Genomic DNA, 144179 nt, shown 5'->3' on the forward strand with positions numbered 1-144179 from the left:
CCTCACCCTCCCCACCCCCCATGGCTTCTCCAAAAATAAAATCCAAATTGATGTCAAATTATATAATACTTTACCATCCTTTTACACCACTCCCCACATGCTAACCATTTCTTTCTAACATTGTTATTATATCCCCCCTATACTATACATTTCAAAACAACCTTCAGCTATAAAACTATATAATAAATCCTAATTTGACATTTATTCAACTCATAATCTACCCATTTCCTCTACCCCCATACATATGTCTCTTAACTCAAATCTTTTACGTATATTTATATCTAAGCATAACATCCCTTTTCCTAAACTAAACGATCAGTAACCTAACCCATCTCCACCCATCTTCCTACAGGTCTACCATACATAATATTTTTAATATCTTTGTTCTTCTGCCCACACCACACAACTAAAAAATATTTCCATATATAAATAAAATCCTCAAATGACTTTAAATTTGTAATCCATATAGTATCTTCTTGTAATGTCTTTCAACTAGATTATTAATTCCATCACCCATGTTAGGGTAACATCAGGATCAGCTTCCAACAGTATCTTCAGTATCTTCCATTACCATCTGCCCCCATCAATAGTAAGTATTTTCATATATAAAAAACCACCCGAGTGACTTTATATTTATATTCCATATAGTATGTTTTGTAGTGTCTTTTATCTAGATTATTAATTCCAACCACCACATTGGGGTAACAACCAGATCTTCTGCATGCCCCAATCCCATAGTTCTCTTGCCTTATAACTCAGCATATATGTAATCCATTTTTCAAAGAGTCCAAAATAGAAAGTTCCAATCCACTCAATCAGAGGCCATCTTCCACATCCCAAAAGCACCAGCACTGCAGAGATCTGTTATTCTTCTCAAAATAGTATAACTCAATAATTTGCCTCAATTATATTTTCATGTATCAGCCATCTATAAATCCCACTTATTATATTTAATCATCTCTTAACTAACTGGCATTAGACTGTTGTTTGGTTTAAAAAATTTTAGTTTTGTAGAACCTGCTTCTTCTTTTCTTAACTTTTTGTGGTTTAGATCTCCATCCTAGTTGCCTTTCTAGGACTTGTATATCAGCTAATTGAGTTCCATGCTGGTCTGTAACTTGATAAGACATCTCATTAAACTCCAAAGCCACCTCTGTTATATTTATAGGTAACCTAGCTATAACCTCTGAAGGAGAATCCAAAAGTGGGTCGTCCCAAAGGGTCTCTGTAACTTGTTGTTTTTCCATTACCTCCATCTCCATCTGCTTAGCCTGAGTTTCAATCTCTTGTTCATTTTGCTTTTGTTTATTCCCCTCCTGTGTTCCTGACACTGATGGCATACGTGGAGATGTTGGATCCATTTTAAAAACCTTGTAGTAAAATTCTTCCGCTTTTTCAACAGTATTTAGTTGATATCTTTCTCTTTGGTATCTCAATATTATACCAACTGGAGCATCCCACCTAAATGGGATGTTTTGTTTCTTTAGCTCAGTCACTAAAAATCCAAATTCCTTTCTATCTTTTAACATCTTGGACGGCAGCTCTTTATATATCCAAATCTTCCTTCCATTCACTTCTAGAGTGGAGTTAAAAGACTTTTGCACAATATCATTTCTTATTCCTTTATCAGTAAAGTAAATCACCACATCTCTAGGCAACTGCCTTTGCTTTGCAACCCAAGAATTTACTCTGTAGGCCTTATCAATCTTATAGGATACCTCTTCAGGACTAACCTTTAAAATCACAGCCAGAACTTCAGCAGACATCTTTCTCAAGTCCTCTCTGTTATTTTCCTGTATTCCCCTCATTCTGACCGCAAATTCCATGGACCTATATTGCATCATTGTGACTTCTCTTTCAATCCTTTGTTTTATATTATCTGCATTGTAAGTCTTGTGGTCAGCTTCCTTTATTTTAGGCTTTACTTCTGAGCTATTTTCTTGAATATTTATCAAATCATTTTCAATTCTTTGTATTTTATTGTCCAGATTATAAATCTTATAATCAGCTGCCTTCATTTTAGACTCTAATTCTAAGTTGGTATCTTTATCCATCTTTATAACTATTTCTGAAAAGCTTTTCAAAGCTTTTCAATCTGTTGTTTCAGATTATCATACTTTCGTTGTACCAACTCTTTAATTTCCTGCCTGAATTTTTCAAGATTCTGGTTCACAATCTCATCATGTCTTGCCATCTCCTCCAAAACAAATTCCTTTAGGTCTTTAGAGCCATTCTTCTGAATCTGCAAGCTCAAAACTTGCTCATATGATTTGTAAATGGGGAAACCCCCCCCCCCACAGCTTGGTTGTCTGGCTTTGTCAGTTTTAACATCATCCTGCCACACAAACAAACTCTTTTTAAGAAAAAAAGACTTTTCTCCAAACGATATCAATATCAAGTCTCTAAGAAGGAGGAAACATGAAATAGAAATTTTTCTCTTCAATTCTAGCCAGCGCTATTGTTTCAGATACTTTGTAACATATTAAGCTATTCAAACGGAAGGACTTTCGCTTTCAGCTTTCTTCTTCTCAAGCCTCAGCCAGTCGCCATTTTAAAACTTTCTTTCTTCGCTTTTAAAATCACTCATAGGATTGTTAAAAATACTTGCAATTTAGGGTCCCAAATCTGGATTTCATCTTGTTTGTTCAGACAATCTGTTAGATTTCGTTGATTGGATTGGTCCCATCACCTGGCTCTGCAAGAAGCAGAGTTCCCCTGATGCCTGGAGCAGTGGCGAGCTGAATAGGGAGCCACATTCTGCTTCCTCCCCAAGAGTAAAAAAAAAACCTCTGGGGAGTTCGCAGAGGGCTCTACCTGTCCTCGCAGGCTCTATCTCACGTCTCCTCAAGGAGACAGAGTTTTTCGAGCTGTCTCTCAGCTGTAGAGATGGCTCTTTACGGGCAGCGAGGCTGGTGGTCCCAAAAGACCATCTGGTAGCGGCGGAAACCAAACCGGAAGCCCATCCTCCTCTCATTCTTGTTGTGACCCGGGCCCAAGTAGTTAGTATTAAATGCAAAACAGTCTGACAAAACAAACAGAATTTATTAGAACAGCTGAGAATTAACTCATTCTCAGCGTAGTCCAAATTAAATTAAAGCAAAGTCCTCAAAACACCATTCTTCAGTTTATCACTGACTTTGGGATCATTAGGCAAACTGCCAAAGGCTTTTCTTGGCAAGAGTTCAGAAGCAGCAGATGCTGACAAGAAAGAAATACAGCGAAACTGAAAGCCAATCTCTCGATGTTTTTTTACGGCAAAGAGGCCAAAAGCCATCGCTGGTCTTTTAAGCTTTATGGGAGGGGCCAATCATCTCTGGGCCCTACTCCCGAGTTGTCCTCTCTGCTTTAGCTGCTCCTGCCTTCTGGCAGCTCTTCTCATACATGCGCTAGGAACAGGCTCCTCCTGTTCCTCTGCCTCTCTACTTTCAGCTTCTGGAGGCTCCAAAGTCCGTGCATCACTCCCTGATGGCCCTGGCCCCATCTCTGCCTCTGATGCAGAACCCTAATTCGGGCCTTCCCCAGCCTCCAGGACTGGCCCATGTTCTTCCTCAGCCTCATCGCTATTCGACTCCACTGCCAGCTCTGCAAGCTGCTGGCGGACCACAACAGTTCTGCTGTTTCTCTGGGATCCTCCTTCGCTTGCACTAACCTCTTTTTCCATTTTGTGCAGCACTCCCCTCTGAGTTCATCACCGCTTTGTTGGACTAGTGTTGTCTGTCCCTTTTGCGTCTTCCTCACTCCACATTTCCACTTCTCCATTTTTTTCCCGATTTCCTTCTTCTGGGTTCTTTTCATCTGCCACTAGAAACTGTTTTCTCCACTCTTTCCTTCCATTCTATATGGCTGCCATCGCTCCTAGTCCGTCTTGTTGGCTGACTTCCTCTCCACCAGTTTTAAGGGGATTTATCCCTTGTTCTCCCGGGTGATTGTATGTCGACCGGGGGCTTCAGATCTTCCCCTTTTGTTTCCCGATCTCTACGGGATTGGGAATGCCCTGTACGGGCTCCTGATACAGAGATTTTGGGTTTTGGATATGGCGCCCCATTTCCTCATCCTCACCCTCACCCTCTCCACGATGATGTCACCGCCGGAAGTCCTATATCCCAGGATTATTCAATCAGTTCCATTTAGATAGTCCAGGAAGCTTTCCAAATATCTCCTTACACCCACTCTATAGGTTTAGTCATATATCTTAACATTCAAAAGTCACTTTACTTAGGTATTTTCCTTGTTCTCATAGTTGAATCTCCAGTAGTCATAAAGTAGATAAATATAGAAGAGTAACTAACTGTACTGTAACTAACTAACTGTGATAACTATATCACCGCAGTCCTCCAGATAAATGTTTATTTCTCTTATCAAAATTTTTCCCAGCCTTGTAGGGGTAAGGTATATTTTCCATTCATCAGTAGGTGGCACCCTCAACTTAGGTCTCAGCGTTGTCTCAGATCTCACAAGTATTTAATCTAATTTTAATTTGATTTATGGAAGCAAAGTCAGTTATTAAGTAAATAGTTCCAGCACTTTAAAATGCCTTTCCAAAAACAACACCTACCCAGTTTAAGTCCAATTTTCTATGTTTTAGAAATTTTTACTTTTCTCCCCTTTGTTCCTTTCTTTCAGGTCTGGGATTTTTCTCTAAGTAGTTATTCGCCGCTTTAACAAATAGTTCTTAGAGTCTCTTTTCCTGAATGTTTTTTTCCCCCGTTTTAGGATTAAGTTCTATGTAAAAAAGGAATAATCTCACCCAGTTCCAATCACTGTTCATTTACATTGCTCCTGCACTTTCTTTGTTGCCTGACCTGTCCCAGCTTCATGGCAACCATGATTCCTGCCTCTTTTCCTCATCAGGGCTGAGAGGGAAAAGAGCCCTGGGTCAAGTGGAAGAGATGCAACTCTCCGTGACCCATAGGGCACCCCTCTTTTCTTCACCACCCCTCCAGGGTGGCTTTAGCTCCTTTTGGAGCCCTCCAATGGGGAGAACTCAGTGGGGGAGCATGGAGACTCGCTCCTCATGTCTAATCTCACCGCAATGTCAGCCAGAAGTCCGGTAAAATATTAATCTTAATTACAGAAATTTTACCCAATAATGATAAATGCAGTTTATCCCACCTTAGTAAATTGTTTTTGATATCATTCCAAAGAAGCACATAATTATTTTGAAATAGTTTTGCATTTGTATTTGTCAATATAACCCCCAAGTATTTCACCTATTTTTCATCTTTAAAACCAGAACTTTTAATCAATATATCACAGTCCTGAGAGATCATATTCATAATAAGCCTTATTGTTTTCTTTCTTTTTTAAAAAAAGTTTTTTATTTTTTAGACAAACATTTAATACATCAGTTTTCTCTTCCCTGTGACATCTTGGTGTTATCTTCCAAAGTTCTTTCTTCTTCTGTATAGTTGTCATTACTTCTATCTTGATCCTTATCCAGTCCATAATATCAATTCATCACTAACATAATATTCTACTCATCACATATTTTTACATACTTATATAGTTAATAATTTACATCTCTTCTCCAACCAATAATAAAAATCATTCCATATTTTAAAATATTCTGAGTCTTCTCTATCTTTAATCATCAGAGTTAATCTATTCATTTCTGCACAACCTAAGATTTTTTTTTATTACTTCTTCTTCCAAAAGTATTTTCTCCGCTTTCCAATTTTGTGCAAAAACAATCCTTGCAGCTGTTGTTACATGTATTATCAAATAAACATTTTCCTTGCTAATTTTTTCAGATAGGATACCCAGTAGGAACAGCTCTAGTTTAAATTCGATACATTGATGTATCATTTCCTCCAACCAAGTCTTAAATTTAATCCAATAGTTTTTACTTTCCAGACATGTCCACCACATATGATAATACGATCCTGGTAGTTGATGATACTTCCAACATTTAGCTGATTTTTCTTTAAACATTTTTGCTAATTTCTCAGGTGGCATGTGCCATCTATAAAACAATTAATATTGATTTTTCTTATATGCAGTGGACATCATTAATTTATAATTCCTTTCCCATAGTTGTTGCCATTTTTCCAAATCAATTGAATATCCAAAGTTTCTTCCCCAAGCTATCATTGTTTCTTTTACTTGCTTCTCCTCTAATTCAATACTAAGCAAAAAATTATATATTTTTTATTAAATTGTCATCTGTTCCCATGAGTATCCTATCCAACTCAGTCTTTTCCATATAAAAACCATATAATTTAGCATCCTTCTCATATCTTGTTTGTATCTGCATATACATATACCAGTCTGTCTCAATCGCAGTTGATACACCCAGGCTTATGGTCATGGGTGATTTCAACTTGCCGTCTGTTGGTGAAACATCTGAGTTGGTTTGGGAGTTCATGGCTTCCATGACAGCCATGGACCTGACCCAGTTAGTTCATGGTCCCACCCACGGGGTGGGGGTCACACTCTGGACCTGATTTTTGTCTCTGGCCAGTGGTTGAGTGGTCTTGTTATAGGGGATATAGACATGGAACCCTTGTCATGGTCAGATCACTTGCTCCTTCGCCTGGATATTCAAACCGCTGCACCGCACTGCAGGGAGGCGGAGCCAATAAGATGGGTCTGCCCCAGGCACCTGATGGATCCTGATAGGTTCCAGATGGAGCTTGGGCCACTTCCTGAGGATCTGGCGCATGACTCGGCCGAGGACCTGGTGGCTGCCTGGGATTGGGCGGCTGGTGGGGCCTTGGATCAAGTTGTGCCTTTGCGGCCTCTGACCCGGTGCTGATCCCTCGTGGCTCCTTGGTTCACTGAGGAACTGAGGGAGATGAAGTGCCGGAAAAGATGCCTGGAGAGCGGTTGGAGGGCCAGTCTCACTGAATCTGATCAAACACTGGTAAGGTCGCACATTAAGACCTACCTAGTGGCGATAAAAGCGGCAAAGTTTAATTACTTTTCGGCTCTTATTGCATCATCAGAGAATCGTCCGGCCACCCTGTTCAGGGTGACCCACTCCCTCCTCCACCCAGGAGCACGGGAAGACCCCCTGGAGGATTTTGGACAATACCTGTATGACAAAATAGCTCAGATCCGGGGGGGATTTGGACTCTGACTGGGAAGATTCGGGCAGGGTGACAAGGAACAGTCCTGAGAATGTTATCTGGGAGAGTTTGACTCTGTGACTCCTGATGACATGGACAGGATTCTGGGGAGACTTAGTGCAGCCACATGTTTATTGGACCCATGTCCCTCCTGGTTAGTACTGGCTTCCTGGGAGGTTACATGAGGCTGGCTCCAGGGAATTATCAATGCTTCGCTGAGTGAGGGTTACTTCCCCACTGCCTTGAAAGAGGCGGTCGTGAGGCCTCTCCTCAAGAAGCCTTACCTGGACCTGGCAGTATTAGCCAACTACCATCCTGTCTCCAACCTTCGCTTCGTGGCGAAGGTTGTTGAGAGTGTGGTCGCACGACAGTTTCCACAATTCCTGGAGGAAATGTCTTATCTGGATCCGTTCCAGTCGGGTTTCAGGCCTGGGCACAGCACGGAAACGGCATTGGTCGCATTGGTAGATGATCTCTGGAGGGCACGGGACAGGGGTTGCTCCTCTGTTCTAGCCCTGTTAGATCTCTCAGCGGCTTTTGATACTATCGACCATGGTATCATGCTGCACCGGTTGGAAGAGTTGGGGATGGGGGGCACCGTGCTACGGTGGTTCTCCTCCTTTCTCTCAGACCAGTCGCAGTTCGTGTTGGCAGGGGGGCAGAGGTCGACCTTGAGGCCTCTCACTTGTGGAGTGCTTCAGGGGTTGGTCCTCTCGCCCCTTCTGTTCAACATTTATGTGAATCCGCTGGGTGAGATCATCCGTGGCTTTGGGGTGAAGTACCATCAGAATGCTGACGACACCCAGCTGTACATCTCCACCCCAGGCCACCCCAATGATGCCCTTGAAGTGATGTCCCAGTGCCTGGAGGCTGTGCGGATCTGGATGGGGAGGAACAGGCTCAGGCTCAACCCTTCCAAGACTGAGTGGCTGTGGTTCCCGGCATCCTGATATAGTCAATTGACTCCATCACTGACTATCGGGGGTGAGTCTTTGGCCCCCGCGGAGAGGGCGCGCAATCTGGGTGTCCTCCTGGATATGCAGCTGTCTTTAGAGGAACATCTGACGGCAGTAGCCAGGGGGACCTTTTGTCAGGTTCGCCTGATCCGCCAGTTGCCGCCCTTTCTTGATCGGGATTCCCTGTGCACAGTCACTCATGCCCTTGTCACCTCTCGCCTGGACTACTGCAATGGTCTCTACATGGGGCTCCCCTTGAGGAGCACCCGGAGGCTCCAACTGGTCCAGAATGTGGCCGCACGGGTAATTACAGGAGCTGCCTGGCGCTCCCATGTAACACCGCTCCTGCGTGAGCTGCACTGGCTCCCAGTGGTCTTCCGGGTGCTCTTCAAGGTGTTGGTCACCACCTTTAAAGCGCTCCATGGCATAGGACCTAGTTATCTTCGAGACCGCCTGCTGCTACTGATGACCTTCCACCGACCTGTGCGTTCCCACCGAGAGGGCCTTCTCGGGGTGCCATCAGCCAAACAATGTAGGCTGGTGACCCCCAGAGGGAGGGTCTTCTCTGTGGGGACACCTACCCTCTGGAATCAGCTGCCCCCAGAGATAAGGAGAATTCAAGACCGGTGCCTTCCGCTGTGCCCTTAAAACTTTCTTTTCCCAGCAAGCTGGGCTGGCTTAACATAACATTTTTTAAAAAACATTTTTAACTGGTTTGTCATTTTAAATTGGAGCCAAATTAATATATAATATATATATAATAAAATAAAATAAATAAATTAATATATATCCTTTTAATTGTTTTTAATGTTTGCATTGTATGTTTTTAGCTGGCTGTACACCGCCCTGATTCCCTTGGGAGAAGGTGCGGTATAAAAATTTGAAATAAAATAAAAATAAATAAATAAATCCCCTGTCCTTCTAGTTCCTGTTTCCCTTTCAATTCTCCCTCGTCTGTTAGTAAATCTTTATATCTAACAAAATTGCCAAAATTAAAAACATTTGGGTGTATTAAAGTAGGTGTAAGTAACCAATAACAAAGCATTTCTTACATAGTGTCTATGAAAATATGTGTGTATCTTATTTCTACCATACTACAAAAAAGCATGACATCCCAGTTGCAAGTCATACCCTTCCAATGTTAACAACCTTATATTTCTTAACTCCACCCATTCTTTCAATCATGTCAGAGTTGCTGCCTGGTAATATAGTTCCTAATTTGGTAACCCAACTCTACCTCTCAATCTTGTATCTTGCTTATGTTTATTTTTGCCTTTTTCCCTTGCCATATATATTTCCTTATTATCTTATTGAGATATTGAAAATAGGTCTTTTCAATTTTTATCGGCACAGTCTGAAATAAAAATAATAATCTTGGTAGTATATTTATCTTTATCAATGCAATCCGTCCCATGAATGATAGTTGAAGATTCTTCCATTTTTCCAGATCTCTTTCAATTTGCTGTTTTCATTTATAATAATTATCTTCTTTTATTGTTACACATCTTGAAATTAAATATACTCCATGATACTTAACTTTTTTCACTACTTGTATATTCAAATTTTCTTCCATCTCTCTTTTTTGTTTTTCTGTCATGTTTTTAGCCAAAAGTTTTGTTTTGTCTTTATTTATTTTCAAGCTGGAGGCCCATAGTCTTCTATTTGTTCTTAGAATTTAGGGCCTGTTATTTGCAGATTCTCTATAATAAATACCAAATTATCTGCAAAGGCCTGCAATTTATACTCTTCTTTTTTAACTTTTATCCCTTTTAACCTCTTCATCTCATCTAATATTTCTATTTAAAACTTCTAATGTCAAGATAAACAACAATGGCGAAAAAGGACATCCTTGTCTAGTACCTTTCATTATGCTGATCTTTTCTGTCATTTCCCCATTTATCATTAACTTAGCAAATTGTCTATCATATACTGTTTTTATAACATTTATAAATCTCTCCCCAAAATCCATTCTCTGTAATTGTTTTATCATGAACTGCCAACTCACATTATCAAAAGCTTTTTGGGCATCTAAAAACATCAACACCATCTGTTTTTCTGGATGGTTCTCATAATATTCCAAAATGTTCCAGTTCCCAAATCTTCCTCCAAGGGTCCACAAAATTGCTGATAAAATAATTTTGCTTTTTTTTATTTATTTATTTTAATATTTTTTATTTTTATTTTTAGAACAAAAACATAAAACACATCTTTTCAAAATGAAGCTTTTGCTCCGGTCACATATTAAAGCAAATCATTAACAAATCTTATTTTTCAATTAACACAACTTAATATTTTAAACAAATATTTCCCTCAAATCTGTCTATGTAACTATGCCATTATCCCCCAAAACCTGTTACTTAAATCTTAAATCCTAACCAATTATCAATCCATTTTTCTCTTTCATTTGCTTAGATGGATATATTTTAACAATATAAATCATAAAATTATATTAAACATTCCAAAAATATTTAATTTCAACATACCCATTTTATTTCTAACTATTAAACTCAAAATTTATACTCTTTATTTCTATTATTGAACCTAACTTATTCATTTTATCTTAACTATCACTCTCAACATACACCTCCTCACTTTAATTATCCCACCTCTTTTTATATTTTCCTTAAAAAACCCAGTGTTATTGTCTTTATCTTTGTTGTTAAACCAATCATTTTTATTTCTTAGCTGTTAAACACAGCATAACCATTTGTTTTGGCTGTTGAACACAGCATCTCCTTTTTTATTTTTTTGGCTGTTACACAGCATGCCCTTTCTTGTTTGGCTGTTAAACACAGCATATTAATTTTTGTTTTTTTGGCCATTACACGGCATATTCAGTTTTGTTTTGGCTGTTACACAGCATAATCATTTTGTTTGGCTGTTCAACACAGCATATTATAACTTTTTGGCTGCTAAACACAGCATATTCATAGTTGGTTTAACTATCCATCTCTACTTAAACTTTTCTTTGTTGTTTCCATCCATCTATGCATTGCTTTTTCACATAATCTTATTTTTCTGTATCCTTTTTCATGACATTCATGACATTTTAACATTAAGACATGGTTCTTGCTTAAAACATATCTTTAACTATATTTATAAATTTCTTTTAACATTTTCAATTAATCATATTTATCCTTATTCTTTTCCTTAACATTTTAACATTAAAACATAGTTCTTGCATCAAACATATCTTTACATGTATTAATTTCTTTTAACATTCTTGATTTCTGTAAAAACCTCCCTTTTATTATTACAATCCATCTTTACTTTATTTTATTTTTAATCACATTATCTTCATTTCCTCGCCTGCAAACATATATTTCCTTCCATTTTCCAAGTTTTTAATTTTGTTCTCCATAAATCAAGTTAATTCTCTTTTCTTATTTTTATTCTGGATATGATGTATCAAATCTTTTTCTTTTGAGGCTGCGCTTAATCCTTCTATTCCTGAGCCAGCATTTAAATTATTATTATTTCAACTGTAGGAGTTCCATTGTAGATTTCTTTTCTTTTCACCATAATCAAGCTGCCTGCAGATGGGAAAAAAATCCTCCTCCACAGAGTTCAATAATTTTTATCTATAAAGCTCAGAGTTTCCCATAACAAAGGGAAGTTACAAAGTTCCTCTTTACACCAGATGGTGTCTCTCTATAATCCACATTTTCCATTAGTCATGCAAGACTCCATTTTATTTATTATTATATAACCATCCAATTTATTTCTTCTTCTTTTAGTTAAAAAAGTATCAAATCTTTTTTTTCTTTTTAAAATCCAATTCAAATTTTGGGCTGTGTCACTCACTGGCTTCAAAGAGCTCCGTTTTTCTCTGCTTTCCTCCAGCACTTTTCTTGCCCAGTTGTCCCAGCTTCGTGGCAGCTGCCATGGCGGCCGCCCCCTGCCACCAACTCACAGAGGGTTCCCTCCGACCTCCAAGGAACTTGCCTGTTCCTCTCGGTCATCTGAGGCGCCCCTCTTCTTCCCTTGTCCCTGCAAGACGGGTTCGATCCAAAGACCCATCGGTGGTGGTTCGGCAGCCGGGGTTTTCATGGGGCTCATCAGAGCCCGCTATTTCCCTGACTGTCTCGCCACAATGCCAAACCGTGTCCAATCTATATCGTTATTCTTGCCATGTCACCATAATTCCTTCAGGTATTAGCTATCTAAAACTCACTCCTTTGTATATTAAGAATCTCATTAGGAATTGATACTCTCTCCTCAAATCTCTAACTTTTCTAGGTATTTGTCTTAATACCACAAGTTTCTTTGTGGTATTGAAATACATCTTTGTATTTCAATGTTGTAATCCTTGCCACTTGTAATATCTCTGTTTTCTTTGCCCTCTTTGTAAATCTTACATGCACTTCTCTTGGGAGTTTATTCCTTATTGCATATCTAGTGTAGACTCTAAATACTTCATCAATCTTGTTTAATATCTCTTCCTTGGGTTGTTCCAAAGCCTCAGCCAGAACCTCTGCAATTACTTCAGGTAAATTACTCCCTTTTCTTCCTCTATGTTTTGAAATCTTAAGTAAAAATCATAGTGCTCCATCTGCAACAGGATAATTGTTTTTTCTTATGACTTGTCTGTTGAAATCAATTTCTCTTCCAGCTCAACTTTTTTTCTGTCATTTCTATTTTTTCTTCTACTTTCTGAATCCTCTCCTCATTTTCCCCCATCATTTCTTTCATTTCTTTTAATTCCTGTTTTATATCATCATGAAGCGATTGCATAAAATTTCATAATTCCATAATCTCTGGATTTTTCTGCTTTTCTGGTGCTGAGGGGCTTGGTGCTAGCTGTGTAAATTTCTTCATTTCTTTATTCATTTCTTCAAATACTTTGTATTCTACTTGCAGTTTATTTGTAATCCAAATATCTAATTCAACTGATTGTTGAATTAGTTAAAATAAAATAGTGTAATGGGGAGAGGAAAAAAAGAGAAAAGAAAAAAAAAGATGAGAGAAAAAACCAAGATTTCCTCCACCCTCCAAAAGTTTAAAAAAACCTTTTTTAAAAAAAGAAAGAAAAAAGAGAAGATAATAAAACCAATAAGAAATAGAATAAATTAAAAAAGGTTTCTTCTGACACTTCAAGTCTTAATTCAAAGGAAAATTATTTTAAAATCCAATTCCATTAAATCCAGTGGAGAAAAAATAAAAGAAAAAAACCCTCCAAATATATAGAGAGAAAGAAAAAAAGGAGTGAGTCTAGATGTCAGCCTTGGAAGCCATATTAGGCTGGAAGCTTCAATGCTGCCACCTCCTCATGTGTGGGAAAGTAGGAGGGGGGATTTAGGAGAGGGGAATTAGTAGACATAATAGCATTCTTCCTATCGGTCAAGGTCAGGGTAATCCAGCATCTGGAGGAGGAGGGTCAGGTGCTGGGTCGAGGTGGAATGGACATTGATTGGAGCATGTGATCAATTGAGGAGAAAGGGGGTGGTTTTGGGAGCTTTGTATTACTGAAGGAAAGCCCGGGCTTTTCAGATTCAGGATTTCCCAGATGGGCCAGTTTACCTATTTCTAGTAAAGAGAACTTTGGGAAATGCCTGCTTTTGTATCTTTACTGGGAGTCAGGGGTTTTCTGGAACGCTGATACTAAAGTCTTTTTCCACCAGCAATTCTCAAAACATAAAACTAGTCAATCCAAAAAATAAGAGATAATAAAAAAATTTAAAATCCAAAAAATCAGACAATTCAAAAATTCAGAAAAAAAAAGGAAGTTCAAAGGCAAGTTTCAGTCTAATCTTCACAGTTTTTCTATTATCTTCTAACCAAAATGTCAAAGTCAGTTCTCACAGTTTCTTCAGAAATATGTGTCTTTTTTCCTTCTGCCACTAGATGGCATTGCAAGTTAACTTTTAATATTGAATCCAGACTTTTGTCTTTACAGTTGTTACAAAGTTTCTTTCTCCAATCACTTTCCCTTATATCCCATTCATAAACAAAGTATCGTTCATTCAGTTCAGTCAAAGTCTTAGTATCCAATTCCTTTTTAAAGCCAATTTCAAATCTCCAAGTCTTCCCCCCCCCCTTCACTCAAAGTCTGGTAAATTTCTAAAATGCTTTCTTCCATCTTCCTCGCAGCCAAATTTCTGGATGTGGATGTGGATAAACAGCTGCTCCCACTCCTCGCTCAGCCAATCTTTTCCACCCTATCAATCTTCCAGGTGCAACCAAGGAGTCCGTTGTATTGCCACGACATTGGCCATGCCTCCCCCAATAAGCATTATTGTTTTCTGTTTGACTATTTTAAAACCTGCTAAAATCCCATTTTATCTCATCATTTAATTTCCTCATCAAATATTCTACATTATTTTTTTGAATCTTGCAAAAATATAACCAGGTCTTGATATAATAAACTGCATTAATCCCTTGAATAAAATTCTCCCCAAAGTCCATATCTTCCAAAACAGGAAAACAACAAAAACTTCAAAAAACAAAAGCCCAAAAGCGCCTGATGTCCTCAGTATTTCGCTGGTCTACTATTTTAGTCACTATGTTGAAGAATGAAATAAGATTGGTTTGGCATGATCTGTTTTTAACAAACCCGTGCTGACTGCTAATTATTACTTTACTTGTTTCTAGATGTTGGCAGATCTGTTTTTTTTTTATTATTATCTTTTCCAGTATCTTCCCGGGTATTGATGTTAGCCTGATTGGTCTATAATTTACTGGGCTTGTTTTTTTTTTTCCTTTTTTGAAGATGGGAACCACATCAGTTCTTTTCCAGTCCTCTGATAGTTCCCTGGCGCTCCAGGATTTTTGAAAGATGTGGTACAATGGTTCTGAGATGACATCTGCAAGCTCCTTTAGAACTCTGGGATGTGATCCATAAGGTCCTGGTGATTTGTATTCATCAAGATCAGACAGGTGTTCTCTTACTAAGTTTTTTGCTTATTTTCACTTTTTTTTCTAGTCTATCTTTTACAGTTATGTTTTTGGTAGGTTGGATTATTATTTCTTTTTGTGTGAAGACAGATGCAAAGAAAGAGTTAAGCAGCTCTGTTTTCTCTCTGCTGCCTATTACTTCCTTGCCATCTTCTCTCTTTAGTGGACCAACTGTTTCCTTGATTTTTTTCTTGTTATTTATATGTTGGAAGAAACTTATTTTATTATGTTATTTATAATACTTATTTTATTATGTTTATTATAATACTTTTGTTGCAAGTCTTTGCTCATTCTGAGCCTTTGCTTTCCTGACTTCATCTTTGCAGATTCTGGCTGATGATATTTTGTCTTAGTATGTGTCCTTCTTTCCATTTTTTGTACTTGTCCTTTTTGTCTTTCAATTTGTCAGAGAGATCTTTGTGCAACCATGCTGGTTTCTTCTTGGATTTTTTGTTTTTCTTTTTCAGTGGTATTGTGCTGGACTGGGATTTTATGATAATATTTTTCAGTTTCCCACCCCATAAATTAATTCTAGTCCCATAAATCAATGTATTAGTATCCATTTTCTTTTCAGAGAGACCTCAATTTAGTACTATAATAGGGATTGGGAAATTCCTCATTAAGTGATGTGGTCATTAAGTGAAACATCATATGTTCATGACTTGCAACTTTCCCTGCCAGCTTCTCTACTGATGTTGTCTGTCAGAAGCTGGTTGGGAAGGTTACAAATGGTGACCACATGACCAATGCAACTATTGTAAATGCTCAACAGTTGACAAGCATCCAAAACACAATCACATAACTGCAGGGATGATGCAATAGTCCTAAGTACGAGGACTGGTTGTAGGTAAATTTTTCAGCACTGTTGTAACTTCAAATGGTCTTAAATGAATAATCTTAAGTGAAGGACTACTGTATCTATTGTTCCCCTCATATTTTCAGGAGCATTAGGCGAAAAAAATTATACTAGATTTTATTGGTCAAAATAAATTCGTTATACAGTATATCCATACTAACCTGCATTATTCTTATCAACAGACACTTTAAAAAAGCAGACAAATTGGGACAGTAATCATATATACTGTATCAGTAAAACAAATGATAGAGCTATGAATCAACATGTTGTAAACACACGTTACTTCTTTAAATTGGAGATGGCCGTGGTTCTCTAAAGAAAGTTGTACTTTACATACTGATACAGAATGCAATTGTATATATTTAAAACAAAACGTCCAGTTCAATTGGACACCAGATAATAAAAATGGATAAAAGATTAAATCTTACCATTTAACATTAGAAGATTGTTGGTTCCTGGATGTGGGTAATTTAAACGCTCTAAAAACAAATAGATGAAGGAGTTATAATGAAATAATTAAAGAGGGGGAAATAATTAGACATTTAAATAGATGTGAAAACTCTCTTCTGTTCAGGAATAAAACATGTTATGGTACTTCATTAGCTGAGACGCCTGACTAAACTTCTAGTTAAATGAAGAAACTTCTTAATCTTTTTGCCATAAGACAAATAATGTGCTTTGTGATCAGTTTTAAGAGGATAAAACTCTTAAAATTCAACTCTTTGAATTGAATTGAATTGACAAGTGGTAGAAAAATGAACTGGAGATGGTCCAGATAATCCAATAAACCTCTGCACTGCTCACTCCAGGTTTATGCACATGGCTTGGAGTTTTCACCTTCATTACCAAACTCCAGAACAAACTAAAGCCAAAGCCCTAGTTTGATTTTCTTAATTATTAAACTGCTGATGAGTTCTCCGGTATTGATTTTCACATGAAAGAAGTTATTCTAATCATTGAGAATGAATATCTTTCCAAAAATATTAGACACTGAATCAGATAAAAAAATAAACTGTTGCTAATGGATACAGTAATGAATATCCAAAGATACATTTTTGATTCCTGGCGCCACTAATATAAAGTGACATTCTCAACTGATAGTACACATATTACAGCTTTAACTAATAGAACATCAGGTAAAGACATAAACTGCTATTTCTCAGCACTAACATGTTCAGCTGTTAGTCTAAATCTAAAGAAAACCATGAAAAAAATGTAAAGCTAATAACAAGAAACCAGGTTTGCCAAATTTTAAATGTATATTAAAGGTATGTTATTTGTAAAAATAATAAAGGCAGGATATAAATAAGTAAATAAATATAGCAAACATGTATCCTTTTTTTTTAAAAAAAAGTTTTTATTGTTTAAGAATTATAGTACAATTCCATCTTTTCCGGTTTCATGGTGTTAATGTACACATACAAATAATATTTGCATTGTTATTTACATGGTATTAATTCATTATCTTAATTTAAAAATACTGCCCGTAGGATTTCTTACATTTATAATCCTTGATATATAATATTACATTTTATTTACATAAAATTGCATCTTTGCTCCCTTTTATTTCCTACTACCGGTAGTATGACTCATATCCATATACTCATTTAATTAATCATCTATTTGATCTTTTAACTCTCTCGAGTTTCACTTCACATTTCTTTTCTTCAACCACTCATACCACATATCCCAAACACTATAGTAATCAGTTTCCTTTCTATCATTAATTTCTAACATCAGTTTGTTCATTTCGGCACATTCCAGTACTTTTCTAATTATGTGCTCTTCGGATGGCAACTTTTTCTCCTTCCAATGTTGAGCAAAGAAGATTCTTGCTGCTGTTATTATATGTGTAATGAGGTATTTCTTCTTTCTTGCATATTCCGTCTTCAAGATTCCCAGGAGAAATATTTTGGTTCTAGATCGATGGTTTCTCCTATTATTTCTGACACCCATTTACATATAGTCCTCCAAAATTTTTTAGCTTGTGGACAATGATAATAAGTACCTTGCTGGTGGCCACACTTCCAACAGTTTGGGGTCGTATTTGGATAAATTTTAGCAATCCTAGCCGGTGCTAGGTGCCACCTATATAACATCTTGTATTGGTTTTCCTTAAAAGTTGTTGCCCTGGTCATTTTAAGATTATTATTCCAAATTTGGTCCCACTCTTGAAAGACATGCTAGCCCACCTAGCTAAAGGGAAGATTTTCACCAAACTAGACCTTCGAGAAGCTTATTACCGAGTATGCATAAAGGCAGGAGATGAATGGAAAACAGTATTCAACTACCCCCTGGGTAGCTTCCAGTTTAAAGTAATGCCCTTTGGATTGCAAGGAGCCCCCGCAGTATTCATGCAGTTAATAAATGAAGTCTTACATGAACACCTTTACAAAGGGGTCCTTGTCTATTTGGACGATATTCTTATCTACATGGAGACCATAGACGAACATATACCCCTCGTCCGCCAAGTACTGAAAAAACTCCTAAGGGCAAACCTATATGTCAAACTGTCAAAATGCGATTTCCACCAATCACGGCTAGACTACCTGGGCTACCGAGTATCAAACGAAGGGATAGAGATGGACCCAGCCAAGGTCCAATCAGTTCTACAATGGCAGCCCCCTCGCACTCGCAGGCAACTGCAAAGTTTTCTAGGTTTCGCGAACTTCTACAAGCAATTCATCCCCTCGTTCGCGAAGATTGCCAAACTTTTGATGGACCTCCTAAAGACAGGAAGCCCAGTGATGAAACCTCGCCCGGGACAACCCCTACAGTGGGACCTGACCTGCCAACAGGCATTCGAGATGCTGAAAGGAATGTTCGCGAAAGAACCCATCTTAAAACACCCGGATCCGGAACAGCCTTTTGTCATCCAAGCAGACGCAAGTGATGTGGCAGTAGGAGCCGTGTTACTCCAAAAGAACAACCAAAGTGATCTACAACCCTGCGCCTACACCTCCCACAAACTCACCGATACAGAGAGGCGATGGGCGGCATGGGAGAAGGAAGTGTTCGCAGTAAGATGGGCCTTGTTGACCTGGCAGCACCTACTAGAGGGAGGCCAGAAACCATTTGAAGTCTGGACTGATCATAAAAACCTAGAGGCCCTAAAAACCCCACGGAAACTGTCGCCTAGGCAAGTACGGTGGGCACAATACTTCAATCGTTTCAATTTCGAGCTTAAGCACATCCCAGGAGGGAGAAATTTCCTGGCTGACGCCCTCTCCCGGATGCCCCAATACAACAGTGAGCGGGAGCAGGTAGTAAATGCCATCATCCCCTCCACCCAAGCTGCGGCTCCCGTGATCACCAGACGGCAACAACGTGACCAGCAAGGCCAACTTGCAAGCGACTTAACTGCAAAATTAAAAGATGAAATGCTGACAGACCCCTGGTATCGGAACAATCAACATCTCTTGACAAAAAGAGATGAACTAGCATGGAGGGGGACAAAGCTCTATGTCCCACAGACTTTACGCATCCTGATTTTCAAGAGGAGTCACGACGTTAAACCAGCAGGACACTTCGGGTTCCTAAAGACTCTGCACCTAGTACGAAGGCAGTTCTGGTGGCCCCAGATGAGAAAGGACGTAGACAATTATGTAAAAAGCTGCACTATTTGTGCCACGATGAAGACAAGACCAGGGTGCCCACCTGGACTGTTGCAACCAGTAGCTGAGCCAACAAGACCATGGGAGGAGATTGCAATGGACTTTATAGTAGACTTACCAAGGAGCAGTGGAAATACAGTGATCTGGACTGTAATAGACTTATTCTCCAAACAGGCACACTTCATTCCTTGTAGTGGACTGCCTTCAGCCCGCCAGTTATCCAAACTGTTCCTGAAACACATCTACCACCTATGTGGAGTCCCCAGAAGAATCATCTCCGACCGAGGGGTCCAGTTCACAGCAAAGTTCTGAAGGGAGTTTCTACGATCCATAGGGTCATCCCAAGGGCTCAGCTCAGCATTTCATCCGAGCACCAATGGGGGGGGGCAGAAAGACTGAACGCTATGATAGAACAGTATTTAAGATGCTACATTGACTACCAACAGTCCAATTGGGCAGACCTCCTATCTTTTGCGGAGGTTGCATATAATAATGCTGTCCACAGCAGCACGGGGCTAACCCCGTTCAAAGTAGTGAGTGGCATGGATTTTGTCCCCATGCCAGAGTACCCGAGGGAGCCCCCTTCCTCAGTCAGTTTGACCGACTGGATGGCAATGTTGAGAGAAACTTGGGAGAATGTTAAGAGGGCGTTGGCAAAGGTGGCTCAATCTTATAAAGAACAAGCAGACAAGCACCGAACTCCCCAAAGACCATTTCAGCTGGGAGAGAAAGTTTACCTTTCCACCAAGTACTTAAGACTTAGACTCCCGAGCAAGAAATTGGGCCCAAAATTTATAGGACCATTTCCTATAATAAAAATAATCAACCCCGTTACAGTGCAATTGCAGTTGCCACGGCTTTTGGGGAAAATTCACCCCGTTTTTCACAGTAGCCTTCTAAAACCTGTAGTGGGGTCTACTTTAAGGCCAATGCCACCTGACCCCCCTGGGCCCCTGGTTGTTGGGGGCCAAAAGCACTACGAAGTGCAGCGAATTCTTGATTCAAGATGGCACAGGGTTAATTAAATTTGGGATATTCGATTGAACTTGAAAAATGGGAAGAAATTTGGGGGAAAACCTTAAAATTAACAATGTCGGTTTCCTATATATAGGAAAATATATACAAAATGCTGTATAGATGGCACCTTGGTAGTAGAGCCTTGGTAATACAGTGGTCTAAAGCACCCTGTTATTAAAGACAAGCTGCCTGCAATTACTGCAGGTTTGAATCTCGCCAGGCTCAAGGTTGACTCAGCCTTCCATCCTTTCTAAGGTAGGTAAATTGAGGACCCAGTTGTGGGGGCAATAAGCTGACTTTGTATAAATATACAAAAGGATGAAGGCTATTGCTTAGCACATTGTAAGCCACCCTGAATCTCCGGAGAAGGGCGGCATATAAATCAAATTAAAAAAAAACCCTGCCTCCGGCTAGATTATCAAAGATGTTCCCGGGAACCTCTCCGGTTTGTTGGAAATGCAACGCCGCTATGGGAACTTATTTTCATAGTTGGTGGACCTGTCCCCGAGCAAAAGAATATTGTGCTAGAATTCAAAAATGGATTTTAGAAATCATAGGATGTAGGATAGAATTGAACCCGGAAACATTTTTACTAGGCATGAAACCAGAGAACTTAAACAAATCTAATTGGTATCTCGCTCTCCATATCATCATCAGCCAGGATCTCGTTTGCGCAAGAATGGAAATCCAAAAATATTCCATCGAAGGCTACGTTAACCGCAAAGATAATGGACTGTGCAAAAGCAGACAAGCTTACTGGACTTTTGTTAGATACGGGGTTATATAGGAGCTGGGACAGGTGGTATGCTTGGCTGCAAAAAAAAGAAATCTTAAGAAGAATGAAAATATTAACCTTAGTGTGAACGTGGGTAAATATTTACAGGAGCATTAGATGGCTGTTGAAAATTTTTTCTTCTGGGTAAACTTTTCTTTCTTTTGATGAGTTGGTTTAATGGAGGTTTGTACTATCTCTAGGCGAAAATTGATACTTTAAAACTCTATATGTATTATATTACTCTCTGCAATTCTATCCATATTGCTATACTTTTTTCTGTAATTTTTAATAATTTTCAGTAAAAAAATTATAAATGCAATCTCCACTCCTGCTCACATCTTAATCCAGTTGCCCCAGTTTATAGCAGTCATAATGGCTGCCTCCCCCACCGCCGGGTCAAAGAGCTGTCTCCAACCTTCCAAGGAACTTGCCTGCTCCTCTTTGGTCTCTCTAGATGCCTCTCTCTCTCCCCCATCCCTCCAAGACAGTTCCGGTCTGAAGACCTCCTGACAGCGGTTTGTCTGGCTGGGTTTTCGCAAAGCTCATCGAAGCTTCGCTATTTCCCAGCCAGTATCACCGCAACGCTTCCGGTCTCTCCGGACTCTTTCATTTTCTAAGGAGGGTAGCATGTCAGATCCCTAAAAGTGATACTGCCAATCAATTGGGAGAAGGGGGAGACTTGGATTCAATTTACTAGCATTGCCTGTGTCAACAGATATTTTACAACCTATATCCAAAGAGCCCTGAGATCCCCTTAATGTTGAGGAATGATTATAACAGCCATGAGGGCTGTTTCACTTTAAAGGATAAAGGAGAAACGATGTGAATACATACTTATCCGGTTCTCAGGGCAGCTGGTAAAGAAAACATCTTCACACGGGGATTCTACCAGAAGCATCATGGTGAGACAGTCAGGGAATTAGCAGGCTTCGATGAGCTCTGCGAAAACCCAGACTGATAAGCCGCTGCCGAGGGATCTTCGGACTGGAACCATCCTGTAGGGACGGGGAAGAAGGAGAGGCACCTTGGAAGACCAAGAGGAACAGGCAAGTTCCTCAAAGGTGAGAGGAAACTCTTTCTGACTCAGCAGTGGGGATAGCGGCCGTTGTTGCCGCCAAGAAGCTGGGGCAACCGGGCTAAGTATTGAGCAGGAGCAGTGACTGGAACAGAGTTTTGAAGCCGGGTGAGTGACAGCCAACTCATAGATGAAATAACAGAAAAAAAAAATTAAACTTGAAAGAATTCCAGCATAATAATAGCGGCTAGCAGGCATGGGGGAAGAAAAAGAGGATGTTTGAAGCAGAACTTAAAATGATAAAAACCCGAAAAGAAAATTGACTTTTGAATAAAACTATTTAGAAAAATTAGAAGAAACAACCCCAAAATTGGCTAAAGGATTGGAAAGAAAATAAGTAGATCCTTTTTTTTAAAAGAAAAACAAAAGAGAAAAAAGGGGAGAAGAACGTATTGTTTAATTTGGACTGGACTATAAAACTGATTTGACATCTTCAAAGTTAAAAAGAAGAAAAGAGAAACTAGTAAAGACTGTTAACGTGAATTGAAACAAAATGGATACTTTGTCAGACTGCTGATTGGAATTGTGGATTGTAGAGAGACATCTTCAGGAGAAATAAGAACATTGCAAATTGGAACGTTTGTTTTGGAAAACTCTGAACTTTGATAGTGATAACAGCCATGAGAACTTTTGAGGAGGATTTCTTTGCCTGCAAGTGGTTTGACTTTGAAAAAAAAAAAAGAGGAATACAACGAAACTTTTAAATTGGAATAATACCAACCCGGAAAGAATAAAATAGTGCAGGAAATTAGAGCAATGATGAAAATGATGTACTCGTCATGGAAAATGGAAATAAGGTAAATAATTATAATGTTACATGGAGAACCGAAACCTGAGGATTCAAAAATTGTGATAGAGCATACTCAAGCTGACAAGGAAATAACGATGGAGAAACAAGACACAGAGACTGAAAATAAAGAAGAAGATAAAGACAATGAGATTGACTATGGAAAATTAAATGATAGTAACAATAAAAAGGAGGCTTTTAGAGATTACATTGGGATTAACAATGGAAAAAACAGAGAGGGTGGAAAGAGATAAAGAAGGAAAGAAGGGTGGAATGGGAAGAATATAAAAACTTTAAATGATTAACAGTGGAAAGACAAGAAAGAGAGAAAAAGGGTGGAAAACAGCAAAAAGGGCAAAATAGAAGAGTCCAGGACTTTGAAATACAAAATGACTACATTGGGATTAATAGTGGGAAAATAAGAAAAAGAAAAGAGATGGGAAATAATGGGAAATATAGGGCAAAATAGGAGAGTCCAAGATTTTAAAGCACAAAAGAAAAAAAGGGGAAAGAAAAAGGCAAAAATAAAAACAGAAAGGGAGAAAAGGAGAAAGAAATGAAAGAGGAATATGCTATATATATATTTAGCATTGAAATATGAATTGAAGTAAGAAATAATGGAAAATCATATAAATGAATTGAATAACAATTGGAACATTTTTATCTGCATTTCTAGAATTTAGATAATGATAAGTTTTTAGAAATATGAATAAATTAAAAAAATTAGAGGATAACAGCTAGATTATTTTCAAATCTAATTAGGGAAATTGTAATAATTGAAATACTTTTAATGGTATAATGTGGTGAAAGCATAAATGATTAAGTTGTGGTTTTTGAGGAATATATGGGGAAAGCTATTTGGTTTATTATCATGTAAAAAGAAAAGATGGCTACATAATTAACTGACTTTTTTAGAAGTTGGATTGTATGGAAATTGTAATAATTGGAATATTCATGTCTATATTCCTTGAATTTATACAAAGAAATATATGGGGAAAGTTATTTGGTTTATGATTACTATATAAAGAGAAAAGATAGCTATATAACTAACTGACCTTTAATAAGATGTTGGATTGTATTATTTAAGAAAATGTATGCTACAAAACAATTGGGTTTATTATTCTTATAAGAAATGAATGATTGTAACACCACATAATTAATTAATTTGTACTAAGGTGATGGATATTGAAATAGATGACAATGGAAAATATCAGTAATTATAATAAAGGAATATAAGGAAACACTAGGAATCATATTAGGTGAGATTTTAAATTTGAGGGGTACAACATAGAATGGAAGGGAAAAATTGAAACTTGGCTAAGATTAGAGGTTAGGATGAAGGGTAATATTGGTTTTTTAAAAAAGGAGAGAATAAACATTATGGCAAAAAGGAAGTATAGAAATTGTAATTTAGTTGAAATGACTAAAACTGTTTAAATTTGTGAACCGGCCAAATACTCTGTTCAGAAAACATACATTGTATGTTTGTATGTATGTTTGTGTAAAAAATTAAAAAAACTTTTTTAAAAAAGAAAAAAGAAAACATCTTCACACTTGTGTATTGGCTAAAATCTGCATTCTGACTTAAAGGAGGGGTCTTTAGTGCTTTAATCCTACTTGTCTTGCCTAAGGATATTCAGACGTTGCTTTGAATCCATTGCTGTTACTTCTGTTTAATAAAAGGTTCCTTTTGAGATACTATGTTTCAAGAGTTTTTACTTTCTTAAGTTGGAAGGAGAGGCAAGCCTTACAATATCCTTATTACTATTTCCCTTCATTGGGATGCACAGTATAAAAGACCTGTATGCCATTCAGTCCAAGAAAAATACCGGCATGTGCTTCTCTAGAGTGAATGCATGCCTACCAATATCAATAATCCAATCTACATCAGCAAAGGAGGTGTAGCCTTTTCAATTTAACATATAAAGAACTCATCCAGGTTGCCACTTAATCAATCAACAGAACTTTAAATTGTGAAAAGTAAGAAAAAAAGTAAGAATGGTCTTAGATTATATCTTCAGTATTCTTGCTTCTTTGCGGAGTTTTGAATAGATTCAACTTGTTTTTGAAGATAAGCGAATATCCTCTTAAGTTCCTCTTTTAAAAATCCCTGTAATGCAGTCACTGGTCTGATTATCTGAGAGCTGAGCCTGGGACAGAAACCCCCCCACCCGACAATGTTTGGTGTTAAGATGAACAACATCAGACCCACCCAGTTTAGTTTTTAAAACCTCAGCAATCCTATTGCTATAACCCTGCATTTTAGTGGGCTTTAATCTGGGTCCTGAAAGGAAGGAGAAGTGCCTCTTGTTTGCACAGCTGAAAACAAGATGAAAAACCACAGGCCCCTCTCACATGCCATTAGACCGTAAAGTCCATGGAGTACTGCACTCAACACATAAACACTTCATTCCTGAAAACTTTTCCCAGTATGTGAATGAAAGGCACATCAATATCAAAGTAAAATGGATAAAAGAACTGATATTTCACTGTATCTTATACAACCGAGCATTATATAAACACTCAGCTAATACAATTAATATTCCTGGAATGATATAATTTAGGGAATGAAAATGAAGCTTGAGACATTGTAAGGTGATGCCCATTTAAAGTGACTTAAGTTATGGCTTTCTACTGACCCTCTTTCTGCACTCATTGATACCTTTACAGTAGATCAGAAGTAATGATGAACCTGCAAGACCACAAAGCTTTCTTGGAGTGATTCATCATAAAAGCCTCAAGCATCTAGCAACCTAATTTTGAGCACTTAGAAAACCCTTGCAGGGAAGTACCCCAAATATTTGCACATTTGCAATGCTGTGTTGGGAGAATTTCCCTGGATTCCTTTCTTCCAACCTGGGAAAAGAGAGTGTTAGCAATCTCTCTGGAGAAGCATAAGCATCCCTGGAGAAGTGCAATCCATCAAGACACGGAGGCTAGCTGTTTGTGAAGGATGTCTCTCTCTCTCTTGTTTGTTCTAAAAACAATACAACAAGGTTTGTTTTTGGAGCAGCTGGCAACAGGCTGACATATCTGCAAGATTTTTATAGGATTTCTGAGCCCTTTGTGAAGGAATGCAAACTTGGTGTGTGATTTTTATGACCGGGAACAGGAAATGTAAGAGTAATACAATGATTTTATGATAGGTGGAAATATTTTGCTTGTTATCTCCCTTATCAGAAGAAAATCTTTCTGATGAGGCATGTAGTTTTCCTTCATTGTCTTTTCATGGATGTAAAACATAGCACAAGCACTAGCAATAGCACTTAGACTTATATACCGCTTCACAGTGCTTTACAGCCCTCTCTAAGCAGTTTACAGAGTCAGTATATTGCCCCCAACAATCTGGTCCTCATTTTACTGACCTTGGAAGGATGGAAGGCTGGGTCAACCTTGAGCCTGATGCAGTGGTGAAATCCAAATTTTTTTACTACCGGTTCTGTGGGCATGGCTTGGTGGGCGTGGCAGGGGAAGCATATTGCAAAATCTCCATTCCCACCCCACTCCAGGGGAAAGATACTGCAAAATCTCCATTCCCAACCCACTCTGGGGCCAGCCAGAGGTGGTATTTGCAAGTTCTCCAAACTACTCAAAATTTCTGCTACCGGTTCTCCGAACTGCTCAAAATTTCTGCTACCGGTTCTCCAGAACTTTTCAGAACCTGCTGGATTTTACCCCTGGGGAGGGGGTATAGTCAGTTTATACCCCTAAAATCCATACATAGTTCCATCTTTTTTTTTTCTTTAAGTAGGACTGGGGCTGCGGCTTGTGGCTTGGCTGGCTTGATGAACCCCTTTGCTAGGTTTTTGTTTATGTATTTGCCCATTTCTTGCATTTCCTGGGACATCATGGTGTACAGTTTGGGTTTGGGTAGTTTTGCTCTGGGGATGATTTTGATGGCACAGCTCAGGTGTTTCCCCCAGCCCTGGGTGCCGTGTGTGGGAGCTCAACCTCAACTGCTTTAGGGACTTTTTCCCACCAATACTCATCCCTTTTCATTTCGGTCGCTGGGGAGGGCATCTCAGCTGTCTCGACTTTGATGCCCAGAGAGGGCTGCAATTTGATTCCGATTGGACTGCTGGTTTCTGATGTTCACTGGGTAGGGCCAAGTTCTCCCCCGCTCTGGATCGCCTGGAGTAGGCTCTCTTTAGATAGTCCACCCTCTGCCATGGTAGCCTAAGTTTCTCTCCATGTACCCCAGGTGTTGGGGTGTGAATGGAGAGCCCGGGACTCAGGAATCCCGGTCATTTTGATTAGTTTTGGGAGAGTTGGCTTGCAGTCAGGGTTGTGTAGATTCCCAGTTCTGCTCTGACTGCTGCAGCAGATGTCTTAAGGTCCACACCCAAAATACACCTTAGGTGCTGAGACTGTGCTTGCTCTAAAGCTGTAATAGGGTATCAACCCCAAACCTCAGTTCCATATAGGACCTTAGGGATAACCTTAGCTTTATATACTTTCATTAGTGGTACTAGGGAGCCTGGGTAACTGTGATTCTTTAATTTGAGTAATAGATTCAACTGAGCTTTTGTGTGTTCCATTGGTGGTTACAAGCCCAAAATCTGGTCTTGAAAAAAGTTATGCTCAAGTATATGAAAGTGCTAACCTGTTCAATTGGTTCCCCGTCTAGTTGCCATCTATGTCTCTGGTTATGTTTACCAAACACCATACTTTTTTATTTGTATTTGCTAATAATTAGAGAATTATCCTGACAGTAGTAGCTAAATCTCTTTAGTAGCCTACACAATCCTACTTGTGACTATGATAATAGGATCATATCAATAGCATAGAGCAAGGTGTTACAATTTCTATTTAGGATCATTGGCATGTGCATCATAAAGTCTTTCATTAATCCTGACAAGTCATTGATGTATAAATTAAATAATAATGGGGCTAAAATGCACCCTTGCCTTACCCCTTTGCTTGTGTGAATCTTGTTAGTCAGGGCTCCATTAACCACATGCCGCACTTTCAAACAAGCATTTGTATAGAGGGCTTTAATTAGGATTAGTAGTCTAGGTTCAATTTTAAGAGCTGTCAGTTTACACCACAGTACACCTCTACTTACCATATCAAATGCGGCTGTACGATCTATAAAGGCTACATATAGGGGTCTCCTCTTATAGGCATATTTGGCAATTAGATGGTTCAGAACAAAGAAGTTGTCAATGGTAGATCGGCTTTGTCTAAAACCTCCTTGTTCTTCTATGCGGATATGATTTTCCTCTGCTCAGATTTCCATTTTGTTCAGAAGGAACCTCGCATATATTTTTGCTATGATATTGAGCAGGCTGATGGGTCTATAATTACTAGGATCCTTTTTAATTTAATTAATTTAATTTAATTAATTCAATTTATATGCCGCCCCTCTCCGAAGACTCACAATACATTTTAAAATATCATTATAAAAAACATTTAAAAATTAAAAACATTAAAAACTCGTTCACGCCATTCATGGCCGAATCTCGCCAGATCACAAGAGCGAGATCAACGGCCCCAGGCCTGCCGGAAAAGCCAGGTCTTCACCGCTTTTTGGAAGGCCAATAGGGTGGGGACGGTCCGGACCTCAGGAGGTAACTGCTTCCAGAGAGCTGGGGCAGCCACAGAGAAGGCCCTACCCCACAGGCCCACCAGCCAGCATTGTTTAGCTGACGGGACCCGGAGGAGACCAACTCTGTGAAATCTTACTGGTCGCTGGGAGCTATGCGGCAGAAGGCGGTCTCGAAGATAACCTGGCCCTAAGCCATGTAGGGCTTTAAAGGTAATAACCAACACCTTGAATTGTGACAGGAGACCAATAGGACAGGAGCTAGTGCAGCTCGCAGAGAATTGATGTAATGTGGGTGTACCTAGGTGCACCAACGACAGCTCGCGCGGCTGCGTTCTGGACCAACTGTAGTCTCCGAACACTTTTCAAGGGTAGCCCCATGTAGAGCACATTGCAATAATCTAACCGTGAGGTGACAAGGGCGTGAGTGACTGTGAGGAGAGCCTCCTGATCCAAGTAGGGTCGCAATTGGTGCACCAGGCGAACCTGTGCAAAGGTCCCCCTAGCCACAGCTGTCAGATGTTGCTCTAATCTTAGCTGTGGACAGTGGTTCTCAACCTTCCTAATGCCGTGACCCTTTAATACAGTTCCTCATGTTGTGGTGACCCCCAACCATAAAATTATTTTCGTTGCTTCTTCATAACTGTAATTTTTTACTACCGGTTCTGTGGGCGTGGCTTATTTTGTGGGCATGGCTTGGAGGTCATGAGTGGGCATGGCTAGCTGGTCATGTGACCGGGTGGCCATGGCTATGTGTATAGGGTCCTCACATTTATGACCATCCTCACATTTTTGTAGGTGCAGCATTCTTAACAACCATGTCACTCATTTCACAACTGCTTCTCTTCACCATGGTGATAAGATAGGGCAAAAACGTAAAATGTGAGGAGGAGGACTAAGTTCAAGGACTGGTCAAAAGTGCGAGGACCAGTCAAAAATAACTTTTTCAGCCCTCTGAGTAGTCCATATGCATAAAAGGATATAGCAATAGAGAGGGATGAAGGAAGGGAAGGGAAATTAGAGTAGGAGTGAGGGTAAGAGAGGGAGGAAGAGAGGAGGAGAAGGAGAAAAGAAGAGGAAGTAGGGAGAAGAAGAAGAGGGGGGAAGAGAAAGTAAGAAGGAAAGAAAAGAGAGAGGTGGTAGGTTTGAGGAGAAAGATTGCTGTACAATAAAAGAGATGAAATGGAAGAAAGGCAACCCCAAACAAATATAAAGATATTAAGATAAAGAATGAATTGTTAAACTTTAAAGAATAAAAGAGAACAAATAAAAATAAATAGCAGTAATTAGAAACACACATACAAACATACAATGTACTTTCTTTGAACAGAGTATTTGGCCGGTTCACAAATTTAAACAGTGTTTAGTCATTTCAATTAAATTTACAATTTCTATATTTCCTTTTTGCCATATTTATTCCTCATCTATTTTTTTAAAAAACCAATATTACCCTTCATACTTATCTCTAATCTTAATCAAATTCAATTTTTCCCTTCTATTCTATATTATACCCCTTCACATTGTCATCTATTTTTATATCCATCCTCACATTAGTTAATTATGTAATATTACAGTTGTTTAATACAAATTCAACATTTTAATATAAATCAGTTAGTTATATAACTATCTTTTTTGTATATTAATCAATATGAACATGAATATTCCAATTATTTCCATGCAATCCAATTTCTTACAAATCAATTAATTATATTTACCAATAATAACAAACCAAATAATTTCCCCCATATATTCCTCCAAACCACAACTTAACGATTTCTGCTTTCAACACAATATAAAATTAATAATATCTCAATTATTACAATTCCCTAGTTAAATAGAGCTTTTTTTCTTTTGTGTTTTAAAATCTTGAACCTCCTCTTTTGCCCTACATTTCCCATTGTTTGCAGTTTTGCACCTACCTTTTTTGGTGAGAAAAAAAATCTCTCTGCCTCATTTTGTCACGTTGCAGCAAAGACCCTGCTTTACTTTCAGTTTTGCTTTTTCAGCATAGCTAGGGGGAAAAAAATCTGCTCCAGCAATTTACCTCTTTGCAGCTAGCTAGCAACAGAGCCCTGAGCAAAACAGCTGAGAGCAAATCAGCTGAGAGTCGAGAGGCTGATCAAATCAACTTATGGTAATTAACCTATGCTGAAGCTGAAAGGGGCTGTTTTTTCTATTTTTGCAGGCACTGGTCTACTCATTTGTTTTCTTTTAACACTGATCAGCTGTAGGGCGGCCCTTTGAAGCCCTGCGGCAAGAATTTAAACAGTTTTTTTCCCTCTAGCCATCAGCTGGGACTCAGGAGGCTGCAATAGATTGGGAGTGGGCAGGGTAAGCAACTGGCAATCCAACAGAGGCAGAGGGTGAGGGTGAGTGAAGGCATGGGGGGGGCAAGAGAGGGCTTTGGCGACCCCTGTGAAATGGCCGTTTGACCCCCAAACGGTTTGCGACCCCCAGGTTGAGAACCGCTGGTCTAGGAGGACACCCAAATTGCGAGCCTTTTCTGAGGGGGACAATTTTTATTCCCTTTTTTGTATGCTGGGACCACTATTGCCAACTTGCAGCCGACTGGAATATGACAGGTATTATTTAAATATGTGAATAGACCTGCCAACAATGGACTCCACCAATCAGCAAAGTTCTTAAATATTTCTGCTGATAGAAAATCCTCACCTGATGGCTCAGTGGCTAAGATGCTGAGCTTGTTGATCGAAAGGTCAGCAGTTCAGCAGTTTGAATCCCTAGTGCTGCGTAATGGGGTAAGCTCCCATTACTTGCCAACCTAGCCAACCTAGCAGTTCAAAAGCACGTAAAAAATGCAAGTAGAAAAATAGGGACCACCTTTGGTGGGAAGGTAACAGCGTTCTGTGCGCCTTTGGTGTTTAGTCATGCCAGCCACATGACCACAGAGATGTCTTCGAAACAGTGCTGGCTCTTCAGCTTTGAAACGGAGATGAGCACTACCCCCTAGAGTTGGGAACGACTAGCACATATGTGCGAGGAGAACCTTTATCTTTACCTTTACTATCTCTTTTACAGAGACCGGTAGCCAAGGGGGAAGGATTTCAGGGGGTGCTTGTTCACTGCTTAGAGGCAGTTTCTCTATATATTGGGTCGAGGCAAACAGACTTTTTTTTAAAAAAAATTTGATATATATGCCGCCCTTCTCCGGAGACTCAGGGCGGCTTACAATGTGTTAAGCAATAGCCTTCATACTTTTGTATATTTATACAAAGTCAGCTTATTGCCCCCACAAACTGGCTCCTCATTTTACCTACCTTAGAAAGGATGGAAGGCTGAGTCAACCTTGAGCCTGGTGAGACTTTGATAATAGTTCTCCCATTCTTCAGCGGAGATTGGTATATCAAATGGAAATCTCCATTCCTTTAGAACTCCTGCTACTGAATGCCAGAATATTGCTGTGTTATGACTTTTAGCAGCCAATTCAGGTGGCAGAACCTTTTTTCTTTAAATATATATATATATATATATATATATATATATATATATATATATATATATATATATATATATTCTTACTTCTTCGTAGGGTTTATGTGTGTTTTTCTTCTAGCCAGGTTTTCCCTACGTAGCCAAGGTTTTTTTGTAGCTCCAGCTCAGTAGAATCTCATCTACTCGGTTCTGGGCTTTTTTCTTTTCTAACACCTAGCAAGCTCTCACTGCTAGGTGGGAGACCTAAATAGATCCATTTCTAGCTCGTTAGCTGTCATGAGTAGGCCACACCCATATCCTCCCTGTAAAGGCACAGTATCAATATTCTTACTTCTTCGTAGGGTTTATGTGTGTTTTTCTTCTAGCCAGGTTTTCCCAAGGTTTTTTTGTAGCTCCAGCTCAGTAGAATCTCATCTACTCGGTTCTGGGCTTTTTTCTTTTCTAACACCTAGCAAGCTCTCACTGCTAGGTGGGAGACCTAAATAGATCCATTTCTAGCTCGTTAGCTGTCATGAATAGGCCACACCCATATCCTCCCTGTAAAGGCACAGTATCAATATTCTTACTTCTTCGTAGGGTTTATGTGTGTTTTTCTTCTAGCCAGGTTCTGGGCTTTTTTCTTTTCTAACACCTAGCCTACTGATGACAGCTAACGAGCTAGAAATGGATCTATTTAGGTCTCCCACCTAGCAGTGAGAGCTTGCTAGGTGTTAGAAAAGAAAAAAGCCCAGAACTGAGTAGATGAGATTCTACTGAGCTGGAGCTACAAAAAAACCTTGGCTACGTAGGGAAAACCTGCCTAGAAGAAAAACATATATATATATATATATATGTCTTTTTCTTTTTCGTAGGCTTTTATGTGCATATTCTTTCTAGCCAGGTTTTACCTACGTAAACTAAGTTGTTTTGCAGCTCTGGTTGTGTGAAATCTCATTCACAAGCTTCAGGGCTTTTTTTCTGTTGACAAACTGCAACTCTGTGTTGCTCTCTGGGAGCTATCTGAGTCTCCCAGAGAGCAACACAGAGTTGCAGTTTGTCAACAGAAAAAAAGCCCTGAAGCTTGTGAATGAGATTTCACACAACCAGAGCTGCAAAACAACTTAGTTTACGTAGGTAAAACCTGGCTAGAAAGAATATGCATATATATATATATATATATATATATATATATATATATATTGTTAGATTCCGTAAAGACTGGAAAAATAAACCTCAGTACGCAAAAGCAGTAACCAAGTCTGTTTATCCTGATATCAGTACTAACTTACCACCTTAAATTGTTACAGAAAGGAATCTTTGTTGGAGCTGACGCTCTGTGTTCCCCATCACTTTTTAATCATCATACAGCTCCATCCCAGTGCAATCACTCAATTATCCAATTACCCCATTTCCTTCTTCTCCCTCCCCAATCCATCACAATCCACTTCAGTTGTTCCGGCTGCTCTGTCTTTCTTTAAAGTGATAAGGTTGATAAATTGCTTCAGTGCATGACCCTGGCATCATCTAGCATGCGGCTGGGAAGTTGAGTGAGAGGCATGCCTCGGGGCTGACGACCCAGGAAGCAGGCACACAGTAAGGGTCGTTGGCGAAAGTGTGCAGCAGCTGAATGGCGATCCCCACATGAATGGCAGCCCCAAGTACTGTCGCAGGGCTGGGGCTGACATGCGGCCCTCTCTACCACAGAGATGGTCTCTAAAACATAGGAACAATAGTGAGCGCTTTAAGACAATAGAGGCCCCGTCTTGTCTGGGTACCGATGCTGGTACTTGGCAACAAGCCATGGGATGGTTATATCACCCTCCCGAATCCATGAAGCCTTGGACCAGGGATATCCTTTCGACAAAATGAGTTGTTGTAGGACACCCCCCCACACCCATGCAGTCTGATGTCTAATATTTCTTCTACCTCATATTGTAGGCCATTGTCCACAAGAGGCAGTGGTACATCTGGGACCCCTCTTATCTGGGCTGATTTTACAGGTCTCAGCAGGCTGCAATGAAAAACAGGATGGGTTTTCCCTAATAATTGGGGTAGCCGTAGCCTAACAGTTACTGGATTTACAGTATAATCTGTTCAATTGTAAACGGGCCTATATACTTGGCTCCCAGTTTCTTACTGGGAAGGCCTAAATTCAAGTATTTGGTCGATAGGTAGTCCCTCTGACCAACTTGGAAGGGTGGATGAGGTTGTCATTTCCTATCCGCTTATTGCTTATATTTTCTAGCAGACCATTGGAGTGCTTCCTGTACAATCGGCCAGACACTCTTGGTTTGCTCCACCCACTTTTGAACTCCCACATCTGTAGGATCCACCCAGGGACATTCGGATATCAGAATGAACTCCCTACCTGTAGCCACCCGGAAGGGAGTAAAACCTGTACTACTATGTATGGCATTGTTATAGGCAAGTTCAGCATACAGAAGGAGGTCGGTCCAATCATCCTGTCTATGTCTTATGTAACAGCACAAGTACCTTGCAATCATGGCATTTGTCCATTTTGCAGCCCCATTGGTTGCCGGGTGGAAAGCCTAACTCAACCCTTGCATTGACCCAATTCTGATTAAGAAGTCCCACCAAAACCAAGCAGTAAATTGAACACCTTGTGTCAGCGTTCCAAATTAGGCTTTCTTCCAGCGCTGACATAACAAGTTGAAGCAGAAAGAGTGGAAGCTTGATTTATTGCTGAGATGAACTTTTACCTAGTTTTGTATGTACAGATAGTGTTTCCTGGGAGACGAGGATGGGGGCTGCATTCCTGTGAAAAGAACGTGCCGGGGTGTAGAGATGGATCTGTATGATGGCCAATGGGATATTGGGGTTGGAGAGCGGAAGAGGAGGGGGTTGGAAGGAGGGGCCAGTTTGGCTGCAATTTGAATCAGAAATGTCGGATTCTGCTATTCTTAAAAATAAAATGATTCATTAGACAGCTTGCGCTTGAGAATGAAGTTTATTCAAGATAGCACCGAAACCTGACAGACAGCCAAACTCTCCTCCAAATCCAGGCTGGCTGAGTTTAAATCATCCTGTTCCCTCCCAGACATCTGGTCGGACGGACTTTGGCTGAAGCCAAGCTATCGGAGGAAAGCCTGCTTCAAGAAACGGGAGGAGCAGAAGCGGTCGTGATTCCAGCCAACTTGGAAAATACAAAGGTTCAACTTTCTTCACCTTCCCTCCCCGCAGAACTTCAAGCAAAGAAACATGAAGCAGATAAGTACCCGGGGACTGTGCCAAAAGCCTTAGAGGTGAAATCCCCTTTTGCAAAGGCAAAAGATAAAGAAAAACCCCTAAGTGAATTGGGAAGGGCGAGCTGGGGATGGGAATGGCAGCGAAGCCCAGACAAGGCAGCACCTCCCCACCCCACGATGAGAGACGAGGCAGAGGATTATCAACACCAGGGCTGGCCCTCCAGAGCTCAGCACAGAGAGGAGAGGGCAGAGAGGGAGGAGCCACCCCAGTTCAGAGGGAAGTTCGATGGTGACCCAGACAACCTCACCCAATTCCTTGATTCAGCTGAGATATACATAGAGTGGTTCGGACACCTCTACCCTTTCCCCAGAGCCCTAGTGAATGCTATCTCAGAAGGGCTGGAGGGAGAAGCAAAGAGGTGGTCAGCATCACTCTACAAATACAGGGCCCCCCAGCTACAAAATGCGGATGGGTTCTTGCAACTATTGAGAGCCCGTTATGAGGAGGAGGAGGAGGACCCCTATGTGGAAGATGAGCTCAGAAACCTAATGCAGAGGGGGAAGCCTATCAGAGAGCATATCCGTGAATTCAGGAGAGTCATTGGGACACTGCCTCCCCTACCAGAGCGATTGCTGGTGTATTTTTTTAGAACAAGCCTAGATAAAAGAATTTCCCAAGTGACTGCCTATCGTGACATCCCAAACCGACTCGCTGAATGGTTCCGGGTAGCGATAAAAGTCGACAGAGGGCTGCGGGCGAGTGACACGTCAAAACCACCAGAGGGAAAGGAGAGAGGCCGACTAGACCAGGGGCCACTCAACAGACGAGAAACCCCAACATCACAGCCCTCCTACAGACCAACTACCCCACGGAGCCCACTGAAATGCTACAGATGTGGGGGAAGCGGCCACATAGCAGCAAGATGTGGAACGCCTAGACCGGGACCAGCTCCACCGCCCAAAGCACGACCGGAACGAGGGCCCAAGCGCGTCACCCATGTACCGCAGGAAGCTCCCCAAATCCCTGAGTTTTTCGCTCATCTGACCGAAACCAGAGGAATCCCAGATGAGGGAGATCAGTTCCCTGAACCCTATGACACGGAAGACGAAGGCGAGGATGACCCGATGGTGAGTGGACCCGTCCATCCTTTTCTTTTCCCCATACGCCTAACAGCCCCCAAAACAGGGGCCCAAGAGACTTTCCAAGCCCTAATAGACTCGGGTAGCACACGGTGCCTAATCAACCTACCCACAGTTCTAAAATTGGGAATCCGAGCTAAACAGCTCAAACAACCAATTCGCTTCGAGCAAGTTGATGGGTCCCTAGTGGGAGGAACGTACGCCACACACTTGACTGAACCCGTGAGACTAGAACTCGCAGATCACTGGGAGATAATCCGCTTCATAATAGCCCCCAAGATGACAGAACCAGTCATATTAGGACTCTCATGGCTCGACAAATGGGGCCCAATCATTTGGTGGCAAGAGGGAACCCGCAGGCTGAGAATAGCAAAGGGGCCCCAACCCCTGCCACCCCGACCAGAAGAATTCCCTCCCATGCTGAAACCCCAAAGCAGCCCTCCACTACAGAAGAAAACACCACCAACACAAGGGTCCCTCCCAGAAGGTGCAGCAAAGCAATTGGCAGCCGCACCCACCACTGCTTGTAACGCAAACCAGATCCCAAGGGAGTACCAAGACCTTGCAGGGGTATTCAGCGAGGCCGAATGTGACATTCTGCCCCCCCACCGCGAGACCGATTGTGCCATCGAGATTATCCCAGGAGCGAAACTACCCAAACCAAAAATGTATGCCATGACGCCCCGAGAAATGCAGGAAATGCGGGACTACATAGACAAAAACTTACAAAGGGGATTTATTGAGCCAGTGAAACCAAGGGTAGCGGTGCCGGTCATGTTTAAAGAGAAAAAGGACGGCTCCATGAGACTGGTGGTCGACTTTCGAAGTTTCAACGCTGTTTGCGTACACAACTTGTACCCCCTTCCCCTCATGAAAGACATGTTAGCCCACCTAGCTAAAGGGAAGGTTTTCACCAAACTAGACCTTCGAGAAGCTTATTACCGAGTACGCATAAGGGCAGGAGATGAATGGAAAACAGCATTCAACTGCCCCCTGGGTAGTTTCCAGTTTAAAGTAATGCCTTTTGGATTGCAAGGAGCCCTGGCAGTGTTCATGCAGTTAATAAACGAAGTCTTACATGAACACCTTTACAAAGGGGTCCTCGTCTACCTGGACGATATTCTTATCTACATGGAGACCATAGACGAACATATACCCCTCGTCCGCCAAGTACTGAAAAAACTGCTACGGGCAAACCTATATGTCAAACTGCCAAAATGCGATTTCCACCAATCACGGCTAGACTACCTGGGCTACCGAGTATCAAATGAGGGGATAGAGATGGACCCAGCCAAGGTCCAATCAGTTCTACAATGGCAGCCCCCTCGCACCCGCAGACAACTGCAAAGTTTTCTAGGCTTTGCGAATTTCTACAGACAATTCATCCCCTCATTCACGAAGATTGCCAAACCTTTGACAGATCTCCTAATGACAGGAAGCCCAGCGATGAAACCTCGCCCGGGACAACCCCTACAGTGGGACCTGACCTGCCAACAGGCATTTGAGACGCTAAAAGGACTGTTCGCGAAAGAACCTGTCTTAAAACACCCGGATCCAGAACAGCCTTTTGTCATCCAAGCAGATGCAAGTGATGTGGCAGTAGGAGCCGTGTTACTCCAAAAGAACAACCAAGGTGATCTACAACCCTGCGCCTACACCTCCCGCAAACTCACCGATACGGAGAGGCGATGGGCGGCGTGGGAGAAGGAAGCGTTTGCAGTAAGGTGGGCCTTGTTGACCTGGCGGCACCTTCTAGAGGGAGGCCAGATACCATTTGAAGTCTGGACTGATCATAAAAACCTAGAGGCCCTAAAAACCCCACGAAAACTGTCGCCCAGGCAAGTGCGGTGGGCACAATACTTCAATCGTTTCAATTTCGAGCTTAAGCACATCCCAGGAGGGAGAAATTTCCTGGCTGATGCCCTCTCCCGGATGCCCCAATACAACAGTGAGCGGGAGCAGGTAGTGAATGCCATCATCCCCTCCACCCAAGCTGCGGCCCAAGTGGTAACCAGACGGCAACGACATGACCAGCAAGGCCAACTTGCAAGTGACTTAACTGCGAAATTAAAAAATGAAATGCTGACAGACCCCTGGTATCGGGACAATCAACATCTCTTGACAAAAAGAGATGAACTAGCATGGAGGGGGACAAAGCTCTATGTCCCACAGAGTTTACGCATCCTGATTCTCAAGAGGAGCCACGATGTTAAACCAGCAGGACACTTCGGGTTCCTAAAGACTCTGCACCTAGTACGAAGGCAGTTCTGGTGGCCACATATGAGAAAGGACGTAGACAGTTATGTAAAAAGCTGCACCATTTGTGCCACGATGAAGACAAGGCCAGGGTGCCCGCCTGGATTGTTGCAACCAGTAGCTGAGCCAACAAGACCATGGGAGGAGATTGCAATGGACTTTATAGTAGACCTACCGAGGAGCAGTGGAAATACAGTGATCTGGACTGTAATAGACTTATTCTCCAAACAGGCACACTTCATTCCTTGTAGTGGACTGCCTTCAGCCCGTCAGTTATCCAAACTGTTCCTGAAACACATTTACCGCCTACATGGAGTCCCCAGGAGAATCATCTCCGACCGAGGGGTCCAGTTCACAGCAAAGTTCTGGAGGGAGTTTCTACGGTCCATAGGTTCATCCCAAGGGCTCAGCTCAGCATTTCACCCGAGCACCAATGGGGGGATAGAAAGACTGAACGCTATGATAGAACAGTATTTAAGATGCTACGTCGACTACCAGCAGTCCAATTGGGCAGACCTCCTATCTTTTGCGGAGGTTGCATATAATAATGCTGTCCACAGCAGCACGGGGCTAACCCCGTTCAAAATAGTGAGTGGCATGGATTTTGTTCCCATGCCAGAATACCCGAGGGAGCCCCCTTCCTCAGTCAGTTTGACCGACTGGATGGCAATGTTGAGACAAACTTGGGAAAATGTTAAGAGGGCGCTGGCAAAGGCGGCTCAATCTTATAAGGACCAAGCAGACAAGCACCGAACTCCCCAAAGACAATTTCAGCTGGGAGAGAAAGTTTACCTCTCCACCAAGTACTTGAGACTTAGACTCCCGAGCAGGAAATTGGGCCCAAAATTTATAGGACCATTTCCTATAATAAAAATAATCAACCCCGTTACAGTGCAATTGCAGTTGCCACGGCTTTTGGGGAAAATTCACCCCGTTTTTCACAGTAGCCTTCTAAAACCTGTAGTGGGGTCTACCTTAAGGCCAACACCACGTGAACCCCCTGGGCCCCTGGTTGTTGGGGGCCAAACGCACTACAAAGTGCAGCGGATTCTTGATTCAAGATGGCACAGGGGGCGCCTTCAGTACTTAATTAAATGGAAGGGTTACCCATTGTCAGAGGCTTCCTGGGTGAAGAGCGCAAACATCCAAGCTGATTGCCTTATAGCGAAATTCCATGCAGACCACCCGGGAAAGCCGGGAGGGGGGGGTGCACAGCCAGGGAGGGGCTGATGAGAGTAATCTTGTTGTGTTTTCCCTATGGGATAGGTGATGTCGCAGAAGTGAAGGGAGAGGGGCCGGATGTCAGCGTTCCAAATTAGGCTTTCTTCCAGCGCTGACATAACAAGTTGAAGCAGAAAGAGCGGAAGCTTGATTTATTGCTGAGATGAACTTTTACCTAGTTTTGTATGTACAGATAGTGTTTCCTGGGAGACGAGGATGGGGGCTGCATTCCTGTGAAAAGAACATGCCGGGGTGTAGAGATGGATCTGTATGATGGCCAATGGGATATTGGGGTTGGAGAGCGGAAGAGGAGGGGGTTGGAAGGAGGGGCCAGTTTGGCTGCAATTTGAATCAGAAATGTCGGATTCTGCTATTCTTAAAAATAAAATGATTCATTAGACAGCTTGCGCTTGAGAATGAAGTTTATTCAAGATAGCACCGAAACCTGACACCTTGATCTGATATAACCCTTTTTGGTATACTGTGCAGTTGATATATATATGGACTACGAGTAACCTAGCTAACTTTCTAATGGAAGGGAGACCAGAGCAGGCTACAAAATGAGCCTGCTTCGAAAATAGATCTATGACAGTCCATATTCCATTGTGACCATGACTGTCCAGTAATCCCACAATGAAATCCATTGCGACCTGCTCCCATGGTTGTGTGGGGTTAGCTACCAGTTGTATCAATCTAACAGGCTTGCCATGTTGGCTTTTCTTGGTAGTGCAAATAGTACAGTTCCCTATATAATTCTCGATATCCTACTTTATGGAAGGCCACTCAAATTGGCGGGTTAATTAGGTGCAACGTTCTCACAAAGCCAAAATGGCCCGCTGAACGGACATCATGGCACCGGCATAAAAACTCTAATCGTACTGCCTGTGGTACATATAGTTTGGTACCCTTCCAAATGAATTCATCTCGATGTGTGAACAGAGCATGGTTCTTCTGGTAGAACTCATCTTTGACTAGAGCAACCTGAACTGCCTGGGCTACATCAGTAGATGGCTTTGCATGAGCTACCCACTGAGGGACCTGTGCTCCCCATCACCTTTTTAATCAGCATACAGCTCCACCCCAGTGCAATCACTCAATTATCCAATTACCCAATATCCTCCCTCTCCCTCCCCAATCCATTACATCCACTTCAGTTGTTCCGGCTGCTCTGTCTTTCCTTAAAGTGATAAGGTTGATAAACAGCTTCAGTGCATGACCCTGACATCATCTAGCATGTGGCTGGGAAGTTGAGTGAGAGGCATGCCTCAGGGCTGATGACCCAGGAGAGTAGGCACACAGTAAGGGTCATCGGCGAAAGTGTGCAGCAGCTGAATGGCGATCCCCACACGAATGGCAGCCCCAAGTACTGTCACAGGGCTGGGGCTGACATATATATTTATATTCTCTTCTTATGTGCAACATCTCAGCTTGTATATGAGCAGTAGGATTCCTATGGGCGAGCCTCATGGCTGCCTTTAATTTATTTATTTATTTATTTATTTATTTATTTATTTATTTGTCATATTTCTATGCCGCCCACTCTCCGAGGACTCTGGGCGGTTTACACCAAAGACAGTATATTAAATAGCATATTGCCCCCAACAATCTGGGTCCTCATTTTACCCACCTCGGAAGGATGGAAGGCTGAGTCAACCTTGAGCTGGTGAGATTTGATCTGCTGATCTGCTGAACTAGCAGTCAGCTGAAGTAGCTGCAGTACTGCACTCTAACCACTGCGCCACCAAAAGTTTCTGCCACCTGAATTGGCTGCTAAAAGTCATAACACAGCAATATTCTGGCATTCAGTAGCAGGAGTTCTAAAGGAATGGAGATTTCCATTTGATATACCAATCTCCGCTGAAGAACGGGGGAACTACTATCAAAGTCTGTTTGCCTCGACCCAATATACAGAGAAACTGCCTCTAAGCAGTGAACAAGCACCCCCTGAAATCCTTCCCCCTTGGCTACCGGTCTCTGTAAAAGAGATAGTAAAGATAAAGGTTCTCCTTGCACATATGTGCTAGTCGTTCCCAACTCTAGGGGGTGGTGCTCATCTCCGTTTCAAAGCTGAAGAGCCAGCGCTGTTCTGAAGACGTCTCTGTGGTCATGTGGCTGGCATGACTAAACACCAAAGGCGCACAGAACGCTGTTACCTTCCCACCAAAGGTGGTCCCTATTTTTCTACTTGCATTTTTTACGTGCTTTTGAACTGCTAGATTGGCTAGGTTGGCAAGTAATGGGAGCTTACCCCATTATGCAGCACTAGGGATTTGAACCACTGAACTGCTGACCTTTCGATCAACAAGCTCAGCATCTTAGCCACTGAGCCATCAGGTGAGGATTTTCTATCAGCAGAAATATTTAAGAACTTTGCTGATTGGTGGAGTCCATTGTTGGCAGGTCTATTCACACATTTAAATAATACCTGTCATATTCTAGTCGGCTGGAAGTTGGCAATAGTGGTCCCCACATACAAAAAAGGGAATAAAAATTGTCCCCCTCAGAACAGGCTCGCAATTTGGGTGTCCTCCTAGACCCGTGTTGGCGAACCTATGGCACGTGTGCCGGAAGTGGCACGCAGAGCCATTTCTCTGGGCACGCGGAGCCATCGCCCATTGTTCTTCCGGGTTCCGCTACGGCAGTCATCTGGTTTTCATGTGCACAGGCATGCCAGAAATTGGAAGAGCAGCCGCCCATTGCACATGCGCACTCCAGGAAAATGATCTTCCTGTTTCCAGAGTGTGCATGCGCGCAGGCCAGCTGGTCTGATTTCTGGCATGCATGCGCACACAAAGACCAGCAATTGGCACAAGTGCCAAAAGAGGGAATCCCGGGGGTCACTTCCTAAGGGAACAGAGCAAGGTAAGCCAGGGATTCCCTCCCTCCCTGCCCACGCGAGCTACTTGTGCAGTCCCAGGCAGTCCAGACCACCGGTGGACCAGCAGCCTTTTGCCCATGCTGCTCCCCCAGTCAAAAGGGGGTGCAGGGAAACACGTGAGGAGGCCGCAGTTGCTGCCAGATGGGCCCGCCCGCCTTCTCCGGTTGGCGGGTGGCTGAGGCTTGCAATGAATGGCGCAAGCAGGACTGCAGCTCCGCCCCTGGGCTGTAAATGTGTCTTGCGGGAGCGGAGGCTCGTGAGAGTCAAACCCTCCTGCCTGCCTTATGATTAGCCTTTCCAAGGCAGGGCTGGGCGCTCCAACCTTGGCAACTTTGAGAACTCTGGGAGTTCTCAAAGTCCACAAATCTTAAGGTTGCCAAGGGGGGGCGTGGTTATGGCCGTGGTGGTGTGAGGACGTTTTTTCCACTTCGCAGGGCATTTTACGGAAGATAAATGTGGATTAAAGTGTTTGAAATGCACTGATAAGGACCAAAATTTTATAAATTGTATCGGAAGAGATACTGGCCCAGCAGACTGACTTTGGAATCGGTAGGTCACCCTGAACGACTCAAATTTTGAAGCTTTTCATAGCGTGGGAAAGTGGAAGGAGTGAGGGGTGACCAGATACGCAGTCGCGATTGCATATTTGGAGTAAATAGCTGCCTTTGTTCTCATTATTACCGCGATCTGTGTTTGTTTTTGCTGTGGGATAAAGGTACAGAACATCAAAAGACTGGTGGAAGGGTTTGTTGTTGTTGTTTTTTGGAAGAATATGTGAACTTTAAGTTGATCTTTTGTTTGTGAAAGTGCTTGAGTTGAAGCAGCAAAACGCATTTCTGGGCAGTGCCTTCCAACGGATGTTAGCTTTTTTTTTTTAGGGAAATTACGTAAGCTGAATTGAGAACTATAAACTTTTATTGCTGGTCCTTTTGAGTGCAATAATAAGCTGTCTCAGCTTCAATATTGGATTGCTGTCCCTTAATCTTCATTACAGACCCTCTTGGCAAAAGTGGATAATTAAAACTTATTAAAAAATGGCGACCCAACAATCTTTAGAAATGCAACAAGTTGCTGTGGCCTTAACCAAAATTAGTGAAAAGATATCAGGACTGTCTGATAGTATGGATAATATGACATTGGAAATTAAAAGAATGAAGCAAGAAATGAATGAAAATTTTGCAAAGCAAACAGTAGAAATGACAATAATTAAAGATGAAATTGAGCAGATTCATATACATGATGCAAAGATAGATCGGCAAATTGGAGAAATCTTTTTTAAAAATGAACAACAAGATAAAAAAATTTGTCTTTTGGAAGAAGAAGCAAGGAAATATAATCTGGTTATTCGTGGAATTCAAGAAGAAAAAGTGGACAATTTGAAACAACGAGTTTTAAAATGGCTCAATGACTTGGATACACAAATCACATTTACAGCAACAAATCTGGCAAGTGTTTTTAGAATTGGGTTTAAAAGACAAAATGGTTTAAATAGAAATGTACTTGTCAGATTTGCAAATCTTAGTGACAAATTGGAAGTGATGGTGAAAGTGAGAGAGATGGGTGAAGCTTTGAAATTTGAGGAGAAAATTATTCAAGTCTTTCCGGATATATCAAGAGAAGAAAGGGCGTGGAGATTTTTTTTGAAACCAATCACAAAGGTTCTGAGAGACAATGGAATTAAATATAACTGGAGACCGCCACAGCAACTAAATTTTTTTTATAAAGGAAGAATGCAAATAATTACTTTGGAAACAGATGCAGTGTTATATTTACATGAACTTGGATTGATTGTAAAGTATGAGGACGTAACAGAGATAAAAGATCAAATGCTCAAGATGGGTGGAACATATACAAAAACATCAACACCAGAAGAAAAAGGGGCTGCTGGAGGACAAGATCCTAAAGGACTAAAGCGGAAGGAAATCTCACCTGCGATGGTTGAACAAAAGAAAAGTTGTGATGATATAATGGGAGATGGAGCGGATAAGAAATTCAAGGATCTTGAAAAAGAATTGCAGGAAGCTGAGTGCGGGGAGAAGTTACCACCCTTTTCTCTGAGAGATGAATTTAAGTAGACTACCCGAAAGAAGTGACCCGACCATTGGCACGTCCCCTCTCCCCCACTCTCTTTATAGAGGCGGAAACCAATTGAGGATGTGGGGGACGAAGATTGTTTGTTATTCAATGTTTGATGTGTTTTTTGTCCTTTTTTGTTTTTTTTTTTATTGTTTTTTTTCTTCTATGTTGAATGTTGTTTGGAATGTGGGAGATTGGTGTTGGGATCTGGGCACAGAAAGGAAGAGGAGGGGAAAGGATTAAAAAAGTTACAGTTTAAATGGGTTTAATAAAAATAATGACATGGAATGTGAAGGGTACAGGGAATCAGATCAAGAGAAGACGATTGGAACTTAAAATTAAAAGAGACCTACCAGATATATTATTTTTGCAAGAAACCCATCAGAAATCTGAAGACTCAAATAAAATGTATATAAAGGGTATGCAAATTTATGAAAAATCTTTTGGAACTTCAAAAGCTAGAGGAGTTGCTACATTGATATCAGATAGGGTATATTTTGAAAAAGAACAAGTAATTGTGGATGAAGAAGGAAGATATGTAATAATTGTGGGAAATATTAACGAGGAAAAAGTGACACTGGTTAATTTATATTTACCAAATGAGAAGCAAAAAGAATTTCTTGAAAAAATAACTAAAATTTTGGAAATCGAAAGTGTAGGGAAAGTAATTGTGGCTGGGGATTTTAATTTAATTAGAGATAAAATAGATAGTACTAACCCCACTCGTTGTGGAGGAGCAAATAAAATGGGGACCTTAAATAAATGGATGTTTCAAAACGGTGTGGTGGATGTCTGGAGAGAAGTGAAAGGAACTGAAAGAATGTACACTTTTTACTCTAAGATACATAATACATATTCAAGAATTGACTATATCTTAGTTTCTAAAGATTTGTTGAATAATGTGGATAAGATAGATGTGGGAATTTTTAAGGATTCTGATCATGCAGAAGTTACGATGGAAATAGATTTTAATTCTGAGAAAAAAGGAAGTTGTTGGAGATATGATGAAAAACTGTATAAAAATGAGGAAGATAAAAAATGGATATTTAAAAAATGGGAAGAATGTTGGAGATTGAATGATAATGGAGAGGTTAAATTTGAAATTGTTTGGGATGCGATGAAAGCAGTGTTTAGAGGGGAAAGTATCAAGTTATCAAGCAGAAAATATAAAAATTATAAAAATAAAATTGAAAAAGATAAAAGCCAGATTAAGGAATTGGAAAATCAATTTTTGCTTACTAAAGAAAAAATTTTGGGGGAGGAATTAAATTTGCTAAAAAATAAATTGATAGAAGAAGATATAGAATTGGTAAAAAAGAATATGAGATATTTAAATAGGAATTTTTTTGAATTTAGCAATAAAAACTCTAAGTTATTGGCAAGGATGGCGAAAAATAAAAGAGAGAAGAGAGAAATTGGAGCCTTGATAGATGATAAGGGTATAAGACGCTATAAAAAATTAGAAAAATGTGAAGTGGTCAGGAACTTTTTTCAAAATTTATATTCGAAAAAATTAATTGATCGGGGAAAACTGAGAAGCTATTTAGAAAAACATGTTGTGAAAATTGACCAAACATATAAAGATTTAATGGAAGAAGATATAACACAAGATGAGATTAATGGAGTAATACAAAAAATAAAATTAGGGAAATCTCCAGATGAAGATGGATTACCTGCTGAGTTTTATAAAGAATTTAAGGAAATAATAATACCAAAATTGCAAAAACTATTTAACGGAATTTTACATGGTGGAGAAGTTCCGTTGTCATGGAACAGAACGGTGATATCTATAATCCCTAAACCAGATAAAGACTTAGAAAGGATTGAGTCCTATCGGCCCATCTCTTTGATTAATCAAGATGCAAAGATATTTACTGCCATTATAAGTAATAGATTAAGTAGATTTATAGCTAGATATATAAGTTATAACCAAGTAGGTTTTGTGAAGGGTAGATACATGAGTGATATTGTCAGAAGAGTATTAAATATTATAGATGTTGCTGAATATAATGCTGATAAAATAGGTATAATATCATTAGATATTTTTAAAGCTTTTGACTCTGTACAATGGGAAACTATTAAAACAATTGTTGAGGTACTAGGTTTTGGTAATAAGTTTATACATGTTATTTCAAAACTATATCAAAAAAGTAGTGCAAGAGTGAAGGTGAATGGAAGGCTGACAGAAGAGATAAGATTGGAAGCGGGTACAAGACAAGGATGTCCCCTGTCTCCAACATTATTTTTATTGGTTATGGAAATTTTGACTAAAATGATAGAAAAAGATGAAGAATTGGAAGGGTATAAGGGATATAAGATAAATCTGTATGCGGATGATACTTTGATTATTTTGAAAGATATAGAGAAAGATTTGAAAAAGATACATAAGCATTTGGAAGAATTTGAGGAAATGACAGGTTTGAAAATAAATTGGTCAAAATCTGAATTATTAATGAATAATAATGGTAAGGAGTGGGAGAATATGCAAGAACAACTTGGGATAAGGATTAAAAAAACATTGAAATATTTGGGCATAACACTTTCACTCAAAGTTAAAGAAATGAAAAAATTAAATTATGATGTGGTGATGAATGAAATTGAGAAAAAGATAGATAAATATAAAATGATAAAGTTGTCTTGGTTTGATAGAATTGCAATGTGTAAGATGATGTTGTTGCCAAAGTTTAATTTTTTATTTGAGATGTTACCGTTAAACTTGACAGAGAAAGATATTGAAGGATATCAGAAGAAATTGGATAAATTTTGCAATGGTGGGAAAAGACCTAGATTAGTGAAGAAAATGTGGTATCAAAATCAAAAGGAAGGTGGATTAGGAATCCCCAAACTACTCAATTATTATTGGGCTTATGCTATTCGGACTGTGGTAAAAATATTTAAAGGTGAAGATAGTCATTGGAGAGATTTAGAATTAAAGGACATCAAGAGATTTGGCTCAACATGGTTTTTAGATAAAGCAAAATCAAAATGTGTAATTAATAGCTATTGGTTAAAGGGACTGAGTAAAATTTGGAACAAATTTGTTAAAATTTTAATTCCAGATATAATTTTCTTAGGGAAGACAATTGAAAATTGGCCGATTAAAACTAATATAAGTCGTGATAGGGTAATGGAAGATGAAAATATACAAACTATAATAGATTGGTTAAAAACTTCAGAAAATGAAAGGAGGAAAAAAGAAATCATTGAAAAATTGGGTTTAGGCTGGTTTGAAAAAATACAGATAGAAAAATGGACTAAGAAGGTAAGGGACAATTGTTCGATAAGTAGAAGTAAAACTGAATTTGAATATTTAGTATTCCAAATTATGAAAGATGAAATTGGGCTAAAGGGACTCGTTAGTAAGATATATAAGATTATAAATTTTGATGGAAAACCACAAAGGGTGATGAAGATGAATTGGGAAAAAGAACTTAATATTAAAATATCAGATTTAGATTGGAACGTGAATTGGAAGAGTAGAATTATGAAGACTTTATCTGTGAGGATTAAAGAGCATAATTATAAGGTTGTTTGGAAATGGTATTTGACTCCATTAAGATTGTCATTGATGGATAAAAAAATTAGTAAACAATGTTGGAGATGTGACATGGAATTAGGGACTTATGAACATATGTGGTACAAATGTGATAAAGTTAAAAAGTTTTGGCAACAATTGGAGGAAATGATATTTGAAATGATGGGGAAAGCAATAATATTGAGACCAGAAACTATATTACTGTTGATAATTAAGGAAATAGAACCAACAAAATATGAGAAAGAATTGATTAGAATTATGATTATAATGGGTAGAATTATAATAGCCAGATATTGGAAATTAGATGTGAATTTTAGAATAGAAGAATGGTATTGTGAAATGTGGAAATTAGCTTTAAATGATAAAATGACATGTGATATTAAAATTAGAAATGGTGACTATAAAGAAGATATTTTCTGGAAAATTTGGAAACCATTTGTGGACTATGCGCTGGGAAAATTGGATGCTTCAGTACCTGTACCCCGAGAACGTGGATTTTGGCGATCATGAGGATATATCCGAAGAACCAAATCTTCCTTTCTTATGTATAGCACAGGGTGAAATATTGTATATGTTGTTTGTAATGTTAGTAATTTAAAATATAAAATGAATAAAAATTAAAAAAAAAAAAAGGTTGCCAAGGTTGGAGAGCCCTGTTCCAAAGGGCACCTGCAACCTGCAACTGAAGCAGCTGGAGTTGTGGCTGTGCCGGCCATCCCATCCTCCCCACCCCATTCGGCTCCCTTCCTCCTGGCCGCCCCCTCCCGCCATTAGGCTTGGTGCCTGCAATCACCGCAAGTGGGAACCATCCACACTGCCAGTGGATCCCAGGTTTCCTCCGTGCTGCATTCTAAGGGACCCAGCAAGGGAGCGCCAGGACCCCAGCTGCGCTGCGCTCTTCCTGAGGCAGCCGCGGCTGGACCGCTGCCTGGCCCAGCAAGCAGAGAGCAAAGGGGTGGCGTCTCCGGCTGGCCCGGCACCTGCTCTCTGCTTGGAGGACCCGCTGCCGGCTTTAGGAATGATGCTGAGCTGAGTTGCCCCGGGAGGAGCAGCCGCGAACCGGCGCTGCGCTCTTGGCCTCTGACTGAGGGAGTCAGCCCTCTCTGTGGGGAAACCCACAGCAACACGTGGGAAGAGGTTCCTGAGCAATGGCAGCTCCTGGCCTCACTGGCGTGGGGCAGAGGGAACGCAGGGGAGTTTGCGAGGGCCGCTCAGAGGGACCTTTGGGGAGGTTTCAGCAGCTGGAGATTGAATGAATAAATCTGGAGAAGCTAATAAACTAAACAATTGATCTGATACAGAATTTTCAGGCGGCAGCATGGGCTGGGACCAGCCGCTGCCTGAAATGCAATGCACTTATCCCGCAGCTTGCATAAACTTCTCCTGCCCCTTTCAAAATAGCCACCCAAAGCTTCCCTCAGGCGCTCAGAGTCGGCAAGCAGCTCTTCTTCTGAGAAGGGGTGGGGGAGAGGCAGGCATGACAGCAGAGATGGGCTTTGGTTCCTCATTCTTTGGCTTCCTCATTCTTTCCGAGGCAGCCTTTGCTGCTTCAGAAAGAGGAAAGAGAAAATGAGTCTGTGGAGAAGGAGGAGAAGGGCTCACGGCTCTGGAATATGCATTTCCAGGGAGGAAAGCATTTTCGGGTGGCAGCGGGGAGAAGCCCAAGCAAGGGTTCGGGGTCGTAGAAGAACGAGGAGCCAAGCCCGTCTCTGCCAGCACACCTGCCTCTCCCCCCCCTTCTTCTTGCTGGCCCTGAGCACCCAAGGGAAGTGCTGGGTGGCTATTTTCAAAGGAGAAGGAGCAGTTTATGCAAGCTGCAGGATAAGTGCATTGCATTTCAGGCAGCGGCTGGTCCCAGCCCACACTGCCACCTGAAAATCCTTTCTTCCCTGGAAATGCACATTCCAGAGCCACCTGTCCTTCTCCTCCTTCTCCGCAGACTCATTTTCTCTTTCCTCTTTCCAAGGCAGCAAAGGTGCAGGGGGCTTCCCAGAAAGCCCAGCACCCAGAAGGGAGGAGCCCAAGCAAGGATTCGGGGTCGCAGGAGAACGAGGAGCCAAGCCCGTGTCCGCCGGCGCACCTTCCTCTCCCCCCCTTCTTCTTGCCGGCCCTGAACGCCCAAGGGAAGTGCTGGGTGGTTATTTTGAAAGGGGCGGGAGCGGTTTATGCAAGCCACGGGATAAGTGCATTGTATTTCAGGCGGCAGCTGGTCCCAGCCCGCACTGCCGCCTGAAAATTCTGTATCAGATTAATTGTTTAGTTTATTAGCTTCTCCAGATTTTTTCATTCAATCTCTGGCTGCTGAAACCTCCCCAAAGATCCCTCCGAGTGGCCCTCGCAAACTCCCCCGTGCTCCCTCTGCTCCACGCCAGTGAGGCCAGAAGCCTCCGTTGCTCGGGGCCTGAGCCCCCCAACCCAGCAGCCGCAGCCGGGCTGCCTCTCCCTGCGTGTTGCTGTGGGTTTCCCCATGGAGAGGGCTGACTCCCTCAGGCAGAGGCCAAGAGCGGGTCCTCCAAGCAGAGAGCAGGTGCCAGGCCAGCCGGAGATGCCGCCCCTTCACTCTCTGCTCGCCGGGCCGGGCAGGGCAACAGTCCAGCCGGTGCTGCCTCGAGGGAGAGCACATCACGGCCGGGGTCCTGGCGTTCCCTTGCTGGGTCCCTCAGAATGCAGTGTGGAGGAAACCCGGGATCCGCTGGCAGCACGAATGATTCCCACTTGTGACGATTGCAGGTGCCGAGCCCAATGGCGGGAGGGGGCGGCCAGGGGGAAGGGAGCCAAATGGGGTGGGAGGGATGGGACGGCCGGCACAGCCACAACTCCAGCTGCTTCAGTCGTGGGTTGCAGGTGCCCTTTGGAACAGGGCTCTCCAACCTTGGCAACCTTAAGATTTGTGGACTTTGAAAACTCCCAGAGTTCTCAAAGTTGCCAAGGTTGGAGCGCCCAGCCTTGCCTTGGAAAGGCCCATCGTAAGGCAAACAGGAGGGTTCGACTCTTATGAGCCTCCGCTCCTGCAAGGTGCATTTACAGCCTGGGGGCAGAGCTGAAGTCCTGCTTGCGCCATTCATTGCAAGCCTCAGCTGCCTGCCAACCGGAGAAGGCGGGTGGGCCCATCTGGCAGCAACCGCGGCCTCCTCGCCTGTTTCCCCCGCACCCCCTTCTGACTGGGGGAGCAGCATGGGCAAAAAGCCTCTGCTGGGATGGGTGAATGGGGTGCTGGCGAGTTGGCAGGCAGGGCTGAGAGCGCTGCTGCCGGCTTGGGAACAGCTGTCTTGCCAGGGTAACTGGTTGTCCTCCAGTAAGTGGTGCGCCGGCCCTCTTGGAAAAAGTGGGGGCGCATGCGTGGCGGGCACACACATGCGCAGTGGGGGTTGCATGTGTGCATGTGCAGTGTGAGGTGCATGCACATTAGGAGTCATATGCGCATGCGCAAATGGGGGCTCCCATTGCATTATGGGTGCTGGCACAAGGGAGCGTGAGAGGGCTCTCGCGCTCGGACTTTTGGCACGCAACGCCAAAAAGTTCGCCATCACTGTCCTAGACTCACAGTTCGGATTAGAGCAACATCTGACAGCTGTGGCTAGGGGGACCTTTGCACAGGTTCGCCTGGTGCACCAATTGCGACCCTACTTGGATCAGAAGGCTCTCCTCACAGTCACTCACGCCCTTGTCACCTCACGGTTAGATTATTGCAATGTGCTCTACATGGGGCTACCCTTGAAAAGTGTTCGGAGACTACAGTTGGTCCAGAACGCAGCCGCGCGAGCTGTCGTGGGTGCACCTAGGTACACCCACATTACATCAATTCTCTGTGAGCTGCACTAGCTCCCTATTGGTCTCCTGTCACAATTCAAGGTGTTGGTTATTACCTTTAAAGCCCTACATGGCTTAGGGCCAGGTTATCTTCGAGACCGCCTTCTGCCGCATAGCTCCCAGCGACCAGTAAGATTTCACAGAGTTGGTCTCCTCCGGGTCCCGTCAGCTAAACAATGCTGGCTGGTGGGCCTGTGGGGTAGGGCCTTCTCTGTGGCTGCCCCAGCTCTCTGGAAGCAGTTACCTCCTGAGGTCCGGACCGTCCCCACCCTATTGGCCTTCCAAAAAGCGGTGAAGACCTGGCTTTTCCAGCAGGCCTGGGGCCATTGATCTCACTCTTGTGATCTGGCGAGATTCGGCCATGAATGGCGTGAACGAGTTTTTAATGTTTTTAATTTTTAAATGTTTTTTATAATGATTTTTTAAAATGTATTGTGAGTCTTCGGAGAGGGGCGGCATATAAATTGAATTAATTAAATTAAATTAATTAAATTAAAAAGGATCCTAGTAATTATAGACCCATCAGCCTGCTCAATATCATAGCAAAAATATATGCGAGGTTCCTTCTGAACAAAATGGAAATCTGAGCAGAGGAAAATCATATCCGCATAGAAGAACAAGGAGGTTTTAGACAAAGCCGATCTACCATTGACAACTTCTTTGTTCTGAACCATCTAATTGCCAAATATGCCTATAAGAGGAGACCCCTATATGTAGCCTGTTGCGATATTTTCAGGATCAGACTCAATAAATTATTTGAGAATTAAGAGTTCAAATATATCTCTCTTTATTTACATAAGGCATTCTATATTCACTGAATATTCACAGATAGAAGCTCAGAATGAATGTATGCAGCTCCTTATATATACAATGGGTGGAGCTAAGTATGGGAGTGGTGAAGTATGAATACATTAAGAAGTGAAGAATAAGTTAACCCCTGATACTCTGTTCATATACTATTTACATAATGGAGAATAAGGCATTTACTTGTGACAAATCCCCCTCTAAATGCCGATTCGATATATTACAATAATTACATTCAGGTTCAGAACAATATAAGACATTTAACTTAGAAGTCAGGTATTTATGTTGCTTGGACAGCAAAGGCTTTGTCAATATGTCAGCAATTTGCTCTGATGTTTCACAATGAACTGCTTTGATAAATCCGTCCTGGGACAGCTGTCTCACATGTTTAAATTTTATATCTATATGTCTGGACCTTTGTCCAATAGCATCTGATCTAGATATTTCGATAGCAGCTTTGTTATCTTCATGCATGACGAAAGGCAAGATGGGTTTCTTCCAAATGTCAGAAAGTAAGTCATTGAACCATACAAGGTTATTTGCTGTTTTAGATAAACAAACATATTCTGCCTCTGTTGTTGAGGTGGCTACTAAATCTTGCTTGCCAGTATACCAGTAAACTGGACAACCGTTAAGAAAGAATATATAACCTGATGTGCTTTTTCTACATGAGATATCTCCAGCCCAATCCGCATCGGCATAACATGTAAGGATGGGCTCCTTGACATTATTAGGTTCCAATAATAAACAGAAGTCTAAACTATTCTTCAAATACCTTAATATCCTTTTGACAGCTTCCCAATGGTATAGTGATGGTTTGCTGACATGTCTGGACAATAAGTTGAGTGGCAAAGCAATATCAGGTCTAGTCCAATTAGAGATATAAAGAAGTGAACCTATGACTGACCTGTAAAATGTATTATCTTTGAATTCAGGGGATGATTCTTCTGAATTCTTTAAAAAATCAGTTTGCATGGGAGTGTCACAGGGCTTGGCATTACTCAAATTACATTTATTTAAAAGCTCTATGATTTTGTCTTTTTGAGAAAGCTTAAATCCTCTTCTGGTTTTACTGATTTGAACACCAAGGTACTTATTTACTTTACCCAAAGATTTCAATGAAAAATGTTCATTCAGCTTTGTTACAAATGCTTCTTTCTTCTCTTTATGTTTACCTATGTACAAAATGTCATCCACATAGATTAATACAAATTCTAGAGAATCATTTTCCTTTTTCACAAAGAAACAATTATCAGCAGTAGTGGCATTAAAATTCATAGTTTTGAGTACTTTTACTAAACAATCATACCATTGTTTACCAGGTTGTTTTAACCCGTATAAACTTTTATTTAATAACCAAGTCTCATTTCTGTTTGTGTATTGACTATGGGGTGCTCTTACATATATTTCTTTATCTAATTTTGCGTGTAAGTACGCAGTCTGTATGTCATATTGGAACACATCGAGGTTGAGTGCTGATGCTATAACTAGAGCTGTTTTGACACTCTCTGTTCTTACTGTGGGAGAGTACGTGTCTGTATAATCCTCGGGATATTTCTGTGCATAACCTTGTGCAACTAATCTAGCTTTGTATAGAGTATTGCCTCCCTCTAAATTTTTAATTTTATATATCCACCTAGTGCCAATGATGGTTTTGTCCTTTGGTGCAATTGCAGGTGTGAATACATTCAGCCCTCGTAAACTATCCATCTCTTTAGTCATTGCTGATTCCCATTTTTCTTTTTCTTCAGGAGGAAGTTTTAACACTTCCTCATATGTATTAGGTGTTGATGATTCTCCATCCATATACATTACATAATCTTTGTATTTGTTTGGCACTTGATTCCTGCTACTTCTTATTGTTCTTTCAGGCTTACTATCATTGTCATGTAAATACCTTGCTTCTTTTTTTGTTAATGAGTCTGTCTTTATTTTGTGTTGACTGTTTGTCCATGTTTTGGTTTTATTTTTATGCATGTTGTTACTGTGTTCTTCTATAGTCCTTTTTCCTTGGAGTTTGGTGTCTGGATTGGAGTTTGGAAATATTTCATTAAGATGTATTTTAGACCAGTTGGCCTGTTCATGGAACACAGCCGTTCTGGAAACTATAAATTTATTATTATTATCAATGAATCTGTATCCTTTTGTACCTGTCTCGTATCCCATAAATCTAAGTCTTCTGGATACGTTCTCACCTTTGCGCCTCAATTGTTTAGGTATGTGTACGTCTGCAGTGACTCCAAATATGTGCATGTGTGCTAATTTTGGTTTCCTATTATACATTACTTCATATGGTGTCTTATTTACAATGCTGGACCAAGTTCTATTTTGTGTGTAATTAGAATATTGTAGGGCTTCTGTCCAGAATTGTTTACCTAAGCCAGCATCTTCTAACGTGCATCTAATCATGGTTTGTAATGTTGAGTTCTTTCTCTCTACCACTCCGTTCTGAAATGCGGAAAATGGGCTAGATGTGTAATGTAACATCCCTTTGTCTTTTAGCCATTGGGAGAATTCCTTAGACATGAATTCACATCCCCTATCTGTCATGATTTGTTTTATTTTAATATTGTGCTGTGTTTCTATACGTTTGTAAAACTCTTTAAATTTCTGAAAGGTTTCATCTTTATGTTTTAATGTGTAAACAAATCCATAACGACTATAATCATCCACAATGGTTAGAAAGTAATGTTTTTTATAATTAATTGATGGTGTTAGTGGACCAACTAGGTCCATGTGTACCAAATCAAAAATTTTGTTGGTTGATCTCGTTGATTTTCTAGGTCTGGGACTAGTTTTCAGCTTTGTAGATTTACATACTGAGCATTCCAAATAGTTTTCACAATTTTTTATTTTAATACCTTCTGCATGTTCAGTCATCTTTTGCACTACAGGAAAACTGGCATGTCCTAACTTCCTATGTAAAACATGAGCACACTCATCGTGAATTGGTTTACCTATTTTGGGTTTTTTTTTATCGTGTGTATCTTTGTGATTATGAGTTACTTCACATTCCTCATTGTCACTGTTACTATTGTCTCCATAATCTATTTCATTGCCATCTTCCATATTTGAATCAATGTTGTGTAACCATTTCTCCTTTGTCATTAAATAAGGTAGACCTCCTTTGATTATTACTGTACCTATATTTATTCTATTTTTCTCTAATGTTGCTTTTCCCTTTGAGAACACAATGTTAATGTCAGAATCTCTGCTTAGTTTTATGGCACTAAGAATGTTATGAGGTATTTCAGGTATTAGTAATACCCCCTCTATTTTTCCTAGGCCAGGTAAGGTTACATTCCCTCTACCTATTACTTGGACTTTTTCTTGATTAGCTACTTTGATTACAAATTTATCCTCTACAAATGAACACAATATATTTCTATTATTTGTAGTGTGATTAGTTGCTCCAGAATCAATAAGCCAATTATTGTTCTCTGGTTGTTGTATGTTAGTGTTGTCATGTTTGTTTAGTCCATTCAGTGAACCAGATTTTCTATCCTTTGAATTATCTTTGCCCCCTCTATGTTCTCTATAATTGGGTGGACTTCTATATCTATGTCTATCAATGGAAGACTGTCTGTTGTTGTACCTATTTCTATACTCTGACCTATGTCTTTCTCTTGGAATTTTAGGACAATCCCTCCTATTATGTTCTTTGGACCCACAATTGTGGCATCTAAAAGTTTCATGATATCTTTCTTGAAATGCTACCTTTCTATATTGTTTGTGTTCTATGTGATTGTTACAGCGACTCCTCCTTGAATTGTCTTCAGCTATTAACTTATTGGATAGACTTTCTATGGATAAGTATCCTAGATTGATTGTGTCTAAATGTGACATATAATTATCCCATGATGGGTCAAGTGAGTTGATGATAACACTTTTCATCGTTTGATCTGAAATCACCTCCCCCCTTAAATGCAGTTCTGCTCTAATTTTGTTTAAAGATATTAAATGTTCACTTATGGTAACCCCTGGCTTTATCCTAGAAGAGAAGAAATCTTTAGACATTCTTTTGGTAGTGGCTACACTTTCACTGTGAAACAAATTAAACATGCATTGAATAATTTCTGAGACAGTCAGATTTTGCTTAATGCTGTGATACATTGCAGGAGACACACTGGAAATTAATAAGAAAAATGCTCTATGGTGTAGGCAATCTAACTTTAGAGTCCAAGGTCTTTTTGGGGGGTTAGTGATAAAAAATAGTAAGTTTTCTTTCATAAAGACAACCTGGAGCTGCTGATACCATTCTTGCAAATTAATGCCATCCATTCTCAGCTTTGGGAAGTCACTGGGTAAATTCCCAACATTGTTGGGTCCATTACTTACAACCGGAGGTAGTCCGTGGTCTCGTAAATGCTGAAAGTTGCAAAACGGCGTGGGGATGCTCGCAACGAGTCTGCGTGGTTATCTCCGCATCTCATGTCTTCCTGGGTTGTCTGCGTAGTCTTGCGCATGCGCGTTGCTCATTTCATTCCTGGAGTCGTTGTGAGAGGTTCTCGCTGCTGCAGCTCCCTCGCTCTGTTCTTCTTCCGATGAATCAGTCTCCGGCTCAATCTTGGGAGTCCTGGTGATAGTGGGTGTTCGTTTTCTTTCGCTGAAGGCGCTGGTCCTTGAATCAGTCTGCGGTGTGGTGTGGTATTTGCAGGGCTCTCTGGATTCAGGTGTCGGTGCTCTCGCCGTCTGGATAGGAGCGGGTAGATTTTGAGGCGTTGGCTTGCTTGCTTGTTTTTTGGTTGATTTTTTGGTAATCTTCAGTTTCGGTCCAAATGCAGCAAAAAGCGTTTTCATTGCTGACTTTATTTGCATGTCTGTTGAATCTTCTTCGTTCTCTGTTTCTGATTCTTCTGAGGTATATATTTTTTCTCTTTCATTTTTTGTATCGAGTAAGGCTTTTCGCGCCAGAAATTTTGAATCCTGCTTTCTGATTGGCTCTGCTTCGCTCATGTTGGGGGTCTGTTGAAACCAAGATGGCTGCCATTTGAAATTTTGCGCGGGATTGTTGTTTTTCTTCTTCACTGCGTTTTTGTCTGTAAGCATATCACTCACTATTTTTGAGTCTTTTGACTTTTCAGTAGCGATGTGCTTCTCTCTCGCTGCTCCGTTGTTTTTTAGTATATCTTGGAGGTTCGCGAGGAGACTTTCATCGCTCTTTTGGCTTTTTAAAAGTTTTAGTATCTCTGACCTGAGTTCGTTGTTTTCTATTTCGTTTTCCTCTTGATCATCATCTTCATTTATTATTTCTTCGTCTTCTGTGGTGTATTCTTCAGATTCTCTCGAAATTGCATTCGTGGACTCATTGATTACTTCTTGATCCGCTTCCATTTCTTTGCTGTATGCCCTGGTGTTGGGCCTATCTCTTTTAGACATATTTAAGTTTTTATTGAGTCAATTCAACCATCCTCTGCTACCAGATTGTTGCGATATTTTCAGGATCAGACTCAATAAATTATTTGAGAATTAAGAGTTCAAATATCTCTCTCTTTATTTACATAAGGCATTCTATATTCACTGAATATTCACAGATAGAAGCTCAGAATGAACGTATGCAGCTCCTTATATATACAATGGGTGGAGCTAAGTATGGGAGTGGTGAAGTATGAATACATTAAGAAGTGAAGAATAAGTTAACCTCTGATACTCTGTTCATATACTATTTACATAATGGAGAATAAGGCATTTACTTGTGACATAGCCTTTATAGATCTTACAGCCGCATTTGATATGGTAAGTAGAGGTGTACTGTGGTGTAAACTGACAGCTCTTAAAATTGAACCTAGACTACTAATCCTAATTAAAGTCCTCTATACAAATGCTTGTTTGAAAGTGCGGCATGTGGTTAATGGAGCCCTGACTAACAGGATTCACACAAGCAAAGGGGTAAGGCAAGGGTGCATTTTAGCCCCATTATTATTTAATTTATACATCAATGACTTGTCAGGATTAATGAAAGACGTTATGATGCACATGCCAATGATCCTAAATAGAAATTGTAACACCTTGCTCTATGCTATTGATATGATCCTATTATCATAGTCACAAGTAGGATTGTGTAGGCTACTAAAGAGATTTAGCTACTACTGTCAGGATAATTCTCTAATTATTAGCAAATACAAATAAAAAAGTATGGTGTTTGGTAAACATAACCAGAGACATAGATGGCAACTAGACGGGGAACCAATTGAACAGGTTAGCACTTTCATATACTTGAGCATAACTTTTTTCAAGACCAGATTTTGGGCTTGTAACCACCAATGGAACACACAAAAGCTCAGTTGAATCTATTACTCAAATTAAAGAATCACAGTTACCCAGGCTCCCTAGTACCACTAATGAAAGTATATAAAGCTAAGGTTATCCCTAAGGTCCTATATGGAACTGAGGTTTGGGGTTTATACCCTATTACAGCTTTAGAGCAAGCACAGTCTCAGCACCTAAGGTGTATTTTGGGTGTGGACCTTAAGACATCTGCTGCAGCAGTCAGAGCAGAACTGGGAATCTACACAACCCTGACTGCAAGCCAACTCTCCCAAAACTAATCAAAATGACCGGGATTCCTGAGTCCCGGGCTCTCCATTCACACCCCAACACCTGGGGTACATGGAGAGAAACTTAGGCTACCATGGCAGAGGGTGGACTATCTAAAGAGAGCCTGCTCCAGGCGATCCAGAGCGGGGGAGAACTTGGCCCTACCCAGTGAACATCAGAAACCAGCAGTCCAATCGGAATCAAATTGCAGCCCTCTCTGGGCATCAAAGTCGAGACAGCTGAGATGCCCTCCCCAGCGACCGAAATGAAAAGGGATGAGTATTGGTGGGAAAAAGTCCCTAAAGCAGTTGAGGTTGAGCTCCCACACACGGCACCCAGGGCTGGGGGAAACACCTGAGCTGTGCCATCAAAATCATCCCCAGAGCAAAACTACCCAAACCCAAACTGTACACCATGATGTCCCAAGAAATGCAAGAAATGGGCAAATACATAAAAAAAAACCTAGCAAAGGGGTTCATCAAGCCAGCCAAGCCACAAGCCGCAGCCCCAGTCCTACTTAAAGAAAAAAAAAAAGATGGAACTATGTATGGATTTTAGGGGTATAAACTGACTATACCCCCTCCCCAGGGGTAAAATCCAGCAGGTTCTGAAAAGTTCTGGAGAACCGGTAGCAGAAATTTTGAGCAGTTCGGAGAACCGGTAGCAGAAATTTTGAGTAGTTTGGAGAACTTGCAAATACCACCTCTGGCTGGCCCCAGAGTGGGTTGGGAATGCAGATTTTGCAGTATCTTTCCCCTGGAGTGGGGTGGGAATGGAGATTTTGCAATATGCTTCCCCTGCCACGCCCACCAAGCCATGCCCACAGAACCAGTAGTAAAAAAATTTGGATTTCACCACTGCATCAGGCTCAAGGTTGACCCAGCCTTCCATCCTTCCAAGGTCAGTAAAATGAGGACCAGATTGTTGGGGGCAATATACTGACTCTGTAAACTGCTTAGAGAGGGCTGTAAAGCACTGTGAAGCGGTATATAAGTCTAAGTGCTATTGCTAGTGCTTGTGCTATGTTTTACATCCATGAAAAGACAATGAAGGAAAACTACATGCCTCATCAGAAAGATTTTCTTCTGATAAGGGAGATTGTCAGATGTAAATGCCTTATTCTCTAATGTGTAAATAGTATATGAACGGGGTATCAGGGGTTAATTTATTCTTCACTTCTTAATGTATTCATAATTCACCACTCCCATATCTAGCTCCACCCATTGTATATATAAGGAGCTGTATGCACCCATTTTCCTTGCTTCTATCTGTGAATATTCAGTGAATATAGAATGCCTAATGTAAATAAAAGGAGAAATATTTAAACCTTTAACTCTTACTAAATTTATTGAGTCTGATCCTGAAAATATTGCAACAATCTGGTAGCAGAGGATGGTTAATTGACTCAATAGAAAATTTAAAAATGTCTAAGAGAGATAGGCCCAACACCAGGGCATACAGCAAAGAAATGGAAACGGACCAAGAAATAATCGACGAATCCACAAACACGATTTCGAGAGAATCCGAAGAATATACCACTGAAGACGAAGAAATAATAGATGGAAATGATGATCGGGAGGAAATCGAAATAGAAAACAACGAACTCAGGTCAGAGATATTAAAACTATTAAAGAGTCAGAAGAATGATGAAAGCCTCATCGCGAACCTCCAAGACATGCTGAAGAACAGCGGAGCAGCGAGAGAGAAACACATCACTAATGAAAAACCAAAAGACCCAAAAATAGTGAGTGATATGACCACAGAAAAAAATACTGTGAAGAAGAAAAACGGTGATCCCGCGCGAAATTTTGAATGGCAACCATCTTGGTTTCGACAGACCTCCAGGGTGAGCGAAGCAGAGCCAATCAGAAAACTCAATTCAAAATTTCTGGCGCGAAAAACATTATCAGACAACGAAAACGAAAAAGAAGATTCAAACACCTCAGAAGAATCAGAATCGGAAAGTGAAGGTGATTCAACAAATAATCAGATAAAATCAGCAATGAAAATGCTTTTTGCTGCATTTGGGCCAAAACTAAAAATTACCAAAAAGTTAACTAAGAAGCGAGCGAGCAAGCCAGTGCCTCAAGACCTAACCGCTCCCATCCTGACTACAAGAGCGCCGACGCCCGAACCCAGAGAGCCCTGCCGATACCGCCCCACGCCACAGACCGAAGCAAGCACCAACGCTCTCAAAAGAAGAGGAAGAGCAGCCACCATCGTCAGGACTCCCAAGATCGAGCCAGAGACCGATTCGTCTGAGGAGGAGCAGAACAAGCGAGCCGCAACGACAAGAACCTCTCATGACGACTCCAGGGACGAAATGGACAACGCGCATGCGCAAGACTACGCAGACGGTCCGGGAAGACATGAATTGCTGAGAAGACCATGCAGGCTCGTTGCGAGCATCCCCACGCCGTTTTGTAACTTTGAGCATTTACGAGACCACGGACTACCTCAGGTTGTAAGTAATGGACCTAATAATGTCGGAAATTTACCCAGTGACTTCCCAAAGCTGAGGATAGATGGCATTAATTTACAAGAATGGTATCAGCAGCTCCAGGTTGTCTTTATGAAAGAAAACTTACTGTTTTTTATCACTAGTCCCCCAAAAAGACCTTGGACTCTAAAATTAGACTGTTTACATCATAGAGCATTTTTCTTATTAATTTCTAGTGTATCTCCTGCAACGTATCACAGCATTAAGCAAAATCTGACTGTTTCAGAAATTATTCAATGCATGTTCAATTTATTTCACAGTGACAGTGTAGCTACTACCACAAGGATGTCTAAAGATTTCTTTTCATCTAGGATAAAACCAGGGGTTTCCATAAGTGAGCACCTAATATCTTTAAACAAAATAAGAGCTGAACTGCATTTAAGGGGGGAGGTAATTTCAGACCAAACAATGAAAAGTGTTATCATCAACTCACTTGACCCATCATGGGATAATTATATGTCACACTTAGACACAATCAATCTAGGATACTTATCCATAGAAAGTCTATCCAATAAGTTAATAGCTGAAGACAATTCAAGAAGGAATCGTTCTAACAATCACATAGAACACAAACCATATAGAAAAGTAGCTTTTCAAGAAAAATATAATGAGACTTTTAGATGTCACAACTGCGGATCCAGGGAACACAATAGAAGAGATTGCCCCAAAATTTCAAAAGAAAGACATAGGTCAGAATATAGAAACAAATACAATTATAGACAGTCTTCCATGGATAGACATAGATATAGAAGCCCACCAAATTACAAAGAGAATAGAGGGGGCAGAGATAATTCAAAGGATAGAAAATCTGGTTCACTGAATGGGTTAAATAAACAAGACAACATTAACATACAGCAGAATGAGAACAATAATTGGCTTATTGATTCTGGAGCAACTAATCACACCACTAATAACAAAAATATATTATCTTCATTTGTAGAAGATAAATTTGTAATAAAGGTAGCTAACCAAGAAAAGGTTCAAGTATTAGGTAGAGGGAATGTAACCTTACCTGGCCTAGGAAAAATAGAGGGGGTATTACTAATACCTGAAATACCTCATAACATACTAAGTGCCATAAAACTAAGCAGGGATTCTGATATTAACATTGTTTTTTCTAAAGGAAAAGCGACTTTGGAGAAAAATAAAATAGATATAGGCACTGTGATAATTAAAGGAGGCCTACCTTATCTAATAACAAAGGAAAAATGGTTGCACAACATTGATTCAAATATGGAAGATTGTATTGAAGTAGATGATGAAAACATTAGCAACAGTGACAATGATGAATGTAAAATATCTCATGATCACAAAGATGCACATAATGAAAAAAAACCAAAAATAGGCAAGCCAATTCATGATGAGTGTGCCCACATCTTACATAGGAAGTTAGGACATGCCAGTTTTCCTGTAGTACAAAAAATGACTGAACACGCAGAAGGTGTTAAAATAAAAAATTGTGAAAACTATTTGGAATGCTCAGTATGTAAATCTACAAAACTAAAAACTAGCCCCAGGCCAAGAAAATCTACTAGGTCAACCAACAAAATTTTTGATTTAGTACACATGGACTTAGTTGGTCCACTAACTCCATCAATCACTTATAGAAAACGTTACTTCTTGACCATAGTGGACGATTATAGTCGCTATGGATTTGTTTATACATTAAAACACAAAGATGAAACATTTCAGAAATTTAAAGAATTTTATAAACGCATAGAAACACAACACAATATCAAAATAAAACAAATCATGACAGATAGGGGATGTGAATTCATGTCTAGAGAATTCTCCCAATGGTTGAAGGACAAAGGAATGTTACATTACACATCTAGTCCATTTTCTGCGTTTCAGAACGGAATTGTAGAGAGGAAGAACTCCACATTACAAACCATGATTAGATGCACATTGGAAGATGCTGGCTTAAGCAAACAATTCTGGTCAGAAGCCCTACATTATTCCAATTACACACAGAATAGAACCTGGTCCAGCATTATAAATAAGACACCATATGAAGTGATGTATAATAGGAAACCAAAATTGGCACACATGCACATATTTGGAGTCACTGCAGACGTACACATACCTAAGCAATTAAGAAGAAAGGGAGAAAACGTGTCCAGAAGACTCAGATTTATGGGATATGAGACAGGCACTAAAGGGTACAGATTCATTGATAATAATAACAAATTTATAGTTTCCAGAACAGCTGTGTTCCATGAGCAGGCCAACTGGTCTAAAATACATCTTAATGAAATATTTCCAAGTAACAACAAAGATACAAAATCTCAAGAGAAAGGGACTATAGAAAAGCAAAACATCAACAAACATAGAAACAAAACCAAAACATGGACAAATAGCCAACACAAAATAAAGACAGATACACTAACAAAAAAGGAAGCAAGATATTTGCATGATAATAATAGTAAACCTGAAAAAACAATTAGAAACACCAGAAATCAGATGCCAAATAAATACAAAGATTACATAATGCATATGGATGGTGAGTCAACTACACCTAATACATATGAGGAAGTGTTAAAACTTCCTCGTAAAGAAAAAGAAAAATGGGAATTAGCTATGAAAAAAGAGATGGAAAGTTTACAAGGATTAAACGTATTTACATCTGCAATTGCACCAAAAGATAAAACAATTATTGGTACTAGGTGGATATATAAAATCAAAAACTTAGAGGGAGGCAATACCCTATACAAAGCTAGACTAGTTGCACAAGGTTATGCACAGAAATATCCGGAGGACTATACTGACACATATTCACCCACAGTAAGAACTGAGAGTGTCAAAACAGCTCTAGTAGTAGCATCAGCACTCAATCTCGATGTATTCCAATATGACATACAGACTGCGTATCTACACGCAAAACTAGATAAGGAAATATATGTAAGAGCACCTCACAGTCAATACACAAACAAGAATGAGACTTGGTTGTTAAACAAGAGTTTATACGGGTTAAAACAATCTGGTAAACGATGGTATGATTGTTTAGTAAAAGTACTTAAGACTATGGACTTCAATGCTACCACCGCTGATAACTGTTTCTTTGTCAAAAAGGGTGATGATTACATAGAGTTTGTATTGATCTATGTGGATGACATTTTATACATAGGAAAACATAAAGAGAGAAGAGAAACATTTGTAACTAAGCTAAATGAACATTTCTCATTGAAATCTTTAGGTAAAGTAAATAAGTATCTTGGTGTTCAAATTAATAAGACTAAAAGAGGATTCAAACTTACTCAGAGAGATAAGATCATAGAGCTCTTAAACAAATGCAATCTAAGTGATGCCAAACCTTGTGATACTCCTATGCAGACTGACTTTCTAAGAAATGCTGATGAATCATCCCCTGAATTCAAAGATAACACGTTTTATAGATCAGTCATAGGTTCACTTCTTTATATCTCCAATTGGACAAGACCTGATATCGCTTTACCCCTCAATTTATTATCCAGACATGTCAGCAAGCCAACAATGTACCACTGGGAAGCTGTTAAAAGAATATTAAGATATCTGAAAAATACATTAGATTTTTGTTTAATGTTAGAACCTAACAATAATAGAGAACCAAAGCTCACATGTTACGCAGATGCAGATTGGGCTGGAGACACCTCATGTAGAAAAAGTACATCTGGTTATATATTCCTCTTAAATGACTGTCCAGTTTACTGGTACACTGGTAAACAAGAATTAGTGGCCACTTCAACGACAGAAGCAGAATATGTTTGTTTATCTAAAGCTGCGAATAACCTTGTATGGTTTAATGATTTAATTTCAGATGTTTGGAAAAAACCTCCTTTACCTTTTGTTATGCATGAAGACAATAAAGCAGCTATTGAAATATCTAGATCTGACGCCATTGGACAAAGGTCCAGACACATAGATATAAAATTTAAACATGTGAGACAATTATCTCAGGATGGATTTATTAAAGCAGTGCATTGTGAAACTTCAGAACAATTAGCTGACATATTGACAAAGCCTTTACCTTCTAAGCAGCATAAATACTTGACTTCTAAGTTATATGTTTTGTACTGTCCTGAATCTGAATGTAATTGGTGTAGCATAAAGAATCGGCATTTAGAGGGGGATTTGTCAGATGTAAATGCCTTATTCTCTAATGTGTAAATAGTATATGAACGGGGTATCAGGGGTTAATTTATTCTTCACTTCTTAATGTATTCATAATTCACCACTCCCATATCTAGCTCCACCCATTGTATATATAAGGAGCTGTATGCACCCATTTTCCTTGCTTCTATCTGTGAATATTCAGTGAATATAGAATGCCTAATGTAAATAAAAGGAGAAATATTTAAACCTTTAACTCTTACTAAATTTATTGAGTCTGATCCTGAAAATATTGCAACAGAGATAACAAGCAAAATATTTCCACCTATCATAAAATCATTGTATTACTCTTACATTTCCTGTTCCCGGTCATAAAAATCACACACCAAGTTTGCATTCCTTCACAAAGGGCTCAGAAATCCTATAAAAATCTTGCAGATATGTCAGCCTGTTGCCAGCTGCTCCAAAAACAAACCTTGTTGTATTGTTTTTAGAACAAACAAGAGAGAGAGAGACATCCTTCTCAAACAGCTAGCCTCCGTGTCTTGATGGATTGCACTTCTCCAGGGATGCTTATGCTTCTCCAGAGAGATTGCTAACACTCTCTTTTCCCAGGTTGGAAGAAAGGAATCCAGGGAAATTCTCCCAACACAGCATTGCAAATGTGCAAATATTTGGGGTACTTCCCTGCAAGGGTTTTCTAAGTGCTCGAAATTAGGTTGCTAGATGCTTGAGGCTTTTATGATGAATCACTCCAAGAAAGCTTTGTGGTCTTGCAGGTTCATCATTACTTCTGATCTACTGTAAAGGTATCAATGAGTGCAGAAAGAGGGTCAGTAGAAAGCCATAACTTAAGTCACTTTAAATGGGCATCACCTTACAATGTCTCAAGCTTCATTTTCATTCCCTAAATTATATCATTCCAGGAATATTAATTGTATTAGCTGAGTGTTTATATAATGCTCGGTTGTATAAGATACAGTGAAATATCAGTTCTTTTATCCATTTTACTTTGATATTGATGTGCCTTTCATTCACATACTGGGAAAAGTTTTCAGGAATGAAGTGTTTATGTGTTGAGTGCAGTACTCCATGGACTTTACGGTCTAATGGCATGTGAGAGGGGCCTGTGGTTTTTCATCTTGTTTTCAGCTGTGCAAACAAGAGGCACTTCTCCTTCCTTTCAGGACCCAGATTAAAGCCCACTAAAATGCAGGGTTATAGCAATAGGATTGCTGAGGTTTTAAAAACTAAACTGGGTGGGTCTGATGTTGTTCATCTTAACACCAAACATTGTCGGGTGGGGGGGTTTCTGTCCCAGGCTCAGCTCTCAGATAATCAGACCAGTGACTGCATTACAGGGATTTTTAAAAGAGGAACTTAAGAGGATATTCGCTTATCTTCAAAAACAAGTTGAATCTATTCAAAACTCCGCAAAGAAGCAAGAATACTGAAGATATAATCTAAGACCATTCTTACTTTTTTTCTTACTTTTCACAATTTAAAGTTCTGTTGATTGATTAAGTGGCAACCTGGATGAGTTCTTTATATGTTAAATTGAAAAGGCTACACCTCCTTTGCTGATGTAGATTGGATTATTGATATTGGTAGGCATGCATTCACTCTAGAGAAGCACATGCCGGTATTTTTCTTGGACTGAATGGCATACAGGTCTTTTATACTGTGCATCCCAATGAAGGGAAATAGTAATAAGGATATTGTAAGGCTTGCCTCTCCTTCCAACTTAAGAAAGTAAAAACTCTTGAAACATAGTATCTCAAAAGGAACCTTTTATTAAACAGAAGTAACAGCAATGGATTCAAAGCAACGTCTGAATATCCTTAGGCAAGACAAGTAGGATTAAAGCACTAAAGACCCCTCCTTTAAGTCAGAATGCAGATTTTAGCCAATACACAAGTGTGAAGATGTTTTCTTTTTTCTTTTTTAAAAAAGTTTTTTTAATTTTTTACACAAACATACATACAAACATACAATGTATGTTTTCTGAACAGAGTATTTGGCCGGTTCACAAATTTAAACAGTTTTAGTCATTTCAACTAAATTACAATTTCTATACTTCCTTTTTGCCATAATGTTTATTCTCTCCTTTTTTAAAAAACCAATATTACCCTTCATCCTAACCTCTAATCTTAGCCAAGTTTCAATTTTTCCCTTCCATTCTATGTTGTACCCCTCAAATTTAAAATCTCACCTAATATGATTCCTAGTGTTTCCTTATATTCCTTTATTATAATTACTGATATTTTCCATTGTCATCTATTTCAATATCCATCACCTTAGTACAAATTAATTAATTATGTGGTGTTACAATCATTCATTTCTTATAAGAATAATAAACCCAATTGTTTTGTAGCATACATTTTCTTAAATAATACAATCCAACATCTTATTAAAGGTCAGTTAGTTATATAGCTATCTTTTCTCTTTATATAGTAATCATAAACCAAATAACTTTCCCCATATATTTCTTTGTATAAATTCAAGGAATATAGACATGAATATTCCAATTATTACAATTTCCATACAATCCAACTTCTAAAAAAGTCAGTTAATTATGTAGCCATCTTTTCTTTTTACATGATAATAAACCAAATAGCTTTCCCCATATATTCCTCAAAAACCACAACTTAATCATTTATGCTTTCACCACATTATACCATTAAAAGTATTTCAATTATTACAATTTCCCTAATTAGATTTGAAAATAATCTAGCTGTTATCCTCTAATTTTTTTAATTTATTCATATTTCTAAAAACTTATCATTATCTAAATTCTAGAAATGCAGATAAAAATGTTCCAATTGTTATTCAATTCATTTATATGATTTTCCATTATTTCTTACTTCAATTCATATTTCAATGCTAAATATATATATAGCATATTCCTCTTTCATTTCTTTCTCCTTTTCTCCCTTTCTGTTTTTATTTTTGCCTTTTTCTTTCCCCTTTTTTTCTTTTGTGCTTTAAAATCTTGGACTCTCCTATTTTGCCCTATATTTCCCATTATTTCCCATCTCTTTTCTTTTTCTTATTTTCCCACTATTAATCCCAATGTAGTCATTTTGTATTTCAAAGTCCTGGACTCTTCTATTTTGCCCTTTTTGCTGTTTTCCACCCTTTTTCTCTCTTTCTTGTCTTTCCACTGTTAATCATTTAAAGTTTTTATATTCTTCCCATTCCACCCTTCTTTCCTTCTTTATCTCTTTCCACCCTCTCTGTTTTTTCCATTGTTAATCCCAATGTAATCTCTAAAAGCCTCCTTTTTATTGTTACTATCATTTAATTTTCCATAGTCAATCTCATTGTCTTTATCTTCTTCTTTATTTTCAGTCTCTGTGTCTTGTTTCTCCATCGTTATTTCTTTGTCAGCTTGAGTATGCTCTATCACAATTTTTGAATCCTCAGGTTTCGGTTCTCCATGTAACATTATAATTATTTACCTTATTTCCATTTTCCATGACGAGTACATCATTTTCATCATTGCTCTAATTTCCTGCACTATTTTATTCTTTCCGAGTTGGTATTATTCCAATTTAAAAGTTTCGTTGTATTCCTCTTTTTTTTTTTTCAAAGTCAAACCACTTGCAGGCAAAGAAATCCTCCTCAAAAGTTCTCATGGCTGTTATCACTATCAAAGTTCAGAGTTTTCCAAAACAAACGTTCCAATTTGCAATGTTCTTATTTCTCCTGAAGATGTCTCTCTACAATCCACAATTCCAATCAGCAGTCTGACAAAGTATCCATTTTGTTTCAATTCACGTTAACAGTCTTTACTAGTTTCTCTTTTCTTCTTTTTAACTTTGAAGATGCCAAATCAGTTTTATAGTCCAGTCCAAATTAAACAATACGTTCTTCTCCCCTTTTTTCTCTTTTGTTTTTCTTTTAAAAAAAAGGATCTACTTATTTTCTTTCCAATCCTTTAGCCAATTTTGGGGTTGTTTCTTCTAATTTTTCTAAATAGTTTTATTCAAAAGTCAATTTTCTTTTCGGGTTTTTATCATTTTAAGTTCTGCTTCAAACATCCTCTTTTTCTTCCCCCATGCCTGCTAGCCGCTATTATTATGCTGGAATTCTTTCAAGTTTAATTTTTTTTTCTGTTATTTCATCTATGAGTTGGCTGTCACTCACCCGGCTTCAAAACTCTGTTCCAGTCACTGCTCCTGCTCAATACTTAGCCCGGTTGCCCCAGCTTCTTGGCGGCAACAACGGCCGCTATCCCCACTACTGAGTCGGAAAGAGTTTCCTCTCATCTTTGAGGAACTTGCCTGTTCCTCTTGGTCTTCCAAGGTGCCTCTCCTTCTTCCCCGTCCCTACAGGATGGTTCCAGTCCGAAGATCCCTCGGCAGCGGCTTATCAGTCTGGGTTTTCGCAGAGCTCATCGAAGCCTGCTAATTCCCTGACTGTCTCACCATGACGCTTCTGGTAGAATCCCCGTGTGAAGATGTTTTCTTTACCAGCTGCCCTGAGAACCGGATAAGTATGTATTCACATTGTTTCTCCTTTATCCTTTAAAGTGAAACAGCCCTCATGGCTGTTATAATCATTCCTCAACATTAAGGGGATCTCAGGGCTCTTTGGATATAGGTTGTAAAATATCTGTTGACACAGGCAATGCTAGTAAATTGAATCCAAGTCTCCCCCTTCTCCCAATTGATTGGCAGTATCACTTTTAGGGATCTGACATGCTACCCTCCTTAGAAAATGAAAGAGTCCGGAGAGACCGGAAGCGTTGCGGTGATACTGGCTGGGAAATAGCGAAGCTTCGATGAGCTTTGCGAAAACCCAGCCAGACAAACCGCTGTCAGGAGGTCTTCAGACCGGAACTGTCTTGGAGGGATGGGGGAGAGAGAGAGGCATCTAGAGAGACCAAAGAGGAGCAGGCAAGTTCCTTGGAAGGTTGGAGACAGCTCTTTGACCCGGCGGTGGGGGAGGCAGCCATTATGACTGCTATAAACTGGGGCAACTGGATTAAGATGTGAGCAGGAGTGGAGATTGCATTTATAATTTTTTTATTGAAAATTATTAAAAATTACAGAAAAAAGTATAGCAATATGGATAGAATTGCAGAGAGTAATATAATACATATAGAGTTTTAAAGTATCAATTTTCGCCTAGAGATAGTACAAACCTCCATTAAACCAACTCATCAAAAGAAAGAAAAGTTTACCCAGAAGAAAAAATTTTCAACAGCCATCTAATGCTCCTGTAAATATTTACCCACGTTCACACTAAGGTTAATATTTTCATTCTTCTTAAGATTTCTTTTTTTTGCAGCCAAGCATACCACCTGTCCCAGCTCCTATATAACCCCGTATCTAACAAAAGTCCAGTAAGCTTGTCTGCTTCTGCACAGTCCATTATCTTTGCGGTTAACGTAGCCTTCGATGGAATATTTTTGGATTTCCATTCTTGCGCAAACGAGATCCTGGCTGCAATGATGATATGGAGAGCGAGATACCAATTAGATTTGTTTAAGTTCTCTGGTTTCATGCCTAGTAAAAATGTTTCCGGGTTCAATTCTATCCTACATCCTATGATTTCTAAAATCCATTTTTGAATTCTAGCACAATATTCTTTTGCTCGGGGACAGGTCCACCAACTATGAAAATAAGTTCCCATAGTATAGTATAGTTTATTGAATAGCCTGAAGGCCTTTTCAAACAAAACAGAAAAGAAAAAGGGAAAAAGATAAAACAGTTACAAAAATAGCAATCTAAAAATATATGATAGATGACATTAAAATTTTACCATATCAAATTTCAATAGCTAAGTTGCCAGGACTAGAAGACTAGATAACCCAAACAGGATAGCTCCTCTCTAACTGAGCTCATCTTTCTTACAATCGATAAAATTTTCCTTGATATAACTGGCTCGTATTGCCGTCAACCTTTTAAGGTATCGAGTGATTGCTCTTACCAGGGGAGGAGAGTCAGCCCTCAACAGAAATGCTAATTTTTGGCTTATATTCCAGTGGGGAAATTTATTTATAATTGGGGACAGATATTGATTTCTAACTTCCTGATAGAGACTACATTCGAATATTATATGCGCCGTGTCCTCCACGACGTTTACCCCACATATGCATATTCTTTTGTCATACGGGATTTTCCGATAACGGCCGAATCTAACGTTGGTATCTAGAAGTTCGAATCTAAACTTAACAAATAACTGTCTCTCCACTGATGGCATTTCTAAATATAAATACTTTTCCAGGGTGAAAGTTGTTTTAACTGCTGTCAGCAGTTTAAGGGAATGATTAGTTGAAAGGGTTGCCATATCCATTTGCCCATGTATATCTTTAATCCATTGTTTAACTTGGTTCAGTGTGTCACACAACGGGAACCCTACGCCATATCGGTTCAATATTTCTGACAGCCGGGTTAGCCAGGAATACCTTTGAGGATTTGAAATCTGCTGTTCCTCTAGACATATTTTAGGGAGTCTGCTGGCATCCATCTGGGTCATTTTTATCCAGTAGGCTACTGCCCTAGTGATTGTATAGGTGTACAGTGAGAAATGTCCCAATTCAGTTCTGACGGCTGCAGCTGAAGTGGAATTGTTTACCCCAAGCATCCTCCTTAACAGATTATTTTGAGTTCTCTCTAATATGGGGGCCTCTGTAAGACCCCAAATTTCAGCACCATAGAGCATGATCGGAACAAGTTTAGCCTGAAAGACTTTACAAAGAGGTAAAATGGAGGTTGGTTGGATTCGTTTACTTAATTTAGATACAAGGCTTGCTCCTGCTCTGACCTTTTGAGAAAGGTATTGATGGTGCGGAGTCCAACCTCCTGCACTGGAAAAAACAATTCCAAGATAAGTATATTGGGTAACTTGTTCAATTTTTGTGTCATTAATCTGCCAATTGTGCTTTTTATTCTTGTTGCCAAAGACTAAAACTTTTGATTTAGCTACATTTATAGTCAAGTGGTTTGCAGTACAGTAACGTGTGAGCTTGTCAAGAAGTCTCCTCATTCCTATTTGGGTTCTAGAAAACAACACTAAATCATCGGCATACATTAATATGTTAATAAATCTAGAGCCTATTTGGGGGCTGTGCGTCATAAGATCATCCAGTTGCGCTGGGATATCATTTATATAAAGGTTAAAAAGAGTAGGGCCCAGCAGGCAGCCCTGCCTCACTCCTCTAGTTGTCGGTATGCTGTTTGTTGAGGCCCCATTTGCTGCATATCTGACTCTAATTGCCATATTAGTATAGAGAATCCTGATCAACAAAATAAGTCTGGGGTCCATCCCCATAACTTGTAGTTTCCTCCACAAATGGTTCCTATCTATAGAATCAAAAGCAGCAGTAAGATCAATAAAGGCGGTATACAGCTTTTCCCCCTGGGTCTTGTATTTATTAATTAAGTGGGAAAGGACAAAACAATTGTCTATGGTAGACCTACCTGATCTAAAACCTGCCTGCTCATTTGCCAGAATTTCCTTATCCAAGCACCAGTCCTCTATTTTATTTAAGAGATGTTTCGTATACATTTTTGAAATTATATTAAGAAGACTGATGGGTCAGTAGTTGGATGGGGCGGCTCTGTCACCTTTCTTAAAAATTGGAAAAACTATAGCTAACCTCCACCATAGCGGCGTTGCATTTCCAACAAACCGGAGAGGTTCCCGGGAACATCTTTGATAATCTAGCCGGAGGCAGGTTTTTTTTTTTAATTTGATTTATATGCCGCCCTTCTCCGGAGATTCAGGGTGGCTTACAATGTGCTAAGCAATAGCCTTCATCCTTTTGTATATTTATACAAAGTCAGCTTATTGCCCCCACAACTGGGTCCTCAATTTACCTACCTTAGAAAGGATGGAAGGCTGAGTCAACCTTGAGCCTGGCGAGATTCAAACCTGCAGTAATTGCAGGCAGCTTGTCTTTAATAACAGGGTGCTTTAGACCACTGTATTACCAAGGCTCTACTACCAAGGTGCCATCTATACAGCATTTTGTATATATTTTCCTATATATAGGAAACCAACATTGTTAATTTTAAGGTTTTCCCCCAAATTTCTTCCCATTTTTCAAGTTCAATCGAATATCCCAAATTTCTCCCCCAGGCAATCATTGAGTCCTTGATAACCTCTTCTCCAATCCAATCCATTAAGAGGAATTGATACAGTTTGGATAATACCTTCTTATCCTTCCCCAACAAGATCTTATCAAGTTCCTGTAGGGAATTATAGAATCCTCCCTTGTTTTTGTCCTGAGCTGTCCTGGATTGGATCTGATTGTATGTCCACCAATCTAACTCATAGCCTAATTCCACCAGCGTATTTCGAGATTTTACTTTGCCTAAAGGATCCAACAGAACTTGGTAAATTAATGGTTTATTTCTGTTATAAAGAGTCGGGTGTATCATCGCCTCTAAAGGGGAAAGCCAAATCGGAGTCATCAGGTGATATTTATTTCTTATTCAAGGAGTGGAGATTGAACAGAATATTGTTACCGGGTGAGTAATTGGCCAACTCACCTGTAAGAAAAAAAAACTTTTAAAAGCTTGAAAGAAGTCCCAACGACTAATTAGCGGCTAATTGGCACTTGGAAATTTAAGCGGAGGGGGAAAAAGAAGAGGGACTTTAAAAATAAAGCCCTAAAAGGAACCTTCCACCTGGACTTAAACCTGGATTCGGAAGAAATGAAAACAAAACAAGAAAAAAGGAGACAGAGAAGTATTCTTTAAACAACAAAAAGGATTTAATTTGGAGAAGAGGAAATAATCATTTTTGTGTATTTACAAATGGATACTTTGTGGCTGGAGGATTTGTGAATTGGAGAGAGACATCTGCTGGTGGAAAGAAAGTATCGTACTAAGCTTATTTAAATCACTGTGAGAAAGTACTGTAGGAGTGTTTTGTTTAAACAACTGGAACAAGATTGGAAGAAGAGTGGAAAGAACAAAGACTGAAATTGGAATGGCTCAAATGAACATCTGAATTGGACACTATCTGGAAAGAAAAAAAGAAAGAAGAAAGAAAAAAGAGACACTACGTGGACTTTGAATTTGAATTATATGCAATTATATGCAAAGGTGAGGCAGACCAAACTCTGATATTGGCTAAACTTCAAATATTAATGTCCTAAAACTTTGGCCAAGGCTGAAGTTCCTCTTCCGTGCCGATAAAAGGTTGCTGGATTGACAAAGGTATTTGACGAAGGTACTTATCTGTAAAAGGGTAAAATGACCCAAAACAGATGCATCCTGTTACTCACTGTTTATTGTACCCCAAATGTCATGTATATCCCCAGATAACAAATGCTGCTTCCTTTATTACCCTTGAGGCGTCTTCCAGTCCCTTATCTTCTTATGTTTTGTCTTGAGACACTGACCAGAGAACATGAATGTGTTAGTGGGTGTTTATTATTTCCTCTCCTCTTTGATCCTTGCAAAGGTTAGTTCCTACGTGTTAAATGTAACGCTCCCTGATATGCATATGCAATTGGGTTGTATAAATACTTGTCATGAAGGACCCCTCAATGTTCAAACTTTTGTTTGCCTTTGGGCTGTTTGAACCGTGCACAATAAACTCTTTCCTGCATTGAAGAGCTTGGCCTGGTCCCGTTTCTTTTCCTGCAACAGCTGGTGACTCCGCCGGGACTAGGTACAAGGCGATATTTCACTGAGGGCCGTTCGACCCCTCGGGACCATCGGGAAGTCGCTCCAGAATATTCTCCAGGCGCCACGGGGATATATCTCTGGGAGACAGCAGCGGCAGCCCGGTGGGATCGACGGTGCTCTGATTGAGTCCAAGAACCCTGCAATGCAGGAAAGGAGGTCTGAACAAATTGTGGCCAGGAAGTTAAGGAGTGGGGACATCTCAGGCAAGTATATAGTAAAGGTTTTGTACCTGCCTCACTTGTAGGCAGAAGAAGGGACATGATCAATCCCTTGGACTCGGGGTGGTGACCCTAATGAAGTCCGTGTCAGGTTGTGTGGGTTGGGTAAGCCGTCGCAGTTCTCGTTAGTGACTGTGAGTTCCAGGGCTATGAGTCGGCGGCAGTGTGCTAGGAGGGGGGGGCTCAAAGTGTGCCCAACACTCCGTTGGCGTGCATGTTAAAAGGTTTTGATAATTATTTTAGCAACCCCTTATACCCGAAAGGGTCGAAAGACCGATTAAAATTCCTATGCAGAAATGTGTGGCCACAGATGGGGACCGGCTGGCCCCCTCAGGGGTCTTTAAGGGAAGAAACAGTGGATAAATTGTGGGGAGTAATAGTGGTAAATCAGGATAAATATCCTGATCAATTTCTATATATTGATCAGTGGGCAAGGGTTTTAACGGAAAAAGCTGAGGATTTGTTGCAATGTCAGGCTGAGATGGTTAGGTGCATCTGGGCAGGCAGGAAAAGTAAGGGGGTGCGGGGTAAGCAAGGGAAGATACCGGGTGGAGAAAGTGAAGGCTATGCAATACAAAGAAGTATTTTGTACAGAAGTTGCAAAAGTTAGACGGAGCTTTGGGGAAAAACACAAGTGAATTATTGGAAATAGCAAGGAAGGTGTATGTGAATAGGGATAAAATGGAGAAGAAAGAGCAGGAGGCACGGATGAATAAACAGGCTGAGTTGTTGGCAGTGGCACTGCAAAGTGGGATGCAAGGGGGTTTTTCTCAGAATTTACCCCTGGGTCCTAATCAATGTGCTTACTGTAAGGGGGAAGGACATTGGCAGAGAGAATGCCCAAGATGGATGGTGAGAGGTAGAGGGATGAGAAGACCGGATTTTGGGTCAGGGATGCATGGGTAATTCTCTGGGAGAAGGGGAGAACGTAGACAGAGGAGAGATTTGAGTAGAAGGTTGGACAGACAAGTTCAGGTCGGGGTTTTGGTAGAGGATTTGGAGAGGGCGCGGGGCAGCAGAAAGCAGAAAGTATTGGATTGGCAGACATGACTTGGTCAGATTGATGGGGACCAGGCTTGGAAGAACCCCCGCCTGAGCCATTGGTTACAATGAAAATAGGGGGTCAGCACACAACGTTTCTGGTAGATACGGGAGCAGGAAGATCAGTTGTAAATAAGCAGATTGCAGCCCCCGGATCCTGTAAAATTCAGGTCCAGGGGGTATCAGGGCAAGCCATGGGGCGGCAAGTCTTGAAGCAGAGATGTGTGATTTTAAGGGAGCTGAAGTCCAGCATGAATTTTTGTATATTTCTGAATGCCCTATTCCATTGTTAGGCAGGGATCTGCTTAGCAAATTAGGGGCAACAATTTCATTTGATGAGAGTCGCCAAAGGGTGACCATCAGGGCCGGATTTAGATTGAAAGAGGCCCTAGGCTATTCCACTTATGAGGCCCTTTCACCAGTGGTGGGATTCAATTTTTTAACAACAGGTTCTGTGGGCGTGGCTTAGTTGGAGGTGTGGCTTGGCAATCATGTGACTGGGTGGGCGTGGCTAGCTGGTCACATGACTGTGTAGGCGTGGGTAGCTCGTCATGTGACCGGGTGGGCGTGGCTATGTGCATAGACTTTTTTCAGAGGGCTGAAAAAGGCCTTTCTGACTGGGCCTCGCACTTTTACCGGTCCTCACACTTATGACCATCCTCACATTTATGCCCGTGCAGCTTTCTTAACAACCATGTCACTCATTTCACAACTGCTTTTCTTCACCATGGTGACAAGATAGGGCAAAAACGTAAAATGTGAGGACAGTCGTAAGTTCAAGGACTGGTCAAAAGTGCGAGGACCAGTCAAAAATAACTTTTTCAGCCCTCTGAGTAGTCCATATGCATAAAAGGATACAGCAATAGAGAGGGATGAAGGAAGGGAAGGGAAATTAGAGTAGGAGTGAGGGTAAGAGAGGGAGGAAGAGAGGAGGAGAAAGAGAAAGAAAGAAAGAGGAAGTAGGGAGAAGAAGAGTGGGGGAAGAGAAAGTAAGTAAGAAAGAAAAGACAGAGGTGGTAGGTTTGAGGAGAAAGATTGCTGTACAATAAAAAAGATGAAAGGGAAGAAAGCCAACCCCAAACAAATATAAAGATATTAAGATAAAGAATGAATTGTTAAACTTTAAAGAATAAAAGAGAACAAATATGAATAAATAACAATAATTAGAAACACACATACAAACATACAATGTATTTTCTTTGAACAGAGTATTTGGCCGGTTCACAAATTTAAACAGTGTTTAGTCATTTCAATTAAATTTACAATTTCTATATTTCCTTTTTGCCATATTTATTCCTCATCTATTTTTTAAAAAACCAATATTACCCTCATCCTCATCTCTAATCTTAATCAAATTCAATTTTTCCCTTCTATTCTATATTATACCCCTTCCCATTGTCATCTATTTTTATATCCATCCTCACATTGGTTAATTATGTAATATTACAGTTGTTTAATATAAATTCAACATTTTAATATAAATCAATTAGTTATATAACTACCTTTTTTGTATATTAATCAATATGAACATGAATATTCCAATTATTTCCATGCAATCCAATTTCTTACAAATCAATTAATTATATTTACCAATAATAATAAACCAAATAATTTCCCCCATATATTCCTCCAAACCACAACTTAACCATTTCTGCTTTCAACACAATATACAATTAATAGTATCTCAATTATTACAATTCCCTAGTTAAATAGAGCTTTTTTTCTTTTGTGTTTTAAAATCTCCTCTTTTTCCCTAAATTTCCTGTTGTTTGCACCTACCTTTTTTGGTGAGGAAAAAGAAATCTGCCTGCCTAATTTTCCAACGTGCAAAGCCAACAGCCTGCTTTACTTTCTCTTTCGTTTTTCAGTATAGCTAGGGGGAAAAAAATCAGCACTCTTTGCAAGCAAGGAGCAGATCCGTGAGCAAAACAGCTGAGAGCAAATCAGCTGGGGGTCGGGAGCCGATCTAAGCAAGGGCTAATTAGCCTCTGCTGAAGCTCCGGGGGCCAATAAAATTACAAAAAAACCCCACCGAACCCTTTGTTAAATTGCTGGCTCCCCCGCCCCTCGCCCACCACTATTTATTGGCAATAAATAGTGGTGCGGAGGGGCGGGGCAAGCCAGCAATTTAACAAAGGGTTCGGCTGCAGCACTGGCTCTAGGGCGGCCCTTTGAAGCCCCGCGGCAAGAATTTGAAGTTTTTTTTTCCTCCAGCCATCGGAGGCAGCAATAGATGGGGAGTGGGCGGGGTAAGTGAACGGCAGAGAGGGAGGGTGAGTGAAGGCGTGGAAGCGGCTTTCTCCATCCTGCTCTCTTGCGTCCGGAGCCGGTGGGGAACCATGTGGCAGCCGACGTGGATCCCAGGCAGCGGAACTCAGGCTAGGGAAGGGGTGGGCAATTGTGGCTCTTTTACAACCTGTGGCCTTCAACTCCCAGAATTCCTCAGACAGCCAAGATGTCTCAGGAATTCTGGAAGTTGAAGTCCACAGGTTGTAAAAGAGCCACAATTGCCCACCCCTGGCTACGGTAGGCTGGCGCCGCACGGGTGGGAAGCGAGGGGCGGGCGAGCCAGCAATTTAACAAAGGGCTCGGCCGAACCCCCTAGAACCCCCAGAATCCCACCACTGTGTAGGCCCCTCCTGATCTTGAGGCCCTAGGCTGAAGCCTAGTTAGCCTACAGGAAAATCCGGCCCTGGTGACCATAAGACGTTCTCCGGAGGAAACTTGGAGGTTGATGGTTGATGGTAGGGAGACAGTTTGAAGGGAAGTGGGGTTGTTTGATGTGCCTGAGGATAACCTGCCGGGTTTTGCAGCTCATCACCCTCCAGTGGTGGTGGAACTAAAACCTGGAGCTGTGCCTGTGAGTATAGGGCAGCGTCCCATTTCTTGGGAAGCTATTTGTGCTATTTATGAAAGCATTCAGAGATTTGGAAGTGGGGGTTTTGGTGCCTATTCAGTCCCCCTGGAATACTCCAATTATCCCAATTAAAAGGTCAGATGGGTCTTACCGCCCGGCGTACGGTAACCTTACACCCGGCCATGTCAAATCCATACACCCTGTTAAGTTTAATTCCACCCTGGGCTGAGTGGTTTTCTGTTATTGATTTAAAGGATGCATTCTTTACAATTCCCATTCACCCCGTAAGCCAGCCACTGTTTGCATTTTGAGTGGGAGAATCCTTATACAGGAACGAAAATGCAATATACTGGGACTCGGCTGCCTCAGGGATTTAAGACCTCCCCCACATTGTTTGGAACAGCGGTAGCTAGAGATTTACAGTATTATGTGCCTCGACAACCAGGAGACACAATACTGCAATATGTTGATGATGTTTTGATCACAGGACTGACAGAGGATTTATGTTGGGATACTACTAAGATGAATGCACGATAATGCTAGATTTGTTATTAGAGTGTGATTATTGGGTATCAAGGAAGAAAGCTCAATTGGTGAAAAGGAAAGTTAGATATTTGGGACACGATATAAGGGTCGTCGAGCTTTAGGACCAGAGCACGGAAAAGGGTGGTCCTAATGCTGGTAGAACCCCGAACAAGAAAGACAACTGAGAAGCTTTTTAGGATTAGCTAGCTTTTGCCATAGTTGGATCCCTAACTTTGCTTTGATGGCAGCACCTTTGTATGCAGCCACCAAAGGAGCCAATGTGGAACCCCTTGAGTGGGGGGGGGGAGGAACAGAAAAAGGCTTTTAAAGACATAAAACTTGCATTGACTCAGGCTCCAGCCCTGGCTTTACCGAACTTGCGGAAGACTTTTAATCTGTACGTAGACACTAATAGAAACATTGCTGGGTACTTACCCAGCCTTTGGGAAGTTGGCAACAACCTGTGGCCTATTTGTCAAAACAATTGGATGGAGTGGCCAAAGGCTGGCCCCACTGTTTGAAGGTGCTGGCTGTAGGTGCAGAATTGATTCAGGATTGTAATAACCTTACTTTTTCTTGTCCTATACTCATGCACTCCCCTCATGCAGTGCAGTCTGTGTTGGATACTAAGGGACATTTGTGGATTAGTGGGCAAAGGTTGGCAAAATATCAGGCAATTATGAGTGAGAATCCACAGGTGGGTCTGGTGGTGTCTAACCAATTAAATCCAGCAACTTTGTTGCCTACGGAGTTTGTTTCTGAGCATGATTGTTTACAGGTATTGGAGAAGGTTTATTCCACCCGACCAGATTTAACGGATACTCCGTTGCCAAATGCGCAGCTTAATTGGTATATGGATGGGTTAAGTTATGTTATAGATGGGAGGCAAATATCCGGATATGCTATTGTCGATGATGAAAAAGTGGTGGAAAGCGGTCCTCTGGGGGGGTGGACATAGCACATGGGTGGCTGAATTATGGGCATTGATACGGGCTTTAGAAAGGGCCAAGGGAGAAACAAGGATGTGTAAATATGGTAAAATAAGGTAAATATGTATGCTGGGTGGCCTGATTTAGGTCATAAAGGGGGGGGTTGGAATATGGAGATGGTACAAGAACTTAATAAGAAAGTTGAGAGACTCCAACGATATGTGATGAAACAAGTACGCCCTAGATTAGTAACCTAATGTCACTCATTTAAACCTGGGGACCAAGTGTGAGTCAAACACTGGAAGAAAGAGCCACTAGAAGGAAAATAGAAAGGACCTTTTATTGTTATTATGACTTCTCCACTTGCTATTAGGATTGCAGAATCAAAATTATGGATCCATTGGACACGAGTCAAGACAGCGGCTGACACCGGCTGGAAAGTGTCCGTGGACAAACAACATCCAACAAAACTGACATTTAAACATGCTTAAAGAAAGCTTTTGTATTTTATATATAGGTTACTTTGATGTATATCTGCCGATGTAACCCGCTGCAAGCTAAAAAGAGGATGGAACACCTGCCCTCTTGAATTATTCTGGAACTTGGATCCTGACGAGAGACTGAAGATCGTTGCGGATCCATGTGGGAGGAAAATTGGGTATGGGCACTTTGGGTAATTAGGGTATTAGCTTTATTGATCATTGTGTTTTACAGATATAAGCAATGGTTTTATGGACAACCAAGGCCATTTGATTTCTCAGTCGTTCTGATCCCTAATGGTCCCTACATTTCCCCAACTGGCTGCGGAGTGTGAACCTCTTACAGATGAAAGAAGTCCCTGCTTAGGATACCTTGGTAGCTGCCTTTTGATGCAAAGGAACAGAAAAGAGATTTTCTTTAAATGTGCTGGTTTTGTAATTGTGGGTGTGAGTGTTGTTGTTGCACTCACTGTATAGATTGTGTTTTATGTATAGGCTGTAAGATAGAGTGTGCGTGAAAATTATAGAGGATGTGTTAGTACATTATCTGGTAATAGATACTGAAGAGTCCTATTATACTCTTAGAGTCAGCCCCACTATTGACACTGTATTACGGGAAAATTGGATTAGGAATCTATGCTAAGGGCAGAGATCCCCGTGTAACCCTTAGATGGTATGTTACCAAGATTACTAGGACACCACAGGATATGAAAGGATTGTTCTGGTCATATTAACTGGAAATGGAAAAGCTAAATGTACTTGAAATTCCTAGCCATGTAACAAATACCTTTGTCAAATTGGCAGAAGACATAGCCCACACTCTGAATGTATCAAATTGTTTTGTTTGTGGAGGAACTAATATGGGAGAAAAATGGCCATGGAAAGCCCAGGAATTGAACTATTCTGAAGTATTAGAAATGGAGCAAAAAGGTAACCTTTCATATAATCAGGGAAAAGATGGGGATTGGATACTTACCACCAGTTTGATAGGGAATGTATGCTTCCAAAGGAGGACTCAAACTGGTTGTAAACAGGTAGGAAACCTCATATGCACAGGAAAATGGGAAAGCAAGATATGGTGGTCCGGAAGTAATGTCACAGAGGGTATTGATGACACGGCTCTGTTTAAGGTGAACAGATTAGCCTTCTTAGGGGATCCGGATAATCAAATCCTTGGATGGCTTGCTCCTGATGGATTGTACTGGAGTTGTGGTAAAATGGCATATGGGTATCTACCTAAGGATTGGTGTGGAGCTTGTGTCCTGGGAATAATTAGGCCAGGAGTCTTTTTGCTCCCCCTTAAAACTCGACAGGTTTTGGGTGTTTCGGTATATGATGATGTAGGTAATCAACGACAGAAAAGACATGTTGATACATCTGCAATAGGAAGGGTTAGGATAGGAGGTAACCAACACAGTTGGGGAGACGAAGAATGGCCTGCAGAATGAATTATAGAAGTTTATGGACCAGCTACGTGGGCGGAAGATGGCATGTATGGCTATCAGACCTCCGTGTACATTCTGAACTGTTTAATTCATCTGCAAGCAGTGGTGAAAATAATCACCAATGAAACTGTGAAAGGTCTTACTCAATTAGCCAGGGAAAGTGTTAAATCAAGGACATATATTATGCAGAATAGATTAGCCTTAGACTACCTATTAGCCAAAGAAGGAGGGATATGTGGAAAATTTAATTTGACTAATTGTTGCATAGAAATTGATGAAAGTGGGAACGTTATTAAGGAAATTACAGATAAAATGGTTAAATAGCTCATGTACCCGTCCAAACTTGGAGGGGTCTTAATTTGAAAAACATGGTTTCAGGATGGTGGCCAAAATTACCAGGTCTTTAAGCCATTGTTGGCCTTATTGGCCTAATAGCTGCAGGATGTGTTTTTCTTCCCTGTGTCCTGCCTATTTTTGTTAAAACTATTTCCAAAAGTCTATCCTTGCTGGTGGAACGAAAGACAACTGCTCAGGTGATGGCTATGTGGGAATATGAACGGCTCCAGCCAGGAGAGGAACCTGAATGTGTGACTCTTCTGGATAAATCAGAGGAGTCACAAAGGGGGAAAATGAGGCAGACCAAATTCTGATATTGGCTAAACTTCGAATATTAATGTCCTAAAACTTTGGCCAAGGCTGAAGTTCCTCTTCCGTGCCGATAAAAGGTTGCTGGATTGACAAAGGTATTTGACGAAGGTACTTATCTGTAAAAGGGTAAAATAACCCAAAACAGATGCATCCTGTTACTCACTGTTTATTGTACCCCAAATGTCATGTATATCCCCAGATAACAAATGCTGCTTCCTTTATTACCCTTGAGGCGTCTTCCAGTCCCTTATCTTCTTATGTTTTGTCTTGAGACACTGACCAGAGAACATGAATGTGTTAGTGGGTGTTTATTATTTCCTCTCCTCTTTGATCCTTGCAAAGGTTAGTTCCTACGTGTTAAATGTAACGCTCCCTGATATGCATATGCAATTGGGTTGTATAAATACTTGTCATGAAGAACCCCTCGGTGTTCAAACTTTTGTTTGCCTTTGGGCTGTTTGAACCGTGCACAATAAACTCTTTCCTGCATTGAAGAGCTTGGCCTGGTCCCATTTCTTTTCCTGCAACAAAGGAAAATAATAAATTTAAAAATCCTTGCCTTTTAGATAGATAACATGGAGAATTGGGAGGATGAGTATGAGATATTAAAGGGAAATGTTTCAAAAGATAAGAGAAGCATTTAAGGGAAATAAAGAAGCAGAGGATTGGTTAGAATGCTAAAAAAGGAAAGAGAAAATATGAATAAGAAGCAAGAGAAGGAGATAATATTGAAAAGGAAATAAATGAAAATAAAGATACAGATGATTACACTGGGATTAACAGTGACAAAATAAAAAAGTTGATTACACTGGGATTAACAGTGACAGAATAAAAATGAATAAGGGGGAATACATCTCAAAAAGGAAGAGAAGAGAAAGAAATGGGGAAATATTGAGAGGGAAAATTAAAAGAGTTAAAATTAAAGAAAAGAGGCAGAAAGGGAGATATAAGAAAAAGAAGACGGCGGCAAGGGAATGGGAGAAAGGGAGGAAAGTGTCAAGAAATGGAACTGTGGAGAGATTAAAAGAAGCAATTTAGAAGATACAGATTATTGTAAAAGGGATATAAATAAGGATAAAACGAAATGTAAGTAAATAAAAAAGAAGAAATACGCTATTTAATGTAAAATAGATCAGTAAATGCAATGTGAAAGACAGAATGGATTATATGTTTTGTTGTTGGAGGATGTACAAATTCGAGAGAAATAATAGTAACAAAAGAATTAATTGAAATTAAGGTGGAAAATTGAAATATAAAATTGAATAAAATTGAAACGTTAGTAAATGATGTAAGAATAAAGCAATATACATAAGAAGTAAAATAGAAGAAAGATATTGTTAAAAGTAAAACAGATTAAGGGTTGAAAGACTATCCTAGCAAAGGATTTAAGATAAAAATGGAATAAATTGATAATTAAAAGATAAGGGGAATCTTGAGAAATATATTTAAAGAACAGTCGGGGTTGCCTGGACACCATAGTGGAAAATAGTAAACTGAAAATGAATACAGCAATAGAGAGAGATGAAAGAGGAGTAGAGGGATGGAAGGGAGGGAGAAGGAGAGAGGAATGGAAAGAAAGGAAAGAGGGGAGGAAGGAAAGGAGGGGAAATAAGAGTAGGAGAAAGGGTTAGATAGGGAGAAAGAGAGGAGGAGAGGGAGAAAGGAAGGGGAAGTAGAGAAGGAGTAGGAGAGGAGGGAAGAAGAAAGTAGGAAGGTAAAACGGGAGGCAAATGGAAGAGATTGAGAAGAAAGATTGCTGTACAATAAAAAAGATGAAACGGAAGAAAGGCAACCCCGAACTGTAAATGCACTAGGATAAAGAATGAATTATTAAAAAATAAAAGAGAACAAATATGAGTAAAAAGAGAGAAATTAGAATTTGAGGGCGAATAAAGATGTTGTTTATACAAATAAGCATAGAAATTTTAAGATATGATCAAAAAATGGAAAAAGAAGATTTTGGCAAAAATTGTAACTGAGTAAAATGTATTTGAATAAGATAAATAGTATGAGTTATGATATGGCCAATACTCTGTTCATAAAATATGCAGGTAAATGTGGGGGGGGAATTAATAAAACTTGATTCAAAAAAAAAGAAAGAAAATGAAAACGAAAGGGTCCACCTGTAAAAAAAACCAAATATAAACAAAATTTCATGTTAGTATATTAACAAGGTTTGTTAGGGTATTGGGAGTGAAATTTTCTCAGTAAGGTTGGAGCCCTAACATGGTGTTTAGCGACCCATTCATTGTGTGCTGATGGTAAATGTTTCCAAGCGACTAAGTATTGGATTTTCCCTCTGTGGATCCTAGAGTCAAGGATTTCCTTGATTTTCAAAGTGTTGTTCACCTTCAATCATGATGGGAACAGGTGGTGTGGATGCAGGTGGTCTGAGGGATGAGATTACTTCTCACTTGAGTAAACTAATGTGGAATACTGGGTGGACTTGCCTGAGTGTCTTTGGAAAGATTAATGGCCCTAGTGATAGGGAAAGGTCCAATGAAATTTGGCCCTAGTTTCTTTGATGGCTGTAATGATTTCAGGAATTTTGTAGATAAGTATACTCTGTCTCCAACATGGAAAGGTTTGGGTTCCATCCTTTTTTTGTCAGCTTGAAGTTTAAAAGCCTCTCTAGCTTCCGTTAAGGCTAATCTAACCACTGGCCATGTGTTTTTGCAAATTATCCATCCACTCCTTAAGTGAGGGGATGGTGGATTCTTCTGTGGGTAGTTCAGGCATGGGGCTGAAATCCTGGCCTATCGCTACTCTAAAAGGGGTAAAACCAGTGCTTGAGTGTACAGAGTTATTAAATGCAACTTCAGCAAAAGGTAAAAATTCAGTCCAGTTATCCTGTTGAAAATTAATAAAACATCTTAAATATTGTTCTATCACCGAGTTAGTCTCTCAGAATTCTCATTAGTATATGCGTGATGTGAAGAGCTCAACCCCTGGGCAGTACCAAGCAAATCTAAAAATGCCCTCCAAAATTTGGAGGTGAATTGAACCCCTCTGTTGGAGATGATCCTTTGCGGAGCTCCATGAAGCCGATAAATGTGTATTAGGAATAATTTGGCTAAACTTTTAGCAGTTGGGATCTTTTGGCAAGGTATAAAATGTGCCTGTTTTGAAAACAGATCTGTCAACAGTATTTCCCACACTGTCTGGCAATTCTACAATGAAATCCATAGCAATCTGTGTCCATGGCGCTGAAGGCTCAGCTACTTTCTTCAAGAGTTTTCTATGTCCTTTTTTAGTGATGGCCACCAAAATTGTCTTTTAATTAGGTGTAAAGTTTTCACAAAACCAAAACGTCCAGCTAATTTTGAGTCATGGCACGTTTCCAATAAGCATAGTCTTTGGTTGTCTGGAACATACAACTTCCCTCCTACCCAGGCCAATTCCTCTTTCATCAGACAGCTGGATTTGTGGTTCAAAAACCATTCATTGGTGACCAATGCTTGTTTAAAAGTTTGGATGGTGTCACTGTCCATCAGTGTTTCTTGTTTTGCCTGGGATCTGGTGATTACTTTAGCGGCTAGTTGATTGTTTTGTACTATGGGTTTGATTACGTCTGACTTCGCACTATTGTATTGCGGTTTTCTTGAGACCGCATCTGCCAGAAAGTTTTTTCCCCCGGGGAGGTATTTGAGAGTAAAATGTGTATATGTGCATATGGACTACTCAGAGGGCTGAAAAAGTTATTTTTGACCGGTCCTTGTACTTTTGACCAGTCCTTGCACTTACGACTATCCTCACATTTTACGTTTTGCACCCTATCTTGTCACCGTGGTGAAGAGTAGTAGTTGTGAAATGAGTGACCCGGTTGTTAAGAATGTTGCAACGGGCATAAATGTGAGGATGGTCATAAGTGTGAGGACCGGTCAAAAGTGCGAGGACCAGTCAGAAATGACTTTTTTCAGCCCTCTTTAGTAGTTCCTATGCACATAGCCATGCCCACCCAGTCACATGACCAGCTAGCCACGCCCACCAAGTCCCATGATCACCAAGCCACACCCCCAACTAAGCCATGCCCACAGAACCAGTTGTTAAAAAATTGAATCCCACCACTGGTTTCTAACAGTATAAAAAGAAGGCCGTCCCCTCTCTTGGGTGTGACCTTTCCTTGCATGTCATTTTTGTATGTGTTTGGAAATGCTGACACAGTCTTTCTCAAGCCTCCGTTTTAAGCCCTTATTTGGCTCACTGTGGCTTAAGTGTATTGTCAGACCTTACACCAATATTTGTAGAAATAGTAAAGGGTTCTTTTGTAGGACATCACAGACCCTTTCACATTTAATAGTATAAGCATATATTAAATATAATATAAAAAGTGATCAGGAACAGTATATTGCCTGGAGTATGCCTTTAGAAAATTGGACTCCAGAAGTCATCTCATTTAATATGCTGTTTATTGCTTGGTTTGCAGACCTTTCACCTTCTTGGCAGTCCCTCTCTGAATTTTATCTGTCTGTCTTTTTGAACTGTGAGGCTATAACTGGTCATAAGACTCTAATTGGGATCTGATCGGGGCAGATTAACTGGAACAAATACTTCCTGTGTACTATAATCTGTGCTCCTTTTAACACTCTCCAAAATAGCACTGGCCTTTATAGCAGCTGCACAATACTGCTAGTTCATGTTTAACTTGTAGTAGATCCAAGGACCTCCAGGCCCCTTTCTCACACAATAGTGCCAATCCAGTTGTCCTTATACCTTATATTTTCTCTATTGAAATGAAGAACTTTACATTTCTTCTATTTATAGCCCATCTTATTTACTTCAGCCCACTGTTCAAACTTGTCTAGACCTTTCGGAATCTTCTTTCTCTCCTTTGTTCCAGCTTAATATCATTTGTGAAGTATGTATGTTCCCTGAATTCCTTTATCCAAATAACAAATAAATATATTGAACATATAGGTCCAAGGGCAATAGTTCAGTACAATTCAGTACTTCTTTTCAAGATAGACACATTTATAAGCACTCTTTAACTATGGTCATTCAACCTGCACTGGGTCCACATAACATCTATTTAGCACGTTATTAAGAACAAAATCGCTAGATGGTCTCTTTAAGACCGCCAGTCCTGCCGCCCTACAGCTGAGAGGCGGCTTGAAAAACTCCATGTTCTTGAGGAAACGGGAGGAGAGCCAGCGAGAGCAGGTAGAGCCCCCTGCGAAGTCCCCAGATTGTCTTTTTTGCTTCTGGGGAGGAAGCAGGGTGAGGCTCCCTATCCAGCTCGCCAAGGCTCCAGACTCCGGGGACAACTCTGCATCCAGCAGAGCCAGACGACGCGACCAACATAACCAGCGAAATCCAAGAGAATCATCAAAAATAAACAGGGTGGAATCTGGACTTGAAACTCAAAACTGCAAGTATTTGTATTAGCCCTGTGATTGAATTTAAGAATTGAAGAAAAAGACAATTTAATAATGATGTTATTTGCCTACAAGAAACTCATATTAGAATACAAGATCAAAAATATTTGATAAATCCTAGATTAGGAGCACAGTTTATAGCCTCAAATTCAGAGAAAAAGAATGGTGTAGTGATTTATATAAATGAAAGATTATTATTAATGGAAGCTTAACTACAAACTTCAGTATAGAAAAAGGCACAAGACAAGGTTGTCCGTTATCCCCGTTGTTGTTTATTCTAACTCTAGAAGTCTTGTTGAACACAATACGGGACTTGAGCACTTTGAATGGAATAGTTATAAGGCAAGAGAATTACAGAACAAGGGCATCTGCAGATGATCTGCTTGTTACCCTAACATGGCCGATGGAATCAATAATTCAGATGAAAGACATTATAGAAGAGTATGGTATGGTATCAGGATTTAGATTGAATCAGAAAAAAACCAAGATGATAGTTAAAAATATGACAGTTGATCAAAAGAAGGAACTTGAAGGGAAGGCAGGCTTTGAAATAGTACCAAAGGTGAGATATCTAGGAGTTCAAGTTGCAGATTCAAATATAAAACTGTTCCAAAACAATTATGAGGTGTTGTGGCGAAAGGTACAAAAGGATATGGAAACCTGGAAAAAACTGCAGCTGTCTCTATTTGGAAGAATAGCAGCAGTTAAAATGAATGTTCTACCTAGAATTTTATTTTTGTTTCAAATGATTCCGGTGCTTAAAAGTGATAAACAGCTGATGGAATGGCAAAAAGGAGTGAATAAGTTTGTTTGGAATGAGAAAAAGCCAAGAGTTAAATTGAAAATTATGCAAGATGTTTGTGAAAGGGGTGGTCTTAAACTTCCAAACCTACGACTGTACTATGAAGCAACAGCGTTGACACAAGCAAGTAATTGGTTTGGAAGGACAAAGACTGGAATATTGAATATAGAGAGTTATGATCTTGAATTTGGTTGGCATGTATATTTATTCTATGAAAATAAAGTGGATAAAGTATTCAACAGCCATATGCTTAGAAACTCCTTGATGAGAGTATGGAAGAAGCACCGGTTCAAATGGGATTATAAAATACCGTTGTGGTTGGATCTTGGTCTATTATACGGAATATAAATATAAAGTCACTCGGGGGTTTTTTATACAAAGAAGTACTTTTTAATGATGGGGGCAGATGGCAACTAAAGACATTAAATACACTGTTGGAAGAAGGGATTAATTTAACTTGGTTACAGTATAATCAACTTCAACTGAGATGGAGAGAAGATCAAAAAACTGGTTTAATGTTGCATGAAGAAGAATTGGTTAGACAAAGGCCCAATGCATATCAAGAGAGTTTATAATGTTTTGTTAGAAAGAGACTCAGAAAATGAATTGATTAAAGATTATATGATAAAATGGGGACAGAATTTTGGAGAACCTGTTATGATGGAAACGTGGGAAAAAATATGGGTTCAGAATGTTAAATTTACGCAGTCACAGAATTTGAGGGAAAATTTTTATAAAATGTTTTATAGGTGGCATTTAGATCCTAAGAAATTGTCATGCATGTATCCTAATGTTCAACCAAAATGTTGGAGATGTGACTGTTTGGATGCTACATATTATCATATATGGTGGACTTGCAAGAAAGTGAAGGCTTTCTGGATAAAAATTTGGTGGGTTATGCAAAATGTTCTCAAGAAAAAACTCCAATTTTCTCCTCAATTGTTTTTATTGGGCATAGTTAAGGGTTTTTCAATGGGTGAAACAAAATTGATATTGTATATGGTGACAGCAGCTAGGTTACTGATTGGTCAATATTGGAAAAGGGATGTTTTGCCTACTATTGAAGAATGGACTTTGAAGGTGGCCAGTTTTGCAGAAATGGCGAAGATATCAGCATACTTAAAAGACCGGACTCAAGAGACTTATGTATGGGAGTGGAAGAAATGGATAGATTATGTGCAGAATAAATACCAAACTAGGAAGTACCAGATAGCTTTTAGTTGAATGTTGTGTAGAAATGTATAGTACACAGGGGGGAGAATAGAAGGGCGGTAAAGTATGATATGATATAAAATGATTTGGATTTGGATTTCACCTTGGGGAAGTCATGGGAGGAGGGGAGGGCTAGGGAGGGTTAGGGAGGGAAAGGGGGGGAATGGGAAAATTTGTATTTGTAAAACTTTTTCAATAAAAAAAAAAGAACAAAATCATGAGGCAATTTGTCAATGGCTTTGCTGAGATCCTGGTACAAGACCTTAGGGGAAAACTGGAGGACAGTCAGAAAAGTGAATTCAAACTATGCTGAGATAGGTGGAAAAATGTTTCAAACTTTCCACAATAAAATCTGAGAAATTACTCTTATTGTTTTCAGGGTCCTGTATTTATAGCAGACTAGCATTAAAAGACCTTCCTAAAATCAGTTTTCTTTTTACTTCCTTTGTTTTGCCATCTATATAGGGCTTGACAATGGCTTTATCAAAGAAGAAAATAAGGTTGGTCTGGGACCAACCCATGCTGGGTCATGTTAGCTGCAGCATGCATCTTCAAGTACTCAAAAACACAGTATTTAAATAATTGATCCAAGGACCTTGCCTTCTACAGACAATCAAGACAGATTCAGTGTCCTGCATCCTCTGTTAAATAATAGAGTGGATTTCAACTTTATCTCTCTGCCACAAAATTGTATCATTAATCCTATTAGATGTGTTATCAAAGGCAGAGAAGGTGTATCTTTGAAACATTTCTTTGCAGCTATTTTTGCTGAGACAAAGGTGAACTTGCCCTGCTGCTTTTAGAGAATCTAGACACAGAGGTCACATTGTCCAAGTTGTCCTCTAAATTTTCGGCTCTGGGTTTTCATTGTCATCTCTATAGATTATGTAAATTGGTAAATCCTATAACTGCAAATATGAATCTCTTTCTTAGCTTTTCCTCTATTTTGTCTGCACCATTATGTGCAGCAGCCTATTTATGCAAGGCTATTTACATAGAATTCTGCATTCTCCATGCTTCTGAGCATTTTAGTTGAAATAGATTTGTTCATGAACCACACTTTTGGGTGGGGATAAATGAGCAGCTATGAGCAGCAACTATATTATAGTTGATTATGGTTGCAAAGCTCAAAAACTATTTCCTTTTTTCAGTGGCAAAAAAAAGATGTTTTCTACTGTAGGAAGTTAGCACCCACCCCTCTCCTAGAAGAATGAAATATTCTAGAAAATTTTAAAAAGGCAGAATATTATATTTTCCCTAAAGGAGAAACATGTTTCTAAAGACAAACTCAGAGCCTCAGCTCCCTGCACTCCCCCCCCCCAGCAGATGTTTTGATGCCAACCTATCTATAAGATAAAGGCTGGGCCAGCTTATCTACAACACAAAAGACCTTCATCTTCAGAACATAATAGGATTAGCCCTCTACACATCTCACCACATGGCCCCATGGGAGTCTGACAACCAATCAGAATACATTTCTTACATAAGAACAGGAAGCTCCAAGGTGGGGTCCAAGAGAGGGCATAAATCTCTCTCTCACACCCACATGTTCTTTTTGCCCAGGACCTCTAACCATGTGGTCTTGTCCACCATTAAACCATCTTTCCAAGCAGTCTCCATGTTTCCAGTGTCTTTCTTCCCACTTTTAACTGAACCCAGATGGATATTTCTGTTAGATGTTTTTGTGCCAGCCATGGCAGTTTCCTAAAAGGCCACCAGATGGGGGCAAAGAGGTACCTTTGATCCCACTGGTGGGTCATGGGGCTCCGGCCCCTTCACACCCATTGGTAAGGGAGGGGTCAGAGTCCCCTATAAAAGAACCCCTGCTCAGGGGCTGTTTGTTTGCTTTTTGGCTCTTGTTCTAGCTCCCTTTGAGACCGTTCCATGGGCTCAATCCAAACATAGATGCCTCCATGCTAGGGAACTCATTTTATTTACTTCATCTTTAAATAAAGCTTTAACTGTTTGTATCTGTGTGCTGCCTTTCCTTGGAAGCACCCCAACAAACCATCAACCTTGTGAGGGCTTTCACAAAAGTGGTAGCAGAGGATGGTTTGAGGCAACGCTTCCAAGTCAGCAGAAGCAAGATGCCTGGAGGTTCTAACAAGAACCCCTAAGAGATGGATGGCAGGAAATACCTGATTGTGACCAGGAGTCTCCAAGGAAGGATGGCAGCCCTGCATCCAGTCCCTGACGCAAGCTTCAATCCAGAGGAGGGCTCAGATGATCTCTATGCCCCCAGAGAATCCAGCGGAATGCCAGGGACCCCTTCACATGCTTCCCTACAGCTGCAAGCCACAGAAGGAAGCATGGAAGGCCAGCAATCCACCTAAGACTGCCAGAACACCAGGGAGGCAGTCTGGGACCAGTGTAGACCAGCTCACTGGTGAGGAATGCAGAGAGCTGCTCCGAATGCTCCTAGCAGCCAGAGGGACGCCACAAGCCAAGCCAAGTGGGACACCCGTGCAGCGGGTGTCCCACTTGGTGTCCCATAAGTCATTCCCCAGCATCCAGGAGGCCCCCTAACATGGCGCCCACCACCCTGGGGGATCCTGGGGCCCCGGAGCTTTTGGCAGGAAAGTTCCCACCAAACTGCGACCTGCAGCTTCCAGGGCCAACTGGAAGCAACATGGCAGCGGTGTCAGGGTGGCAATTAATCCCATTCTGCTTTTGGGTAATTGCACCTTGATTAGAGAATGGATCATAACCTTTCCTTGAAGTATACTTTAAGAAAATAAAACCAAGATATATTCTAATAAACACATTTTATTATAAAGAAGTAAAAACATCTTACTAGCTAATTAATTACATCTTAGCAGTGTTCCTGCTGGACCTCTTGGCAGGCGAATAAAGAAAGATAGAAGAAAGTGAAAGAATGTGGACATGCACAGTTAGATTAGAGATAAGAGTTCTGATCAGCTACAGTAAGTCTTAGAGTTCAAGCACAGCTGGCAAATACAAAAAAACGCAGTGACAATCCCCTTCTTTGCCAGTTGAGCAGACATCAAGTACATCATCAGATAAGGCACATCTTCTTATGCAGATACTCGTGTTGAGCTACTGGAAGCAGTTTGTTGAGCATGTCTGCAATCTGATCATGTGTAGATACATACTGCAATTTAACAAAAACTTGTTTCACTAATTGTTTTATGTTTTGATAACGGATGTCAATGTGTCTGGACCTAGAACCTGTGAAATGTGATTCAGAAATATAAACCACTGATTCATTGTCTTCCATCACAGTGATCGGTCTGATCGGGTGTGTCCAGATATCTGTGACCAAAGCATCAAACCAAGTTAGAAAATTACATGCATCTGAAACACAAGCATATTCAGCTTCGGTAGATGAACAAGAAACATAATTCTGTTTACGCACTTGCCAATAAACAGGACATCCATTTAAGAACATCATATAACCTGAAGTACTTTTACGTGATTTCTTATCACTCGCCCAATCGGAATTTGCATAACAACATAATTCTGCATAATCAGTATGTGTTGGTTCTAACAATAATTTCATATGTTTAGTGTGTTTTAGGTATCTCAATAATTTCTTAACACATGTCCAATTAAACTATTTTGCCTTACCTACGTGTCGAGACAAGAGATTAACACTAAGTGCAATGTCGGGTCTGGTCCAACTACTAATGTACAACAGTGACCCAATAACTGAACAATAAAGTGTTTGATCCTCGAACTCAGGACTTGCTTCATGTGTTAAGTTGTGAAAATCTGTTTGCATGGGTGTCTTTGTTGTGTTAGCATCCTTCATGTTGCAATGATGCAAAATTTGTTCAATTTTATTTTCTTGTGAAAGACTAAACCCCTTCACCTAAATAAGTGCTAACATGACCCAATGATTTCAATGTGAAGTATCTCTGCAAAGCTTTGGCAAAAATTTCACTCATTTTCTTATTTGGACCAATATAAACAATATCATCAACATAAACAAGAACTATGGCATATGCATTGTTAGATCTTTTTGTGAACACGCACTCATCAGTTTCGGACTTATAAAGCCCATTGAATTTAGTTTGTCAGTAAGACATAAGTACCACATTAAACCAGACTGTTTCAGACCATAAAGACTTTTGTTTAGAAACCAGGTATCCCCTTCTTGCTTTCAGAACCCTGGAGGACCTCTCACGTAGATCTCTTCGATTAGGTCTGCATGTAGATAAGCCGTGTCAACATTGAACTGGAAAACTTCTAAACCAATAATAGTTGCAGTTGCTAAAGCAATTTTTACACTCTCAGTCCGGACTGTCAGTGAGTAGGTATTTGTGTAATCCTCAGGATAACGTTGAGCGAAACCCTGAGCTACAAGTCTGGCCTTGTACAATGACTCACCATTCGGCTTCTTTTTGATTCTGTAAACCCATCGAGTGCCAATAACCCTTTTGTTTGCTGGAGGTTTTGCAGGCGTAAACACTTTAAGTTTCTTTAGACTGTCCATTTCAACCTGCATTGCCTCATACCATTTGTCTTGCTCTGAATCAGGAAGATGTTTGATTTGTGTGAACGTATCAGGTGGAAGTGTAACATTGCAAATCAAAGGCAAGGGTGCTTTTGTCAGTTGCCACAAATATCGTTGTGGAGGGATTCCCTTTGTGACCCTCTTGGAACATCTCGGAACAACAGTCCATTCTTCCTCTGCTTCATCCTCATCCTCACATTCGTCGCTAGTGTCAGCATCCACGGCTTGCAAAGACGAAACATCAGATTGAGAAGAACTAGTGGAATCTTGATCATCAATCTGCGCGGCATCAGCAGTATCATCTCTAGGAAAATAAACTCCAGGATCATTGAAATGTATCCTGGACCAGTCAACATCTTCCTAAAAATTAGCAGATTGGGAAATCACAATTACATGTTTAGAGTCAATAAATTTGCTCCATTTTGAATTATCATCAATACCCATAAATCTCAGTCTCTTTGCTGCTGGACCTCCTTTTCTTCTTTGAGCTAAGGGAATGTTCACCATAGCGTATGAACCAAAAATATGGATTTTTGAGATCGGGCTTGTACCCATACAACATGAAGAAAGGAGTCTGATTTATTACACTACTCCAAGTACGGTTGACAATGTAATTTGCATATTTGATAGTTTCACCCCAGTATGGCATACTAAGGTTGGCATCTTCTAGGGGACAACACATCATGGTTTGCAGGACCTCTTGTCATCTCTCTATGACTCCGTTATGAGCCGGTGTGTAAGGAGCTGACATTTGATGAAGACTTCCATTCTTACGCATCCAGTCCTGGAAACGCTGAGACATGAATTCAGCACCACAATCACTCTGGATTCTGGTGATGCGAACTTGGTGTTAGGTAGAAACAAGAGCTGCAAAGTCTTTAAAGATCTGGAAAGTCTCAGATTTTTCTTTCATAGGATATACATATCCATATCTAGAGTAATTATCAACAATTGTTAGAAAATATTTTCTACCACCAAGTGTTGGCTGAAAAGGACCAACTATATCAGTGTGAACCAAGATTGAGCCTGTGGAGACACTTGTGGCATTGCAGTCTGAATATCTGAGTGAGTTAAGGACATCTCTGATAAAGTCTGCTGCAACAATTGTAATTGCTCTCTCAAATTGCGATGCATTTCAGCTTTCTCTAGTAAATTACTTTCGCCAACAGATGGTGCTGCAACTTTAGTTTCGGGCAGCTCAGATAATTTTTCCATCTTCGTGGCATGTATAATTTGAGGAGACACCAGATCACGAGGCAAATGTGAAGTGAGTACAGCTCTCTGTTCTAATTTGTCTGACACAATATCTACCAGGGGGTGTGTCTTTGGCTCCGAAGAAGAAGGCAAAATGGCATTTTCAGGGATTTCAAAAGCACAAGACTCTCTCTTATCTAGCTCAAGCATAGATAAAGCCATTTTTGCCTGGAATAGATCACGTTCAAAAATTTTTATTTGCTCTCGATAGCTTTTTACAGCTAGCTCATCCAGGGTGAGCTCAGACCTTCGAGGAGAATAATAGATTACTTCTCTCTCTGCATGGGAGGAAAAATGCTCAGCAGTTTGTGAAAACTTTGGCTTTGCACCAAGCGTTTCAAATTCAAAAGGTTCTGGGAGGACTGAGAGCATGCATATTCAGAAGGAGACGTCACTGACCTCAGTTGCAGCACGTTTTCTTCAAGAGCAGCTCCCCCAACAGCACCTCCATCAATTCTGGTTGCTGAAGCAAGCGGTGTTTGAAAAGTTGAAAGCCTCTTTAAAATTCTTTTCGCTTTTTCATTAGAGAGATCAGAGATATCTATATCTTCGGCAGAATGCATTCTGTATTTCTTTTTCTTCTTTTTCGGCATTTTAGAAGTTAATTTAATTAGTGTTCCACAGTCACTAATCAACCATCTATCTAATTAGCCTAGACGGTCATGATCAAAGTAACAAGCAAGGAAAAAGCCATAAATCAACCATCCTCTGCTACCAGGTGTCAGGGTGGCAATTAATCCCATTCTGCTTTTGGGTAATTGCACCTTGATTAGAGAATGGATCGTAACCTTTCCTTGAAGTATACTTTAAGAAAATAAAACCGAGATATATTCTAATAAACACATTTTATTATAAAGAAGTAAAAACATCTTACTAGCTAATTAATTACATCTTGGCAGTGTTCCTGCTGGACCTCTTGCAGGCGAACAAAGAAAGATAGAAGAAAGTGAAAGAATGTGGACATGCACAGTTAGGTTAGAGATAAGAGTTCTGATCAGCTACGGTAAGTCTTAGAGTTCAAGCACAGCTGGCAAATACAAAAAAACGCAGTGACAGGCCCCCAGGCTACCTACTCCAGCGAGGCTTGATGGGCCTCAGCTAGACCATGAGGCCCAGCAACCAATGGTGGCCAGCCGAAGCAGCATGCAAACCACCGGAAAGCCTCAAAGTCTGCCCAGCCGCACCTGCTGCAGTGGGCATCAGAGCCGCGATCAAGTCCTGGTTGTGGCCCTAGAGGCCACAATGACTGCGACCTCAATGTCGGGGGTAGCCAGCCTCCCTTGCTACCCCCAGGAGACTGATGACAGGGCGGGCGTCCAGTCTGGAGCCCCCCAGCCACGACCCACACCTCCAGAGAGTCTCCGAAGAATCCCTGGGGACTCCAGCCTTCCCAACACCCCCACCGCAGCAATGGAGAACCCACCTTGATGTTTTCAGGGGCGTCCAGCTGAGCCCCCCACCTCCAATGATGACAGCCTCCTCCGGAGTGTTCAGGGCCAGCGGTGGGCCCCTCCAGGCGACCCTCGATGTCTTCGGGGCTTCCCGGCCCCATCCTGCAGTCTTTGCCCCCTGGTAAGTGCTCCAATACCGGGGAGGCTTCCAGAAGAGTCTTCGGGGATCCCGCCGCCTTCAGCCTCGCTTCGGGCCAGGCCTGGCCCTGGAGCGCTGGGAGAGACATCCGCTCCCTTCAGCTCTTGGGCTGAAATGAGCTCTGAGCATGCCCAGTTGCCTGAGCATGCTCAGTCGGCGCCATCTGAAAAAGAGAAAATAATCAAAGAAAAATACCAACACTTACCAGCAGAGGGATTCCTCTCCCCTTTACTTCAATGGAATCTTCTCAAAGGTACTTTGGACAGCCACCTGGGTCTGTATTCTCTGCTCCTGCTTATTCCTCTGCTTCTGTTCTCCCAAATAATTTTGAGAAACTGCATCTGGGGGACGAAAATTTCAACATCTGGAATAAGGAAATACAAGTATGTCTCTTAAAGGAGGGGACACTAGAAATGGTTTTAGACCCCCCCCCACTTTTCCCTTGGAGGCCTCAAGAAGAGTGGTACCACAGGAAAGCCTATACCACTCTACTGAGCTCACTGGATGCTAAGTTATACCCTAGCATTCCAGATGGGCTCACAGCTGGTGAGATTTGGGGGTTGTTATACAGCTTGTTTAACAGTGATAGCCTACGCTCCACCACAAGGCTTACATCAGAGTTCTACAACACCAAGCTGAGATTTGGGGCTAGCATGGCTGAGCACCTGGGAAAGTTGAAGACACTCAGGGCAGAACTGGTGCTCAGGGACTACCCCGTGACTGAGGCCAACATGATTGCAATTATTCTGGCATCCCTGGACAAAAATTGGGGCAATTTTATTATCTCACTAGAGGGAACCAGGAAGGAAGCCATAACTCTGTCCTACCTCACAGGGAGGCTCAATGAGGAGGACAGGAGGCGTAGAGATGCAGGAGAATACACCAGGATGACAATTCAGTGCATCAAGAGGAGGCAACAGAGTTCAGAACAGGTTAACACTCTACTCAAGTATTTTATCTGTGGTTCTGAGGAGCATTTGAAGAAGGACTGCCCCCATTATCAGGCTCAACCCATCCAAGATCGAGTGGCTGTGGTTTCCGATGTCCCGATATAGTCAGCTGGTGCCATCGCTGACTATTGGGGGCGAACCATTGGCCCCAAGGATAGGGCTCGCAACTTGGGCGTCCTCCTGGATTCATGGCTGTCTTTAGAAGAGCATTTGACGGCCGTGACCGGGAGGATTTTTTATCAGGTTCGCCTGATTCTCCAGTTGCGTCCCTTTCTAGATCGGGACTCCCTACGCACAGTCACTCATGCCCTCGTTACCTCTTGGCTGGACTATTGCAACGCTCTCTACATGGGGCTCCCCTTGAGGTGCACTCGGAGGCTCCAACTGGCACAGAGTGCGGCCGTGCGGGTGGTTATGGGAGCGACGTGGAGTTCCCATGTAACACCTCTCCTGCGCGAGCTGCACTGGCTCCCGGTGGTCTTCCGGGTGTGCTTCAAGGTTCTGGTCATCACCTTTAAAGCGCTCCATGGCTTAGGACCTGGTTATTTACGGGACCGCCTGCTACCACCAATAGCCTCCCACCGGCCAGTACGCTCCCATAGAGAGGAGCTCCTCCAGGTGCTGTCGGCCAAACAATGTTGGCTGTTGGCCCCTAGGGGGAGAGCCTTCTCTGTGGGGGCACCTACGATCTGGAACGAGCTCCCCCCGGAGATACGGAGGATCCTGGATCTGCGCACCTTCCGCCACGTGCTTAAGACTCATCTATTCCATCAAGCCGGCCTGGCCTAAATCTTCCCCCTTTTACATGTGGAAATTTTAAATTTGTTTTAATTATAGGGTTATGGGTAAGGCATTTTAAATTGGGGAGCCATTTTGGATTTAATTTTCTTTTAACTGTATTTTAATGTTTATATTATATGTTTTTTAATCTTGGCTGTTCACCGCCCCAAATCCTTCAGGAGAGGGGGCGGTATAAAAATTTAATAAATAAATAAATAAAAATAAATTACCAGCAAGGGCCCAAACATGGTTCCAATCAAGGAAGGGGCAGGGGGCAAAAAAGGGGGCATGGCAGGGGCAAAGGTGGTGCTTAGGGCAATTTTGTATGTACTTGTTATCTCACCCCTGCCACAAAGGCTGATAGCCCCACTGGCCTCTGGTTACTAGACTCTGGGGCTTCATCCCACATTGCCAATATGAAACAAGGTTTTAAAAGGTTAAGGAGAATTAACTCCTCCATCAAGGTTGCCAATGGTGATAATGCTTTAGCTGTTGGGGAGGGCGCTGTCTCTGTACCAGGGCTGGGCAATGTTGAAGGTGTGTTACATGCTCCCTGTATCACCAATAACTTGTTGAGCATAATCAAGCTATTTGATGATGGCAAGGTGGAGGTATTGTTTCATAAAGGGGGAGGTCATGTCATTCGGGACCAAAGAGCCTTGATAGTACAAGGGTTTAGTGCACCCTGTTATTAACACAGCTGCCTGCAATTTCTGCTGGTTCGAATCTCTCCAAGGCTCAAGGTTGACTCAGCCTTCCATCCTTTCTAAGGTAGGTGAAATGAGGACCCAGATTGTGGGGGCAATAAGCTGACTTTGTATAAAATATACAAAAGGATGAAGGCTATTGCTTAACGCATTGTAAGCCGCCCTGAGTCTCCGGAGAAGGGCGGCATATAAATCAAATTAAAAAAAAAAAAAAAAGGTTATTGGAAGTATTACTATTATAAATGGTTTGCCATATTTCTCCCCCAAGGACCCAGCTATAGAGGACAGCCCACAAGGTGCCACCTCAGAAGGGGACTGCACACAAAGAGAGAGAAAGGCCCCACAGCCAATCCCAAAGGGAGCTAAGGTACATAAGACAGAGGTGGCCACTCACAAGGGATCACAGCCAGCTTCCAGGCTGCCAAAGGGGCACAAGGCCGAAGCAGTTACACCCATGCCACCTCAGCCACCTTCACGGCTTTCCAAAGCCAATGCAGGCAAGAAACCCGAGCCCCAGCAGGCACCTAAGGCAGATAAGCCCAAAAAAGGGCCTAAGGTGCCGGCACCGCCCAAGGCAACCAGAGCCAAGGGGGTGTTGGTGGGGAAGCTGCTTCATGTCAAATGTGCCCACCTTTTACATTGGAGATTAGGCCATGCAAGCTTCCCCGTGATAAAGAAGATGGGGGAATTTGCTGAGGGGGTTCACCTTCAGGATTGTGAGGTGTTTCTGGACTGCGCCATCTGTAAGAGGGCAAAGAGGAAGGCTGCCGCAATACCTAAGGTGTCACTGCGTAAAACTCAATACCCATATCAATTAGTTTAGTCCATGTTGATTTGGTTGGGCCATTCACACCGTCCCTAGGTAAAAGGCAGTATTTCCTCACTGCCGTCAACGATTTCTCACGGTACGGCCATGTGTATACCCTCACAGAAAAATCTGAAGCTTTTGACGCCATAAGATCGCTATACAACTATGTGGAAACCCAGCACAAGACAAAGATCGTGCAGCTGCAGAGTGACCGTGGGGCTGAGTTCATGTCCCGAAAGTTCCAAGACTGGGTAAGGCATAAGGGCATACACCATTTTTGAACAGCGCCCTTTACTCCTGCACAAAACAGCATGGCGGAAAAACAAAACGGTATCCTGCAGACTATGGTGCGTAGCCTGATTGCGGATGCTGGGGTTGCAGAATCATACTGGGCAGAGGCGCTACATTACACCAATTACACCTTGAACCGCACCTGGAGCAGCATTGTGGACCAGACTCCATATTTTCTGGTCCACGGTAGGAAGCCGAGTTTGGGACACTTATGTGTATTTGGCTCCTACGCTTGGGTGCACATCCCCAAACAGCTGCGGAAGAAGGGGACATTCGTCTTCCAGAGACTGAGGTTCTTGGGCTATGCTCCTGGCTCCAAGGCCTACTGGTTCCTGGGAGAAGGGGGCAGGACTTTGACCTCCCAATCTGCCTTCTTCGAAAGGACTCCAATTGGACCCAGATCCACTCAAATGATCTAGGCCCATACGTCAGCCAAACCAGCAAAGCCGCACCGACCACGACACTGCCTGAGACAACCACAGACCCTGCCACTGACGAGAACGAGGAACAGGATGAAGAGGTCAGCCTACCTGGTCCAGATGGGGAGGGTGAGCCGTCCAGTCCTGAGCGGGAAAACACATCATCTTCACCCGACTCTTTGCCTCCAGCAATGTCTCAGAGGCCCATGATGCCCAACGCCTGGAACCGAGGGCCTCCACATCCCAGTTGTGAACAGTCAGTCGATGAGGAACCTGTAAAAGAAAAGGGTGGTGAGTGGCAGGAGGTCAGGAGGTCAAAGCAATCCAACAAGGGGGTCCCACCAAAGAGAATCAACATTGGACACATCGCATCTGTCAACAGAATTGTAGTCACCCCAAAGGCTTTCTCTGACATCCAGGAGTTGCCCATCGAAGAACAGGAGAGGTGGCAACTCACGATGGAACAGGAGATGGAGAGCCTGAGAAAGCTCAGGGTCTTCACCCCCCTGGCAACCACCAAAGGAGAAGAAGGTCATTGGCACAAGATGGGTTTTCAAGGCCAAACCACTTGCCAATGGCCACTACCTGTACAAGGCCTGCTTAGTAGCACAGGGGTTTGCCCAGCACTACATAGAAGACTTCAGGGAGACCTACTCTCCGACCGTCCGGACAGAAAGCATCAAGGCCGCCCTTGTAACTGCAGCTGCCCTGGGAAAGGAAGTCTATTAATTCGACGTCCAGACGGCCTACCTCCACGCCAACTTGGACCGGCAGATCTATGTGAGGGCCCCTCCTGGTTACCAGCAGGAAAGGGGAAACACATGGTTGCTCCAAAAGGGATTATATGGCCTCAAGCAGTCAGGGAAACTCTGGTACGACTGCCTCAGAAAAAGTTTAGAAAGAATTGGCTTCAGGGCATCTCATGCAGATGAATGCGTTTTCACGTGTGACACCAAAGGTGATACAGAATGGGTTTTGGTTTATGTGGATGACCTCCTATACGTAGGGCCTGGCAAGGAAAGGTGTGATGAATTTGCCAAGGCCCTGGGAGAAAGGTTTACCCTGAAGTCCTTGGGGCGGGTTGACAGGTACCTAGGTGTGCACATCTTGGCCACTGAAAAGGGGTTCACCCTATCTCAGAAAGAAAAGATTGAGGAGTTGTTGGCCAGATGCAAAATGGCAAAATCTAACCCAACGTGTAGCCCCATACAAAGTGACTACTATGGTCACACTCACAAGGACAACCCTGAGTTCACAGATAATAAGTTATACAGATTGGTTCCTTGCTATACATTAGCAATTGGAGCAGGCCTGACATAGCTTTAGCTGTGAATCTATTGTCCAGACACGTGGAAAACCTAAAGGAATTCCACTGGGATGCTATTAAGAGGGTACTTAGGTATCTCAGGGGCACGACCGATGCTTTCCTTATACTGGAGCCAGAGAAGAAGAAGCCGGCCCAGCTCTCTGCTTACTCAGATGCAGACTGGGCTGGTGTCACCAAGAGTAGATGGAGCACCTCTGGTTTCCTCATATTGCTAAATGGCTGTCCTATCCATTGGCATGTTAAGCAACAAAAATTTGTTTCTTGCTCCACGGCCGAGGCAGAATATGCCAGTCTATCAGACACAGCAAATGACTTGATTTGGTTTGATGCTCTGGTAACAAGAAGGGGAATTGTTAGACGTTTTTGTGCCAGCCATGGCAGTTTCCTAAAACACCACCAGATGGGAGCAAAGAGGTACCTTTGATCCCACTGGTGGGTCATGGGGCTCTGGCCCCTTCACACCCATTGGTAAAGGAGGGGTCAGGGGCCCCTATAAAAGAACACCTGAGCAGGGGCTGCTTGTTTGATTTTTGGCTCTTGTTCTAGCTCCCTTTGAGACTGTTCCATGGGCTAGGAACTTCCGGTTTGACATCGCAGGGATGCAGTTGGGGAAATGGCGGGGCTCTAATGAGCCCTGCCAAAACCCCGACTGGCTTACCGCCGCTGACAGGTCTGCGGACCTACACTGTCCTGAAGGGATAGGGGAAAAGAGAGGGATCCCTTGGGTGGCTGAGAGGAACGGACAAGTTCCTCGGAAGCCAGAGGCAACCCTCTAAATCAGCGGTGGGGGACTGCAGCCATGGCGGCTGCCTCGAGACTGTGACAAGCAAAGTGCAGGAGGAAGGAAGAAAGGATGAAGTGTTTCAGAGCTGGGTAAGTGACACCAGCCCAGGCGAGAACAACACGTTAAAGAGGATATTAATAAATAAGACCCTCAGCCTTACTTAGCAGCTAAAGATCAGAGGGGTTTGAAGATTTTGGGGGGAAAAAGGGGGGAAAGAAGTTTTAAACCCTTTAAGAATTTTATTTCACCACTGGAGGGTGGAGGGAATTGCTTATTAACAGAGCTGGATATTTGAATTTTCTGGTTAAAACTGAAATCAATTTGAAAAGAGAAAAGCGAAATTAAGGATTTGCCACCTTTAAAAGACAGACAAAGAGATCAAATGGATTGCTACATAAATGTTTCAAAATGGCATTTGAAACTGTGACTAAGTGAAAGTGTTTATTGAGGTAACTTGTTCTTCTCTGAAAAGAACCATTTGATTTCAAACTAAAGAAATGCTGGAAGGATGGAGAGGGTTACAGTTATCATTATTAGGTAGAATTGCAGTAGTCAAGACGTATATCTTGTCTGCCGTTCTTGGCCCTTCCCAGCTTTTGTGAGAGGCCAGATGGTGTTGACATCTGGCCACGAAATGGCTTAAGACTCCATCCACTGCTGTGAGAGAGCAGTGGAGTTATTGACTTGGACATGATTGGATATCCCTTTTCCGGAATTTGGACCAACTTAATTGATCCCCTGGCCATGGGTTTCCCCTGATTATTCAGATGTATTCACCAGCGGAGCTTCTTATTCTCCGAGACTCCCCCCTCTCGCAGGTGTGGCCCTCCACTCTATCGAGGGCCTACCTTTATGATGGGCTTTGGCAACCCGAGAGGTGGCATGCTGCAAAAAGGGGATTGAGGGGTTTTCTGGGGAAATTTTTAGACAGATTTTTAAGGGGTTTTAAAGGGTGGGAGGGTTGTATGGGTTTGGGGGTTAACCCATGGGGGGAGGGATCTGGCTCAGCTGCCAGTCGGGCCATGGAGGGTGCAGTTTCCAGGGGTAAGGGGGGCATCAGAGTTCATTCTGCCGAGGGCTTTACCATCACTACGCTGAGTGGGAGGGGCAGATACGGCGGGAGCAGGGGACCATATCACGTGGTGGGGGCACGCACTCGCTACCTTCGAACGGTGGCGCGCCCCGGTCCCCATAGCCCTTCTCGTTCCCCAGGCTGTTCAGACTCTCAGGGCCTGAGCCTTCGGCTGCTGTTGTGCAATGCCAGGTCTGTGGTAAATAAAGCCCCCCTCATTTGTGATCTTATTCAGGATGGGGGAGCGGACCTGGCAGGCATTACGGAGACCTGGTTGGGCCAGGAGGGGGGAGTTCCCCTCATAGATATGTGCCCACCAGGCTTCCGCGCATTCCACCAGCCGAGAGCTCAGGGCAGGGGCGGGGGGTGGCGGTTATCATAAAGGAAGGTCTTGATCCGAGGGAGACCACTGTTCCAAAGATAGCCGGATGTGAGTCCCTTCTTGTGAAGTGGGGTCATGGAGTGCAGATGGGTTTGTTGATCACGTACCTGGCTCCCTGCTGCATGGCAATGATCCTGCCTGAGCTGCTTAACATCATAGCCGAGGTGGCGGTTGATACCCCCAGACTTTTGGTCATGGGGGATTTCAACCTGCCATCTATCGGTGAAATGTCTGAGGTGGCTCGGGAATTCATGGTTTCCATGGTGGCCATGGACCTGACTCAGTTAATTCATGGCCCTACTCACTCAGGTGGGCACACTCTGGACTTAGTTTTTATCTCTGGTCAGTGGTCGAGTGGTCTTGATACAGGGGATATAGTCATCGAACCCTTGTTATGGTCTGACCACTCATCCCTTTGACTTAACTTTCTAACCGCTGCACCCCGCCACAGGGAGGTGGGACCGACTAGGTGGTTCTGCCTCAGGCGCCTGATGGATCCTGATAGGTTCCAGATGGAGCTTGGGCCAATTCCTGAGACTCTGGCTCATGACTCGGCTGAAGACCTGGTGGCCGCCTGGGATAGTGCGGCCGCTGGGGCTTTGGACCGCGTCATGCCTTTGCGGCTTCTGACCCGGCACCGAACTCACCTAGCTCCTTGGTTCTCTGAGGAGCTGAGGGAGATGAAGTGCCAGAAAAGACGCCTGGAGAGCGGTTGGAGGACCAGCCATTCTGAATCCGACCGAACGCTGGTGAGGTCTCATATTAAGACCTACCTAGTGGCAATAAAAGCAGCAAAATCTAGCTATTTTGCCGCCCTTATTGCGTCATCAGATAATCGCCCAGCCGCCCTGTTTAGGGTGACCCGCTCCCTCCTCCATCAGGGAGCGTGGGATGATCCCTTGCAGGGTCGAGCTGAGGATTTTGTGCAGTATCTGTATGACAAGATCGCTCTGATTCAGGAAGGCCTGGCCTCTGACTGCGTAAGTCCAGATGGGATGACTGAGGCAGGTCTTGAGAGTGTTATCTGGGACGAGTTCGATCCTGTGGCTCCTGAGGACGTGGACAGGATTCTGGGATGGCTGAATGCGACCACATGTTTATTGGACCTGTGTCCAACCTGTGGTTGGTGCTGGCTTCCCAGGAGGTTACACGAGGCTGGCTCCAGAGGATTATTAATGCTTCCTTGAGCGAGGGTGTCCTGCCGGCTGCCTTGAAAGAGGCAGTAGTGAGGCCCCTCCTGAAGAAGCCCTCTCTGGATCCGGCTATTTTGGCTAATTATCATCCAGTCTCCAACCTTCGTTTTATTGCAAAGGTTGTTGAGAGTGTGGTGGCGCGACAGCTTCCACAGTACCTGGATGAAGCTGTCTATCTAGATCCGCTCCAGTCCGGTTTCAGGCCTGGGCACAGCACGGAAAGGGCATTGGTTGCGTTGGTGGATGATCTCTGGAGGGCTCGGGATATGGGTTGTTCCTCTATCCTGGTCCTGTTAGATCTCTCAGCGGCTTTTGATACCATTGACCATGGTATCATGTTGCACTGGTTGGAGGGGTTGGGAGTGGGGGGGCACCGTTTTGCGGTGGTTCTCCTCCTACCTCTCTGACCGGTCGCAATCTGTGTTGGCAGGGGGGCAGCGGTTGACCCTGAGGTGCCTTGTCTGTGGGGTGCCGCAAGGGTCAGTCCTCTTGCCCCTTCTGTTCAACATTTATGTGAAGCCGCTGGGTGAGATCATCCGTGGCTTTGGGGTGGAGTTCCATCAGTATGCTGATAACACTCAGCTGTACATCTCCACCACAGGCCACCCCAATGATGCCCTTGAAGTGATGTCCCGGTGCCTGGAGACCGTGCGGGCCTGGATGGGGAGAAACAGGCTCCGACTCAACCCTTCCAAGACCGAGTGGCTGTGGCTTCCGGCGTCCCGATATAGCCAGCTGGTGCCATCGCTGGTTATTGGAGGCGAATCATTGGCCCCCACGGAAAGGGCTCACAACTTGGGTGTCCTCCTGGATACACGGCTGTCTTTAGAAGAGCATATGATGGCCGTGGCCAGGGGGGCTTTTTATCAGGTTCGCCTGATATGCCAGTGGCGTCCCTTTCTAGATCGAGACTCCCTACGCACAGTCACTCAAGCACTCGTCACTTCCCGTCTGGACTACTGCAATGCTCTCTACATGAGGCTCCCCTTGGGGTGCACCTGGAGGCTCCAGTTAGTCCAGAATGCAGCCGCGTGGGGGATTATGGGAGCGACAGGGCGCTCCCATGTGACACCTCTCCTGCGCGAGCTGCACTGGCTTCCTGTGGTCTTCAGGGTGTGCTTCAAGGTGTTGGTGACCACCTTTAAAGTGCTCCATGGCTTAGGGCCGGGGTATTTACGAGACTGCCTTCTACCGCCAATAGCCTCCCACCGGCCAGTACGCTCCCACAGAGAGGGACTCCTCAGGGTGCCATCGGCCAGACAATGTTGGCTGGCAACCCCCAGGGGGATAGCCTTCTCTGTGGTGGCACCTGCCCTCTGGAACGACCTACCCCAGAGATACGCATGATACCAGACCTCTGGAGTTTTCGTCGGGCCCTGAAAACACATCTTTTTCACCTAGTTGGGCTGGCTTGATCCCATCTCTTCGATTTTAATTTGTAATTGGTTTTAACCCGGGTGGTTTTAAATGGATAGCCAAAATTATTTAATGTTTTTTAAATTGCTTTTAAATTTTATATGTTATGTTTTACCATGGTTGTTCACCGCCCTGAGTGCTGTTGGAGAAGGGCAGTATACAAATAAAATAAATAAATAAATAAATAAATAAATAAATAAATAAATAAATAAATAAATAAATAAATAAATAAATAAAATAAATGGGTTTTTCTTTTTCAGACAGCCCCAGTTTTATTAGATACAATTTTTTTTCAATCTTTAGATCAATGTATGCATAGATTTGTATGGCAGAACAAAAAACCAAGGTTATATAAACATTTTGATTTACGTAGGAAAAACCCTGGCTGAAACAATAATGCATATATATATATATATATATATATATATATATATATATATATATATATATATATATATATATATATATATATATATAAATTTTCTTACTTCTTCGTAGGGTTTATGTGTGTTTTTCTTCTAGCCAGGTTTTCCCTACGTAGCCAAGGTTTTTTTTGTAGCTCCAGCTCAGTAGAATCTCATCTACTCGGTTCTGGGCTTTTTTCTTTTCTAACACCTAGCAAGCTCTCACTGCTAGGTGGGAGACCTAAATAGATCCATTTCTAGCTCGTTAGCTGTCATGAGTAGGCCACACCCATATCCTCCCTGTAAAGGCACAGTATCAATATTCTTACTTCTTCGTAGGGTTTATGTGTGTTTTTCTTCTAGCCAGGTTCTGGGCTTTTTTCTTTTCTAACACCTAGCCTACTGATGACAGCTAACGAGCTAGAAATGGATCTATTTAGGTCTCCCACCTAGCAGTGAGAGCTTGCTAGGTGTTAGAAAAGAAAAAAGCCCAGAACCGAGTAGATGAGATTCTACTGAGCTGGAGCTACAAAAAAACCTTGGCTACATAGGGAAAACCTGGCTAGAAGAAAAACACACATAAACCCTACGAAGAAGTAAGAATATTGATACTGTGCCTTTACAGGGAGGATATGGGTGTGGCCTACTGATGACAGCTAACGAGCTAGAAATGGATCTATTTAGGTCTCCCACCTAGCAGTGAGAGCTTGCTAGGTGTTAGAAAAGAAAAAAGCCCAGAACCGAGTAGATGAGATTCTACTGAGCTGGAGCTACAAAAAAACCTTGGCTACGTAGGGAAAACCTGGCTAGAAGAAAAACACACATAAACCCTACGAAGAAGTAAGAAAATTGATACTGTGCCTTTACAGGGAGGATATGGGTGTGGCCTACTGATGACAGCTAACGAGCTAGAAATGGATCTATTTAGGTCTCCCACCTAGCAGTGAGAGCTTGCTAGGTGTTAGAAAAGAAAAAAGCCCAGAACCGAGTAGATGAGATTCTACTGAGCTGGAGCTACAAAAAAACCTTGGCTACGTAGGGAAAACCTGGCTAGAAGAAAAACATATATATATATGCATTACTGTTCTAGCCAGGGTTTTTCCTACGTAAATCAAGATGTTTATATAGCCATAGTTAAGTGACATCCCAAATCACTATATTCTAGGCTTTATCAGACCTTCCATCCATTTGAGACAAGAATTGGGTTTGGATCCAACCCTCCACTAGAAAGTCATCACAGAGTGGAGCAGACCTTCCCAAGCTTGACTGACCACCCTTATCACCAAGCCAAATCTAATGCTTTTCAATTCATGAAAAACAGCTGTAAAGAATAAGGAGGGAGGGTGGAAATTCATTGTAAGGTTTTCTTTCTTTGCTTCATTCACAATTGTAACTGATCAGTTAAATGAATTCTTGGAGGAATGGCATTTGGGAGTGGTTGGCACAGCATCTTTCTGCCCCCCCCCCCCCCCGCAGATATTTTGGTGCCAACCTATCTACAAGACAAAGGCTGGGCCAGCTTATCTACAACACAAAAGACTTTCACCCTCAGGACATAATAGGATTAGCCCTCTACCCATCTCACCACATGGCCCCATGGGAGTCTGGCAACCAATCAGAATACATCTCTTACACAGGAACGGGTGGGGCCCAAGAGAGGGTATAAATCTCTCTCTCTCTCTCTCTCTCACCCATGTGCTTTTTTTTGCCCAGGACCTCAAACCATGTAGTGCTGTCCACCATTAAACCATCTTTCCAAGCAGTCTCCATGTTTCCAGTGTCTTTCTTCCCAGTTAGAACTGAATCCAGATTGACTTTTCTTCCAACACTACCATATTGCTGGATTAAAAATGTTGTATCTGGCCAAAACAACAACAAAAAACCTATGCTGTTTCTTGTTAGGAATCCATGAATACCTGACCAAAAGGAACAATGCATGCCAGTCAGAAGCTAGATTTCATTCCTTTTCAGAATAAAACATGTTCCTTCTTGACCTAAGTGTCCAGTCAAGGCAATGGCTGCCATGTCCTCTTGACAGAAGCTTCTTTAGTTCTGAGTTAGAATGGATGAGAAGCAAAGTGTTTTCAAAGGAGGAAAAAAAAAAACCCAAGACAGTCTAGCTGCCTTTTGGAAACAGCACCTTTGGAACTGGTACTGAAATGTCCACTCACAAGCAACCGTTTTAGTAATTTTGAAAGGAAAAAAATAGGCCTGGTAAAATATAATATAGTAGATATGCACTGAATCTGTGCAAATATATATTTATTCCTAACTCTTGGTATTCTTAAATGGCTTTAGTATTCAAGGGATACATTTATTAAAAAGATGGGTGGAGATAACATTTTCTTATTTTTTAAATAGTTCTCTATTTTATTTCTTGCTTGTGTATGTGTGCATTTTAAAAAGTTGTTTAGCATACACAAAGATCTCCTTTTCCATATTAATACTCCAACCACAAGGTGGTTAGGGACTATTTGAATTAACCCCCTATGTTCCTCTCATTGCAGGACACGATCATCGGCTGAGAGGGGGCAGCCTGTCAGCCCTGGAGGCCATCTTTTTCTTTGGATCTTCAGGGCTGCCACACTTGGTGCTGTGGAAAACTGGGAGGGGGGATTGCATGGAGTTGTAGAGATATCTAGCCATAACAACATTCTTTTCTCTGGGAGTCAAGGATATTCAGCTTGCACTTGGAGTGGCATGACTGGGAGGCATCTCCAGTTGGGATGGTGGATTGATTAGACCATGTGATGGACATGTGGGTGCAGGGAAGGGATTTTGACTTTCCTTTGGGTGGGGAAAACCTGGAAGCTTTCAGATTCGGGTTTTCCCAGATGTGCCAATATGACATCTCTAGTAAAATGGAACTTTGAGGAACTTCTAGTCTTCTTTTGTTGGGGGTGTTACTTGGAACCCTGACATTAACCTGAATCTGCTTTAAAACCTCAACCAGCTCCCCAACCTCCAGGGCACTGTCTGGGTTCCTGAGCCCTGAGCATCAACCCGACACCAGGCAGAGTAAAGACTCAGGGAAGATGTAGGAGAGATCAGTGACCACAGAGGGAAGCACCGGGACTAGTTAGATAGTCCACCTCAAAACCATCTACTCCCCTTCCGAGTCTGTGGTGAAGGCAGTGGAGGCCACCAAAGCGGAACGCTGATAGGGTGCCTGGCCCAAAGAGCTGGTGTCTTGGCAAGACACTCAACAGGATTCCTCTTTATGGGGCAAGACTGAGGGAGCTGCGCCACCCCAGAAGTTGCTGACCGGGATGACGCTGCAGGAACTGCAGATGGGGGTGAGCACAACAGAGCATACCCAGGCCCTCAAGGCGAGAGCACCGAGATTGGCTGATCTCAGTGATACTCAGGAATGGGGCTTTCCGCCGCCAACATGAATACAGTCACTGGAGGGTCTACCGGAGTGGTTCAACTAGCTCAGCATGGGCAGCATCACACAACCTCCTATTACTGGCCTACTTGAATGGGTTTTGGCTCAGCCCACATTCACTTTCCCAGGCCATGGGACCGTAACTGCACAGAGCGGAGCGTCGGCCTCATTTCACTCGGCATGAAGCAGATCACAGTTTAGCTTTCTCCATCAGGCCCAGTCTACTGGGATGACAGATCCTGTTGGAGTCACTGTGGTGCCGCTGCAAGACCCACTAGGGCAGTCCAGTCCAGCGCTGCGAGGACAGCCATTGGGATCGCCAATGCCTTCCCTCCCCTCGCCAACCAGTCCTCAGATTGCCTTCTGCCCATGGCTGGGCCTTTTATCCTGGCCAGTGGTGAGTTCAATACCAGTGGATGCCAGCTCTGTCCCCACCACTGGCACCAGTCCTGCAACCTGTCCGATTGGCCGCTCCTCCTCCATGGTTTAGAGTGACATTCAACGGGACCCCAGGGAAGCTGACCTACTTTCTCAATTGGATTTGGTCAAGCCTGTGGCATCAGAGGAGTTCTAGAATGTATACAGGACTGGTACAATATAGCTGTGACCATGGACCTGGATCCACCCCCATTGGAAGCCGATGTCAGAGCAAAGATGACTCTGGACCACTGAGCCCCTGTCAAGCTAATTGAAGTGCCACAACCTATACTGCCCAGGATGATCAAGTGCTACCAGTGTGGCCCACATGAGCACTGGGCATCTAAGTGCCTGGTTCATGCCCCAGTCTCTCAGATCAGGACCCCCTTGGTATCCCGGAGAGCCCCTGGCATCCCTTATCCAGTATCATGGGGAAACCACTGGATAAGGGGAGAATTGCCAAACAGGCTGTTGAGGTCCCTCTTCTCCCAACTGGGGATGAGGAAACTCCAGTCCAGGAAACCCCTCCAGGCTCCACCAACGTGAGCAGCAGTGAAGAGGACTCAATGGTAAGTGAAGCCATCCACCCCTTCACTATCAAAACCTGGATTGTAGTCTCAGAAATGGGTGTTCAAGGGAAAGTAGAAGGCATTATAGATACTGGTTGCACCACATGCCTGATCAGCCTCCTCATAGTCCAGCAGCTAGGGATAGGCACGAGACCCCTACCACGCCCCATCCATTTTGAGCAAGTCAATGGGACACTAATAGGCAGAGCTCCTGCCACCTTAGTCACAGAGCTGGTTAGACTGGAGATGGGCCACCACTGAGAGCTCATATGATTCGTCGTAGCCCCAAAAATGACTGATAATCATATTGGGTCTTGCTTGGCTGGATAAATGGGGCCTGACCATCACATGGGAAGATAGTTACTGAAAGCTAAGAATAGGCATCGGTCCACTGCCACCCATCCAGACAGACAGATGCCAAAAGGCAAAGAGCGCCAACAGCCCCAGACAGCTGGAAGGCATGGCAGCTGCCGCAGATGGACTTCCTGGTGGCCCACAGGTGCCAAAAGAGTACTGAGATCTGTCAGACGTATTTAATGAGCAGAACTGCAACTTCCTCCACCCCACCCCACCCATGCAACAGATTGCGCAATTAAGTTTGTGCCAGAAGCAAAGTTGCCTAAACCAAAAATGTACTCTATGACCCCAAAAGAAATGGCTGAATTAAGAAAGTACATCAATGCAAACCTAGCAAGGGGCTTCATCCAGCCCACAAAATCCAGAGTGGTAGCCCCCGTACTGTTTAAAGAGAAAAAAGACGGGGATGAGGCTCTGCGTGGATTTTCATGAAATTAATGCCATGTGCATGGTGAACACCTATCCCCTCCCCATAATGAAGGACAGGCTAAGCCACCTAGCGAAGGGCAAGGTGTTCACCAAGCTAGACCAAAGAGAAGCCTAATACTGCATACAGATTAGAGAAGGGGACAAATGGAAGACCGCATTTAACTGCCCGCTTGGTAGCTTCCAATTCAAAGTCATGCCATTTGGCCTACAAGGAGCCCCCATGGTCTTCATGCAGCTGATCAATGAGGTGCTACCCGAGCACCTCTATAAAGGGGTCCTAGTTTACCTGAATGACATTCAAATATTCAGTGAAACTCTAGAGGAGCACATAAAGCTAGTATGGCAATGCTGAAAAATCTCCTAGACACAAAGCTCTACATGAAACTGTCAAAATGTGAATTCCATAAAATCTCCCTAGACTATCTGGGCTACCAAGTGTCAAGCAAAGGAGTGGAGATGGACCTAGGGAAAGTGAAAGCAGTGTTAGACTGGCAGCCCCCACGCACCTGCAAACAACTCCAAAGCTTCCTGGGTTTTGCAAACTTCTACGGACAATTCATCCCCACATTCGTAGAAGTAGCCCTGCACTTAACAGAACTATTAAAAACAGGGGCCCCTCCCATGAAACCATGCCCGATGCAACCGCTCACCTGGTCACTGGGTTGCCAAAGGGCCTTTGAAAAATTAAAGTGACTCTTCACAGAGGAGCCGATTCTTCAACACCCTGACCCTGAAAAACAATTCAACATCCAAGCCGACACCAGAAATGTGGCGGTAGCAGCAGTGCTCCTACAGAACAACCCACAGAGTCAGCTTATGCCCTGTGCGTATGTGTCCAAAAAACTCACTGACACTGAAAGGCGGTAAGCAATTTGGGAGAAGGAAGCCTACGGAGTCCACTGGGTTCTCCTCTCCTAGAGACACTTCCTGGAAGGGAATAAGGTACCTTTCGAGGTTTGGACTGATCAGAAAAACCTTGAAGCTGTAAAAAAAACCCCAGAAAACTCTCTCCTAAGCAGGTCCGCTGGGCACAATATTTCTGACAGTTTAACTTTGAGTTAAAATACATCCTGGGATGGGGGGATGGGGGGAGAACCAGCTAGCTGATGCTTTATCAAGGAAGCCACTATTCAATAGCCAGAGGGGAGAAGTTGTCCATGCCATCATCCCCCCATCATAACAAGCAGCACAATTCACCACTAGGGGCCAAGCCAAATGCCAAACCAATCCCGCACGGAACAAACTGAAAGCTGCACTGAAAGCAGCACTCCCAGTTGACCAATAGTTTATGGACAAGAGAGATGTTCTGATCATGAGAGATGGGCTAGCTTGAAAGGGGCCCAAACTATATGTCCCTACCAGCTTGAGGATGGAAGTCTTACAACGCAGAGATGATTCACAACTGGCAGGCCATTTTGGCTTCCTGAAAACTCTGCACCTGGCCAGAAGGCAGTTTTGGTGGGCAAAAATGAAGGCCGATGTGGAGGACTACATAGAGTTGTGCCACTTGCACAACCATGAAGATAAGACTATGGAAACCTCCTGGGCTCCTCCAACAAGTGCCTAACCCCAGCTGGCCCTGGGAGAGGATCGCAATGGACTTTATAGTCAAGCTCCCAGAAAGTGGAGGAAATACAGTCATTTGGACAGTAATTGATTTGGCTAGGTGGCTCAGTGGCTAAGACACTGAGCTTGTTGATCAGAAAGGTCAGCAGTTCAGCGGTTCAAATCCCTAGTATAGGTCTCCTGCATGAGCAGGGGGTTGGACTAGATGACCTCCAAGGTCCCTTCCAACTCTGTCACTGTTACTGTTACTCTTATTATTATTACTGTTACTGTTATTCTTATTATTATTTTCCAAGCAAGCCCACTTTACCACTTGCTTGGGATTACTCTCAGAAAAGAAGTTGGCTAAGATGTTTATCAAACAGATTTACTGGTTGCACAGAGTGCCCCACCAGGTAATCTCAGAACAAGGCGTCCATTCACTGCTAAATTCTGGAAGGAGTTCCTGAAATTGGTCAGGTCTACTCAGGGGCTTAGCTCAGCTTTCCATCTGAGTATGAACGGAGCCGTGGAACGAGCGAACACCATGGTAGAGCAATATATAAAACGTTATGTGGATTACAAGCAGGAGAACTGGGCAGACACTGTTTGCAGAAGTGGCTTACAATAACGCTGTACACAGCAGCACCGGATTGACCCTCTTTCAGGTCACCAGTGGCATGGACTTTGTTCCCATGCCTGAGCTGCCCAGAGAACCACCCTCCTCCATGACTTTAACTGAATGGATGGAGTTGTTAAAGAAGGGCTGGGAAGACACCAAGAAAGCACTGGCAGAAGCTGCTGAGGCATATAAAAAATAAGCAGACAAACACTAATCTCTCCAAACCCCCTTCCATTTGGAAGATCGGGTTTACCCATCAACCAAATATATTAAATTGAAATTGCCCAGTAAAAATCTGGGACCTAAGTTTCTAGGACCTTTTCCAATAGTGAAAGTCATTAACCCAAGGACAGTTCAGCTTAACCTCCCATTCATACTAAGGAAAGTGCATCCTGTCTTTCACTGCAGTTTGCTAAAGCCAGCAGTCAGTTCAAGGTTGAGACCACTGACCTGACCAACCCCCAAACCTATAGTAGTGCAGGGGGAGGCCCATTATGAGTTTAAGAAAATCCTGGACTCTAGATTGTACAGAAGTCGATTGCAATATCTAGTTCATTGGAAAGGGTACCATTTGTCTGAGGCTACCTGGGTTAAGAGCTGGGATGTAAATGCAGACAGATTAATAAAGCAGTTCCATGACAAATTCCCTGATAAGCCAAAGCCCCCCCCCCGGGGGGGAAGAGGTGGTTAGGGACTACTTGAATTAACCCCCTATGTTCCTCTCATTGCAGGACACGATCGTCGACTGGGGGGGGGGGCAGCCTGTCAGCCCTGGAGGCCATCTTTTTCTTTGGATCTTCAGGGCTGCCACACTTGGTGCTGTTGAAAACTGGGAGGGGGGATTGCATGGAGTTGTAGAGATATCTAGCCATAACAACATTCTTTTCTCTGGGAGTCAAAGATATTCAGCTTGCACCTGGAGTGGCATGACTGGGAAGCATCTCCAGTTGGGACAGTGGATTGATTGGGCCATGTGATGGACATGTGCGTGCAGGGGAAGGGACTTTGACTTTCCTTTGGGTGGAAAAAACCTGGAAGCTTTCAGATTCGGGTTTTCCCAGATGTGCCAATATGACATCTCTAGGAAAGTGGAACTTTGAGGAACTTCTAGCCTCAGAGTCTTCTTTCATTGGGGGTGTTACTTGGAACCCTGACAGTGAGTACCTCTAAATTTTAACTTTTAAAGCCCAGAAAAATGGGGGAAATGTGTGTATGCTTGTGTGTGTGTGAGAGAGGATCCTTCTCCTAATCACAGCTGGATATTGCTCCCTCTGTGCCTTTTCCAGCCACGGAAAGGCTGTAGTCTACCAACAGAGCCTGGAAAGTATAGGAGGTCAGGACAGAGGACAAGTTCTTCTGTTAGGGAAAGGAAAGACTGTGAAAATGGAATGGAAAAATGGGTGAGGGAGTTGAACTTTGGCAACCAGTTGGGGAGTCACTGGGCAAAGCCCTAAAATAGGAGGGGCCCATACCTCTGAGAAGCAAGCAAAGGTCCTCCCAGACTCTAGTGAGTCTGACAACTGCCAGGCAGAGTAAAGCCGGTGGAAGAAGGTGCCTGTGCTCACTACACGGAGCAGTGGAGTTCTCCCAGACCCCTTTTTGATCTGAAAATTGCCAGGCGGGACTTTCCCTACAAAGGAGGGGACTGTACTCTGATAGGGAACCAGAGTCCTCCCACACTCTTTTGGGTCCGAAAACTGCCAGGCAGGGCAGGAGTCTCACTAGGAGATTCATTTTTTGCTGGGACCCGGCAGGCTGAATTGAATCCCTACATTGGAAATGGAAACATGGGATGCTCCAGCTCGAGGGTCAGGATAGGATCCCCCATGGAAGACTTGCTTGATGCCTAGGATGAAAAGATGCCTGTCCAGGTGGGCATGACAAAGGGGGGAAAAAAAGAAAAAAAGGTTGTGTAAGAAGCGGGCTTCGCTCAGGGATGTAGCTGGAAAACCAATTTGGCTAAATAAAGGTATTTTTTTTTTATTGAAAAAGTTTTACAAACATCAATTTTTCCCCCATTTCCCCCCCCATCCCTCCCTAACCCCCCAAACCCTCCCTCCCCATGACTTCCCCAAGGTGAAATCCATCCATATTATATTATATCATACTTTACCAGCCCTCTATTCTTCTCCCTGTGCACTATACATTTCTACATAACAATAAGCTATTTTGCCCCCTATAAACTATACATTTCTACATAACATTTAGCTAAAAGCTATCTGGTACTTCCTAGTTTGGTATTTATTCTGCATATAATCTATCCATTTCTTCCACTCCCATGCATAAGTCTCTTGAGTCCGGTCTTTTAAGTATGCTGATATCTTCGCCATTTCTGCAAAACTGGCCATCTTCAAAGTCCATTCTTGAATTGTAGGCATATGTATGTAGCATCTAAGCAATCACATCTCCAGCATTTTGGTTGAACATTAGGATACATGCATGACAATTTCTTAGGATCTAAATGCCACCTATAAAACATTTTATAAAAATTTTCCCTCAAGTTCTGCGACTGTGTGAATTTAACATTCTGAACCCATATTTTTCCCAAGTTTCCAACATAACTGGTTCTCCAAAATTTTGCACCCATTTTATCATACAATCTTTAACCAATTCATTTTCTGAATCTCTTTCTAACAAAACATTATAAATCCTCTTAATATGCATTGGGCCTTTCTCTTTTATCTGTCTAACCAATTCTTTTTTTTTTTAATTTGAAAAGTTTTACAAATACATTTTCTCCCCAATTTCCCCCCCCCCCCAAACCCCCCAAACCCTCCCTGACCCTCCCCTTTTCCCCCCAGGACTTCCGCAAAATAAAATCCTAATCAAAAATACATTTTATGAAACTTAAACCCCTCCACCCCCTATATACCATTTATACCTTCTTAAAACTCAGTTAATCTATCCCTACATAATACATTCATTCAGCTAAAAGCTATTTGATATTTCCTAGTTTGATATTTATTCTGCACATAGTCTATCCACTTTTTCCACTCCCATACATAAGTCTCTTGAGTTCGGTCTTTTAAATATGCTGAAATCTTCGCCATCTCTGCAAAACTGGCCATCTTCAAAGTCCATTCTTCAATAGTGGGCAAAGCATCATTTTTCCAATATTGACCTATCAATAATCTCACTGCTGTCACCATATACAGTATCAGCTTTGTTTCACCCAACTATAACCCAATAAAAACAGTTGTGGAGAAAACTGAAGTTTTTTCTTTGAAACATTTTGCATAATCCACCAGATTTTTATCCAAAAAGCCTTCACTTTCTTACAAGTCCACCACATATGATAATATGTGGCATCTAAGCAATCACATCTCCAGCATTTTGGTTGTACATTAGGATACATACACGATAATTTCTTAGGATCTGTGACTGTTTCTGCGACTGTGTAAATTTAACATTCTGGACCCATATTTTTTCCCATGTTTCCAACATCACTGGTTCTGCAAAATTTTGTGCCCACTTTATCATACAATCTTTAACCAGTTCAGTTTCCGAATCTCTTTCTAACAAAACATTATAAACCCTCTTAATATGCATTGGACCTTTCTCTTTTATATGTCTAACCAATTCTTCTTCATACATCATTATACCAGTTTTTTGATCTTCTTTCCATCTCAGTTGAAGTTGATTATACTGTAGCCAAATTAAATTAATCCCTTCTTCCAACAGTGTTTCTAATGTCTTTAGTTGCCATCTGCCCCCATCCATAAAAAGAACTTCTTTATATAAAACTCCCCCAAGTGACATTATATTTGTATTCCACATGGTATGACCAAGATCAAGCCATAACGGTATTTTGTAATCCCATTTGAATCGGTGCTTCTTCCAAACTCTCATCAAAGAGTTCCTAAGTATGTGGCTTTTGAATACTTTATCCACTTTGTTCTCATAGAATAGATACGCATGCCAACCAAATTCAAGATCATGACTTTCTATATTCAATATTCCAGTCTTTATCCTTCCAAACCAATCACTTGCTTGCATCAAAGCTGCTGCTTCATAATACAATTGTAGGTTTGGGAGTTTAAGGCCTCCCCTTTCTCGGACATCTTGCATAATTTTCAGTTTAACTCTCGGCTTTTTCTCATTCCAGACAAACTTATTCAGTCCTTTTTGCCATTCTCTCAATTGCTTATCACTTTTGAGCACCGGAATCATTTGAAACAAAAAGAGAAATCTAGGCAAAACGTTCATCTTAACTGCTGCTATTCTTCCAAGCAACGACAGCTGCAGTTTTTTCCAAGTCTCCATCTCCTTTTGTATCTCTCGCCACAACACCTCATAATTATTTTGATATAATTTTATATTTGAGTCTGCAACTTGAACTCCTAGATATTTAACTTTTGATACAATTTCAAAGCCTGCCTTGCTTTCAAGTTCCTGCTTGCGATCTTGTGTCATGTTTTTAACAATCATCTTAGTCTTTTTCTGGTTCAGTCTAAATCCTGATATCATACCATACTCTTTTATAATGTCTTTCATCTGAATTATTGATTCCATCAGCTTCTTCATGCAACATTAAACCAGTTTTTTGATCTTCTCTCCATCTCAATTGAAGTTGATTATACTGTAACCAAGTTAAATTAATCCCTTCTTCCAACAGTATGTTCAATGTCTTTAGTTGCCATCTGCCCCATCATTAAAAAGTACTTCTTTATATAACCCCCCCTCCCGAGTGACTTTATATTTATATTCCGTATAATGTGACCAAGATCCAACCACAATGGTATTTTGCAATCCCATTTGAATCGGTGCTTCTTCCATACTCTCATCAAGGAGCTTCTAAGTATATGGCTATTGAATACTTTATCCACCTTGTTTTCATAAAATAAATATGCATGCCAACCAAATTCAAGATCATAACTCTCTATATTCAATATTCCAGTCTTTGTCCTTCCAAACCAGACACTTGCTTGTGTAAACGCTGCAGCTTCATAATATAATCTCAGGTTTGGAAGTTTAAGATCACCCCTTTCACGAACATCTTGCATAATTTTCAGTTTAACTCTTGGCTTTTTCTCATTCCAAACAAACTTATTCACTCCTTTTTGCCATTCAGTCAAATGTTTATCACTTTTAAGCACCCGAATCATTTGGAACAAAAATAAAAATCTAGGTAGAACATTCATTTTAACTGCTGCTATTCTTCCAAGTAAAGACAGCTGCATTTTTTTCCAGGTTTCCATATCCTTTTGTACCTTTCGCCACAACACCTCATAATTATTTTGAAACAGTTTTATATTTGAATCTGCAACTTGAACTCCTAGATATCTCACCTTTGATACTATTTCAAAGCCTGCCTTCCTTTCCAATTCCTTCTTTTGATCAACTGTCATATTTTTAACTATCATCTTGGTTTTTTTCTGATTCAGTCTAAATCCTGATACCATACCATATTCTTCTATAATGTCTTTCATCTGAATTATTGATTCCATTGGCTGTGTTAGGGTAACAACCAGATCATCTGCAAATGCCCTTGTTCTGTAATCCTCTTGCCTTATCACTATTCCCTTCAAGATGCTCGAGTCCCGTATTGTATTCAACAAGACTTCTAAAGTTAAAATAAACAACAATGAGGATAACGGACAACCTTGTCTTGTGCCTTTTTCTATACTAAAATTTGTAGTTAAACTTCCATTAATAATAATTTGTGCTGTTTGTTCTTGATAAATTGCTGCAACCGCTTGTATAAACTGATCCCCAAAGTCCATCTTTTTTAAAGTCTTTAATAGAAAGTTCCAATTCACTCGATCACAGGCCTTCTCCGCATCCAAAAACACCAGCACTGCAGAGATCTTCTTCTCAAGATATTCTAATAAGTCTATAATTTGCCTCACATTATCCTTCATATATCTGCCTTCTATAAATCCTGCTTGATCATGATGAATCACCTCTTGAATAACTGGCATTAATCTGTTGGCTAAAACTTTCACAAAAATTTTATAATCCGTATTCAGGAGAGATATTGGTCTAAAATTTTCCGGTTTTGTAGAGCCTGCCTCCTCTTTCGGTATCAGAGAAACAAAAGCTGCTTTCCATGAAGGGGGTATTTTCCCCCCTTGTTGTATGCTACAAAATAAGTCTTTAAGGTGTTCAATCATTTCTGCTTGTAAAGTTTTATAATACACCACAGTTAAACCATCCGTTCCTGGAGCTTTAGCTGTTTTCAGTTGTTTAATAGCAACAATAATCTCCTCTGCTGTTATTGGTAAACTCATTCTTTCCTTTTGATCATTAGAAATTTTTATAACTCTCTTTTCTTCTAAGTATTTATTTATAAGTTCATTCTGTATATCATCTTTAGCATATAGTTTGGTATAATAATCTAAAAAGGCTTCTTTAATTAGTCTTTGTTGAAATACTTCCTTTCCTCTATGCTCAATACTCCTAATAGTCCGAGTACTCTGCTGTTTCCTCAGTGTGTAAGCCAACCACCTGCCTGGTTTATTGGCATTACAAAATGTATTATGTTTCGCAAATTGTAAATTAGTTGCTACTTGTTCGGCTGTAAGCATATGGAATTGATCTTTCAAAAGTTTTATAACTCCTTGTAATTTTTCATCTGTTGGATTTTTTATAAGCAACAGCTCTTTTTTCTATATCTCTCCTTCCAATTCTAATCTTTTACTTTGTCGATTTGATTTGTGTTTAGAGTTCATATAAATCAGTATCCCCCGCCTATACGCCTTACTCGCATCCCAAACAATTTCAATAGGGTTACCCTTATTCAAATTCATTTCAAAAAATTCTTTCATTTGTTTCTTAAGTTCATTTACATTCTTTTCATATCTAAACAAATTTTCATTTACTCTCCAAGATCTTCTCTCATTCTTTCCCTATTCTATTTCTATCCATACCGGGCTGTGGTCTGATAAAATTCTCGGAAATATCTTTGTTTTCTTTGTTTTTGAAAGTAAATCAACTGTAAGTAAAATAAAATCATTCCTAGAGAAGGATCTGTGTCTATCTGAAAAAAAAGTAAAGTTCAGGTCTTTTGGGTTATGCACTCTCCAAATATCTTTCAATTCCAAATCTTCTTTCATATCAAAAAAAAAAAAAAAAAAGCCTGTGGTAGTTTAACACATGATTTTGCCAAGCTCTTATCTATTTTAGGATCTATTACTCCATTCCAATCTCCCATAAGTAAGATAGATCTATAGTCCCAGTGTAGTATTTTAGAATGCAATAATTTATAAAAATTTTCTTGTTGCTGATTAGGAGCAAAAATTCCAATCACCAAGATTGGGCCATTATCTGTAAAAAGTTCTATTGCTATATATCTTCCACAATCATTTGCTTCTATAATTTTTGTTGGCAATCTTTTATTTGTATAAATCACTACACCATTCTTTTTTTCCTAATTTGAAGCTATAAACTGTGTTCCTAATCTAGAATTTATCAAATATTTTTGATCTTGTATTCTAATATGAGTTTCCTGTAAGCAAATAACATCATTATTAAATTGTGTCAAATAATGAAATATCTTCCTCCTTTTCTGTGGTGAATTCAATCCGTTCACATTCCAAGATAAAAACTTAATTGTCATTTGTAGTCTCCTGAAGCGTTAAGAGCATTTGCTGAAGTTTCTGTTCCAGACTGGTAGTCTTCGGCTTAGCTCCTCCCATAGCTTTGGATTTTTGTGCTTTACCATTGACTCCCTGTTCGTCTTGTGATAACTTAGGACTCTGATGTTGTTGTTTCTCTAAAAATTGTTTATAAGCTGCTCGAGTAATGCGCTGATCTTTAGCACTATGCAACATCAAATCAAGATCCACTGCCACTTCTCTTGAATTTTTAGGTGGTTCAGCTAAAGACTCTAAGGGAAGATCCGACAAAGGTAGGCCCCCTGCCGCTCCTTGAGTCTCTAGTGCCTCCCTCTCCATCTGTTTCCTCTGCTCTTCAAGCTCTTGTTCAAATTGCTTATCCTTCTCACCCTTCATTATAGCTAACACCGAGGAAGTACGTGGAGATGCTGCACCAGGTTTAAAAACACTGAAATAAAATTCTTCCACTTTTTGAAGAGTATTTAATTGATATCTCTCTCCTTGATACCTCAATATTATGCCAACTGGAGTGTCCCATCTGAATGGAATTTGTTGTTTCTTTAATTCAGTCACCAAAAATCCAAAATCTTTTCTATCTCTCAACATTTTAGGTGGCAGTTCTTTGTAGATCCCAATCTCTCTTCCATCCACTTGAATAGTAGAGACAAAAGATTTTTGCAAAATATCATTTCTTATTCTTCTATCTGTAAAGTAGATCACCACATCTCTAGGCAATTGCCTTTGCCTTGCCACCCAATAATTCACTCTATAGACCTTATCAATTTTGCAAAAAATCTCCTCAGGGTCAACCTTTAACATTACAGCCAGAGCATCAGCACAAACCCTTCTCAGGTCTTCTCTATTGTTCTCTTTTATACCTCTGAGTCTCACAGCAAACTCCATAAATCTGAATTGCATCATTGTCACTTCATTTTCAAGCCTTTGTGTTTTATTATCAACATTAGAAATTTTTTGATCAGCTTCCTTCATTTTAGATTCCACTTCTGAGCTAAGATGTTCCACTTTCTTATCAACTTGGAGCTCTACTTCTGACAAACCAGTCACAGCTGTCAATATTTCCCGTTTCATCTTGTCATACTTTTCTTGAACCATCTCTTTAAATTCCTGCTGTGATTTTTCAAATTTCTGATCTAAAGCCCCAGCAATAAATTCCTTCAAATCATTAAATCCAGATTCTTGTGTTTGGGTCTGTGTCTGTGAACTCAAAGGCTGCTCTTTTGGTTTATGAGTGGGGGAGCCCCCCCCAGCAGCTTTAGCTGGCTTTGTTTGTTTTGAAGCCATTCTTCCACGCAGCCTGACTCTTTCTAAAAAGGATGTCCTCTCTCCCTTTCCACCACAAAAACCTTTCAAGAATTTCCCCAGTTTTAGTCAAGTCCCAAGGGAGAGGGAGCAAGTCAAATCACTTTTAAAAGAACTTTTCCTCTTTCTTCTGGCCAGCGCTGTTACTTTTTGTTACTTTGTAGCGCAAATACGCTCAAACAATTCCACTTTCGCTTTCAGCATTCCTTATTGCTAAAGCCGGGCACCATTTTAAAAGAACTTTCACTTCTTCTCAGTTAGTAAATTCATTCACAGGGCTAAGAAAAATACTTGCGGTTTAATTTTCAAGTCCAGATTCCACCCTGCTTATTTTTAACAATTTTCTTGGCTTTCTCTCGTTTCGTTGGTTGCGTCGCCTGGCTCTGCAATTGCAGAGTCATCCTCGGAGCCCGGAGCCTCAGCGCGCTGTATAGGGAGCCTCACCCTGCTTCCTCCCCAGATGCTGAAAAAACAATCTGGGGACTTCAAAGGGGGCTCTACCCTGTCGCGCCGGCTCTTCTCCCGATTCCTCTGGATCATGGAGTTTTCCAAGCTGCCTCTCAGCTATAGAGGTAGCTCTTTAAGAGCAACGGGGCTGGTGGTCTTAAAGGGACCATCTAACAGCTCCAACGGCTCCAACCGGAAGTCTAAATAAAGGTATTTAAAAGAACCTGAAGAGTCTGAGTGGGCAGTTTGAATTTGAAGAAATTGAATATTTGGATTATAAATTGGGCAGTAAGATTTGAAAAAGCAAGATGAAGAAAACAACACAACATTCATCATCACCATCAATATCTGCAGCATCTGGTACTAGTGGGCAAAAGACAACAGAACCCACACCACAGCAAGAGAAAATAAACACAGAATTAAAAAAATATGCTATAGACTATATATGAAAATCTTAAAACAAGATTAGACAAGGTAGATGAGAGAAAGGAAAAAATGGAAGGAAACATGGAAAAAATGGAAGGAGAATTGAAATAAGTTAAAGAAATGATAGGGAAAAAATGAATCATTGCAGCAAATGGAAGAAAAAGCAGAAGCAACAGAGAAAAATGTTGAAGAGATGGATTATAGACTTACAATTACTGATAAAAGTCAGGAAAAAACAATTATAACCCTGGAAATGAATAAAGCTTATTTTTATTTAAGATTTCAAAACATTGAAGAAGAAAAGGTAGGAAATTTAGCAGAGAAAATTGCAGAGATACTAGCAGAAGCAATGGAAGAAAGTAAGGAAGGGATATTAAGTGGAATCGACGAGATATACAGAGTGCACACAAGATATGCAATGAGACATAATCTACCTAGAGAAATTCATGTCAGATTCACTAAGAAAACATGGAGAACAGAGATATTGCAATTGATGAGAAACACGATGATAAAGCACAAAGGGAGAGAAGTAGTGGCACTGAAACAGATTCCAAGAAGACTGAGAGATCTGAGAAAAGAATATCAATTTCTCACAAAATGTTTGATAAAGAGAGGAATAAATTTTAGATGGTTGATTCCAGAAGGAATATTGGTGAACTGGCAAGAACAAAGATACAGATTAGACTCAGTAGAGAAAGCAGAGTTATTTTATAAACAATACATAGATGTCCAAGAGGAAGGAAGGTTGAGGGAAGAAAAAAGAGGAGGAGAAAGAACAGCCAAGAGAGACAATGAAAGAACAAGAAGAGAGAGCGTTAAGAGAAGGAGCAAGGGCGAAAGAAGTTAAGGAGCTAAGGGAGATAAGAATGACTAGATCAACAAAACAAATAAAAAAATAAAAAATGGAAGAAGAAATTAAAATAATATCTTTGAATATAAATGGATTAACCTCGGCAATAAAGAGAAGGAAAATATTCAATAAATTAGAGAAGCTAAAATTAGAAATTATATGCTTACAAGAAGTGCATATTAGAAAGCACTTCTTTCTTTGGAGCAAATAAAATTAGGGACATTGAATACAACTTTGGCTTGTCAAAGCAAAAGGGGAGTAGCATTTTACATCAAACAGACAATCCAATCCAAACAAATATATAAGGATGAGGAAGGAAGAGTATTAATGGTAGAAATTGTAATGAACTATAAAAAAATATTACTTGTGGGTACATATGCTCCAAATGAAAATCAAGAAGAATTTTATGCAAAATTACACCGGAAAATATTAGAATATGAATATTAAAATATTTGCATAATTGGAGATTTTAATGCAATTGTTGATAATGAGTTAGATTACAAATCTACCAAGTGAATAAAAAAACCAAGAAAGACACTCCCGAAAACATTCTATACAATGGTAGATGAATTAAGTTTACAGGATGCTTGGAGGAAAAGAAATTTAAAGGAAAAACAATATACATTTTACTCAAACAGGCATATGTCATGGTCAAGAATAGATATGATGTTGATGTCCATAGACTTAATATCCAAGATAGACAAGATTGATATAGAAGCAAATATATGGGCAGATCACAATCCAATAATGATGACATGGAAAGGACAAAGAAATAGAATGAGATGGACATTAAATCAAAGCCTATTAAATGAGAAAGATTTTATACAATATATGGAAAAAGAATTGACCTTTTTCTTCAAAGAAAATAGAAAAGAAGATACATCATTGCAAAATATATGGGATACTAGCAAAGCATATATAAGGGGTTTGGCAATGACATATGCAGGAAAAAGAAATAAACAGGACAGAGAAACTCAAAAGCAGTTGGAGCAGGAATATAAGAAGTTAGAGAAAGAATTGCAAAAAAATCCACAAGACAAAAAAATTAAAAATCTAATGGAATTGGGGAAACATAAGTTGAATTTAATAGAAAATGAAGAGCTAGCAAGGAAAATAAAAGCATCAAAGCAAAACTTTTTTGAAAATGCAAATAAACCAGGAAGGTGGCTGGCATACAAGACAAAGAAGGAAAAAGAAAGGAAACTGATAACTAAATTATTGGATCAAGAGGGAAAGATATATTAACGAAATGAGGAAAAGAAAAAAATAATTGAAAAATATTATAAGAAATTATATCAACGAGCAGATACCAGAAGAAAAGATATAACAATATATGGAAAAAGTAATGACTCCTAAAATACCAGAACAATTTAAAAAAGCATTAGAAGAAAGAATATCAATGATGGAATTAATGGAGGGAATTAAAAGGCAGAAGAATGGAAAAACCCAAGAATGGACCAGATGGGCTATCAGCAGAAGTATATAAAAAATTGCAAGATGTACTAAGTAATATATTGTTACAAGTATTTAATGATTTATTAATAGAAGTCAAGGCACCGAACTCATGGATGGAGGCATATATAATTCCTACACCAAAAGAAGAAACAGATTTACAACAAATAAAGAATTATAGACCAATTTCACAATTAAATGCAGATTATAAAATATTTGCATCAATTATGGCAGAAAGATTGAAGTTAAATGAATTTATACACCCAGACCAAAATGGTTTTTTGCCCAAAGACAAATTAGAGACAATATAAGAATTATTTTGGCTCAGGGGTGAAATGTAAAATTTGTTACTACCGGTTCTGTGGGCGTGGCTTGGTGGTGGTGGGGTAATGTGACTGGGTGGGCGTGGCCAACTTTTTTTTTTTTTAACTTTTCAAAGCAATTTTTCTAATGCTTTGAAAAGCCTCTGACAGTCAGACAACTCAGACGGGTTCGTCAGAGAGGCATTTTTAAAAAATACCTCTCTGCCGATCAGGCAACTCAGCTGGGATTGTCAGAGACTTTTCAAAGCATTTCTTTTACCACCTCTTCGGCCAAGAGGTTGCAGAAAAAAAATGCTTTGAAAAGCCTCTGAGGATCCCAGCTGAGCTGCACAATCATCAGAGGCTTTTTTTTTTTTACTTTTAAAAGCATTTTTTCATCGGAAGAGGTTGTAGAAAAAATGCTTTTAAAAGTAAAAAAGAAAAAAGCCTCTGATATCGTGCAACTCAGCTGAGCATGGGGGGGGGGGCGCACAGGGCTTTTTGCTACCGGTTCTCTGAACTACCCGCCGCCATCGCTACTGGATTGAGCAATCCGGTTCGAACTGGGAGCATTTCACCCCTGTTTTGGATACATTGGAATATTATGAGGCACATTCAGAGAAACAAATGGCATTGTTATTTTTAGACGTGCAGAAAGCATTTGATAACGTGAATTGGCAATTTATGATTTTACAATTACAAAAGATGGACTTTGGGGACAGATTTATCAATATGGTTAAGGCTATATATAAAGACCAATCAGCTAAAGTAATAATCAATGGTGAAATGACAGAGAAAGCAGATATAAGAAAAGGAACTAGATAAGGATGTCCGTTATCTCCACTATTATTTATTCTGACCCTAGAAATTTTAAATAGGAAAATAGGACAAGACAAAGAAATAAAAAGGATGAGAATTAAAAAAGAAGAATATAAGCTACAAGCATTTGCGGATGATTTAGTATTCATTATGGAAGAACCAATAGAAATGGGTCCAAAGTTAATTGACCAAATAGAAGAATATGGAAAAGTAGCTGGATTGAAAATAAATAAAGATAAAACAAAAATTATAGTTAAAAATATGAGAGAAAAACAAAAGAAGCAATTAATGGAGAAGTTAGATATTCAACTTCTGAATATCTAACTTCTCAAGTGAAATCAAATTGAAACAGATTTGGAAAAGTGGAAAAATTTACAGCTATCTTTAACGGGGAGAATAGTGTTAATCAAAATGAATGTATTGCCAAAATTGTTTTTTTTTCCCCCAAACAATTCCAATAAAGTTGGAGAAAAAATACTTTGAAAGTTTGAATAAAATGATGTGGAAATATATATGGCAAGGGAAGAAAATGAAATTAACCTTAAGTTGCTTCAAGATTCCAGAATTAGAGGAGGATTTGGTTTACCAAATTGGGAATTGTATCATCAAGCGGCGATGTTAACTTGGATTAGAGAATGGATCTTATTGAGAAATACAAGACTATTGACTTTGGAAGGACATGACTTACAACTAGGATGGCATGTTTTCTTATGGTATGGAAAAAATCGGATCCATGGATACTTCCACAGATATTGTGTAAGGAATGGTTTGTTGGTAGTATGGGAAAGGCTAATGCCTCCTACAAAGGCAGCATTTAACATCCAGCTGCCTGCAATTACTGCGAGTTCAATTCTCACAAGGCTCAAGGTCGACTCAGCCTTCCATCCTTTCTAAGGTGTGTAAATTGAGGACCCAGTTTGTGGGGGCAATAAGCTGACTTTGTATAAATATATAAAAGTATGAAGGCTATTGCTTAATGCATTGTAAGCCGCCCTGAGTCTCCGGAGAAGGGCGGCATATAAATCAAATTAAAAAAAAAAGAGTAAAAGAAAAACATTATATGGAAGTACCAATGTGGCTTTCAACAATAGAAGCATTGACACACCCAAATATGATTAACATGGACAAGATTGTAAGATATAAAGACATTTTAACAGAGAAGGGAGAATTAAAACAGAAACAAGACTTAGAAAAACAAGGGATTGAGATTGACTGGTATACACGGCTGCAGATACAATCAAGATATGATAAAGACTTGAAACAATATAGTTTTAATTTGGGGGAATCAGAGTTGGATCAGATAATGATTGGAAAGGATGAAAAAATGATTAAAAGACTGTATAAGATTGGAAGATGAAGAGGTAAAAGATAACATGGGTGAAAAATTTTGGATATGCAATAGAATTAGAGAAATGGCAACAACTATAGGAAAGGAATTATAAATTGACAATGGCAACTGCATATAAAGAAAATCTATATAAAATGTTTTATAGGTGGCATATGCCATCAGAAAGATTAGCAAAAATGTTTAAGGATAAATCAGCCAAATGTTGGAAAAGTTTGCATTTGCCGGGATCATACTATCATATGTGATGGTCATGTTTAGAAGCAAAAAAATATTGGTCTAGAATACAGAAATGATTGGAAGAAATATTACATAAATTTATAGAATTAAAACCAGAGTTTTTTTAATTAGGTATTCTCCCAGAGAGATATAGTAACGAAGATGTGTATTTAACTATACGTATAATAACAGCAGCAAGAATTGTATTTGCACAAAATTAGAAGACAGAAAAAATTCCGTCAGAAGGTGAAGTAATAAAAAAGATTTTAGACTGTGCAGAAATGAATAGATTAACTTTAAGAATAAGAGATAAAGAGAAATCAATGTATTTCAAGACATGGGGAAGATTTTATATATGGTTAGAAAAGAAATATGAACATAAGAGGATAGATAGATTTAGATAATAGAAAGTTAAATGAGGAAGAGGATAAAAAAGAAATAGAAACCCAGATGACACCAGAGTAAATGAAAAAGGGGGATGGGAGGGGGGAAAAGAAAGAGGATAATAAGAATAAATGTACAATTATGATGATAATACTGATAGATAGAATAAATCTGAAAAAAAATTGAAAGAAAGTATATACTATTAGAATACAGGAGTTGCTCGGATGCCAAACAAGGAGAATATTCCACAGCAAAGAAGATAGAAAGGAGAGAGGAGTAGAGGGTAGGAAGTGGAGAGGGAGGGAGAGGAATGGAAGAAAGGGGGAAAGAGAGGAAGGAAGGGTAGGGAGTAGGGTAGGGAGTCGGAGAGAAGGTGAGAAGGGGGAAAAGAAGAGAGGAGTGGGGGAAAGGAAGGGGAAGTAGGATGAGGTAGGAGAGGAGAAAGGAGAAAGTAGGAGAGGAGAGGAGGGAGGGAAGGGAAAGAGGAGAAGAAGAAGGGTTGTTGTGAAATGAGGGAAGAAAGGGTAGAAGAGCAACTCTGAATGTAATTAAAATGCCTTATTTTAATGCTTTCTTTAAGGAAAACATATATATGTAGGATTAATTATGTATAAGAAAATGTACATTTTATGTTATGTGTATAAGAAATAAAATTTTTAAAAAACTTTTCAAAAAAAAAAAAAAAAGGAAAGGGAAACAAGGGATGCTCTAGCTCAAGGGTCAGGATAGAATCCCCCATGGAAGATTTGCTTGATTCCTGGGACGAAAAGAGGCAGTTGCCTGTCCAGGTGGGCAAAGGGGAAAAAAAGAAAAAAAGGTTGTGTAAGAAGTGAGCTTTGCTCAGGGATGAAGCTGGAAAACCAATTTAGCTAAATAAAGGTACTTAAAAGAAAAGGGAAATATATAAATAGGAATGTTGGGGGTTTTGTTTGCTTGTTTGTTTCTTTCTCTTCCTCTCTGTCTTTCATGCAACCACATGATATGTTTGTTAAGATTTGTGCCTTCCCTAAATTAACTGAGATTTATGGTAGGAATGACCAATGTGTGTGTAAACCTGAGAATTCTGTTTTCCTCTCTTTTTGTCCTTGCTTTTGTGTGTATGTCAAAGTCTATGTGTGCTCTTGAGGTAATTGTAACTTTAAAATGTCTCCAATTCAAAAGACAAAAATTTTAAATTGCTAGAAAGAGTTAAAAGCTTGCCTTTACCCCGTTTTGTCTGGCCCACAAAACAGGGTGAAGAAAACTGAGTTCATTTTTCTTTCCCTCTCTGCACCATTAAGAACAGCCCAAGGTTATGAGGGAATGTTTTAAGTTCATTTACAAGAAAAATTTCATTCTTGCATTTTCTGTGTGTTTAAATGATTTATCTGTCCATCCTTTTCCTGAAGCTTGTTAAGCCAGTTTTTTTCTTTCTCATCTGTTGTGTCCCCATTTTGTTGAAACTGCTTTATCTGTTTAATAATTGCAGTACCAATGTGTTTTCTTCCTCAAACCCTGCCTGCAAGCTATCTACCCACCCCCACTCAACCTCCCCATCTCTTATCATTCAACAATCTATCTACAAAACAAAAGGCTTCCAGCTCCAGGGTGATCGGATTAAAGCATCACCCTCCAGGACATAATAGGATTAGCCCTTTACCCATCTAGCAGCAGAGCTCACCACATGGCACCTGGGGATATTACATCACCCAGCACAGTTCAACCAGACTTATCTCAGACAAACTCCTAGGATTTGCACAGGACCTCTACAGCAACCAATGGATACATTTCTTGCACAGGAACAGGAAGCTCTATGGCAAGGCTCAAGAGGGGTTATAAATCTCTCTCTCTCTCTCTCCACTCCATGTGGTCAGCTACCCAGAATCAAACATGCTTGGTGAACCATTAAACCATCCTTCCAAGCAACCTCCATGTTTCCAGTGTCTTTCTCCCCACTTGGAACTGAACCAAGATGGACATTTCTTCCAACAAATCAAAGGTGGTCATTCCTAATGGATGACATTTTCTTATTTTTCATCCCATTACAGGGTTTTTTTTTCTTAGGCTTTCAAAGTTTAGGTATTTGTTAAAATGTACTTCATTCAACGTAAAGTATGACTGTGGGGAAGAAGTAATCTACACCCTGGTGCTGGGGGAAATTAAAATGGGCATATCCATTTCCTGTGTACCCTGTACCAGTTCTTCCCAAGTGTCAAACAGGCACATGCCAAGAGGAGTTTTGTTATTTACTATTGCTCTTTTCCTCATGGTGGTGATTTTTTCAGAATCATAAAGAAAGAGAGAAGTGTCAGTCAAAATGGATACTGCTTTGAGCAGGACATTGAAGTGATATGTAATGAAACCCTTTGCATATGTACATTGATTTGTGGTGCTATTTCTACATGAGTTCAGAACTAACAGAAAACAGTGATAGTCATCTTAATTCATGAGAAAAAAGTGAACAGCCCCAATAGGAGAATAAATTTATTAGGCCACCAAAAACCTCTTCATCAAGCAAAATCCCATGAAGGGGAGAAGCAAGAAAATCCAAGGAGAAGGTGAGGGACATCAACCATAAAGTCTGCTGCTCAAAGCTGGTCTCAAGATGAAGATGACAGAATGAATGCCTGAATGATGTTATTAGTGTCAGCTTGATCTGGCATGCTAAAACAAAGATTAATAAATAACCACCCAAGTTGAGGTCCTGAGACAGACCCGACTTGTTTTATCCATGGTTTTATCCTGGTTTTATCTAATGTCAGGGTAAATGTCTAATTCTCCCAGGCAGGGGCTGGCACCTCCCCATATCCCATCATACCCCCTTACCTCAGACTCCTCCCCTGGTATATAAAAGGGTCCTACACGTGGGCATGCAGCAGTTCCAGATGTGTGCCTGCAAAGACAAGACAGAGGTCAGTGACCTTTACCCTGAATTGGGCCTAGGAGGACTCCAGGCCTAGAATAAAGAATCAATGAAGAGATACCATTGTCTCCTGTGAGTTATTGGGTTAGATCCATCCAGCATTAACAAATTGGCAGCAGAGGATGGTTACCCATAACTCTAAAGAATGACTGAACAAGCCGTTCACTCTGATAAGAAGAGTAGAGTAAACACCAGGGCATTCACCAAGAGGATGGCTGCTCAACTGACACCCAAAGGTGCCATGCCAAGAGCCACCCCAGCTGGAAGTGGACAGGACATCGAACCGGACCCGCTCCTCTGTAAAGAGATACCACGGGAGGAAGCAGATGACCACAAAAGAGAAGAGCCACGAGAGGAAGACGAACTGAGAATAGCCCTGCTGAAAATGATGGAAGCGCCCATCAGCAATGGAGAGCTCATCACGAAACTCCAAGGCCTCCTAGAAACCCATGGAGCAGCAATGAGCACCCAAGAAGACGCCAGCCCGATAAGGGAAAGGGAAGGGGATTCCCTCGCAGAGGCCCCGGACATAGAGGGGCTCAGTTTCGCGCCAATTTCCTGGCGGCCATCTTGGAATGGCCAGCAACCAATGGGAAACCGGGATTTGAATCCAATGGCGGGAAACAGCCAAGGCCCCAAAACAAATGGGGGGCATCCAGAAAACAACTGCAATAGACAAGTCCAAGTAAACCAGAACTTGCCTAGCGTGCTCGAGATAGAAAAAGCAATGGAGACTCTAGCAGCAGCCTTTGGCTCCGCATTCAAGCCTCCTGCACCAACCACAAGCTGCAAGGAAAACCTCAAGGGCCAAGAAGGCACCAGAGTGACCACCGGCTTCGAGACACCAACCCTATCACTACCAAAGGGGGCAACGTGCTTCCACGACGAACAAGAAACCCCGACCGCCTATGGAGCAGAACAAAGGCAGGACTCGAACTCACCACCCGCCTCACTAACTACGAGGGATCCAAGAGAAGAGAGATGTGTCAGCTACGTACCTGCTCTGCGACCTCTGCCAGGCTTCTCCAACCGACCAGGGGCCAGCACATCCGAATCAGGACCAGCCATCGTCACCGCCGCTGCCGGCGCACCACCGATCCTCGAAAGTCCTCGACTTACTGTCCTCTGTCCCCACTATTATTTATTTTGACTTTGGAGGTACTATTGAACAAAATACGTGATTCAGAAAAATTGAAGGGTATTGTAATTTAGACAACAAGATTATAGATTAAGAGCATTTGCAGATGACTTGGTTATTACTTTATCCCAACCTATAGAGTCGGCTCCATATATATTGGATATAATTGATCAATACGGGAAAGTATCAGGATTTAAAGTTAATTCACATAAGACAAAGATGATAGTTAAAAATATGACTATACTTGAAAGAGAGAAACTAGCAAGATTAACAGATTTTGAAATAGTTAAAAAGGTTAAATATCTAGGGGTATACATAGCAGCTTCAAATACAAAATTATACAAAAACAATTATGAGGTACTTTGGCAGAAGGTACAGAAGGATATGGAAAATTGGAAAAAATTACAGTTGTCTTTATTGGGAAGAATTGCAGCAATTAAAATGAATGTTTTACCTAGATTTTTATTTTTGTTCCAAATGATACCTGTGCTTAAGAAAGATGAAAATCTGAGAGAATGGCAGAAAGGTGTTAATACTTTTATTTGGGCTGGGAAAAAACCCAGAATAAAAATGAAAATTATACAAGATACACGTGAAAGAGGGGGTCTTAAAATGCCTAATTTAAGATTATATTATGAAGCAGCGGTTTTATCACAAATTAGTGATTGGTTTAATTTAACTGAGGGGAGAATTTTGAATTTAGAAGGTTATGATTTGTTATATGGATGGCATGCCTATTTGTTATATGACAAAAAAGTGGATAAAGTATTTAAGGTTCATATATTAAGAAATGCTTTGTTAAGGGTTTGGAAAAAATATCAATATAAATTAAATTATAAGATACCTTTATGGGCAAATCCTAGACATGCAATAGAAAATATAAGTATAGAACAAAAACAGGAGGTGATTACCTATAAAGAGCTTCTTATTATGGAAAGGGGGGTAATGTATTTGAAATCTTTAGATATACTGAGAGAAGAAGGTATAATTTATACATGGTTTCAGTACGGTCAACTTCAAGCTAGATGGAAGGAAGATCAAAAAACTGGCTTTGTGCAAAATGAGGAGAATTTGGTAAAACAAATTAGAGATCAAAAACAAATGCATATTAAAAGGTTGTATAATGTTTTATTGGAAATAGATTCTGAGACGGAATTGGTTAAAGACTGTATGATTAAATGGGCACAAAATTTTCAAGAGCCAGTAATGATGGAGACTTGGGAAAAGATTTGGATTAGAAATGTGAAATTTACACAAGCACAAAATTTAAGAGAAAGTTTTTATAAAATGTTTTATAGATGGCATTTAGATCCTAAAAAAAATATCATGTATGTATTCTAATGTGCAAGCTAAATGTTGGAGATGTGACTGTGATGATGCAACTTATTATCATATATGGTGGACTTGTAGAAAAATCAAAGCATTTTGGATAAAGATTTGGTGGGTGATGCAGAATATTCTTAAAAAGAGACTGAAATTTACTCCACAGTTGTTCTTACTGGGTATAACTACGGACTGTACAGTTGCAGAGACTAAATTGATTTTGAACTTGATAACAGCAGCAAGATTGTTGGTAGCACAACACTGGAAGAAGGACTTTTTGCCTACTATTGATGACTGGATATTGAAAGTAACTAATTTAGCTGAAATGGCTAAAATTTCAGCATATCTGAAGGATCACACACAAGAAAGGTACATACAGGACTGGAGAAGATGGATTGATTATATACAAAATAAGTATCAGACCAAAAAATATCAAATAGCTTATGAATGATTTCTTTTATTTGTATAAGCGTTATATAAGTGATATTAGAAGTATTATGTTTAAGAAATAGGATTTTATATATGGGGGGTTAAGAATTTTTTTTTTAGGGGGTGTTAGTTTAATGATTGGTTATGCAATTTAGTTTATTGTTAAAGGTCAATAGAAATACCTTGTGTTCTGCTCTGGGAAGTCGGGGAGGGGGAGGGGGGTTGGGAGGGGGGTTGTGGGGAAATTGTGTTTGTTTTAAAACTTTTTCAAAAAAAAAAAGAAAGAAAGTCCTAGACTTATGACCGTTTCGATCCCGAGCCTCCAGTCATTCTTCACCGGGGACTACACAGCCCAGCAGCAACTTCCAGGGCCCCACGATGCATCCAGACCCACCAGGGGTGAGTCAAGGGCTCCACCAGCAGGCCTAGGCCTAGGCCTGAGAACTGCAGCCATGAGCTCCCCTCCAGACGGCCTCCAGCATGAAATGGGCCTCGCACATGCTCAGACGCCACTTGCAGGAAGAGAAGGGAGGAACATAGAGACAAGTCAGAACATAGAGACAAGTCAGTACAGAATAGCCATTCCCATGCCATATTGTGAGTTCCCTCACTCACAAAACCATGGACATCTACCCTCTGTAAGTAACCATTCTAACAATTCTGGGGCTTTACCTGTCAACTTTCCCAAACTGCAAATAGATGGAAAAAATCTTCTAGAGTGGAGTCAACAGCTGCAGATAGTTTTTATGAAAGAAAACTTACTTTTCCTAATATCAGATCCACCCCAGAAACCCTGGACTTTTGAAATTGACTTTAACCACCACAGGGCTTTTTGTATTTTGTTAACCAGTATTTCTCCAACTTTGTACCCAAGCATAGGGAATCACATGACAGTGCATGAAGTGATACAAAAACTTTATAACCTTTTTTTACAGCAGAAGTAGAGCAACCACAACTAGGATTTCCAGAGAATTCCATTCTGCCAGACTTAGACCAGGGGTCCCCATGAGTGAACACCTGTTAAAACTTAACGCAACCAGGACTGAATTAATGCATAGGGGTGAAGCAATCACTGAGGAGAGTATGATGAGTATAGTCATAAACTTTTTAGACAGTAGCTGGGACAACTTTATGATGCAATTGGACAGCCTCAGTCTAGAACACTTAACATTAGGCACACTCACTAACCGCCTTATTGCAGAGGATAATTTAAGGAGGGACCGCCACATGTCAAGAAGGGACCCCAGACCTACCAAAAGGGTTGAGTTCCAGGACAGGGGAAAGGTTGCCCCAGAGTGTTTTTCCTGTGGGTCCAGGAATCATTTAAGGAGGGATTGCCCCAGAGGTGATAGGGACAGGGGATATAGAGAGAGACGGTCACCAGACCACAGACATTTCAGGGAACGGGGATGTAGGTGGTCACCCAACCCTAGAAAAAGCAGTGAACGCAGGGATGCTTCCAGAGATAGCAACCCAGGGACCATGTACGGCTTCAGGCATGGTAAAGCAGTCCCCAGGCAGGGGACAGATGAGAACATGTGGCTTCTGGATTCAGGAGCCACTAATCATACAACACACAACCCCAATCTATTCACCTCCCTCGTAGAGACAGAATTCAAGATCAGAATGGCTCAGGTACCTGAAACACAGTGCCAACGCCCAGCTGTGCCTCGAACCAGACCTGTCTGAGAAACCCAAATTAACCTGCTATGCAGACGCTGACTGGGCCGGGGATGCCAAAAGCAGAAAAAGCACTTCCGGGTACGTAGTCTTCTTAAACAATTGCCCTATACATTGGTATACAGGAAAACAGAAGCTGGTGGCCACTTCTACCACGGAAGCCGAATTTGTCTGCTTATCAAAAGCCGCAAATAACCTAGTGTGGTTTGATGATTTACTTACTGACATCTGGGCCGAACCAACATACCCCATAGTCATACATGAAGACAACAAGGCAGCTATAGAAATATCAAAGGCAGATGCCGTGGGACAGAGATCAAGGCACATAGACATAAAATATAAACACGTTAGGCAATTCTCAGAAATGGGGTTCATTAAAGCCATATACTGTGACACTGAACAACAAACAGCAGACATACTTACAAAGCCACTACCTCAAAAGCAACACGCATATCTCACATCAAAAATATGTGTATATATGTAGATCATGTGTTTTATGTACCTAACATGTATGTTCACAGATATCATATGTCCGCCGTTAATTAGACATTTAGAGGGGGATTTGTCAGGGTAAATGTCTAATTCTCCCAGGCAGGGGCTGGCACCTCCCCATATCCCATCATACCCCCTTACCTCAGACTCCTCTCCTGGTATATAAAAGGTCCTACACATGGGCATCCAGCAGTTCCAGGTGTGTGCCTGCAAAGACAAGACAGAGGTCAGTGACCTTTATCCTGAATTGGGCCTAGGAGGACTCCAGGCCTAGAATAAAGAATCAATGAAGAGATACCATTGTCTCCTGTGAGTTATTGGGTTAGATCCATCCAGCATTAACATCTAATGTATTTGGCAGCAAAGCTTTTTGCACTGCGAGACTCCCACCTCTCGCAGGCCTGGCCCTCCACTCTATCGAGGGCCTACCTTGATGATGGGTTTTGGAACCCTGAGAGATGGCATGTCACGAGGAGGGGGTTGAAGGTTTCTTGGGAAAGTTTTTAGAGAAATTTTTAAGGGGTTCTGGGAGGGGAGTATTTGGCTATATAGATGGATTTGGGGGGATCCATATAGCTACAGAGCAACATAGCCGGTCTGACGGTCATGGCGGGAAGGACGAGGTTGGTAGTTCGGATGGGGTTCAGGGGAACGAGGGTGAGGGCTGTTTAATTAGTACTGTGAGTGGAAGGAGCAGATATGGCGGTAGCAAGGGGCCGTATCAGGTTTTGGGAGTGCACACTCGCTGTCTGCGACCGATTGCGCACGCTGGTCCCCAATGCGCTTCTCGTTCCCCAGGTTGCACAGACCCTCAGGGCCTGGGCCTCTGGCTGATGTTGTGCAACACCAGGTCCATGATAAATAAAGCCCCCCTCATTTACGATCTTGTTTTGGAGGGGGGTGCTGACCTGGTGGGTATTACGGAGACCTGGTTGGGCTGGGAGGGGGGGTTCCCCTCGTTGAAATGTGCCCACCAGGCTTCCGTGCATTTCTTCAGCCGAGGGCTCAGGGTAGGGGCAGGGGGGGGGTGGCGGCTATTATAAAGGAAAGTCTCTGTCCAAGGGAAGCCACTGTACCTCAGATAGCTGGATGTGAGTCCCTCCTTGTGAAGTGGGGTCGTGGGGTGCAGATGGGCTTGCTGATTACGTACCTGGCTCCCGGCCACATAGTGGCAGCCCTACCCGAGCTGCTCAACATAATAGCCGGGGTGGCGGTGGATACCCCCAGACTTATAGTTATGGGGGATTTCAACCTGCCATTTGTCAGTGAAACGTCAGAGGCAGCTTGGGAGTTCATGGCTTCCATGACAGCCATGGACCTGACCCAGTTAATTCAAGGCCCCACTCACAAGGAGGGACACACTCTGGACCTGATTTTTGTCTCTGGTCAGTGGTTGAATGATCTAGAAATAGGGGATATAGTCATCATGCCCTTGTCATGGTCAGATCATTCACTCCTTTGATTAGACTTTCGAGCTGCTACCCTCCACCGCAGGGAGATGGAACCGACCAGGTGGTTCCCTCCCAGGTGCCTGATGGATTTGGATAGGTTCCTGATGGAGTTTGGGCCATTCCCTGAGGCTCTGGCTCACGACTCGACTGAAGAACTGGTGGCCGCCTGCGATAGGGCAGCCACTGGATCTTTGGATCGCGTCGTGCCTTTGCGGCCTCTGACCCGGTGCTGATCCCAATTGGCTCCCTGGTTTTCCAAGGAGCTGAGGGAGATGAAGCACCAGAAAAGACGCCTGGAGAGCGATTGGAGGACCAGCCGTTCTGAATCTGACTGAACATTGGTGACGTCTCACATTAAGATCTACCTAGTGGCGATAACAGTGGCGAAATCTAACTATTTTCCCTCTCTTATTGCATCTGCAGAGAACAGCCCAGCTGCCCTGTTTAGGATGACCTGCTCCCTACTTCAGTTGGGAGTGCGGGAAGACCCCTTACAGGGTAGGGCTGAGGATTTTGTGCAATATCTGCATGATAAAATTGCTCATATTCAGGAAGGTCTGGACTCCGATTGAGTGGGTTCAGGTGGGGTGACGGAGCTGGGTCTTGAGAGTGTTATCTGGGAGGAGTTTGACCATGTGACTCCCGAGGACGTGGACAGGATTCTGGGTAGACTTAGCGCTGCCACATGTTTATTGGACCCGTATCCCTCCTGGATGGTGCTGGCCTCCCGGGCGGTCACACGAGCTGATTATTAATGCTTCCTTGAGTGAGGGCTTCTTTCCCTCCACCCTGAAAGAGGCGGTGGTGAGGCCCCTCCTCAAGAAGACTTCTCTGGACCCGGCTGTATTAGCAAACTATCGTCCAGTCTCCAACCTTCGCTTTGTGGCAAAGGTTGTTGAGATTGTGGTGGTGTAACAACTTCCCCAGTACCTGGATGAAGCTGTCTATCTAGATCCGTACCAGTCGGGCTTCAGGCCGGGGTACAGCACGGAAAGGGCATTGGTCGCATTGGTTGATGATCTCTGGAGGGCTCGGGACAGGGATTTTTCCTCTGTCTTGGTCCTATTAGACCTCTCAGCGGCTTTTGATACCATCGACCATGGTATCATGCTGCACCGGTTGGAGGGATTAGGAATGGGGAGCACCGTGTTGCAGTGGTTCTCCTCCTTTCTCTCTGACTGTATGCAGTATGTGTTGGCGGGGGGACAGAGGTCGAACTCGAGGTGCCTTGACTGTGGGGTGCTGCAAGGATCGGTCCTCTCGCTCCTCCTGTTCAACATTTATATGAAGCCACTGGGTGAGATCATCCATGGTTTTGGGGTGAAATGCCATCAGTACGCTGATGATACTCAGCTGTACATCTCCACCCTGGACCACCCCAATGATGCCCTTGACGTGATGTCCTGGTGCCTGGAGGCTGTGCGGACTCAACCCCACCAAGACCGAGTGGCTGTGGTTCCCAGCATCCCGATATAGCCAGCTGGCTCCATCACTGACTATTGGGGGTGAGATCTTGGCCCCCTCAGAGAGGGCTTGTAACTTGGGTGTCCTCCTGGATGCATGGCTGTCTTTATTTTATTTTATTTTTATTTATATATAATTTTTATTAATATATTCTATACACTAATACACAAATAAAATATACAATCCTGCCACCATGGTATAATATGATTACATTGTCCATAAGTATAAAATCATTCCTTTATATATACATATTTGCCATCATATATATGCATCATCATATGTCTATTCTATCCCACCTTTTCTGGACCCAATCGTACCATACTTTCCAACTGTTATAAAATTCTGAATCTTTTTTACCATTGATCAATCTAGTTAGTCTATCTGATTCCGCACACTCATTAATTTTATATATTATTTTCAAATCTATCGGTAAGTATTGATTTTTCCACTCCTGCGCATACGCTAATCTTGCTGCAGTGATAATGTGAATCAACAAGAACCATATATCTGACTTAACATTCAAAGGTTTTGCCCCCAATAGGAAAATCTCAGGTCTTAATTCCAAATTAATCTGTGTAATTTCCAAAATCCATTGCCGTATTTTTTTCCAATATTTAACCGCCTGCGGGCAGGTCCACCATTGGTGAAAATAGGTTCCATTGCTGTAACCACACTTCCAACAGCAGGCAGATGTCCTGGGAAACATTTTAGCTAATCTCGCTGGGGGTAGATGCCACCGGTAGATCATTTTATATATGTTTTCTTTATATGAGGAGGCCATGGTTAATTTCATATTTTTCAACCAAATCTGTTCCCATTGCTGGAAGTCAAGGGGATATCCAAAATTTCGCCCCCATGCTATCATACAATCCTTCAGTACATCCTGTCCTATCTGCAGAGACAATAAATATGCATAACATTTAGATAATATCCCTTTCCCTCCTTCTAATAAGATCTTATCCAATTCTTGTCTTTTACGGTAGATTCCTTCACTATGTAAATCTTTTTTATACCTGGAGTACACTTGCGAATAAGACCACCAGTCTATCTTATATCCTTGAAGAGTTAATAATTCTCGTGACTTTGGATTACCCTGAACATCCAAGAAACCTTCATACGTCAAGGTTTTCTCCCCTTTATACAATGTCGGGTAAACCTGAGCTTCCTGCGCCGAAATCCAACATGGAACTTTTGTATATACTCTTCTTCTAACCTTTTCCCAAGTGTACCCAAGCGTCCTACGTAAATAGTGATCATCAAAGTGTCTAGGACGGCCGGATGCTCCCAGCCATAGAAAATAGTGCCAGCCATGTTGAAGACCGGCTCCCTCAAATGTCAAAAGTCGTCTCTTTTGTAGGATCATCCATTCTTTCACCCAAATCAAGTTCGCTGCTTGGTGATAGAGCTCCCAATTTGGGAGTCCAAATCCTCCTCTATTTTTGGGTTCTTGTAACATTTTAAGTCTAATCCGCGGCCTCTTTCCCTTTCATGGCTGTCTTTAGAAGATCATGTGATGGCCATGGCCAGGGGGGCTTTTTAACAGGTTAGTCTGATACACCAGTTGCGTCCCTTTCTGGACCGGGACGCCTTGCGCACGGTCACTCACACCCTCGTCACTTCCCGTCTGGACTACTAAAATGCTCTCTACATGGGGCTCCCCTTGAAGAGCACTCGGAGGTTCCAACTGGTCCAGAATGCAGCCGCGTGGATGATTATGGGAGCGACACGGCGCACCCTTGTAACACCGC

This window comes from Pituophis catenifer, unplaced genomic scaffold (assembly GCF_029215685.1).
Source record: "Pituophis catenifer annectens isolate HBS135680 unplaced genomic scaffold, rPitCat1.0.hap2 SCAF_8, whole genome shotgun sequence".
Classification (NCBI taxonomy): Eukaryota; Metazoa; Chordata; class Lepidosauria; order Squamata; family Colubridae; genus Pituophis; species Pituophis catenifer.